The sequence below is a fragment of the Crocodylus siamensis genome, chromosome 1 (assembly GCF_052110815.1).
Source record: "Crocodylus siamensis isolate JL-2025a chromosome 1, ASM5211081v1, whole genome shotgun sequence".
In the NCBI taxonomy this organism is placed as follows: Eukaryota; Metazoa; Chordata; order Crocodylia; family Crocodylidae; genus Crocodylus; species Crocodylus siamensis.
Window position 1 is genome coordinate 166,772,791 of NC_143395.1, and position 144,179 is coordinate 166,916,969.

Below are 144,179 nucleotides of genomic sequence, written 5' to 3' on the forward strand. Positions count from 1 at the left end.
ATGGAAGGCAATATGTAAGCAAATATAGAGGTTCTCTTGACAGTAATTGACCTGGATCTAGATTCTTACTGTAAAACAAGTTATGTAATTCATATTTAGCCTTGCTTACAAAATAGGCTTATCTCTTGAACCTGAGGAGTTTAAGGTATTTGAGATACAAGCCACCTGGATGAAGTTACACTTATGCTCCAGTTAATGAATCAGTGTCTCCACCAGCAGCAATTAACTTGGGGCTAGAATAAAATCTTCAAAGGGTAGCAAAAGCCATTGTGCTGTCTTTATTAGAATCTTCTGAGTACAGCGTGTTTTGTGCACCCGATCAAAGATCAGCCACCTGAAAAATATGTATACTCTGTATGTAAGTCACTGGTCTACAGTAACTGCAGGTTAATAATGTGATGGAGAAGGCAGATAGGGTAGCATTTTACTTAAAAAGTTATTTCCACAGGAAACATTCTGATTACATATTTCATGAAATTAAGTCATCACCAACTGGTTACATAGGTTACATTTAATTAAAACCAGCCACACAGGTACTTTTGTATTGCACATTTAGAGCTGCAGGTGGCCCACAGCTGTAAGAAGCAGGTTCAAGTCTATCACAAAATGATTCTTGCAGGCCAAGTTTAAAAGTGATCATAAATGCATATTAAATGTTGGGAGCAACAGGGGAAATCCATCCTCCAAGTATTGTACTATACTGAAACCAAGTCTAAGGCCAAATTAAAAGGTAGTTCTCCTTTGAAGCTACTGAGAAGTCTCACTGGCAGAAAGGTGCTAGAGTCTATTCCAACGAGCTGCTGGCCAGAAATGCAAGTTAAGGTTTCTGTTCTGGGGGTTGTGTGTAGTCCCTTGAGCCTGCTGGCGATGGTGGACGCAGAGAGCCTGGTGGGTAGTCTCTAGGTCCAGCTGGAGGCAGGTCTCTGTTTGGAGGAAGTGGTGGATAGTCCCTTGGACCATGTGGGTGTAGGGGTAACCGTGGGCCAGGAGGATAATCTCTTGGGCCAAGAGGGCCCAATGGTCTGAAAGGAGGGGGTCCACGTATATATCCTCTTGGATCCGGAGGTGGCAGAGGACCAGGAGGCAGTTCTCTCATTCCTGGTGGGCCAGGTATGTAGTCCCTTGAAGCTGGAGGTGGTGGAAGAGGACCACGAACTAGAAGGAAAGGAAAAGTCTGAATAGTTGAACCAGCACTTAAAATCCATTAAGGTACTGACTGCCCCTCATTGCACTTGTTGGGGATGAGGGCAGCAGGATTTCATGCACATATTCTTTCCAATTTTAGCCTGACATCTTCAGAAAGTGTGGAATTATACATAAAAGAGAATGCACGCATATGCATTGCAGGCTATAACTTCCATCCTGATGGCTTTTTTGCCAGCTAGTTTCCTTTTACATTTTCAACTGCCACATCACTCTTGGGCAGCAAAGTAATTGAGGTGAAAGCAGGACCCTTAAAGATGCATTTAAAAAGGTTTCTCACTGTTGGAGGAGGATGGGAAGGAGGTACTATTGCTAAGGAAAAGGGCAGGGCCAGAGAAAGTCCAACTCCAGCACAAGGCAGTGCATGCATACCTAAGGGCAGAGGAAGGGGTCGAGGCCCATAGTGTCCACGCAGAGAAGGTGGTGGTCCAAATTTAACTGGCGGTGGTAGAGGTCCAGTCACCGGAGCATTCATTATGGGTGAATTCCCAATTCCAGAGAAAGATGGAGGACCCTTCAGCCCTGGATTAGCCTGTGCAAAAGTGGTTTGAATCTTGAATGCACAAAATTGTAACAAAACAGTAAAATCTCTACCCCAAAATGCCCAGAGTTAGAAGCAAACAGCAAAGGACAAGTTGCCAGGACTCCTAGTTCCCCTATGCAATATACAGCCTCCAAAGGTGGATGCATACTGGTTAGTCCACTCAGGACTGCACACATGCCTTTGAGATGATAGTGTCTACTCTAGGACACAATCCAATTAACTCCCAGTACTTTTAAAATGACCCTGAAGTTATATGGCAGTGTTCCTATGGCACTTAAGAGGAGGCCTGGAGCCTTATATACTATATTAGGAATGTATATAAGGTCCCTGACACCACAGATACAAGATTTCATAAGATTATTCACCCTTAATGTAAGTGTCTGCATGCAGTCCTTAAGGCTGCAACATAGGTAAAACATCTGCTATGTAATCAGATAGTGGTTCTGTGTCTCTAAGTGCATGTTAAAATAAACATTTACACAGAGGTACAACCCATGGTTAGTTCTGCAGAGCATACAGAAGTTTAGAACACCATGCCCTTTATTCCATTCTCCAGTCAAAGCAGGGAGTAAAAAAACCAGCACCGCATCCAGCCTCTTAAGTACTCACTGCATCTGTTTCAGGAGATGAGGATGGAGCAGAAGATACATAAGGGACTTCAGACTCTTTGGGACAGTTTTGCTTTTTTGGTGATAAATAATGACAGGGAGCAGGATACAGACAGAACAGAACATGATACAGTTAAGAAATAGCAAGTATGGCATGTGACACAAATACTACCCAAACTATTCTCTCAGCTGAACAAAGGAGTTCTCATCTTACCACTCCATCCAATGCTGTGGAGGGCGAGGAGGTTCTGGGCCCACTGCTGATCAAGGCTGCTACCGCAGGGCCAAGATCTGGAAAAACAGCCCAAGTTCCATGTTACTGTACTGCTACATTTGGAAGAGGAGCATGGTCTATCAAATTCACTGTTGAGTAACCAGTGACATGGTTGACAGACTGGACTGCTACGTGGTTGCAGCCTGTGTAACTCACCTGGAGCAGACATTCTTCCAGATAACTCTGGTGGCCTCCTTGGTGCTGGAGGACCATCTACCATGGTGCCTTAAAGGGAAACATGCATGAGGCACATGCTTGTTTGTTCAATTTATTATACAACAAACATCCACATCTATTTACCATACCTCTCATTATTACCACTAGGGAAAGAGTGAAAACTTGAGGCAGTTTCTTCTTCAACCCTTTAATACCAAGAGGCTAATCCTATATTCTCCCCAGCGACCCAGCAGAGGAAACGCAAAAAACTTAGTTGACCGACACATCAGAACCACCAAAAATAAGCAGATTGCAAAGTGTTTCCTTATGAAGTAACGCATAATGTTACATCAAGTTGACTGTCGCTTTTTAAAGTGGCCCTAAAGTACACGTGAACAGAGCCAGCACTTTCCACCATTTTCACCTGCACAAAACTTGTTCTGGGTATACAGATACATTTACAAGCATCCATGACAACACTGAACAGGCAAAACTTGGATTGCTAGCTAAAACCAAGTCTACTAAAATCATTGCTCTTGCCAGGGAACTTGTAGTCTCAATAATATTGATAACTTTAAACAATTTATACTTGGACTAACTTGCATAAGAAAGATAACCTGCAGAGCTAAAAATAAAGATTGAGATGAGTCTGGAAGCTGGTTCTGGATGGGTTTCTTGGCATTTTTTGTTTTGGTAGGGACATTCCAGACTATCATTCTGACAGCACAAGTTGTATCCAAAGACTTTCAAAAGGGGAAATAAATGTAATTTAAAAAGGATAAGTGACAAAATCCATTTCTGTACAAAATGCCCCTCAGCCTGTCTAAAGAAAGGCGTTTGACATATTTGCATGTTTGACCTAGGCTCCCTCTCAGTTCACTAGTAACATTTTCCTGGGACAATAAGCACCTGTAAGAGGCAATATTTAAGCCCTCCAAGTAGTTTCCATCACAAATCCATTTTCTGCACCTCTGAGGTCTGCTGACAGGAACAGAGGCACAAGCTAACTGAGGCCAGAGTGAGAGCAGATGTTACATTTCAGCATTCCTACAACTCAAAGCATCCCTGAAGAAAGAAGTGACACTACTTACCAAATTCACCTCTTGGACCTTCCCTTCGAGAAGCAGAGAGAGGCCGTACAGGAACTTCTATCATGGGTGGAGAAGGAGCTCCACCACTGACAGGCGATGGCCCAAAAGAGCCATCTCGGCTTAGTGGACCTGCATAATAGGTGGAACAATACTCTCCATGATTTCAAAGTTCATGTTACTCTACAAATGTTTAACAGGCCCAGGACTTCAATACCTATAGGGAAAGAACAATATTTACCTCTTCGTGGTGGGACTTGACGGTCAGGTCTGCCAGGAGTTGGTTTTACAATTAATGGCCTTTGAAGCATTGCGATTTTTTCATTCACTTCTATTAATCTAATAAAAAAGAATAAAGCACCTGAGTTCAAACAGTTATTCTAACTATACTTTGTTACAGTGTAATGCTGTTAAGGTATCCTAGCCCCTAAAAAGTTTAACCTTTCAATTAAGAATATAATAGTTAAGTAAATTAAAAAAAATATGCATCTCAGAATTTCAGATAATGTGGGTAGCATCTGTTTTCCAATAGAGTTTCTTCCTTCTTGGACTGAACATTGCTGAACATACTGGACTGGGCTGTGAATAGCTTGTTACATGCTTACTTTTGTCTCAGATTGGCTGCTTCTCTCTTTTCTTCTGCCAAAGCTCTCTCTGCAGAGCGTGCAATGAGCTATTTGGGAGAAAAAAGAAAAGCATGTAGAGAGGAAGCTGAGGACACTGAGAAACAGAATGACAGCAACCCAAAGTTTGAATTACTTGAAACTAAATATATTTAAACAGCAAACTGCAGAGTAAGTCTGACAACTTAGGAAACATAGTAAAAAGTCAGAAAAAGCAAAACAAAACAATGCGCCCCCTCAGAAAAAAACAAACAAAACCTCCTTACCCAATTGTCATGGGCCTTCTTCTCATGAGTAGCAATCTGACAGTTATTAAAAAAGAAAGGCGAGTTAGCTTGACTGATACTTAAGTGATCCTAGACATCAACATGTGTCACAATGACACAGAAAGCCAACAGTGACCAAAAACCAGTGGGTAGGAACAACTTACTTGGTTTTTGTAAGATCTCTCTGTTTTTTGCAATTCTTCCTCCATTTCCTGAATTCTTTGCCTGTAAAATGACAGGTTAAATTAAGTTTCCCCAATATCCAAAGTTAGGATATAACTATAAAAGCTGAAAATTACTTGTAAACTTTCACTTCCTCAACAGCCAACACTGCTTTTTCATCTGCAGCAGACAATTTCTGCTCCTTCTCCTGACGTTCGTATTCCTCTTGAGTCAGCTTCCTGCAAAGAAAAAACATATTACTTCACCATACTACACATCCCAGAGCAGTGGAGGCAAACCTTTTTGGCAAGCGTGCCAAAACTTAGCGCTGCACCAACCTCAAGTGCCACTCTGATACCCCTCCCCTGTCCAATCTGCTGCTCTGCATTCTGCCTGCTCTGCTTTCCATCCTACTTTCTATTGTACTGCCTGACCTTTTCCTGCTCTGTCCTGCTGCCTGTGCCATTTGTAGCAGGTTGGCCACCCCTCTACTAGGGCATACAGATGAAATCTGGAAACATGGCCACATCCACGGTGAAGACAAGATTAGTAAAAAAGTATAAGAAAAGAACTACAGTGGGCCAGAATATTCACAACCTTCCAAGAAAGGCAAGCAAATCAACCCTGGAAAGGATCAAGGCACTCCAGGGTGCCCCCTGGTTAAGAATCACTGGTTTAAAAACTGGCTAGGTTCAACCTTACCGGCACACCAACTGTTGCTGCCATTCCATAAGAGCCTAAGCTTTTATATGAAGAATAATCAAAACGCAAGCAGAGCAAAGGAGTTAAATAATCTATCGTAAAAAAAAAAAAAGGAAGAATGGGAAACAGTAACCACCCTAGTGAACCTTGTAGAAAGGGAATTTAAGGCTTACTTTTGAAGTGCCATCTCTTTCTGCTGATAGAGCTCATTGAGAATCTCTACTTTTTGCTGTAAAGTTTTACAATCATTTTCAAGTCGACTTTTGGCTGTCTGTAGTGAACAGGAATCATGTTCTAGTTTTTTTATTTGCTCTGCAAACAAAAAAACACACATGAGCAACAGAAACCACCACCAAGCAAACATACTAAACCACATAAAGGGGTGTTTTATCATCCATTTCTACATCACAGACAGTATTTTGTACTAAAGTAGTTCTTTTGTTGAACCTACCTTCTAGCTCATGTCTGGCTGTTATTTCATCACTCAGCTTGGACTGTAAGAGATTTCTATCTTCTTCAACTATAGATAACATTGTTCTAACCTGCAGAATTGGAAACAGGAGTATTTTATAGACCTAGACCTAAATGAAAACGTGGCAGTATTTTAGACAATTTAATGAGGTATACCCTGGAAACATCCATCATCTGCTTAATCTGATTCTTCATCTTCTCACCCCGGTTATCTACAAGAGAAAAATAATTTTGTTTTCTTGTTGTATGTTTTCTGGTAGAGTTACGCCCCCACCCCCCCGTGTGTTGCTAATTCAGCTGCTTGTCCTATTGTTTACTGACCTAGTACCTCTGAAATAGCTCAGTTGAAAACTCTACATTGAGGACCCTGAAAGATTGGAGTACAGCAATGCTCATATTTAAAGAACTTGCAGAAAATAGTTATTAAAAATGTCTGCTGTTGTTGTTAATAACAACCACCACCACCACCATAATAATCGTTATTATTCTTGTTGTTGCAATATTATGATTTGAATAAAATCATAACATAAAACTAATTTTTAAAATTAGTAAATCGTCTTAAAGTATGGTTAATCAAGCAACCCAGACAGTGATGAGGATGGACTCTGACAGAAACCAAAGGACAAACTTCATATTAAATCCCAAGTTTCAAAGCACCACCTTTTTTGTGGTATTTTATTCTGATTATTTAAAGTACGTGAGCTACCACATCAAACCTGCTAATGTGCGTGGCACCTATGAACAGCTTAACTTTACAAAAAGTTTGCAGTTAGTACATTCTACAGCTTACTTAAAATATTTCTCAAACTTCCATTGTCAGTCACATATATCCTAGTCCTTTCAAACATCCCATTTTTTTTTCCAATAATGATTTTGTTTAGTTAATATTTTTCATTTCCTCCTTCCAGTTGCTGATTTAGCCTAGTCTAACTTCACATTTAACTGATATCCTTAGCTTCAGTAACAATATAGGTTCTCAGGTAATGTTGAAAAAAGTCTTTTAACATCAGATTCTTCCATCTCTTCTTTCTCATTATCCATTTCTTCATTATCACTATCCTATAGCCAGCATTTGGAACACATTTACTAGTTCCTAAGGGCCTTTTCCACTGATCCAGAGAAGTCCTAGGTTCTGACTTCCTGTCCTACCACACATACTTAAATGCTAAACACAAAGTTAGTAGCTGCTACTGAAGAAAATTGCTTTTCTTAACATCCAGCAGTTTAGAGTTCCACAGTTCTAATGGTATAAGACATCACGGATAAAATGTCAAGGAATGATTAAGGATATGGATACTATGTACTGAAACTGTTGTGAATGGATAAAAGTCAAAATGGTAACCCAAATGAGCCATTTACAGGTCTGCTGTATGTTGAAATGCCCCATATTAGAAATAAATGCAGTGTAGCAATGCAAAGGTGGAGAACCTTGGTTTTCTGAAGAGTATGAATTATTAATCTTAATATCCTAGCTCTAGCAATATGGTCTGGCATACAGCTACTGCAAACTGTGAACTGACCAATGATAATAAAAAATTGTTTTTCAGATATATAGGGAGTAAAAGGAAGGCCCAGGGTGGTATAGGACCACTACTGAACAGGCAGGGGGGACAAGGCTGAACTCCTCAATGAGTTCTTTGCCTCCGTGTTCCTAAACAAGGGGTAAGACAAGTCTCACAATGGGATCGTAGAGACAACAGCAGGGTGCCAGACCACCACGCATTGACCCTGAGATAAATGCATCCAGTCCTTCCAAGTGACTGCACTAAGTTGGCAGGCCCAGGTGAGCTCCATCCGAGGGTACTGAAGGCACTGGCTGATGTCATTGCACAGCCACTGGCACTCATGGCGCGTGGGCCAGGCCCCAGGGGACCGGAAAAGGGCCACTGTGGTCCTTATTTTCAAGAAAGGGAAGGAGGAGGATCCAAGCAACTACAGGCCAGTCAATCTCACCTCCATCCTTGGTAAAGTCTTTGAAAAAATTATTAAGGCTCATATATGTGAGAGCCCAGCAGGAAAAATTATGCTGAGGGGAAACCAGCACGGGTTCATAGCAGGTAGATCATGCCTGACTAATCTAGTCTCTTTTTATCACCAGGTTAGACACCTGGATGAAGGAGTAGGGGTAGATATCCTTAGACTTCCAGAAAGCCTTCGATACAGTATCCCACCCCATACTGGCGAACAAATTAAGAGGCTGTGACGGATGATTACACAGTCCAGTGGGTGGCAAATTGGCTAGAGGGTCATACCCAGAGAGTGGTGGTGGACGGGTCAGTATCGACCTGGAAGGACATGAGCAGTGGGGTCCCACAGGGCTCGGTCCTTGGACCGATACTCTTCAATGTCTTCATCAGTGACTTGGACGAGGGAGCGAAGTATACTCTGTCCAAGTGTGCGGGTGATACAAAACTGTGGGGAGAAGTGGACACACTGGAGGGCAGGAAACAACTACAGGCAGACCTGGACAGGTTGGACAAATTGGCAGAAAACAATAGAATGCATTTCTCCTTGTTAAATCGCAAAGTGCTGCACCTAGGGAGGAAAAATGTCCAGTGCACCTACTGCCTAGGAAATGACCTGCTCAGCAGCACAGAAGCAGAAAGGGATCTCGGAGTCCTAGTGGACTCCAAGATGAACATAAGTCGTCAGTGTGACAAAGTCATCAGCAAAGCTAACTGCACTTTATCATGCATCAGCAGATTACAAACAGAACCAAGGAGGTGATACGTCCCCTCTACTGGGTGCTGGTCAGACTGCAGTTGGAATACTGCACCCAGTTTTAGGCGCCACTCTTCAAGAGGGATGTGGATAACCTGGAGAGGGTCCAGAGAAGGGCCACTCGTATGGTTAAGGGCTTACAGACCAAGCCGAGACTAGGGCACTTGGACCTCTTCAGCCTCCACAAGAGAAGGTTGAGAAGCGACCTTGTGGCTGCCTATAAATTCATCATGGGGGCACAGAAGGGAATTGGTGAGGCTCTACTCACCAAGGCGCCCCTGGGGGGTTACAAGAAATAATGGCCATAAGCTAGCAGAGAGCAGATTTAGACTGGACATTAGGAAGAACTTCTTCACAGTCAGAGTGGCCAAAATCTGGAATGAGCTCCCAAAGGAGATGGTGCTCTCCCCTACCCTGGGGCCCTTCAAGAGGAGGTTAGATAGGCATCTGGCTGGGGTCATCTGAACCCAGCACACTTTCCTGCCTATCCAGGGGGTCAGACTCGATGATCTATTGAGGTCCCTTCTGACCCTAGCATCTATGAATCTATAATTTCCCCCTGAAATTACAAGACAGCTTCAAGCATAATGCAAGTGCTTATAACTCGCTGTTTCTTAACTGGCATGAATTCTGCACATTCTTATGCAATATGACTCCTCATTATCAGTATGCTTACATATGGCACACATAAGCCAGCCGTTTAGATTTCTGTACCTGGCAGCTCTCCATTGGCCAAATCATCTCCTGCATCCCATCCATTTCCTTCTCCACCTTTTTTGGCCTCAGACTCAGAATCCATATCCAACTGCTTCAACTGCATAATGCAGTTAGTCAAAACCTAATCAAAAAATTAAAAAGGAACATTAAATAGAACACATTTCCACTTTTTGTAAATAATTTGATCATTCAAAGCACACAGAACACTTGAAATGGTTATTTTGTTAGCAAGAACTTACTTCAATTTCATTTTCTTTGTAGGCAAGTGCTTCTTCAATGTCCTTTTGAGACTTTTGATATAGTTTGATCTGCTCACTGAGTTCAGCATGCCTCTCACTCCAGCCTTCTGCTTCTTGTAGCAGCTGAAAACGCAACAAGAAAAATGGGATTTCAGGCTTTATTTTAGTATACTACATAATAAGTCTATAAATCAAAAGCTTCCTTATTGCCCACTGGTCACCAGTGAAAAGACAGCATTAAAATTAACTTGCCCTTGACTAGACAAAAGAATAGATTATTGCTGGACTAGTAAGTTTGTGCATTAGAAAACTTTCTGCAACTTTTAATTGTCATGTAGTTGTGCAGATGTAATATTTCTTTACCCATCTAACATTCAGCACTAGGGTTAAACTGCTCATCTCCTTCAAAAATATTAGAAGCTAAAAGCAGGTTACTGGCATTCTAGTTGCACACCAATTATTCCTGTGCTAATTCCAAATACCAAAGACACAGAAACAATAGAGAAGCTTCTACCATCCGGCCACAGGAAACATGGTCACTTGGGTTTCTCTCTAGAAAGTGGCAAATCTTCCCTAAGACTTCACGCAGTCTCATCCCTAAACAACGTTAACATCTGAATCATCAGTCCCTGAACAGAGGTGACCATCAATACAGGAACTGGTTCATTACAAAAGCTGCATAACAAATTGGAATCATCGTTGGCAGTATTCTAAAAACATCTCTCAGTCTGGGCTAATTAGATACCAAAAGGTTTGAGTTCATTTGGATCATGTGAGAATGGTCCACTCAAAATAAGATATTGGTATTAAAAGAATAGCAAGAAGTGTTCTTCTGGGAGAACACAACTGAGAAAGATTTGGCATGTCAGCATAGAAACAGCACTTGAAAAGGAAAAATTTAAGATTTGTGGGAATTTACTTAAAAACACTGCTGGTTTATTCTACATTTGTCCACATGAAACCCTGCAATCGCAAGAGAAACTGATGTAGAACATTCTCTCCCACTCTTTTAAAATATTAAATTGTTTACAGTCTACAATATTTTACAGTACACACGGGGGAAAAAACAGTCAGCAACCCCAAAATACTTACTTGTTCCTTCCTCTTTTTGAGTCTACCATTCTCTTCTTGAACATGACGAAGTTCGGATTTCACTTTTTCTTCACTTAATTTGGCTTCATTAAGAGCTACCTGCACCTTAAAAAAAAAAGGTAAATAATTCTCAATTAAAGCCTGAAGCCATGTAATTTAAAGACTGGAATTTTGAGAAACTGTGGTGTTTTATAGAATAAAATATAATAATATAAAGTAAAATAACCCCCAAATCTAGTAGATTAGTATTTAGACACTTTTGGTACAAGAAACCATATTTCTGAATGATAAAAGATGAAGAATCAAGACTGTGGTTTACCTCTGTAAGCTCTACGGAGTGCAGCGTAATAACTTCTTGGAGTTTCTCCAAAGACTTCTGCATTTCTAAGATCTATGTGAGAAAGAATTAAAATGGCTCCATGTTACCTTGACACTTGGAAGTTAATTCATTTGTTATTTAACTGTGTATTTTTAAGATACATAAAATACTCAAAACAACAACCAAACAAGATTTTCAGGGCCAACCTTTGGGCAAAATGACAGCAACATATAGCAACACAAGATGCAAAGGAATAAAAAACTGTCTGAGATCTCATTAAGACCCTTACTGAAGGCCAAGGAGTTTCAGACAGAATGTCTTGCCTGAAAGGAAAGTTGAAGCTTCTTACTCACTCTTTTTGACCAAATGAATGACACCAATGAACCCAATGACACATGAGTTTTTGTCACATTTATTAAAAAAAAACCGATACGAGGAAGATTTAGCAATGGAAGTCAACTTCACATATGGCTATATAGTATAAGGCAGCTGTTTCTATGAGCATATTTCAGACATACCAAAACCTGAGAAGAACCATTTTTCTCAGGGAAATTTTACAGTTTTGGCCATAAAATACCAGAACTACCAAAAGGTCAAATATCAAGACTAAGAGTTCAAGTACATCAACCTCCAGCACCATGCTGAGGCAGGCCAAACCTACTTTGCATACATTAGCTCTTGAGCCAGAAAGAGCAGTGTCATATTAGCACAGTTCTTCTTAAAGAGTCAAGCTTACTGGCAATGCTACACTAATGTAATTACACTACTTCTTGCTCAGGAGTTGACATGTGAGGAGCAGGGGTGGCTTGTCCCAGCGTGGTGGTGGCTTGAACCACAAAGGCATACCTTTACAGAACCTCATCAATGGCAGCAAATAGAAGGCTCTAACAGTAAAGACAAATATCACAACTTTAGTGTGGATGATTACTGAAAAGACTAAGATTTCAGCATGTCTTCTTCCAGCTGAACCCAGGAAGTATGGCACCATCTGAATATAGTCGATGAAAACTTTGCAAAACCAAGGCAAATCCTAGTTCAATCTGAGTTCTGGAAGAAGGCTAACTTCAGTTCCATTTCTGACTTTGTTCACGCAGCTCTTTTTATTTCTACTCTCTATAAATTTCAGGTACAATGACCACTGCTCTAGCCAACAGCCGAAGTTAAAATAAGAGTGATTACTATGCTCTTACTTTGTCCTGTTTTTTCAGATTTTGCTGTCTCTCTGTTTCTAGCATTTTGTTCAAGTTTCCCATTTTGTCATCTAACAGATGATTTGTTTCTTCAAGTTCCTTGATAGTGTCCTGGAATAGGAACAATTTATAACCAGTTAAAGCAAGCTATTTTATTTTAATACATATCATTAAAAAAATGCAAATTGCTCCTTGCCTTAAGCCCTGCAGCTTCATGCGAGAGGCTAGTGTTCTGTTGTTGAGCCACCTTCACAGACTCCTTGGCTTCATTTATCTAGTTGTAGAAACAGATACAAATCGACAGAAATATGTAGTGCAGATGACATAAAAATGACCAAACATTAACTGCTTGATTTTCTGTACAGTCATGCCAGCAACAGAAAAGTAATAAGCATAAAACAGACATGTTCCAAAATACCTTTTGATCATATTCAGACATCTTTTCTAAAATTTCTGTTTTTTCTTGTAGGAGATTTTTAATCTTTTCAACAAGTTGCTTTTCAGTCACTAGAAAAAGAAAACAAACAAGCTTGCAATTTCACTCCACAGCCTGGAAGAAAATTAAGAACTGCCATCACTGAGGAATCATTTTCCACTCAAGACAGTCACCCTTTCCTACAGAATGAGCACGTTCATTCTGGGGCAGTTTAAAGACAACAGGAAACACATAACTAAAACATGCCGGTTGATATACAGCAGGCACACCTGGCTCTTGTGCAAGTCCCTGGAGATGGCCCTGCCAGAGGAAGTATGACCGAAGAAGGCTGCAGTTGTGTGTTCAAGGGGATATCTGTCTGTTGGTGAACACTACAACTGTATTGTGGCTCTAACTTATGTTGCCCTTAGACCTTAAGAACTGTAACCAGCTCCTTACCAGCTGGGCTTTCACAGCTGCACTGAAACTGAAACTGTGCAACAAATGATGTAGGACAAAAGTTTAGAGTGCTTATGGCAGCAAAGGCAACACTACAAGCAGGGACAGCTTGTAAATGAGAATGTGGTTTTGACAAGCCTGTGATGAAGTATTTGTGATGAAGCAATCATCTGGAGAGGGGTGAATTTGCCTCACTAGCTAAAACAGCTTGCTAAAATTACCTTCGTTCCAATGTCAAGTGTTACTATTAGTTCCCTGCTAATCATTGTAGCAGAACTATCCAGCAAGCAGGCTTCTCCCAAGTTCCAAACTGCCTTCCACATCTCCCAAAGTGGTCAAAAAACTCCAACTCTTCCCTTTTCAGCTCCCCAAACCTACAACTTCCTGCAAAAATACTTCTGCAATGCAGTTCTACATCTGTCCCGCAGAGTATGAAGCATCAATTACTGCTTCTCTAACTCACGGGCTGCAATTCCAACTCATCATCTCTTCATGCCTATGCAGGAGATTTTTGGTAAAGGAACCCTACGGTCAGTTTCAGTAGCCACATGTATACATTCTCTCTAATGTCCTACTTTGAAGTAGAAAGATGCAGTGTAGCAATGCTTTGCAACACTCAGGTGCTGGCTTTTCCACCTCTTTCCACTCTATGCCAGATCTATTGTTTTTCTCTCTGTCTTGGTATATTACTGGTACAGGGAAATTAAATAGATTCTCTAGATCTAAAGCACAGGAATCTCCTTGCAAAGAGATTTTCACAGCTGCTTTGTTCTGTATGACTGCTGCAGAAACCATGTGGCAACCAGAGGGAAATGCTAGGAAAGAACGAAACTAGATACAGTCCCTAAAAGAGGACTTTTTGTTCTATATTTGTAAAAGCTGCACAATAGGAAAAAGCAGGACTGTCAAACATTTAACCTAGGTTTAATATATTTACAACCACTGAGCACCCTTGAAAATGTGAAAAATTAATGGTACGCTGAATTAATATAAACATACAGTTCTCAGGGAGCCTCTGAAGTTGCTTAACATTCAGCTTTATACTCCTCCTTTCACTTGAAGGCACAAAGGAAGGCATTAAGGTAGTGGCTTGGATGAACACTCTTTGGGTGGGGAAATCACTTTTTATTTCATATTTTGACAAGTTACATATGCATTTGCTATGCTACTTAAACAATACTAAGCATTATCCAGGGTATTTTATCTCAGCATATATAGTGTCCTATGGCACTTTTACATGTGCTCCAGGGATGGGTGGGGGGTGCTTTATTTAGAATGTAAATTGCCTCCACATCTTGTGTATCAGCATCCCCACACTTAAACATGGTGGTGGGGATGCCTGAACTAAAGCTCATTCGATACACGAGATGCAGAAGGCTGCTGGTGCGCAGTAACTGCCACGCTCCAGCAGACTCAGTTAATCAAGTCTGCTCCAACATACTGTAATTACAGTGTGTTGGAGCAGCCTCCACACTTGTGTACAGACACCCCTAGACAGGACCTGACATGGAATTTATAGATATGATGAACAAAAGATGCAGCTTTCTAGCACAAAATAACAAACCAGCAAAACAGGTCAGATTTAACTCTAGCAAAAGCAGCAATACTTCACACTTGAATTGCATCCAATTTAGGACAGCATTTGACATGTTACCAGCAGAAAAAAAGGCCCTCAATTGATTTGCATAAGCTGGAGTTCATGGCTGCCCTTATCCTTAACATAGATCCATGGCTTGCAGAGAACAGAAGCTCTGGTACACAATGCTTCCTCTTAATTCAGACAACCAATACATATTTCTTAATATGAAGCATAAGGGACCCACAGACTACATGTGACCCCATGAACTTATGGAGGCCTTCCCTAGCACATGCAATAAGCTCAGATATACTGTTCTCCTGGAACGGAAGTAAAGACTAATGCGAGTCCTTGGTAATGTACTTTCAAAACTTCTAAGCATTTAGCATCAAGAATACAGAAGAGTCTAAAGAATCCTACCTTGATAAATTCTACTCTTCACCTACAAGAGAAAAAAGGAAAAAACAAATAAACAGGGATTGATCATATTTGTTATCCAAAGGCTTCTATTAATCATTCCTCCAAAGGAAAAAAGCTACCCTTTAAGTGTGCAGGTCTTTCCACACATTCATCAGACATCCATCGTTGCCAATGGAAGTATCAAGTAACACTGCACAAACATGCTAAGCAGATTTCTAATAAAAGCTTCTAGCTCAATGCTTTGCCTCAGAGCCTGGGTAAAGGTCTCGTTACTCAACCATTAGGAAAGTACAAACAACTCAGCCCACTTCACATCCAGCTTTGCATCAGATATTAAAAGGGGCACACAAATCAAGCTTGGAGCCACTAGTAAAAATAAGTGCTGTTTATACGGGAAGTGCTTTAGAGCAAAGGCTACTCAAAACAGGCAAGCAAGTTCTGCTTCTTATGGGTTTATAAAGCAACAGGCCTTTACTTAAACACAGATACAGTGCATTAACCACAAAACTAGCGATGAAATCACGAATGTTGTCTCAAATCATGTTGGTTTTCTAGGTAGAAGTTATCATTAAATATAATGGTTGTAAAGTGAAACTTCCAGTTCACTAGTCTTTTAAATACAAATTCTTAGAAAGGTGGCACTTGAAAGCTGATCAGGACTAAATAAATTGTGGAGGGACTTGTTTGTGGAAGAAGAGGAGAAATGTAAATACAGTATATGATGGCCAAGAAGTGGGCTAAGGGAGCGGGACAGAATAAGGACTTGGTTTCTAGGGGTGCTGGAAGTGGTTGGATCAGGCTGGATCTGCCAGCACAAAGGACAATTAAAATACTTAGGGCTTGGACCAGATACCTAGGAGGCAGCACTGCATAAACAATGCTACTCTTCCCAGCATTCTATTGTTGCCACAACAAACCTCTAATTTTGATTGTATAAGGTACCAGTTATGGAATTCCTTTGCCCAATTAAAAAAAAGATAGTATTGGTTTTGAATAAATACTAAACACCAAATTAACATTATTAATCTGGACAGCAATAGCAAAAAGCGTAACAGAATAGGCACTGCTTTGATGTTGGGAACAATGCAAAGATTGATCCATGTAGGATCCAAAGTCATGTATGGCATTAAATCTCCCTATGTTTGCAAGCTTGAAGGGCACTCACGGAAAGGCAGGTTCTCCAGAAGACTACAACAAGCGTAGCAATTCCCACTAAGGTTGTGATAACAATGGGTTCCCAGGGAAGTCCATGGAAATCAGGCCCAGGCCGAAAGTCCTCAGGCAGTGCGGCTACCAGCTAAAACCACAAAGTTAATAGTCACAAACACTTTGAAGATATTTTTCATGAAGTACAAAGTAAACCAGCAAGATGCCCAGTTTTCTACCCATGACACCAGAGAGGAACATCCAAAGCTTCCTGCAGTTGTCCTGACTGCCACACATGGCAGAGAGAGTTCCCTGCTCTTGCACAAGTTTCCTTCTTGGTATGTCCAAGTGTCTGTCATTTGCCTAAAGAAATACCTTGGCAGCCAACAAGCAGTTCAGTAAACAGGCCAGAAACATGGCCACCTTCTACTTGAAAGTTTGAATATCTGACAGAACCCAGCAATAAGGAGCTACCAGACAAGGGACAGACGGAAAGCTAGCCAAACAAGAACCAACTGAAAATCCCTGTCACAAAAACCCTGGAGGTCACTGGGCATTTTAAAAACAAGGCTCTCTCATACATTTAGAGCATGCAGTAATTTCACAAGACAGTTGTTGCCACTATATATGAAACCATGAGGAAATGCAGTCAAAGTTCCCAGTTTGATCATTTCTTTCCTTTCCATTTCACCCTTGCCACACAGTCTTTAACAGCTCTCATATTAGTTAGACATGAGACAGCATTAAGTCAAGTTGCAGGGCCCCAACAAACTGTACCACCATGGCAAACTGTATGAGACCCTTGCACCTGGAGCAAACTGAGCGCTTCAAGCATGAAGACAAGAGTCTCAGAAGCAGCGAGGGGGTCTCCAGAGAGAACAGACATCTGCACTCCACCGCCTTTGAAACCAGAAACTAAAAAGGCTCAAAACCCAACTCACCCACAGACCTGAGTTGCTCTAACATGTTTCCCCACCTACGAACTAAATAAAAAGCGTTTGCCTGGTTTCTTTCTGCACTGCAACCACAAGGCTGCTGTCATCAGTAGTCCAGATCAAGCTCCAGGGAGGAAACAATGGGCCAGGGGCAAACCCTTAACAAACCCCAGTGGCAACATCCCTGGAAAGGCAGGCAGATCCCAAGTCACCTGGCACACACTGGGCCAGCCAGCTGCATCGCATCCCGTTGAGTGAAACAAGGGATCTTGGATGGGGAAATCCCCCTCCCTGTTCCCACCCCTGGGAAGAACCCCAGAAACAGGGCGCTTCTTCAGCCGCCCCCAGGAGGGAACGTGTGAGCACAAATACACACAAAAGTGTGTCTGTGTGCCAACCTGCGTGTGCCAATGTGCACGTGTGTCCCCCCCCCTCCAGCCGGCCCCCGCGATGCGACACCTCCGGCCCAGCGCGGCCCTCCACCCCACCTGCAGCAGGCGGCCCTGGAGGGCAGCGGCGGCGACGCGGGGCGCGGGGCCCGCGGGCAAGGCGGCGGCGGCCAGGCCCGGCTCCATGAGGCTGGGGGAGTGGGGGCGCGAACTTCGCCTCCTGCGCTCGCTCTCCCGGCAGTAACACGTCACCTGAGGGTGACCCCGCCGCGACCTCCCGGCTACCTGCGTCATCCCTCCGCGCCGATGAGGGGCAGAACCCGGAAGTTAAGCTCTTTCGAACCTTCCCTGCGGTGGCCCGCCCCCTCCTGCCCTCAGAGCAGCGGGGACGGGGGAGTGGGTAGTTTCCTCGCGACCGTTTGGCAGCCCCTGCCCCTACCCCTACCCCCCCCCCCAAGCGCCGGCGCGTTTTTCAACGTGAGCGCGACCCTCCTGCTGCCTGCGGGCACCTTCCCGCTGCACGCAGGAGTAGTACCAACAGCAACAACAATAACAATAATTTACAAAAGTGTTGCCAACTCTCATGATTTTTGGCACTGTTCTTAAAGTCTATGCTTCGGGAATGTGAAAAATGTAGCTCTTTCTTGCACATACATACATACAGATATACGTATCTATAGATTTATGGTTCTTAAAGTCTATGCTTTGGGAATGTGAAAAACAGCTTTCTTTTATTTATATTTTTATATACACATATACATATATACACAGACAACCCATTCTATATATCTATATATATAGACCTCTATTGATAGAGATATTATATTTATATCTATATAGATATATAGAATGGGTTCCATACATACATACACACACACATATATCTGTGTGTGTGTGTGTGTGTGTGTGTAAATAAAAGAAAGCTAAGTTTTTCACATTCCTGAAGCGTAACTTTAAGAACCACGCCAAAAATCATAAGAGTTGCCAATGCTGAAATAATACCCCCCACCCCCATTTTTAACTGTCAAGTGTCCATGCGGTGGAGCTCCCTCGTAAGTCCACCACTGTGATTTCAATTCTCTTTTTGAGATGCCCTTTGATCCATGATTTCCTTGCTACCTGTGGCACTTACCATCTCCGTGACAGGTCGCATGTTGTCTTTGGCCCCCACAATCGCATCGCTGAGGGTGGCAAGGAGGGAGGGTGCCACAGCCTGTGTCTCAGAAGGAGGGTGTTTCTCTTCTGCACCAGGGACTGTACCTTGAGCTAAAAGAAGGCATTTTTTATTTTCTACATGATTGAGATTCGTAATGTAATAATAAGGTAATTGGCTTGTGATAACATGAATATCCACATCCACCTTTTCCCTTAAGAAAGGGACAGGTACAGAACCCATTCAAACCTCTCGTATACTCCATGACTGTAATAGTTAATACAGTATCTTAAGGTCTGTGCTCCAAGTATATCTTAAGTAGTGCCTACCTGCCCTTTGCTATGTTAAACAGAAGACCCCACACCTGGACAAGGCAGGGTCAAATGTTAGCTTTAATCATTCAGATGTAAATATGCCATTCGTTCTTTTCTTTCTCTACCATATAACTCTAGAATATTTTTTACAGTAAGTAAAATTAAAAGGACTGCATGTTTCTCATGATCAATCCAGCTGTTTCAGAGGTTTTTAAGACCTGGGTAGACAAAGCCTTGGCTCAGATACTGTAGCTGGAGATGGTCTGGCTTTGAGCAGGGGGCTGGACTAGATCAGTGTTTCTCAACCCATGGGTTGCAACCCAAAAGTGGGTTGCAAGAGTATATGAAAGGGTCACAAACAAGCTTTAAAAATGGATTCTCCTTTAAAAGGAGAAAAACAGAAAACTGCAGCTTTTCCCTGGCAGACTAACAGAGTTCCAGCCTGCATGGGCTGCTTGGGGTCCCCCCATGTCCCACACACTGGGGGGCTGGGGCTTGGGGGTGGAGGGCAGCAGGTCAGGAGCAAGGGGCTCTGGGTTGGGATTGGCCATCGATGTTTACAATAAGTCCTGGTACAGAAAAGGTTGAGAACCACTGGACTAGATGTCCTCCTGAGGTCTCTTCCAACCCTCATGTTCTGAATCTATAACACTTGCTGTGCTCTTCCACATTCTCCCAGCTGAACCCCTTCCAACCCTAATTTTCTCTGATTCAAATGTCATTTCCAGCACTGTTTGATGTAAACACGAATACACCTTAATCTTTACTCCAAGGGTCCAATTAGAACAGCATTTCCCTTCCCATCGATCATGACTTAAAAGTGGGTTGCAAGAATATATTGAAAGGGTCATGAACAACCTTTAAAAATGGCTTCTCCTTTAAAGAAGAAAAATCATGGAAAACTGTGGCTTTTCCCTTGCAGGCTGACAGAGTTCCAGCCTACAAGGGCTGCTTGGGGACCCCCCCCATGTCCCACGTATACCCCTCCACCCCACACACAGGGGGACTGGGGGCACCAGGTCAGGAATGAGGGGCACTGAGTCAGGACTGGCAGTTCACGTTTACAAATGGATCCTGGTACAAAAAACATTGAGAGCCATTGAACTAGAGTATTATGCCTTTCTAAAAGTAATATTCATGGTGTTGTGAGACCAAGCGTTGAATCTCAGACCTAATCAAACTCCATTCTGCCTTTATCTAGGCCTTCAGTGCTGGAGGCTGCAAGTGAGAGAGGAACAGTGTAACAAAACACCCTGGTAAGACCTAGTTTTCTCTTCATCTGCAGTCTGCCACCGTGCGACACAGGCCTATTTGAGACATATTGGGAGGGGGACAGACTTTAGGTCAACAGTGCAACAGTTACTGCCGCCCCGCCCCACCATTAATAGAGGGGGCTACTGGATATGTGTCAACTGATCTCATGTGACAAATAAAAGACAAAGCAGGGATGAGAGTAAAGGTCATAAGTTAAAAGTAAGTGCACCAAGGGTCAATACCAAGCAGAGTACACCAGACAGTGCACAGTATGACATGAGAGACTGGGTAAGATGGACCTATGGTCTGACCCAGTATGTGACAGTTCTTATGTTCTCAGTTTGCATTCTTGCTGGGCTGAAAGTATTCCTTTTATAAGGCCAGCACATAAGACTGCATCATAAGGATTTGAAGAAACAGAACTAATAATCTGCCTCAAAGATTCCTACATTACATTGTTCTTTATGCCCCTGTCTTCATTAGGGAAATGTTCTCTCTCCTACATCAAACTTTAGAAACTGTGTGTCAATAGCTTCCTGGCTAGGAAATCCATTTTAAACTTTTCATTGATGAGATTTATGTTGAGTTGGTTTTGGGCTGGTGCCTGTTCTATCAGTCACTCTGAAGTAGTAGTAAAACAGCAAGTTCATGAGGACCATTATTGTTCATTGGACCTGACACAAAAAGACACAGTGAAGAATTTGAAGCAGGGTGTACAGAAGCCTGGACATGACTGCTGACTCCAATTAACTCCCAAATGCTAATATAGAAAGGAAGATAGTTCCATACTGATCCTCTTTTTTGACTCAGACTTTGCTCCGTCTTAGGCTGCTGACTCTGCCTCCCAATCAACAAATTTCTTGCACCAATTCATAGAATTTCAAATAATTATTGATGCATATGGTTTTAAACCACTATTACATCCCCTTTATGCTGGACATGTTTTCTTCATCACTGTTAAGTCAGAGCAAGAACAGTAGTAGATAAAGACAGCCAATAGTACCATTTTGGAATAAGTGCCATGGCAAGAGATACAGGTGAAAACTCCTACTCCAGCATTAACAGGAGTTTGTGCTAACAGCATGAGAAAGCAGTATTTGACTATCCCTATGATTATTGATCTGTTTTATAGTAAAATGCACATTTGTTACATGACGGTCGGCTACTGCAATTCAGCTATAACATGGAGTCACCACTAGGGGATGAAAGGAGAGATCTATATGCATTCAGTCCTTAGCCTCTCTGCTGGGCTTGCAAACAAGGGTGAATTGGAGAGATGGGTATTTTGTCTGATGATAACTGGACAAGTTATCACACAGTCCTGCTAGCCTGGGCTGAGCCCAGAAATGGAAAAGCTCCACATCCCCTCCCCCAGTGAAATTTACTTAGTTTAGGAGGCAGGCACTTTTTTATACCTTTGATTAGACCAACTGAATAGCTGGAAGAGTTGTTAGACAAACTTTCAGGCATCAAGCTTTCAGCACTATATGAGCAACTGTGAAAAGGGTTACCAACTTTCTAAGATATTTCCCTTTCTTTGTTAGCTTGTTTATATTTTATATTATTTTAGAACATGGTGACATGTTGGAGATGCTTTACAATGAGTAACTAGAAATGAAGGTGATCATCCTCTCTGTCATGTGTAATGAAGTGTGACAAAGGAGTAGATGGTCCAGTGGTTAGTGTGCATCACTGAAATTCAGAAGACTCTGGTTCAATTCCACCCCCGCTGCAGATTTTTTCTGTGTTGTCTTTGGCAAATAACTCCCTCTCTCTCCCCCCACCCCTCAATTCCCTAGCTGTCAAGCAAAGATACAAATATATTAAAGACTGTGAGATGCACTGATGCTATGATAACAAGGTCATGTAAATACCTAAGGTAGAGGAACTGATTTTGCCAGTCTATCAAGTTCATCAAATAACTGTGTGTTAGAACAATTACTAGAAAACTTTTGCTTTGCCATTTCTGGAGTGCACAAAATGCAGCCAGCCAAGGAAACTGATCTTCCAGTTACTTCACTTAGAGCTGGACTGTAGAGTTGTTAAAATATACACTTCTTTTTGGAGTACTGAAAAGATTAAGGCGGATTTGCTAGGCATAAAACATTAAAGCTAGTTCAGAAAAATTACCTGCAGAAAAATCTTCTGTGTCACTTTGCCCCAAAGAACTGGACTCAAGGGACGTATCTGTCAATTGCATTCCTTTCTCACTTTCATAGACTTCCTTTTTTTCCAAGATGCTGGCCTGTTTGACAATATTTATATCATGCTCAGGATTCTTTGGTTTAAGAGTTTCCTCCTCCCCTTCAGGGGACTGGAGTGGCCTTCTATCCTCAAGCTGTGGGAATGTCTGATCACTCTCTTCAGCCATATTTGGGCTTCCTGTCGGGTGTCTGTCATATTGAATTTCTTTTGCAGTATCTACAATAGACAGAAAAAAATATGAATGTAAGATTGGTTTGGCACTTATTTCTTTATGGCAGTTTTGTCTAGTGAAAGATAATGACACACTGTGATTGACAAAACTTTCTTACATAAAATGTGTCATGCCAGACTACTACTTTATTTTAGTCCCAGCATATTTTTAGTCAAATTCCAGTGACATCCAACTAAATATCTGTATGGAGATTGGAAATAATTCAAGATATCCTCACAGGCCAGATGAAAAAACTTATTTTTTGTATCGCAGTAACACGAATTAAACAGAAAATAAATGGCTAACCATTTGGTTCTGTACAGCAGGGCTGTCAAACTCACCAGGCCCTATGGACCAGACAGTAGCATGGGATGAGTCTGTGGGCTGGATCAGGCCTACAGAGCAGTCCTGCACATTGGATTCAGTGTGTGGGGCCATAAGGCATGAGTGCCACATGCAGTGGGTGCCCTGGACTAGAGCTATGTGCCATGGGCAATGTGTGCGCCAAACTGGCTCTCCATTGCGCACAGTGTGCAAGGTAAATCTGGTGCACACCACATGAGGCCTCTGGGTATAAGTGAGACCCATAGGCAACATCATGGACCAGACAACAGGACTCCATAGGCCAGACCCAGCCTGCAGGCTGTGTCTTTGACATCCCTGCTGTACAGTAAGGTATACCCTAGCATTCTATATTGTCATTTACCACAGCATTTGACTGTCTTTGCTACAGTAATTACGATAATCCACTGGAAACTTACTGATGCCTATGTGAAATCTCTGGCTCTTCTCCCTTGCCAAGCTTGGCTTGTTCTGCATTTCCTCTACTTGTTCACTCTGTATTGTGAGCGTAGAGAATATTCTAATAAGGACTTTAAGGACGGTTATATAGATCATTTAAGTGCATGGTCTTTTATACAAAACACTACAGATATCAGAAAATCAAGTACTAGTTTTGCATGGCTACTGTGGAACCATTAGAGTTTCAGTGGATACTACAGGCTGCTAAATATTCACTGAAGGTTTGTGAATTGCCACAGAGACAGTTGTGATTGCCAATGAGCTCCAGCTGAATGAAAAAATAAAAGCGGTAAATAGCTGAGAGGCTCATCCTTTTTTTCAGCAACCTTCTGCTAATTAAGCAGATTGCAAACTACCTGGCAACAAAGTATCAGGGTACTATTGGATTAGAAATAGTGAAGTCCCTAGTGGACTTCATGGAGTTTCTTTCTACCCTCTCCTCTCATCTTATAAAAACTCTGCTTGCGGTAGAATTTTAATTGGTGTATTTGTTAGCATCTATTGTGTTCATTGTTTCTCTCTTTATATGCTAACAAAAGAAAACAGTGTCTCCTGAAGCAACTGTCATCCAGACTTTTAAAAATCCTACCTGCAACATGCAGCCTAGAATCCATTCCGGGATCTGCAGTGGATGCAAGGGGAGCACTGTCAAAAACAGCTGAATATTTGTGCCTTAAGGAATATATTAATTCCTGAATATCATCCATCACTGCAGTTTCTTCATCATACAGATCCATTTCTTTCACCACCTCCTCTTTGTTTTCTGTCACCCTTGAATCCAAAACATTTTCCACAACATCCATAATGCTAGACTCAGAAGACTCAACGATCTGGTCCAAAGTCTTTTCAATAGTCTCATGATTATTATTACCCTTCTGAGCAAGCTCCAGCTCCAATTTCATGTCATGAAACATTGCTTCTATCCTGACAATGTGCTGGGGCCCAAGATACTTTTTTAGACGTGCCACACGCTTTTCATCAAAGAAGTCTTTCATTATCATAAGCTGCTTCACAGAGTCTCTATGTTCTGGCTTCATAACTTCATTTGTGGTTCCTGAGATATCAGCAGACCCATGAAGGTGTGAAGACTGTTGGTGATCATTTATTTCCTGATCAGTTAAGTTCTCCACATCTTTCATGTTCTTCCATAAGTGGTCCTGTTGGAGAGGATTTTCTCTTTGATTAAAGACATCTTTAGAGTCCACCATTTCAGGAGAACTGGCATCATTTGACAAAGTTATTCCATCTTCATTTTCCACTTCAAATGATTCTAATGTTACTTTATCATCTTTGTCATCTTCCATGTTATTCAGTTGAGAAGCTTTTTTGATTTGCATGTCAGTCTCTTCATTCTTAATCTTGGTCACATCCTGCATGCTGCTCTTTTTTCCAGCCTGCTCAGATGTTATGTTTACTTCCTCTCCTATTTCATCATTTTCATAAACAGGATTAGCAGTTCCTGAAATAGCTTCAGTTGGAATTTCCAACTCTGGGTTTGTTCTTTTCATGTTTAATTTACTACCATGTCCACTTGCAAATCTCTCTTTTGACAGTTTTGCACTTGCAGCATTTTCATCTTCTAACAGCTCGTCCTCCATTTGTTTTGGGTCATAGTCTTCTTCAACTTCCAGCTCTTCAGACTCAAGTTCTGGTTTTAACGTTTTTTCTCTGGTTAGGTCCGTACCAAGAGCTTTGTCCAAGTTTTGATCCTCATTGTCAGCAGTGTCTTGTTGATCAGAACTATCTGCGTTCACCTCCTGTTCAGTGTTCATGGATAGATCTTCAGCAGGACTTTCACCAGGGGTTTTGTCTGGTAGTGTCTGGTCAGCATTTTGAGAAAGCTCTTGTTCTACACCTTCTTCTGTATACCTGGTCTCATTTTCCTGTTGCCTAGCTTGCTTAACAGCTGCTTCTCTCTCATGCCAATTACTCAGGTCTTTCTTCTCTGTGGGAATTTTTTTTACCTTTTCCCTTGGAATTGCAACTTCTTCCTCTCTGAAAACATGTGTTTCTGTCTCAGGCACCCTCACTTGTTCTAAATCCTTTTCATCTTTCTGAACTAGTTGTGCCTGTGTAGGAGAAGTTTCCTGTTCTTTGCCTTCCAAGAGATCAGTATTCTCCAGGTCACTTTGGGATACATTTTGTAGCTCTTCCAGGGGTTTGTGTAGAACATTTACAGACTGTTTGCCCACAGCTGCTTTTCTCTCCTTCATATTTTTCCATAATGTTTTGTGCTTTGTTTCATTTTCCAGGCTGTCCTCCAAAATCTCCCTGGGCTTCTCTGTCTCTTTCATTATTTTATGAAGAGTCATTTCTTCAGAATCCTCTTTGCTTTCACTGAGGGGTGGCTTTAGAACATTTTGCTTTTTTTCAGTGGGTTGTTTAGACTCCAGGTCAACTTCCTGGTCAGGACCATTCTCAAATGTGTTCTGCAGTTCTTCAGATCCACCATCAAGGGAAAATTCCTCATACTGTTTACTTTTGTTTGTCTTTTCCTTTAAGTCTAGGTCATCTACAGGGTGCCCTTCCTTTTCTATAAGATCTTCTTCAGTTAGGTCCCTGAGCTTGGATTTTACTGCTTGTTTTTTCTCCTTACTAATATGAATCACCTCATCCTCTTCTTCCTTTTCTTCTGCTGTATCAGACTTGTTGACCTCGATATTATCATTTCTTTTTTCATTCCCAGTGACAATTGAAAAGATGGTGTCCTCAACAGACGTTAATAAATCTGAATCATCTTTTTTTCCATAATCTCTTTGGTTAATTAATTCTGTGGCATCCTCAGGGGCTTCATCAGGTTCAACTTCTTCTGAATTAAGGTCAGCATTTTTATCCACTAAATGTATTTCTGCTTCTGAATCCAGTGGAGAATTAGTTTCTTCCTCTTCTACAAATGACAGCAAGGGGATTTCTTCAGAATGATCCTTATGGTCTTCCAGGTTTTCTGTATCTTGAGTGTCTTCATTAAAATCATCTTCCAGTGATGTAACAAGACTGGTCATCTCATCATCAGACACAAGAGCATCTGCAGTTGAGCCAAATTTGGTTTTCAAATTCATAGATAGCTCTCTGTTTAAAAGTGTATAAGCATCAATTTCTTCACTCTCCTTTTCTGATTGTTTGGCTTCTTCCTGAGGAATACTCGAGTTTTTGGTATTTTCACTTTCAAGCCCTTCTGATTGTTCTTGTAATATTCCTTTCAAGTGCTCATGTGCCATTTGGTCTCCCTGAGAATTTTCTTCATTACTGTTTACAATGAGGGTATCTCCCTGGGATTCAAGGTCTCTCTCCACATTCTCAGTCATTTTAGAAAGTGAGCTATCTTCTTCTTCTCTTTCCTTCCTTTCTTCTGTACTTAATTCAAAAACATCAGTCTCAGTATCAACCTCTTCTGTCTCTTCCTCCCTTGTGATTTGTTCAAAAACTTCTTTCCCTGCAGCATTCAAATCTGATTCCCCTCCATTTGCCACAATTTCCTCTGATAATTTTAAAAGCTCAGCCACATTATAATTATCAAAATCATCTTTTCCTCCATCAAAACAAACAAAATCTGTTTCCTGGAAGAGAAAAAAACAAATCTCATTCAACGACAGCAAAACTGTTACTTAATCATCGTTACTTCCTCTCCAGTAATGATAAAGAAAATAGTTTGAATTTTCTACACCAAACCCTAGCACCTTGCCAGCCAGCCAGCCAGACAAGGATGCCTATGGGCCATGGTCCTGCACACTAGATCTGGTATGAAGGGTGGTACAGAGCCCAATCCCAATACACCGGGCCAGGTGGAAGCAGCACACGGTCCTGGGGCTTCAATTCCTGTACACAAGACTGCGTTAAGGCAGTGCAGATTTTTGTAGCCCTGATCCCAGCATGCAGGGTTGGGCAGAGACAGTACAGTCTGGAGCTGAGTGTGTGGGCCCAATCTTGAGGTACAGGATCCAATATGGCCTGTACACCAGTCCCATACCACTCATACGGCTTGTAGGGTCAAAAGGTTGAGCAACTGTTCTATACCATTGCATTTATAGCTACGTTTCTGTTCATTTGGGACTAAATTTTGAAACCCTCTCACTGAAATCATTTGGGGTTTTGCCTGGCCAAGGACCAACTGAAACCTAAGTAAGGAACATGTAGTTTAACCCACTGTTTGAAAGTCCCAAGTAGTGAGGAACAGCTAGAGAGCTGATGGCAGGAGTTGATTTGCATTATTTATCACTTGTTTTGAAATGGAAATTACTGCAATGTTGAACCACAGAAGTGGCAATGGTGAATTCTTTATTCATTTTTAGAGATGGTAATTACTTCAGGGACTTTCTCAGTGTCCTTTCTCAGTGTTGAGGAAGTGCCTAGCACGTAGCAGGCATTACCGTAATTATATAGTAATCCGAACTATTTTAATTATTTCACACAGTTTGTTCCACCATAACACAAATGGACCAAAATACAGTCTAGTCCTACAAATTACACACACAATTATTCCTTACGTACGTAGTCAAGCAACTACAATGGCACTGCCTAAGCAGATAAGTCTTGTAGGGTCATTTGTAGGGCTAACAAAATGGCTTGCATGTTTCTTAAATCAGTCACTGAATTCCAAAAGTTCTGGGAAACAGCAGAGTGCATAATGAAATGGCCCACACACAACCACGCTGGTCATGTTTCTTCTGTGCTGCAAAGAACACTGTCTGAAGTTATTTAGTAAGTTTTTGTCAGAATTTAAAAAAAAATGCTGTATTGGGGGGGGGAGGGGGAATCTAACAATCTAATTATCCATATATGTAATATTAGTTCACTGGCTGAAAAGTAATTATGGTTGTTCCTCTACACTTATTGAGGTCCCAATTCTCTCTTTCAATGAGTCCACTGAATGTTTAGGACTGAGTATAAGCAACCCTAAAATAACAACAACAACAACTTACATCTGTTGGTAATTCAAGCTCATCATTGGTATAATTATGTTTTATTTCAAGTAAATCCTTTGGAAAATATCCAAAATCACTGCCAACCTGCAAAGGGAAAAAACATACCCATCAATGTAAAAAAAGTTTCTGAAGTCACACAAGGAAAAAAGTTGTTTCTATAGATTTAATTTGTCCTTAAATTATAACTGGTAGTTAAAAATACATCACACATGTCTAGACCTAAAGCTTAAGTTATCACAACAAACTGGAGGGAAATAATTTTATTACTTTGAACTTCAGACATTAGTTAAGTCTTAGAAGACCACTGTGAAGTAGGGAAGAAGTATTATCCCCATTTAAAAAACAGGCTTACTTAAGAATGAGGCCTCATAACAAATGAGGAGGACCACTGAGAATTACATGGGGAACCTTGGTTCATGCTTGCTCTAATCTTTAACTCATAGTTTTAACTACACCACACACTCTCCTAAAACGTGTACATAGTAAAGCCTACCTCCTTGAAAAAATATAATATTCTAAAATTATAACTCTTACCTCATACTTTGAAAATTATTTAAAACCAGCTTTTAGGAGAATACAAAACTGCACCTGAACTAATTAATGTTTCTGAACTGTAGCCACTTAACACTGTAATTATAGACCTAAATATTAGGGTGTAAAATATGCACTCCTTTGCAAACATTCTTGTTCTTCAGCGATGACTGTTTCTACATAAGCAACAGCTGCAGATGGTCATTTAAAAGTAAGGGGAGGAGCAGATCAAAAGCAAACATTGGGAGACAATAATCTCTCTTATCAATTGCTAGTTAAAGATCCACACAATAATACTTTCACTTGGCAGCTCTGACTGAACTGCTGTTCAGAAGCCAATATTAATATCATAGTATTGCTACAAAGATTAGATATCCAAAGCATTTAGAAACTGGTGGACTCAACCCTTAAAGGTCCAGAGTCCCTAGAGATCACCAACATATGTTAGAAAATGAGCATGCTTTCTTCTCTATTTCAATGTTTTTATAGTGAGATCAAGAAGGTAACTGTCAGGTTTCTTAAGAGTTTTTTCTTCTGAAGACCATTACATTATGGAACACATTAAAAAAGAACACTGTTTCCTCCAACAAAGACAAACAACCACCTCCCTCTTCTAGCAAAGTAATCAGATGAGCTAGATTCTGATCTCAGTTACACTGGTATAACTCGAAAGTGAGTTTACTCCACTGTAGATCTCTAGATTTATAGCAGCATAAATGACAACAGAATCTGATCCAGGTATGGAATTTGCATGTGTGGAAGAAACAACAGAAAGAGAAATAATTTCCTGGATTAATCCTAAATGAAACAGTATTGGAAACAAGCTTCATCAAAAGGCATGTTTATATAATATGTATCATTTTTTTTAATATACTATAGGAAAAAAGTAATCACTACCATATTATAGAAGTCCCATAGGTTACAGTTTAGACAGAGGTTAAGCCAAATTATTGGAAGCATCCCATCACCATAGGCCAGTTCTAAAGAGCTTTTTTTTCCCTTTTTTCACCATAGTATTATTCCAAGTCCATCCTCTCCACCAACTACTTTTCCTTTCCAACTCAAAAGATAAAGCTTCAAAGTATCCTTCTTATGCCCTATTGTATTTACTCAAATCTAAGACAAGCCTCCCCCTCATTTAACATGGGGTAAAAAAGCCCAACAATCTTGTTTTGGATTTGAGTAAAAGCTGTTGGGGTTGGAGAGAGGGGCTGTAGCTGCTGCAGCTCTGACTCCAGGCCCAACTCGGAGCAAGCAGCAGGGGAGTCAAGTTAAGTCTACTCGCTTACTACCTGCCCCCATGCCACTGTTTTCCCTACTACAAGAGTGAAGGACAAATTTAACATGATCCTCCAATAATTAGATTCTATACATGGAAAATTATAACAAATTTATAAAGTTTCCATGTATAGACTCTAATTGTTGTGGGGGTGGGGTGGGGAGGAGGAGAGCATCTTAACTTGAGAGTTGTCTTGGTTTCAGGCAAATACAGTAATCTTAATGATGGTCAAAATTAGGCATCAAAATTTTAGCCTCCTTTATTGTCTCAGTCACAAACCATACAAAAATTTGCCACCATGACCCATTTGCAACCTGTCAGTCTGTGACCAAAAAAAAAAAATCTTATTCAGACAATGCCATGCATGCAAAGGACATGCTCTTAATTCTGTTCAGGAACAACGGAAGCACAAAAAACAAAGGAGAATGGCAGAAAGGGAGAAAGGAAAAATACATCCTGCAGACCCTTTTGGGGATGGCATCACTTAATTGGCAGCTGAACTGATCTGCAAATGAGACATGAGTTTAAACACACTGTCTATTATGTATCTAGAGAAGAGAAGTAGCCAGGATGATAAAAGTCTGTAGGTATTTTTGAGGTGGTTATCCTAGTAGTCTCTACCTATGATAGCAACATCTACTCAAAGATTCATAAAACGCTACCGGCCATTTAATAATCCCAAAAAGCCACTACCTCACATTACATGCTAAACACCACAATGAAGACAGCAAGGATATATAGATATAGATATAAATCTATCTATATCTATCTATAGAAGGAGAATGAGCAGCAGGTTTCCCTTATTGTTTGATTAAAGGAAAAAAAATCATGCATATCATCAGAAATCAGAAATAATTATGGGGGGAAGGGTGGGCAAGGACTGCAAGAGTGCAAAAAAGGGCTAATTTGCTCTTCCCTTGTATGCAGGGTATGGACAACTGAAACCATTCAGATAATTTAGAAACAATGTTAAAGTCAGTTCCTAAACTCTGTGGATCTTTCAGAAACATTGTCTCTCTCAATGTTAAAGCACCCCAACCCTCAACAATCATTTAAGAGAAAGGTGAAGTAGGGTCTTTTTCGGACTGGAAATAGGGAACGTCTCTGGTGTAAAACTAACTAGTATTCAATCCTTTACCATGAGGTAATTTGTACGTCTGTGGGGTAGAAAAAGGAAATCTTGTTAAAAAGTTTGGTAAAAAGTGATAGTCATTTGTAGCTGCTCAGAAGTAGGCCCATTATAAACATACATCAATGGTTGATTTTGGCAGGACTACTATTTGACAGGAATACTTGAGGAGGAAGTTATGTATGTGTGTACTTCGGAAATGGTTAGAAAGCAAAAGTCTAACATAGGCATCACCTCTTTGTGCCTTGCAGAAACAGATTCCTTGAATTCCTATAGGATCAATGAAGAATTAGTCTTCAGCCCTCTTCTAAAAATATCCTCACCACTTCAGCATCTTGCTTGGTGGGATTAGTGGGGTTTGTATTAGCTTTGCTGGGAAGTAAACATAATCTATCATTGGATTCATCTGTCGTACATGTAACTATCTGGAACCTGCAAACTCTCTGTATGCAGAATTCCCAACAACTTTACTGGGAACTGTGCATATAGAGGCATACATGAGTGGCGTCAAGATTTGCAAGACAAAAGTTCTTTTCTTGCGCGCACACACACACACACAGTCACAAGAGTCCACAAAACTAGTAATTTTATGGTAGGAAGTTGTAGTGATACATTTCAGACTATGAAATGCAGGCTGCAATTTGATAAGCCTTACTTCTTCAATGATAGACAAATACAGTCTCCCTGCAATCAATTCTTGGTTTTAAAGGTCCCGCTAGGCCCCATTTAACACAAATAAGATTTGTCTCAATTTTTTTTAAAAAAAGGAGCTTTAGAAAGCACACAAAAAGGAAAATCCTATAATATTTATGTACAGTAATTAACAGTTATTTTAAGAAGTATTTAAGCATTCCTCGGACTTGTCTGCCACCAGTTCTTGAAGCATTGTTTTATCAGAGCAAGAGAAGGTGAGCATAGAACTAACTGGATACCAACAGCACAAAATCAAAACATATTAATATGTTTTTTCTATCCAAATAAATACATAAAAAACATTCAGTAAGAAGAAAGTTACATTTTTTAAATTCAGGCATAATTTCTAATGCAAACAGACTTTTGTTTTGAGTCTGTCCCCTCCTCCCCCGACCCCCAACATACATTTTCTTAAACATAGCAGCATTGCTTTAAATTGCCACATTAATGTCGCTTAAATGAAAATGGTCAAATTACATGTTTAATTCAAGCTATTTCTTTTCTGCTTAAAAACTGTGGGTCTGATTCTGCAGCTCTTGCTAGCAGAGATTGTAGATCTGAACCTGTTAGTTATTATTTTGCTTTCACGAAAAGCTGGCAGCCTTGGAAACCAGTGCCATCTAATTATCCAGGTTATTTATGGTACAGTACATGTCAGAAGGGAATTGCCAGCATGATACAATTATAAATTCTTCTTCTTTCACCACATGCTACAATTTTTGACTTTCTTCTATGCTATTTTAATTGGATTCAGCTAATGCTGTAAGACTGCCTATCCCTACCCTATGTGCACACTTTAGAAAAAGACAGTCACACAATACCCTGGTGTGGCTTTGCGAAAGGCCAGTCCAGATCACAGAGGTACAGAGACTTGTTGGAAAAGCAACATCAGTCTGTGGGGGCGTCAAATAGGGAAAGGGATATTAAGAAGAATATTTCATACATAACAGAGGATAAACAAGGATGTAAAAGGCCTAACCCTGCGAGATGCTGGATGTCCTTAACTGTAAACAATTTCAGTGAAAGCTGAGGTCTCCTCTCACCTTGCAAGAGGAGACCTCATGTTTTAACAAGCCTTCTCTCTTCCTTTTATACGTCTCAAATCTGCTGCCCTGTTGCAAGTAAAACTTCTTCCTGCTAAAGCCAATGGGACTTGTCCATGTAATAATTGGTTCACTACAGAGACCTTCTCTTTCTTCTGAGATGGCCTTTTACATTATACTGTCTTTTTTAAAGGACATGGTTTAATTCTGCAAGCATGACTACAGCAAATGGTCCCACTGAAGATCCTCCATCACTCAATTAATCAAGACTGCTCCAACATGTTGTAATTATGGTGCATCCGAGCAGCCTTACAGCACATCTACAGGCACCCTTAGTTTCTAACTAATCAGTTTGGGGTTCACATATATTACCGCAATGGTGCAATTTTTGTCACTCAGACATTACACAGGAACTTAAAAACAACAGTGGAAAATGTATCTTTCTTTAATAAGAAAAGCTCTTTTTTTTTCCTGAATGAATTTTGGACATTATTTATAGTACAAATCTAACCCAGCAGTATCCTTTAAGTATAAATATGATTTTTAAAACTAGCCTCAAGTGAAAGCTGCTTCCATTATCTTTCTATGGAGGAAAACTAAAAGATTTTTTATGTTTTAAAGGAGAGGCAACAGAAAAAGATAATACTAAAGGAGACAGTGCTAAAAAGTCAATAAACCGAGATAAAATACATACTGTGAAGTACTTACACTTCCGGCCCAAAGTTCAATTGATTTTCTTATTAATTTGTAGTATACGTATACTGCTTCTCCTTTTTTAAAATTTACGAAGCGACAGTCTGGACCTTTAAAATCTTGTGTAGCTTTCCCTCGACACATTAACACTGTACAAAGGAAGGTGGGGGGGAGGAACAGAATATTACATTTTTTATAAAGCACAGTCTTAATAGCACCATGATTCATCAGTAGAAAAAAGTGACCACCCTGCATGCAGAATTTGCCTAGTTCAAGAATCTGAACAAGAAGTGAAACTCCATCTAAAGCTGTCTAGTATATTAAGATAACTTAATGTCAGAGTTATATTTACAACCCTGGTAAAGCACTTTGAGAACTAGGTTTGGAAAACATCATGCAAGAGTGAGGTAGCAACAACAACAGTAATAACTTTCAATTAGATGGACCAAAACATGATGCCATCTGTTTCATAATGAATCAGCCTTCGTGTTGTTTAGTGCAAAAATGATACCCATGAAGCTATTTGCAGCAAGAGGCTTTTAGCAGAAGGCAAGATGCTGAGGGAAGCTAAACATTTGAAGTACTCCTTTACAGAAACCTTAAATTAATTAAGGGCTGTGTTTGAGAAAACCTCTGTAGCAAGGTAGATTTTAATGAACTTGTTCCAAAGTCTTCACTGCAGTTAATGAAGGGCATTTTTGCAATATAGTTACATATAGCAATGTGGATATTTTTTCTTCCATCAGATAGAAATGGGTCAGAGGCACTTGCACTTTTCCCTCCCGACACCAAATACAATTTTCTAGAGTACTTGAGAATGCTGCCTCACTCTTGCAAACCCCAGGACAAAGATGATGGCAGATTCTTGCTGGTGGAATGTCACTGTGACAAAAGGACTGGGTCCTTATTTGGGGGCTGTGAGCTCTGGAGCATAATATTCCATGCCATGCCAAAGAAATCCAGTAAGTCAAAGAATCATAGAAAATGAAGGTTGGAAGGGACCTCAGCAGGTCATTTAGTCCAACTCCATGCTTAGAGGGGGACCAGCCCCAGCTATCTCATCCCAGCCAAGACTATGGGTCTTAAAAACCTCTAAGAATGGAGATGCTAAAACTTTCTGGGTAACCTGTTCCAGTGCTTTCCTACCCTCCCTGTGAGAAAGGTTAGATCTGAGGAAAAACTCAACTTCTCTTGCTGAACATTGCTCCTTATGTTACCTGCCACCACTGGGAACCATTCAGTTCCCCCCGGTCCCCTCAGTGAGACAAGCCCATCTGTGACTTTCAAGGGATTGTGAATGGATAAGCCTCCCTTACCCAGGTGGGCCACTGACAAAGTAACAATTCATTTCATGGGATAAAAATAAAGCACAACTGGGGGTGTGAGTGAGAGCCAAAGGTTCAGACCCAGCGCTCCAAGGGGCTCCCAGCAGAGCACAATGGACTGGCCCTCTGCAGAGCCAGCCTGGAGGGAAACAGTCCTATTTGATGTGCCATAAAGTCATGGGCTTAGGCCCATCATGAGATACTGAAAGCCTCCTAGGGACACATCCACTGATTTCTTGGGACAAATCAAAGAAAACAGAAAGGGGCGCAAGGTCACAGGTAAATAACAAGGGATCTGCAAGGGCCAACTGCCCCTCAGCTGAGCGCAGGGGGCCTGCAAAACTCTACCCCGAGATGAGAGGAGTGACAGGAAGCCAGCAATAGGATGAGAGGACTGACAGGAAGCCTTCCCCGCTGCCAGAGCCTCCTTCCTTGGCTGGAGGATGGCCAGAGGTAGGAGGAGGTTGACCAGGAGGGCATAACAAAAAGGTGGGAGGAGAAGTGCAGCCAAGACCCCAGCAGGAGGCTGTTGCGGGAGCAGAAGGCAGGCGGGGCGCCCCTGGGGGCCAGGGCTGGGAGGAGCCGGCAGCTGGTTCGCACGGAGACTGGAAAGGCCGGCCTAGGCCTGTGGTCCCGAGGGACCCTGCTCCGCCAGGGACAGGGGGAGATGCGAGAGCCTCGCGGCGGCCGCCCAGCCCGTGGGGAGGATGCTTCCGGGGGGGATGGCAGCAGGGCAGGGAGGGACGGGGCAGCCCCCAGGACAGCCCAGCCAGCAACAAGTTTGCAGTAGGTCCCACGCACGCACCCACCCACCCTCGGCCCGGGCTGGACGGGCCCCGCCGCTTACTGCTGCACTCGGGGTCGGCGCAACGCTTGAGCTCGGCGAAGCGGCGGTCCGGCGCAGGGCCGGAGCCGGCGCCGCAGGGCAACGGCAGCAGAAGCAGGAGCAGCAGCGGGAGCGGGGCCCCGGGCAGCGGCGCTGCAGCCATGTTGGCGGCCGGCGGGAGGGGGCCGACACGTCAGCACAGCCGGACCGGGGCCGGGAGGAGGGAGGTGCCGGCGGGAGCCGCCCCCGGGATGTGCGGGGCCGCCCTGCAACCCGCCCCCGCGCGTCGCCGCCCGGCAGCGGCCCCAGCCCTGCTGCTGTCGCGGCGGGGACAGCGCCTCTCCCGCCCCGCGGCAGAGCCGACGGAGACCCCGGGGACAGCGCCGGCCCGCGGGGAGTGTGCGTGTGTCTGAACTACGTGCGCTTGTGGATGCGTGCTGTGAAGTGTGTGGGAGAGCCTGTATGTCTGAAGTATGCTTGTGTATGTGTGAGAGAGAGCCTGTGTGAGCATGTCTGTCTGTGAAATGTGTGTCCGAGGTGTGCTTGTGTATGTGTCAGTGAAGTGTGTGGGGGGAGTCTGTGTGTGTGTGTCTGAAGTGGGTGAGAGCCCCTGCGTCTGCTTGAAGTCTCTGTGTGCGTGTCTGTGAAGTGTGTGTGTGGGAGCCTATGTCTGTAAAGTGTGTGGGAGCCGCTGTGTGTGCATGTGTGTCAGAAGTGTGTGCATGGCAGTGAAGGTGTGTAGGAGCCTCTGTGTGTCTGTGAAGTGTGTGAGAGCCTCTGTGTGTGTGTGAAGTGTGTATCGGAGCCTGTGTGCATGTGTGTTGACTCTGAGAGCTGCCTCATGAATCTCAGCCAGCGATCAACACCCTCCTGGCCCCGATCCTTTCATGTTTCCAGGCAGAGCTTCCCCAGGCAGCGTTGCTGGCCCCTTGGATGTATTCCAGGCGGGCGGGCGCTGTCCTGCCTTGCAGCACTTGCTTTGAACCTGTGCCCTCATGCCTGCCTGTTTTCTCTCTTTGTCCCTTGAACTCAGTTGACAGTCCTCATTGGCCTCCTGGCTAAAAGAGGCTTATCCTTTTTTCTTGATGGGCCCAAACCCATGATCCATTAAGCATATCAGAAGGCCTGAATCCCAGCCAGCCCCACAAAAAGTGAAGTCAGCAGGGTGGAGAACTTGGACTCTGGGGCTCCAGTGTTGCTGCTCAGCTCTGGCAGGGCCGTAAGTTATGTTCTAGGGAGGTGGGGGAAGAAATGCAACCAGCTGCATGTCGTTGGACCCTCCATCAGGATCCTGCTTTCCTCTGCCAGGAAGGGGACTGCAGCACCCTGGGAATTCTCTTCACACCCCTTCCCAGGCATCTACTGCAGGCTCTTCCCTCTCCTGTGAATCCTGCAGCCTGTTTTAGGCTCCCTCAACCCTCTCCTGTGGGTCCTGTAGCCGTATGCCCCACTTCCTGGTGCTAGGGAGAACCACAAAGGGAATGTATTATGTCACTGCAACCACACTGACCTCTCCAGCAACCCGAGAGAGAGCCTGCAGCTGCTCTTCAGAGTTTTCACTTTCTTTCCCTGCTTCACCTATCCCATTCTGGCCTCTCGTGCCTTCTAGGAGGTTGCTGCCTGCAGCCAAGTGCACCTTTCTTCCCCATTTTGAAAAACCCTAGTCTGAAGCTTTCCTAAAGAAAAGCACTTGGAAAAAATAGGTTTAGGTCATGGTAAAAGTAACTTTAGCAGACCGGGGAGGTGATCTTCCCCCTCTGTGCAGCACTGGTCAGGCTGCAGCTGGAGTACTGCATCCAGTTCTGGGCGCTGCACTTCAGGAGGGATGTGGACAACATGGAAAGGGTCCAGAGGAGGGCCACCTGCATGATCAGGGGTAGCAGGGAAGGCTACGGGACCTGAACCTGTTCAGCCTCCACAAGAGAAGGCTGAGGGGGGATCTCATGGCCTGTTACAAACCAGTCAGGGGGGACCAGCAGGCACTGGGGGAGTCCCTGTTCCCCTGAACACTACCAGGAGTGACTAGGAATAATGGTCACAAGCTGCCAGAGGGTAAATTCAGATTAGACATCAGGAGGTGCTACTTCACGGTCAGGGCGGCTAGGATCTGGAACCAACTTCCAAGCAAAGTGGTGCTGGCTCCTACCCTGGGGATCTTTAAGAGGAGGCTAGATGAACACCTTGCTGGGGTTGTTTGACCCCAGTACTTTTTCCTGCCATGGCAGGGGGTTTGGACTTGATGATCTGCTCAGGTCCCCTCTGACCCTACCAATTATGAAACTATGAAAAATAAGCGGCTGGGAGGGGAGAATTCCTCTCCACAGCCTTCACTGCACAAAGTATCATGCACAGGGATGGACTCCAGAACTTAACAGGCTCCTTCCCTCTTCAAAGGATAAAGGCAAAGTAGTGTATCAATACTGTCAATGGGGCAAAGAGGCTAGTAAAGGCAATGGTAACTCTTTGTACTGTCTTGAAATACATGGTATTGCAACACAAGGACATATGCTGCACATGGACCTTGTGGGGACTGAGCCTGAGTTGCTGTGGGCGAGCTTGGCTGTGGAATGTATTATTGTACCAGCAGCGCTCAGATCCAGCCCAAACCTGCAGGGCTGCCCTGAGGAAATTTGGCAATGGGGGAGCAGCGACCATTAATACTGTCACTCCTCCTCTGTTGCCAAATGCCTAGAAGTTCCTGCATGTGAAAAGTTTAAAAAGAGTTGACGGGAGCTAAAAATGAGGCATTCTTTTTCAAAAGGAGCTTTTATTATTGTTATGTTTACACAAAGTGGCACCATAATAATACAGCAACAAGGGGCTTAAATATACATAACCTATATACCCAATGTGTACTTTTTTAACTGTACCAAGAACAACTCAAATGTTTCAGCTATGGTAAAGTAAAAAGTTGTAATTCAGAAAGTTTAACCTGAACCAAACACTGGGTCTTAATATTCTCCCCCGGCATATACCTTGAAAGTTCAGATCTAGTTCTGAGTTTCATGAATCCACTTGTTGCAGAGCAATGATCGTCTGATCACTCCCCAAAGGAAACTGCACTGTACTGATTTAGGGACCAGTCCTGCAAATAACCTATACTACTATATGAGCAGACCCATTTAACTAAACACAGCTACTCAAAGGGAGGTATTTGTATACACACTCATACAATCGGTTTTGAAATGCTCATCCTAGCTGTTTTGTAAGGTCCCTTTCCATTTGCTGTTATGTTGATATTAGTTACTTTAGTACATCGCTGGTATAATTTATACCTGAAGAGGAAAGGTAGCTCCATGGAGTGTAGGCTGCATGAGAAGAGAAAAACAGATGCAGGTTTGGAGACACAGGAGAGGTTTACTACTGATCCTGTTGAATGGCAGAACTCCATTTGGCTGCAATCAGAGGTGCCAACTCACAAATTTTTTTTGCTTGCAATCTGCAAACTTTTTACTGACACCCAAACTTTTTGACTGACATTTCTTATATAATGTAAATCTGATTTTTCTGCCAGGCCCTGGACAAGAATAACAGGGACTGGGTTCAAATTTAGGAACTGAACACTGACCACAGTAAAAAACTTGGCCGTCAGTAAAGCTTGCAGATTATCAATAACAAACATTTTCTTAGGTTGGCAACCTTGCTTAACTGCAGGAATGGTTTTATACCATGCTGCCCCAACCTCAAGGTTTCCCTGGTCACCTCCACACCCTGATACCCCAGACCACACCGCCTGCCATATGGGCCTTCTCACTCAATCCCCTGCTTTACTTACCCCTATCTGAGCAGAAACTCCCACCTTCTACCTCTCCATCCTCCCAGCTCTACAACTCTGTCCTAGCTGCATTACCCCCTCCCTGTACTTTCCAGGTGAGCACCTGTTAGAGGCAGAGGACAGATCAAGGAATGCAGCAGCCACACACAATGGGGAGGTAGCAGAAGGCTATATCCACAAAGTCCTGATGAGAACTCCCTGCTGCACTCCTGCTTAGACAACAGGTAGTGCTGCTCTGCTAGCTGTCCATCAAGCTCATTGTTTCTTAGTTTTTTATGGACAGATTTTTTTTTTTAACAACTTCACAGAAAGTGTTTTTTTGCCCTATTTTTTGCAGACTGTCCATTAATGTACAGATAGCTTGCAACCCTGGCTGCAATAAGAATAAATTCAGGGAGGAGGAAATTTGCAATGGACTAAAGGGGTGCTAGTGGAACCTCTGATAATGAAGGTGAAGGAGTTTTTCTTCTTTGTACATGTAGAAGAGTAAAGCCAGGGTAATTGTGATTTGAAGACTCCTTTTAAATTAATTACCATTTGTAAAAGCACTTTGTGATCATCATCGGAAGCAGAAAGCAGATTATAATAAGAAAGTGCTTGAAATTGACTTCAGAAACACATAAGGAGCACTCCATCATGTTCTTCCATTTATTGCCAGCTCTTATCTCAAACTACTAGCAATTATCACTAGTACTAATCACATTAGACACATTGCTCATGGTCTTATCATATGCTCATGGTTCCTGATTGCTGCTTTATATACCCATTTCTACACTCCCTAGGTATGCAGTTTGAGAGCCCAAACAATGCAGCAACATTATACAGCTTATGAAAAATATAGACTCCTTGGGTTTTTTTTCTACTTGCCTGGATCAGTTTAAAGGTTTTACCATAAAGTAAAACAACAGCAAGGTTGTAAGATACTTTCAAATAAAAATATACTTAAAATAATTGTAGAAGAGAATTATCTGATAACTTGCAACTGGACTTTCCTTTTTGAGCAACCAGTCATTTCTCATAACCTAACCAGTCTGCACTTGATTGGGAGATATTCAAGGGATACTTATATGCTAAAGCAGGGATGGCTGACCTGTGGCATGGACAGTCTTTGTGTGTGGCATGCAGCAAACCAGGAAGGGGCAAGCAGCACAGTGGCAGATAGGACAGGGAACAGGAAGTGGAGCAATAGATCAGACAGAGAGCACACAGCAAGGAGCTGAAAACAGCAATAGATCAGGCAGGGAGAACAGGGCAGGAAGCAGAGATCAGAATGGTGGATTGGGCAGGGGAAAGGGATCGGAAAGGTGCTCAAGGAGGACACAGGGCTTAATTTGTGGCATACTTGCCAAAAAGCTTAGCCACCACTGTGGTACAGGAATGTTAATGATGATTCAACAGCCAGTGCTATCTTCTCAGATCTAATATGCTCCTAGTGTAGTGGTATTACATACTTGTACAAAACATGCTGCTAATGGTGCTGGGTAGTGTCAGCACCACTGGAAATCACTTCCTTAACCTCTCCATGTTTCATATATCGCATCTGTAAACAGGATCTTCACATTTACTTACCATTGTAAAGTGCTTCAAGGTGAAAATCCCTATGATGTTCTAAGTAGTGTGGAATTTACAAATTAATTTAGCCACATACAATTCCTATATCCAAGTGGGAGTTAAACTGCCTATCTTAATTTTTGTGATCAAATAGAGTTCTCCAAGACTTATCTAAAAGTGTCTAAAGACTGAAAAGAATGAGGGTGAGCCATAAAAACAGATTTTATAGACAGCAAGCAGTAACTATTAAAGTAAAAATAGAAGCTGAATATCACATACATTTCAATATTTATAACCTGTAAAGAATCTGGAATGCACAAGTTTGATAATGTTGTAAGAATTAAGTAAAGTTAACTTTAGTTTGATAGTAGAATTCCTTGCATTTCTTGTAGTCGTATAATTTTCATTTGATGTTTAGGTTCAATCATTTTTGAAGACACAGCTGCTTATAATACTGCTAGGTACTGGTTTCTGAACAGAACAGAAAACCACTAACAGGTAACCGTGGCAAGCTCCGTAGATAGAAATTAGGAGGGAAAGGAAAAGCAGCACTGTGACAAGCTTTTGCCACTGAAAAGAAACAAGATCCCTTTTTTCAATGTATGGGAATTGCTCTCTCTCAAAGCCTCATGGCTAATTACTTATGATTCGTTTACAGACAGGGATTTACCACTCCAAGCATCCACTGTTCCCTACTGTTCAAAGTATCTGAGGATACTGCTGCATCAATTTTTTTCCCCCCAAGAGAAATTTTGTTCAAGATCCAGTAATTACTTGTAGCAAAGTACAGAAATGTTTCAGGTAATTGAACAGAGACTTGAATTGTCTTGAGCAAAACTTCTTTCAAAGAAGCAGAGGTGCGGAGTACATGGGGGCCAGAGGGCCCTGCCCCCCCCCCCAGGAAGAGGGCTGTTACCTGCAGTGCATAAAACATGCCACATGCTCATCATCTTAGCACCCCAACTCCCAGCAACAATAAAAGCTGTTGCCTATGCAAAAAAGTAACTATCACTCCACTGCTGCAAACAGTTGTGCTTAATTTTACATGAGTATTCCCACAAAGTCAGAAGACCTTATCATATACTGAATTTAGGCACATGAATAAATCTTTGAAAGACTGGAGACTGTATACTAATACCTCTGTTTCTTTTTGTCCTTAGCAGTGCTCCACATTGGACCACATACCCACCAGTCTGTTACTTTATTTGAGAATATGAATAAATTATAGAAGTTGTCAGCTCGTCTTTAGGAAAAATAAAAGATTTCCTTTTTATGAAACACTATGCACAAGTGTGGATCAAGTCCAAGCCTATTGAAAGTGGTTTAGTGAAACAAGCTCTACCATTAGTTTGTATACTTTTGATTTTCAGTTAGCATATATTGCCCTCAAGACACCGAATATTGAGGGGGGAAGAGAATGGTGTTTTTTATTATTGCTCTGTGTATATAGGATTATAGGAAAGTAGGGCTATAAGGGACCTCACAAGGTTATCTAGTCTAGTCTAGCCCTCTGCTCAGGACAGGATTGTCCTTGACTAAACCATCCCAACCAAGTGTCTGTCTAACCCACTCTTGAAAACTATCAAGGACAGAGATTCCAGTTTATCTAGGTAACCTGTTCCAATGCTTGACCACCCTCAGTCAGAAAGTTCCTCCTAATCTCCAAGTTAAATTTCTGCTGCTGAATATTGAGGCCATAGCTCCTAGTCCTGTGCCCTCAGCCACAAAAAAGCATCCCTCTCCATACTATCTCTAATCAGCCTTCAGATATTTGAAGACTGTTATTAAACCCCCCTCAGTCTTGTCTTCTCCAAACTAAATAACCGTGGTTCTTTCAGCCTTTCCTCATGAGTCTTGCCTCCTAGGCCCCTGATCATATTTGTTGCTCTGCACTGCACTATTTAAAAACTGTCCATATAAAATGTAGAAGACAAATTTCTTGTTCAGAGCATAGGCAGATTAATGCCAGCTGGCCCCCAGCTCAGGGGCCCCGCAACTCACTTCCTCATTGGCAGGCGAGACAAGTGGCACAGAGTCAGTTGACAAGCTAGATCAAGCCCCACATGCCAGGATTGGATACCACATTGCCTCCACTCAGCCCTATGCACCCAGATAGGATCTCACATTGCCACCACATGCCAGGGTCAGGCCCCATGCTGTCCTGCATGCCAGGGTCTCCTCATGGCTCTGGAAATTTGGCAGCAGGGGACTGGTGCTACTGCTCCCGCATTGCCGAATTTTCAGACCTTTGAGAATCCTCGCAAGCTAAGTGACATGGCCCTGGGGGCTGCAAATGCACCATGGACTGAGGGTTGAGGATCCCTTCCCAAGAGAGTTCCATTGTGATCTGACAATGAAGTTAGCAGAAGGGGATTGCTTAGGTTGGAGCAATACTCCTGTGCAAGTCAGGGAGAGAAGACCAGAAAACAAACGGGGGAGAAGAATCATGTAGTACTGAGGACACTGAGCTGGAACAAGCCTCAGGGAAAGCCCAGTGGGCTATGTTCTATTTGAAAGAGCCCTTGAAACTGTAAGTACAGAACTTCAATCACCCTGACGTCTGCTGGGAGGCCAATACAGCACTGCACAGCCAATCCAGAAAGTTAGTGTTGGAAAAAGCTTCCTGGTGCAAGTGTTGGAGAGACCAACTAGGGGCTGTGCTCTTCTTGGCCTACTGTTCACAAACCCAGAAGAACTGGTAGGGGATGTAGAAGAGGATGGCAAGCTGGGCAGCAGTGACCATGAGATGATCTAATTCAGGATCCTGACAAACAGAAGAAAGGAGAGCAGCAGAGTATGGATCCTGGACTTTAGAAAAGCAGACTTTGACTCCCTCAGGGAACTGATTAGCAGGATCCCCTAGGAGGCCAGTCTGAGGGGGAAAGGAGTCCAGAAGAGATGTTTGAAACCTTACTGAGGGCACAGGAACAAACCATCCTGAAGTGCAGGAAGAATAGCAAATGTGGCAAGGGGCCAGCCTGGCTTAGCAGATAACTGTTTGTTGAGCTTAAACACAGAAAGGAAGCTTACAAGAAGTGCAAGCTTGGACAAACAACTTGGGAGGAGTATAAAAATATTGCTCATGCATGCAGGGATGACATCAGGAAGGCCAAACACAACTGGAGTTGCAGCTAGCCAGGGACATGAAGGGTAACAAGAAGGGTTTCTACAAGCATGTTAGCAACAAGAGGAAGGTCAGTGAAAGTGTAGGCTCCTTAGTGAATGGGGGAGGCAACCTAGGGACAGATAATGAGGAAAAGGCTGAAGTACTCAGCACCTTTTTACCTCGGTCTTCACAGGCTAGGTCAGCTCCCACAATACTGCACCAGGCAGCACAGTTTGGACAGAAGGTGAGCAGCCTTTGGTGGTGAAAGAACAGGCTAGGGACAGTTTAGAAAAGCTGGACACGTACAAGTCCATGGGGCTGGATGCAATGCATCCAACAGTGCGAAGGGAGCTGACTGATGTGATTGCAGAGCCGCTGGCCATTATCTTTGAAAACTTGTGGTGATCCCATACAATTGGAAAAGGGCAAATATAGTGCCTATCTTTAAGAAAGGGAAGAAGGAGGATCCAGGGAACTACAGATTAGTCAGCCTCACCCCTGGCCCTGGAAAAATCATGAAGCAGGTCCTCAAAGAATCAATGTCTAAGCACTTGGAGAAGAAGAAGGTGATTAGGAACAGTCAGCACAGATTCACCAAAGGCAAGTCATGCCTGACCAACCCGATTGCCTTCTGTGATAAGATAATTGGTTCCGTGGATGCAGAGAAAGCTGTGGATGTAATATACCTTGACTTTAGCAAGGCTTTTGATACTGTCTCCCACAGCATTCTTGCAAGCAAGCTTAGGAAGTATGAGTTGGATGAATGGACTATAAGATGGATAGAAAGCTGGCTGGATTGTTGGGTTCAATGAGTAGTAATCAACGGATTAGTATCTAGTGGGCAGCCAGTATCAAGTGGAGTGCCCCAACCTCCTGGTGCTGGGTTTGTTTGATATCTTCATCAACAATCTGGAAGGTGAGATGGATTGCACTCTCAGCAAGTTTGCAGTTGACACCAAGCTGGGGGGTGTAGTAGATAAATTGGAGGGTAGGGCTAGGATTCAGGGTGACCTAGACCAGTGGTTCCCAACCTCGGGTCATGACCCAAATGAGGGTTGTGGGGGCAATGCTGGCGGTGCTGCACACAAAGAACAAGCCATATCTTGTGCTGGAAGCTCCACCATCTCTGCCCCGGGATGCTGCTACCACCACTGTGCTCCACTCCCAGCCATGGGTCTCAGCAAAAAAAAGTTGGGAATCACTGACCTAGACAAATTGGAGGATTGAGCCAAAAGAAATCTCATGAGGTTCAAAATAAGGACAAATACAAAGTCCTCCACTTAGGACAGAAGAATCCCATGCAATACTACAGCTTGGGGACAGACTGGCTAAGCAGCAGCTTTGCAGAAAAGGACTGGGGGTTAAAGTGGTCACTAAGATGGATATGAGTCAGTAGTGTGCCCTTGTTGCCCAGAAGGCTAACAGCATACACGTTTCCCTCACTTTATGTGGGTTCTGTATGTGGAAATTCGCTCTTACGTGATGATACTTTTTATACCAAAAGGATATATGCAAGGTAAATTCACTCTTATGCGATTGATGTGGTGGAAGCCCACAGTCAGCTGCTTTGTGTGGTGCATTGTGGGAGTGACATGCACCAAAATACAGTCTCCCGTGTGGATCTGCGCTCCTTGCTCCTTGTCTCCAGCACGTGTTTCTGTAGTTGCTATCCCTATTATGGTAACATTCACCACCACCCTGTGGTTGTATATACTATCTGCTGTTGGTGAGTACAAAAATTGTCTTGTAAAAGTGGTAGAAATGGGTCTGGAGGTCAGTACAATTGAGGTCTTGGAAAGTATCCCTATTTGTTACATTGTAAAGTGGTTCCTTTTATGCAAATTTGAGTTATGCACCCTTTTCCAGGAACGCATGTACAGCATAAAGCGAGGGAAACCTGTACATGGCTGCACAAGTAGAAGCATTGCCAGCAGATCCAGGGAAGTGATTATTTCCCTCTATTCAGCACTGGTGAGGTCACATCTGAAGTACTGTGTCCAGTTTTCAGTCCCCCACCATAGAAAGCATGTAGGCAAGTTGGAGAGAGTCCAGCAGATAACAATGAAAATGGTTTGGGGGCTAGACCACATGACTTCTGAGGAGAGGTTGAGGGAACTGGATTTATTTAGTCTTCAAAAGAGAAGACTGAGGGGGGAATTGACAGCAGCCTTTAACTACCTCAGGGGTGGCTGCAAAGAGGCTGGAGCTAGACTGTTCTCTGTTGGTGGATGACAGAAGAAGGAGCAATGGTCTTAAGTTGCAGCAAGGGAAGTTTAGGTTTGATATTAGGAAAAACTCTCTCACTGGGCGGGTGGTGAAACACTGGAACAAATTACCTAGAGAGACTGTGGAATCTCCATCCTTGGAGGTTTTTCAGGTCTGGCTAGACAAAGCCCTGGCTGGAATGATTGAGTTGAGGTGGTCCTGCTTTGAGCAGGGGGTTGGACTAGATGACCTCCTGAGGTCCCTTCCAACCATAATTTCCTATAATGTTATGAACTACTTGCTGTTGTTTGATTCCACCCATGGTCAGGGAAAAAGGGGTCAAAGACCTGCAACTTCAGTTTCTCATGAAACCACTTACTGTACCCTGAATGTTGGCTAATGACTCAGGTCAAAGGGATTAACAGGCGAGTCCCTATTCTGTTCCTTACACGTGCCCGCAGACCATCTCCCTGCTGCTCCTCCTTGACTATTTACATTTGCGCAGCAGCCCTCTCACTGTACAACATCCCTGTTCTGCTCCCCACACAGATCCAGAAACCATCTATTGTTTCCATACCTGGACTTTGCTCATGCACAAACCCCACCCAACTCCTCCCACACACAGACCCTCACCATTTCAGTCCTAGACAAGACCACCAAAGCTGCCTCTCATTTCAATCCACTTCTTTCCTTGCCTCTCCCCCAAGCAGCTCCATTCCAAACATGAGCAAGTGTATCTCACAGACACTGATGCTCTTTGGCTAGTCCCCTCTGCTGTGCATTGCAATAAAAGAACAAGTTACTGCCTTTTCAATCTATTATTACTTTCTAAAAAATGAAACAAAACAAAAAACATGGATTCTTCAAGGTTCAAAGTTACCTTTGTAAAAATTGCTTTTTTTACTCAAAAACTACAATACAGCTTTAAAAAAAATCTTCCATTCCTTCAGCTTCTTGATGGGCTCCTGACCTGTGGCCCCCAAACTTATTCAAACATTATTTTGCAAGTACCCTTAGTCAATTTTATTGTCTTCTTTCAAAAGTAATTCTGACCTATGCAAGTCAGGTAGAGAGGACCAGGAAAAAGCAGGCAAGACAAGAGCTAGTGAGAGAAGTAAAAACAGATGAGAGAAGTAAGAGGCAAGAACTGTTATAGCTGACAGCTTTTCTTGGATCAACGGCATGTCTGCCATGCATCTATGGCCCTGATTTTGTAAATACTTATGCATTTACTCAACACATGCCTCCAAAGCAGCTGGCAGCACTCTTCAAAGGTGGGGGGTTGCCAACTCTGAATCTATTCCAAGAGGTTTCTGGAATGCCAAAATGCTGGCAACGCAACACGGATGTGCCCGCCTGCTTCCATGCATCTGTTACAGCTTATAGTACTTAGACTTCACGTCAGGAAGACAAATGCAAATTACTATTACATTTAAAAAACTGGACTACTGTGTAAATCGAATTCAACATTTAATATTTATTTTAATGAATGCCCTGTCATTTATCTCCTGGGGGGCTTCCAGTAGCCTCCTGGAAATTTATATCTAATTCCTGGAGACTCCAGGGCAATCCTAGAGGGCTGGCAACCCTACATAGGTGCAAAGTCTATAAGCATGCATGTATTTGCACAGCAGGGGACTTACTTCCCCTGTACTGTGCTCTTAGCCATTCAGCTCCAAGCTGCTGCTTTATGTTGGCTACTTGACATTTCACTGGTCTTTATACTATTGATTAGCAGCATTTAGGAACCATCACTGTGATGTTAATAGCATTATTATTATTGCTATAATACTAATCACTATTGCTATAATATTTAGGACCACAAGTATATTACTATTAAGCATAAGGTCACTTATTATTGACTAATAAGATTTATGTCCTTATTATGGCTAATAAAAATATTAATATCGATCATATTAATAATATCAACATAATTAATATGGATATGAACAATAACAATCACAATAATGATTAGAACAATAACAGTAATGATATATTATTATATACAACATTGTTATATTAATATAATATGAATTATAATTACGCTACAATAACTATAATATTAATACTTCTATAATAATAATAATAATTGCTATCTCCTCGTTGTGCAGGGCAGTGCAGACCGACGCGGCACAACCCGGCCCATGTCCGCAGCTGGGGGCACACAAGCAGGTTCCAGGGGTGGGAAGATGGTATGGCCGGAAACCCGCGCTTGCGCACTGAAAGTCACTTCAGCTCCCGCAGGGAACAAGCAGCGAGCTCAGGGTCCGGTCACATGACCGGATCGGCTCCACGACCCGCCCCTGCCACAACCCCACATGCTGGCGGCTGTGAAGACAGCGCATGCGTAATACGCGTCTCTTCCACGGCTGCACTACACCTCTGGCGAGGTCGAAGGTCATTCTGAAGGCGGCTCCGAGGCACTGTTGAAGAAAGCCTTGCTTCTTTTTTTTTTTTTCCAGAACTAACTGGCTTTGCTCTTGATAACGGTAAAGCCACTCGATGTCCGTGCCCGGATTAATTTAAAGATGTCGCTAGGAACTAAGGGCGTGAGTCACGTGATAGGTACTCTGAGGTCACTCGCCAGGAACAAACATGGCCACCCCTCCTAGTAGGCTAGTCGCGTCCTGTGGGAGCGTACCACTTCCGCCCGGGCAGAGGTGCGGGACTGGTTCATTCTGCCCGCTGCCGAAGGCATGGACGGCTTAGTGGAGGAGCCGGCTCTGGGGGAGGAGGGGGACAGCTTGGCCCCGAGCATCCACTTGCCCCTGCTGCCGCGCTGCTTCTATCACCCAGGTAAGTGGTACTGAACAAGTTGGGCTCAGAGGTGCAAACCCGCCCTGCCTCATGGTGCTCCTTGCTTTTGCACATGTGTGCACACACATGTGCAGGTATATGTACACATGGACCTACATGTGTGTGTACCTGCAGGTGTGTGCACCAGGGAGCTTGGGGGGGCTGAGAACAAGTGAGAGCCCCCCTGTAAGATTTGAAAATCATAATCTGGGGATCATAACCTAGGAATTTTATTAGGGTATCATGATGGGCAACCCAGTTTTTTTTTGCAGATCCCTGCTCCCCTCCACGGGTCAAAGTGTAACCCTGGTCTGCATATGCATGTACACATGCACTTGCTCATGCATGCTCTCCGTAAAGTAACTCTTCCCTCTGGCTGGCTTCTGTGAGTGTTGAGACACGCAGTACATCCAGACGTTTTTTCTTGGATGCTATTGTCTGCATTGTTGTTTCTTACTAGGTGTAATGCAGGGCAGGCAAAGCTCTGGCCTGTGGAGCCCTCTCGTTCTGCCTCGTATGCTGCTTGCAGGTGCCTGCACCATGTGCAGCCAGGGCCATCATTGGGGGGAGGGTGGAATTGGGGTGACTGCCATGGGTCCTGCGCTTTGGGGGCCCCATGAAGTGGGGCAGAAGAGCGGTGGAGGAGTGGGGCAGAGCAGAGGCGGTGAGTCCAGGCACTCGCTCCCTGCCTGCCCAATGCTTTTTCAGGTCCTGGGGAATTGGAGTGGGGGCGGGGCCCTGCAGGGGCTGATTTGACCAGGTCAGCTCTGTGTGTGGCACACACTGGCTGGACATTGCTGCATGCATGGAACTGGTCTGGCATGCATTGAATGTGGCACTTCTGCTGTTTGGGATCTGGTGCATGGTGGCACCTCTGCTGCTCTGGATCCAGAACACTGGGCTGGTCTGACGTGCACCGCATTCAGCGCTCATCTCGGACTGGCCCTGGGCACCAGACTGGCCCCACACATGAACATGGGGTTGGTTCAAGTTCTAGGGACTTGATAGGGCTGGGGCCAGCACATGCTGGGGACCCCCCCCCCCCCCAGTCAGCAGTCGGCTGCTGGTGCCCCCCTAGTATCAGGAGGCACCAGTCACCCTTGGAGTTGGTGCACACTGCACGGAGCTGGTCTGGGGGATGTATTGGCTCTGGCACGTGAGGCTGGTCTGTTATTTCAAAGCAGATGAAAACACAGCCTTTGAATACAACGATAGACCACAATACACTGTGGTTATGCAATTCATGTAGGAAGTTTGTCCTGTTTAGCTGTGGTCCTTTAATAGTTTCATATGTAGTGTTCACGGTGTAGGAGGAGGAACAAACTCTACATGGGTCTATCAGTTTTGCACTTCCTCAGCAGAAAACATTAGTGCATGTAGCATTCAGGAGGCACACCATTCAGACTTTAACTGCCACAGGTTCTATATGGGCTCAAGCAACAAGGATTCAGTTTGGGCAGGGGCCTAACCAGCCTCTTGGAGCCCTTGCATAGGGAAGCTGCAAGTCTTCTTCAAGCTTAGTCATAGCATAGGAACAAATTCTCCCCATCTCTGCTTCAGTTTACAGTCTGCTTAAATAAGAGTTTTTAATTTGTTTGTACCAGCTACTTGCATTTTCCGATCTTCAGCGTGGGCACTGCTTCTTAACACATTTATACTTAGCTGAAAGGAGTTCTCAACCAAATCTCTTGGTTGAGGTTTCTAGGTGATCGTAGTACAGTATCTGGAAATGTAGACCTTAAATAAGAGAGGAGATGGGCTCAGAGCAGAAATCCACTGTGTTTTAGGACATATTTGAAGTTGCATTTTGAAGCATATAGTTTCTATCTTTTTCATCTCTTTTGGCGCAGTTTGCCCTGGACAGAACTAAAGGTAGTAAAGTGATAGTTACATTGTTACCCTCTCTTATTTGTTAATCCTATTTTTTAGTAACTGTGGGTCGAAAGAAAACAGAATTTCAGAAAACGAAGGAAGCTTGTTTAAACTACATTCAAGATGCCCTGTTGCAGAACCAGTGGCAGAGGGCTGCAGAGTTCATGATTAGCTACTTGGAGATACTGGAAACAAGTACAGTGAGTAAACGGAAAACTGCTCCAGAGGTAAGATAAAAAGAAGCTGTTACCAGAATTCACTTACCGTTAATGGAAATAACTTAAAAGGGCATTTGAAGTAGTTCATGATCCAAACTTGTGTCTTATTTATTAAAAAGAAACCTCAAAGATTTACAAGAATGTGTGCATTAGAGAGGTTTTGAATACTCTCTAGGTATCCATACCAACTGATAAGTGTGGAAAACAAACTTGTAGCATATAAAACAGTAGAGATATAGAACAAAGTTTAGCAGTTCAGTACAGCTGGTGCATGTCCTTGGCAGAGGGAGCACAAAGCTGCACCCTGCATAAGAGCAACCACAGTTCTGTTGCACAAGTATTGGGTAGTAGACTACACAAAGCTAGACCCCATAGTTGCTAGCAGTTAAGGGGTTTTATTCAGGTAATGTGGAGCAGCTTGGGAGCAGGGGAGTTGTCTAATGTAGGAGCAACCTTTTAAGGCTTTGGGCTGGATTGGCCCAGTTGGAGTCAGAGGGAAGCAGGTGGATGGGTGGCTACTAGGACCCAACCAGCACTGGCACTGTTCCCTATGGCAGCAGAGGGGAGGTGCCACTCCAGTGTCTGCAGGCATCATCCAGACTGGGGATCAGCAGCCTATGGCCTTCAGGCTAATGTATCTCTGAATTTCATGGGCTGATTGACTGCATTTGGAACAATCTGCCCTGAAGCCAGTATTTGACATCTTAATTTAGTGGATGATAGTATTGCCACCTCTTACGTTCTAAAGTTGCCTGATTTCCAGAACTTCTGGGGTCCTGTTGAACCCTCTGAAGTGCTGCTGCTGAGTGCCTTGGAAAGCTGGGCTGTGAGTTCCCTGCACAAATGGTTTGTTTGGGCTCATAGCAAAGGAGATGACAATTTGGTTCAAGTATGAATTAATTCTCATTAATCTTGCAGGTAACATGCATAATTAATACATACCTTTTTTTTTCTAAACTGTCCAATGAGAATACATTTGCCATTGGTGTCCCATGTCAGAATCCATTTGAAGTTTGGAATCAGTTTTTTTTTTAATTCCCTACTGGCGTTCTCTAGAACCGTATGAGCCTTCTCTCTAGTTGCTTCATCTAAATATCTGAATCGATACAGGAATTGAAGCAGCATTTTCTTTAAAAAGTGCCACATGGAGCCTTGCAAAAAGCCCTAGAACTCTTGGTTCCAAAATAATACCTTTTATTAGGGAAATCGCAAGAAAATTGTCCTTTTCTGCAAGCTCTCGGGAGCTTTCTGCAAGTTCTAGTTTTTTGTATGTCTGGTCTCACACCAACACAGCTACCAAGTACATCCCTGAAATATGGAGCCTTTGCATTCTACAGCCTGTTACAATTTTGGATCTAGTTCTGTAAACAGACTTTGATCAGAGACTTTTTCTTCATGGGGAGGTCTTCTGTTTTCAAAACTTAAGAGATTTTTTCCCCCTCTGCATCTCTCTTGTATTAAAGTAACATGAGCTTACCTCTACCTTGTATTCTAGAGGGAAAATATCAGAAGAAAACTGCTCTTTTTTTTTAGTTGAACTGTTTTCAGCAGGAGGAGACGGATTTTAGCTTTGCTTACAAAATATGATTTCTGTATATTTTGCTTAAAAAAAAAAACCTTTATGCCTGCTTAGGGAACTTCCATGAATGTTAATTTTTATTTTTGTTAAAACGTATACCATGTGTAGATGATATTAATTTGCTGATAAGTAAAATTTGCATGTTTGTTTTTCACTAAAAGAAGTACAGTCGAGTTGCATCTTATGCATATTTAACTTATGCAAATTCAGGTATATACACTTGGCTGCTGGGGCTGGCTGCTGGGTGCCAGCCAGGGCGTGATGCGTAGTGCAGTGCTGCATGGTACTGCCTGCACGTGCCAGCCTGGTTGCGGGGCAGCAGCTCGCTCATGGTTAGCTGGCTGCCCTGGCGGGACAATGCAGTAGAGGACGAGAGGGTGAAGGAGTGCTGCGGGAAGGCCGATTTCGCCTTACGCGCTGACTTTAGCACATAACCCCCGGGTAAGATATGACTCCACTGTATGTCCATTTCTGATAGAACACAGAAAGGAATAGTAGTAGTAATTTAGTGATCAGAGACTAGTACTACTTCGGTTGTGGTGCATAGAAGCTACATTTCTGAAATGTGTATTTGCTTTGCAGGCAATTTGGAGAATAGGAACTGAAATTCTGCTTCATCATTCCAAGAGCAACATAGAAGAGCTCAACTACTTTACTGAGCGGATGAAAAATTTAGGAGTAAAAAATTATTTAAAGGTGGGACAAGCTTAAAGGGGCATTAGTGACTTAAATTATGCTTATGTCTGAAAACTTATGTATAGGGGTTACCGGCAGTTTTTAATGATATTATCCATAATGGAGATAGTAGTCTTGATTACACTACTAGCAGAGATGGTACTGTTAATATACGGGCATTAGTTTCCATAATATTCTGCACCACATTCTTTATAGATTTGGCATCGTTTGCCCTTTTTCATTGCAGTTGCTTCTTGGGCTATCCATAATGATACCCATGTCCTTTTTCTGAGTTGATAGAATGAATTTGGGTTTATGAGTATAATTTAATTTTCCTTTCCAGTTATCCACACTGCCATCATATCTGCACTTCTTCATCGTCTGTTGTGCTCCCAACTGCCAGACCTTTCCGCCATGCTGCTTTCCTACTTTTTAAGTCACTAAAATAGATTAAACCATTAACCCTTGTGTAGAATGTTATGGCATTATGTTGTTCTCCTTTTGCCACAGTGGAAATGGATTCTTTAATCCTGCTCTCTGCTTTCTATCTCCTAATCTTTCTTTTGATCCACAGTGATGTTTTGCTTCTCCTATGTAATTAATTGTCCCTTTTGTAAGGGGCCTTGTTAGAGACCTTTTGGAAGCTTAGATACACTTTTATTTAGTACCCCTTTTGGTAACTACCTTCTCAATATGTTAAAATCCTCAGGTTAGCGAGCTGTGTGTTTGTTTGTTTTTGTTTTTTGTTGTCTTTGTTTTTGTTTTTTTTTCATATGCTGCTCCCATGTCAGTTGAACCCTCTTTCATCATAATTAAAAATAGAACAAATCACGTGATATATGTGATTATCTGCCATTTTACCAGGTACAGATGAAAGGGTTACTGGAGTAATTTGTTTTGTTTTTTTTTAAAGCCTTTAAAAACTTAAGGGACTCTTGGATAGATATCAGCTGTGCCTGGTGACTACTGCTTTGGAAATTATCAATTTGTTTCAGCACTTTTTTTATTCCATTTCTGACAGTCCCCCATCTTTATTATCAGGGTAAAGGAGGTCTGGGTTATATGTCTTTCCAACATCTGTGATTCAGACCAAGACAGAAACATCCATTTAGCTGTTCACTACTTCTTCCCTCTTACTGTTGTAGCTGTCTCCCTTGTTTTCTGGGGAGACACCTATTGAATGAAAGAATCTATGCAAAATGCATTTCTACTTTTTTTCTCTTTTGGTAATAGCTCAAATTAAAATGTATGTAGAATGTTTTATATGGCCATTCACCTTGCTCTTCTGTTCAGATGTAGCAAAAAAGTAAAATAAAAAATGTATGTTGTTTTGAAAAATCTGCTGTTCTGTAAGATGTGATGGGCATCATTCAGGAGCTTGTTTTTTTCGCCCCCTCTTTGTCATAGGTTTGTTTAGAACACATCTTTTATCTCCTGTGTAATGGATTGATAGATGAAGCCTACCAAAACCTTACCCTGGCGGAAGGCTGGAGGTATGGAGAACAAACTGCTGCTCAGAATGATGAGCTGAAACTCATTCAAGCTTACAAGGGTCTCCTGGACTACTATAACTGGTCTAAGAAGAGAAAAGCCATGTTAGAGCTTGGTGAGTGCCAATGCTGTTTTCTTTGACGACTCTATACATTTCAGTTTGCCTAGTTTCACAGGCCACTGTGATTTGCAAATGATTATAGGAGGATGGGCCAGCTAGAAAAGTAGTAGCTGCACTCTTTCAGATTGCATGCAGCACAAAGTTCTCAAGAAATACAAAAAATAAGTCATGCCACAAACTTTTTTTTAAGAGTTTTCTGCTGCTGTCTCTTCATATTCCTAAAACAATTGTCCTGGTAATTAACACAATTGGTTGCCTTCTCAGTGAGACAAATCTACTGTTCAGGTGGAATTTTCTGTCTATTATATGATTAGCTTGATTTTATTTGGGTCAGATTTATGATGGCAAAGCAAAGTCCAAAGGGTTCAAACCAGTATTACATACTAAGGTGTTTCAGAGCTTCAGTTGCTAACCTGACCATGGGATGCTTTGCTGATGAGGGAAAGTTCTTAGGTTAGTTTTTTGAGATTAATGATTGTCTACTTCAGATTAACGGTGCCTGAGGGCCTTCATAGATTCATAGACATTAGGGCTGGAAGGGACCTTGGGAGATCGAGTCCAGCCCCCTGCCCAAAGGACAGGAAGTCAACTGGGGTCATAGGATCCCAGCAAGATAAGCATCCAATTTACTCTTGAAGGTGTTCAATGTAGGTGCTTGAACCACCTCCGCTGCCAGACTGTTCCAGACCTTGGGGGGTCGGACAGTAAAGAAATTCTTCCTTATGTCCAGCCTGAAACGGTCTTCCAGGAGTTTGTGACCATTCGACCTAGTCATCCCTTGGGGCGCTCTGGTGAACAAACGTTCCCCCAGATCCTGGTGGTCACCCCTGATAAACTTATAGGTGGCCATCAGATCACCCCTGAGCCTATGCTTTTCCAGGCTGAAGAGTCCCATGGCTCTCAGCCTGTCATTGTAAGATCTGTTTTCCTGACCTCTGATCATGCGCGTGGCTCTCCTCTGGACTCTCTCAAGCTTCTCCACATCCTTTTCGAATTGTGGAGCCCAAAACTGGACGCGGTACTCCAGCTGCGGCCTCACCAAGGCCGAGTACAAGGGGAGAATGACGTCCTGGGACTTGCTCGAGAAGCATCTATGGATGCAAACCAGCTTTACTAGCCCCAGCATCGCATTGCAGGCTCATGTTCATCTTGTGGTCAATGATGACCCCCAAGTCTCTTTCTTCTGTAGTGCCATCTGTAGCACTGCCGAGCCTATAAGGAAGCTGCAAGTTTTTCCTCCCAAGGTGGAGAACCTTGCATTTTTTGGTGTTAAACACCATGAGGTTCTCGTCTGCCCATTTGCTGAGCTTGTCCAGATCAGCCTGGATCACCCGCTTGTCTTCTGGCGTGGATGCTTTGCCCCAAAGTTTGATGTCATCGGTGAACTTGGCCAGTCCACTCCTGACTCCAATGTCCACATCATTAATGAAGATGTTGAACAATATGGGTCCAAGGACAGAGCCTTGAGGGACCCCACTGGTCACAGGGCACCACGATGAGTGACTGCCATCAATCACAACCCTCTGGGTCCGACCACGGAGCCAGTTTCCCAGCCAGCGGATCGTGGTGGAGCCAAGGCCACAACTGGGCAGTTTGGCCAAGAGGTGATCATGGGATACCAGATCAAAAGCTTTTTTGAAGTCAAGATATATGACATCAATCTCTTCTCCCTTGTCCAGGCGATGGGTCACCTGGTCATAGAAGGAAATGAGATTGGTCAAACAAGACCTGCCCGCAACAAACCCGTGCTGGCTATCCCTTAGGATGTTAGCCTGGGCCAGTCCCTCAAGGATGGCCTCCTTAATAAACTTTTCTAAGATCTTCCCCAGGATAGAAGTCAGGCTAATGGGCCTGTAGTTAGCCGGATCCACTCTCCTCCCTTTCTTGGAGATCGGCACCACATTGGCCTTCTTCCAGTCTTCAGGCACTACACCAGAGCGCCAGGAGTTTTCAAAGATCCATGCCAGGGGCTGGGCTATGACGCTCGCCAGCTCCTTGAGTACCCTGGGGTGCAGATTGTCAGGGCCGGCTGACTTGAAGGTATCCAGCTTCTCAAGGTGTTCCTTCACGAGGTCAACATTTACGGAGGGTAGGGGATCCCCATCACCCGGATCTCCCTGTCCCATAGCAGGCATGGGCGTCCCATGGACTGATGAAAGACTGATGCAAAGTACCTATTTAATAGGTTGGCTTTTTCCTGGGCGTCAGTTGCCCCATCTGGTTTAGCAGGGGTCCAACGTTGCCCTTGCTTTTCCTCCGGCTCCCCACATATCTGAAAAAGGACTTTTTGTTGTCCTTGATGCTTGAAGCTAGTTGGAGTTCAGTTGCAGCCTTGGCTTTCCTGGTTTGCTCCCTGCAGGACTGGACCAGCGCAGAATAATCCTCCTTGGAGGTGAATCCCGTCCTCCATCCTTTGTAGGCTTTCCTTTTTAGCCGCAGGAGGTCCACTAGGTCCCTGGAGAGCCAGGAGGGCTGCTGTGCCTTCTTGCTGCCTTTCCTCCGTGTTGGAATAGATTTAGCTTGTGCATTGCGCACTCTTCTTGAACTCCCATCTCCCTGGGGTCACGGTCCCTGAGGGCCTGACCGACGAGCCTCTTGAGCTTGTCAAAGTCGGCTTTTCTGAAGTCAAGGACTTCTGTGTTGCTGACTGACTTGCCAGCTTTACGGCGGATGGTGAAGGTGATCAGCTCGTAGTCGCTGTCACCCAGCTTCCCATCGATCACTAGGTTGCCGATTAGGTTGTCCCCCGTAGCCAGTACCAGGTCAAGCAGCGCTTTGCCTCTCGTTGGCCCATAGACTTCTTGAGTCAGGTAGAGGTCATCCACGCACGAGAGAAAGCTTTGCGACCGCTCGGATTTTGCTGAGTGATCTTCCCACGAGATGTCCGGGTAATTGAAGTCACCCATGACAACCAAGGTCCTGGAGCAAGTGGCTTCAGTCAGTTCCTGGGCGAGCTCCTGGTCAAGCTCAGGACTTTGAGTGGGAGGTCTGTAGTAGACTCCCACCGTTGTCCCCTGTGCCGTATTCCCCACGAATTTTTACCCAGAGGGTCTCTAGCTGTCCATGCTGGTCGCCAACATCAGCTTGCAGGGACATGTAGCTTTCTTTCACATAGAGAGGTACACCCCCGGCCCTTTTGGCAACACGATCCCTTCTGTACCGGGTATAGCCCTCTATACCCGTGGTTCAGTCATGGGTGGAGTCCCACCACGTCTCCGTTATCCCAATGACGTCATAATTCTTTGCACTGAGCAGGAGGACGAGCTCGTCCTGCTTGTTGCCTGCCTGTACGCTAATGCCAGGAGCCTGGGCAAGTGTGCCCTTGGGGGCTTTTGCCTTGCCCACAGATTGTGCCAGGGCTGGGGCAGGGGTGGGCTCCCTTAAGTGCCTTGGTCTGCTGGCTTTGCAAGGGTCGCTCAGCGGGCCAGCAGTGGCAGTAGTCCCCCCCCATCCCCCAGCAGGCTTAGTTTAAAGCCTGGTGGGCAGGTCAGCCAGTCTGGCTGAGAAGAGCCTCCTCCCCTGGGGAGAGAGGTGGAGGCCATCTCTTCCCAGCAGCTCGCTTGATGAAGATTCTTTTGTGATACTACTGCCCTCTCTAGTTACTGCCTTATCTCCAATTTCAGGGGAAGCCTGAGAGAGATGGTGCTACTTCATTCTGAGTTCCTTGACCCATTTCACTCTGGCTTTAGATCTAAGACAGTGGTTTTCAACGTATTGTCAACGGACCCCTAGCAGTCCGCAGATTTGTCTAAAGAGTTTGCAAAAGATGATTGTGATCAGTCAAAAGTATATGAATATCCACAATTACCATTCAAAGTGGTCTGCACCTCCATTTGAAATTTCCAAAGGGGTCTGCTCCTCTGTTCAAAATTTTTTAGGGATTTGCAAATGAAAAAAAGTTTGAATACCACTCATTTTGGTTGATGCTTGTAATATCTACCCTATCTAGATTATTTATGTCTGACGATCAGTTGGGCCAAAATGATCCCAAAGAATAATCAACTTCTGACATTCTGGTTGAGATTGTACTTTCCTTTGACCTTAGAGTAAAAAATCAGTACTCTTTGAAAAGTCCTTCTTTTCCTGTAAGTGAATGGTGCTTTCTATACATGTGGAATGCCTTTTTACCATCTCTTACAAAGTGGGGTGAGGAAAAAGTAAGATTCTTCAGGTTGCAAAAGCATCAGAATGTAGAAAGTTCTGTCATAGTTATGTTGACCCCAGACAGTATGTCCCCTTTGCTTTCTTAGTTGTGTAGTCAACATTGTATTTTGAAACAGAGCAAGATGGTTGGTTTCATTTTAGTTTCTGCTGCTTTATTGTAGAGAGAGTTTTATAACAAGGATGCATCTTTTTCTTTTTATCAAGAGAGTTTATCCACTAGTGGTTGGAGGTGGTTTTGGATCTATGGCAATTAATAGAATTATGCAGGGTACCAGGTTAACCAAAAGTATCTGTGCTTGGGGCAGGTATTTGCCTTCTTTAAAGGCAAGAATACCTGTGGGAAGTCCATACCCAAGATCTCCAGCCAGGACTACTTTAAATATACTCCCCATGCAGCTGTTCGTGAAGACTACTCACTATCTTCAACTTGGGCGCTCTGCTTGTCTGCCAGTGTGCTTGTGGAGTTATCTGCTAAGAGCACCGTCCACCTGTTTTTTATTAGCTGTCCTGGATCTCGCTGCTTCTGAGATAAACACTTATGTTGACTTTGATCTACAAAGTGCAGTGCTGCGTGTGTCTTGGCTCTTTGAGAGACCACTTGTTATGTACTGCTATGTGAGTTGAGATTAGTTGTGACATCCAGCCAGACTTCCTAGATTTAAATGAGGGTGGGAGCATGGAGGCACTGAATACTGTTCAGTAGCAAGTCAGTGACTCTGGAATTCCTTTCCCTTGAGGATGATGGGGATGCGGGGGGGAGGTGGAGAGTTGCCCTGGGATCCCGTTAGATATACAATGTAAAAGGTCACTTGTGGCATTTATTTAAACTTCTGCAAGAAAATTATATATCATTTAAGCAATATTAATATAAAAGTGATGTAAAACAAATTTAGGAACCGTCCTTATTTTAAAAAGCCATTTAAAACAAATTGTCAAACTACCTTATGAGGCTGACCTACCGTAATTCCTCTGACATCCCTGATTCAGATTTTTACCTTAGTGGAAATTATTGTATTATCTATGACAACTTTTTTGTGAACAAAATGCAATATTGCTTATTTAGACTTTTACCATTGTGCAACATAAAAGTACCTGTCTCAAGTTCTTGGGTATCCTTAGAAGTAGGCATGACATATGCTCCAAGCATGTAAGCTGGCATAGGTAGGAGTTTCTAAGGTCCTAATGAAGCATGATTACTCAGGCAAATTCTGCTTAGAAAATGGGCATGAACGTATAGTCTCTTCATGTCAGCTGCCTTCCCCATGTGGTTTTATTGTAAATTCTTAATTTTGAGTTCCATACCTATAGCAACTTGATATGACTAGCTTTGTTCTTCATAGATGGATGTGCATTGATTTCCATTTATTTTTATTTCCCCTCTCTGCACTAACAAAATAAAGAGCTCTTAAACTGTTCACAGTTAAATGACTACATAAATCAAGATTCAGACCTGAATTGATTAACTTGTTAATTCCCATGTAGAACACCAAAAATAGAAACCATTTCTAATCTCCACAGTTAGTGCAAAATAATATATTTAGCTCATTCTCTAATGATTCATTTATCAATTGGTGAATTAAGGAAATGAGGTAAGATGGTTGTCATTTTTCAGTTAAGATCTAATTATCTTGAGCTAAGTTAAGTGGGTGTGTTTAGTATTTTTTCCTCATCCACACTGTTTCTACAAATGAACAACTTCCCTTTCATCCTTTGTTCTCACTGATCTGCAACCTCTACCGTTGAAGAACTTGCACTTGACTTATCTCTGAAGCGATCTGTCTTTGTCCTGCCTTCACGAGACTGCCTCTTACATGTAGTACTCCATCAGTGTCCCATTTAACTGACAAAATAAAACTAATTTTTATCTTTTGGCAGATGAAGAAAATTTTACAGACTCCTCTGAACAAGAAATGCACAACTTTTTTCGGCAAGCAGCAGTGAATCTTAAGGAGATAATTAAAATACCTGGAGTTTGGGATCCTTTCGTGGTGTGCTATGTGGATGTAAGAGGACATTTACATGTGTATTCTTAAATAGTTGCCTTCGGTATATCAGAGCAAAATATATTCTGGTATTCGACTATTTGAAGTTCTGTTATAATTAGAGTGTTATCACTCAGTACATTTTTATAAAAATCTAGTGTTCTCTGGTCTCCTCTACTTATGTAATTGATTAAACTAATTTTTACTTTCCATTGCAATGTAGGGCCAATGTAAAGTGCATGCACAGGATCATTTAATTTCATTTGATGAACAGATTGCACAATCTTTGTTCATGATAATGATACGAGAATTAAGAGCATGACTTGATTTCTACTCCCCCATCTGTGTGCAAAAATGGAACAATCCCCTTTTAATTGTCAAAGGGTAGGCACCCTTTTCTGGCCATGGGCTGGAATGACCTACTCCAGGTTGGAGATGGACAGACACTAAGACCTTACTGCCACTATCATTTGTCTCCCTGGCAGCACAAGGAGAGGGTCTCGTGCCAAATGCCACCAAAGTCCTATTTCTGCAGGACAGCTCCAAAGGTTTTGCAGGCTAGATCCAACCCATGGGCCATAGGTTGCTGATCCATGCTGTAATGGATCCCTGTATTAGGAAAAAAAAGGGAATTCCTCAAAGTCTCTTTTCTGTTTACAAACTTTAAATATAGACCTAACCTTAACATATCTCTTAGAGTATTTTACTTATCATAAATGGAGGTTGCTAGTCTGCCCTGTGGTATTTTACCTGCTTCTGGAATCTCATTAGGAGGACTAACCTAGGGAGGCAGAGCAGTCCTGTTCATTGAAAGGAAATACTGGAACAGTAACAGCAACTTTTTAATATGTTAATATTGAGTTGCCTGTTTAAAGAATTTTTAGTGGTCTTTTAATGATTTCTGCATATTAATAATTTTCCTTGTATATAGCGGGAAGTAAATTGCATGTAACAGCAGCACTATTAATGGACATTAGACTTGTACAGAAACATGCTAACATATTTCTGTTTTAGTCAGGAAATACCTGATGATGCTGGGTACACAGTATTGTTTACTGCAAAATAATCAAGAATTTGGTGCATCATAAATTCTAAAATGCTTCACTATGTTTTTCCTCAGTTTTCTTTGGGCCCTATTCCATGGATTAACAAAATACTCCAATTCTTATTTGTTGATTCTAGTAGGATTTGGCCTTAGACTTTTAGAGATACAAAAACATCTGAGGGTGAGGTGATTTGGAAGCAAACAAAATTTATACTTAGAGATGGCCTCTTCACAAAGAAGTTTGCAGCTTCACCTTTTATACTTTCATAATAGGGGACATCGATGTCCACTGTTATTACGGTTGTTAGGAACTTTCATAAATACTAACATTAGGAAACAAGTATGGAATTCCTCAAAGTCCCTCTTCTATTTACAGGTCTTAAAGTTTAAGACTGATATCAAACTCATGTGTACCCATAGGCTGCAAGGCTGCTTCTGGGGCAGATCTGAACCTAGCAGGTCATGTAGATTAACACAGTGGTTGTCAGCCAGGGATATGTGAACCCCTATGGGGTACTTAAAAAGATCATACTGGTGGGCATGTGTCTGCACCCCCCCCCCCATAGTGTGCGTGGGGCACTGGTGGTTGCTGTGGTGCGCTGGGCTTTGCATGCTGCTGCAGCTGCCCCAGGAGCAGTACAACACCATGTGCTTGCTGCTGCTGGGCTGTACTGCACCCCGTGCCCACCTGGCAGTGGAATGCAGGTGCCATCACACTGTTCCTGGGGTAGCTGTAGCAGGATGCAAAGCCCAGTGCGCAGTGGCAGCCACCTCCATCCCATGCACAGATCGGGGGGGACACATGCCCTCTAGGCCTCCACTGGGGTGCGCAGAGTGGTGGGAGCCCGCCCCCCATGCCCCTAAATGAGCCTCCTGGGCTCCATTTGTCCCATGACCCAGCCTGGTTGGGGCCCCATTCACTCCAGCCCGTGCCCCTATCTGTGCCCCACTCCTGCCCTCACCCTGGGGGCCTCAATCTGTGCCCTGCTCCCCCCAGCCTTTTCCCTTTCGCCACAGACTTACCTGCTGGCGGGGATACATGCATACATGTCTACTGAGCCCCCTCCCCCCCCAAATAATTTTAAGATAAAGGGGTACATGAGCTGAAACTTTGAGATAGAAGGGGCACACTTGTTAAAAAAAGGTTGAAAACCCCTGAATTAACACAACTGCCTCGCAGTCCCCATTGTCCCCTCCCCCATCCTCCCTGCTGCCAACATATGTCCCCTGCAGGACTCTAGCTGAGAATTTGGTGGCAGGTTCAGCCTCGTTCCTGAATTCCCAGCCCCTCTGGGAGCCCTGTGGATGGGATGAATTGGCTTTGTGGGTCTTATTTGACACTATGACTTAAGGATATGCTATTTTGTATAATAATAGCAACAATTTTAAATAATAGCAGTTGTAAATATTTGGTTATTTATGTGATAAACACCAGCAATATGATCATCTCATCTTTTCCATAGCTGTTGGAATTTTATGGAGATTATGATGAAGCCCGGGAAGTCTTAACTGAATATGCCTACAACTCCAAGTTTCCTCCCAATCCCAATGCTCATGTGTACCTCTATCATTTCCTAAAGAGACAGGGTGAATCCAAAAAATCACTGGTATCTGTTCTCAAGGTAAGTGATTAAGGCGACTTAAATTTGGTGGCTGAATTAGAAGACTATAAATTAAAAAAAAAGTTTTATTTTTTTTTTAAAGATTTGTGTTTTACACTAATGACTTGTCTCAGCTGTTACACATCATGTTTAAACAACTTGATTTTGGACAGAAGGATAAGGTTCTACAGTCAAAATATTGTAAACCAACTTTATCACCTCCTCATATCATTTGGCAAATGATGTGAACATTTTAAAATACCATACTTACTCAAATCCAAGACGAGGTTTCCCCCCAATCAGCATAGGGGAAAGAGCCCTGAGTTTTTGATTTTGCATACAAAGCATGGGGGGAGGGCACTGCAGCTCTGACTCTGGCTCTGAGCCCACACTGGGGCCAGAGTCATACCCAGATCAGCCACCCTCTCCCCTTACTGTCAGGCACAGCTTGGCTCTGGCTTGGGCTGGGTTCCCTCCCAGGCATAGAGAACATGGAAACTCCTGTTGCCTGCCTGACCAGTCAGCAGCATGGACACTGCTGCATGGCCCATCAGGGCTGCTCTTTCACATGCTGTGTTCTGGGAGGAAACAAAGTCCAAGCAGCATCTGACACTAAGTGTGTGTATATGGAAGGGGTGGGGGTTGGAGAGGGGAAGGGGCAGAGACTGTATGGAGAGCTGGGGGGTGGGCAGAGACTTTGAGGAGTGGTAGGAGGGAAAGGGCAGAGATTGGGGGTAGTGGCAGGGAGGGGCAGAGACTATATGGGGAGCTGGGAGTGGGGAGAAGCCAGTGGTAGGAGGGCAGGAAGGCTAGGTGGGGGCAGAGGGCAAGGGGGCCCCTGTCCCTCCCACTCCCACTCCTCAGCCACCCAGTCCCCCCTAGCCACTGCTTTCTCTGCTGTAGCAGTTGGGGGTAGAGGGGGGAAATATAAGACAACCGTCCAATAATTATAATCTATACATGGAAAATTATAACAAATTTATCATTTTTACATGTATATAATATAATTATTTGTGTGGTGGGGTCATCTTATATTAGATTTGACTAAATGCAGTAAATCCTCAGATTCTGCCCCCCCCTCCCCCCAGTGTATTACAGCTCAAGGTACATTTGCATTTACTCATACTTTCCGGAAATTTCTGCACTTAGCTGTTTTGGGAAAGGAGTTCTGGATGTTTCGTTTAATGTATTGTCGCAATACTCAATGCATTGGTGAAGTGTAGGGTGTGCATGCGGGTGCACGTGCCCCTGCTGAGTGTGGCGGTGCACCCCCTGCAAAAAGGCGCCGCCAGCGGTGTCTGTGGGTGGTTTGCAACCACTGTGGCAGCTCTCCACTTGCCTCCACCATGCTTCCACCACCAACAGTGCCACTGCCTACAGCAGCTTGCTATGTCCCCCCAGCCTTCAGGGGCACACAGCTTTCATGCATTAATGTACGTCTGTTTGGCAGTATCTTTTATTGTACCATTTATATAGCTGGAAAAGTGTTAGACAAGCTTTTGGGCACACAATTCCGTCCTAAGATATGGAAAGAAGCAGATACAGGCTAGGCTAAGCTAAATGCTAGGTAAAACAATGTTCTTTGCTTAACTATTACGTAATTTGAAGGCAGCTGCTTAGAAAAGGGGAAGAGGGCAGTAAACCTGCAAAACAGCAAAGAAGAGGTATCGGAAGTAGATACAAACAAAGTAGAAGGCAGTTGAAATGGATAAAGCCAATTATGTAAAACAAGGGTGTCAAATATATGGTCCGCAAGTCAGATTTGGCCCATGGAGCTGCTCCTTTTAGCCTGCTGCGCTGTCAATAGGCCAGGGAATGTGTGGGTGTGGCTATTGGTTGCTGCAGAATCCAGGGCATTGGGACCGTGATGGATATAGCTTTCAGCAGCAGGGCCCACATGTGTCCGCCATGGTTAGCAGCTGAAGTTACCATGATTGCTGCAACTGCAGGTGCCACCATTAGCCTGTGGATCTGGCCCACCAAGGAGCTCCATAGTTTGGATCCCAACCAGGGCACAGGGTGAGTTTGACACGCTGGTGTAAAAGAATAAAACTGTTCAAAATGGAGGAGTCATAACCTGGACGTCTCTCAGAAGCACTGTAAGATCTTATGTGGTCAGGCTTTTTCCGGGCAAGGTTAAGTTTAAGGGAATTGTTTTATCATTTACTATGTTATTTTAACATTTTATCTCTTTGTATGACGTATTTTGTTCTTACTGCAGTTCATTCTGAACCGTTTTTGGAAAGGACAGTACAGAAATCAAATAAACAGTTGTTTGTGGGCCCCAGAGGTTAGCAGAAGGGGGCAGGTAAATTCTCCCAAATTGGTTCAATAAAAGATAGTCTCATACAAATGTTACTTTTCACGTGTTTTCTGAACCATCACTACTACAGCAATGCTGTGACCCTACTGCAATCATGGCTTGCAATTATTCAAGCTGTCTGCATAGTTACAAATTTGGTTTTCAGGAGTTCAGCTTTTAAAATTACTTTTATGTGTACCATCTAACATTCTTGGGGGTTACCCCCACATTTAAGTATGTAATTTATTTTCTGAAAGGTAGAGTACCTACTATTGTACATTCAGAGTAGTTGGGAAAAGGAAATCAATATATTTCTAGTAGTGTCTGCATCTGCATACTAATGTGAAGCAATAAACTCCAGAAGTTATTGGTCCAGAGTTTATTGCTCTGGGCGTGCCATTTGCACTTGAGCCTGAGGCCGCAGCATGCTGAGCTGAGTCAGAGCAAGCCTTGCTGGCAGGAGGCCCTGGCTCAGGCCTGGGGATGCCCCCCCCAGACTCCAGGTGCTGTGAAGGGGTTGGCTGGGACAGAAGAGTGCTTCAGTGCCCCAGCCAGCTGGAGCAGTGTCCACATGTATGCTGCTGCAGAGTAAAAAACAAACAAACAAGTACTATCTTGCTGCAGAGTGAATTAGCTTACTCCAGGCTAATAGGGGTGTATGTGTAGATGCACATTTACTGCACAGCTAATTAGTTTACTGTGCAGCAAACATCTCATCTAGACGTGCCTATAGTATTCTAAGTAGGACTGAAAAAGTCATCAGTTTTTCTTTTCAAGGCAACTGAGAATGAAAACTAGGTATCTGTTTGGAAGCAGGAAAGGAATATTGTGTGCAGGTGCTGACAGTCAACAAGTTCTACATGTACAATTTTTTCTGTTTGTTTGCATATTTTATAGATTGCCTTACTTTTAGGCTCTAGTCCAGCAAAGCGCTTCAGTTTGTGTGTGAGGATAAGGGTGTGGTTAAGTGCTTTGTTGCATTGGAGCCTTATTCTGAGAATATAAATATCTTTTTTTGCTGTCCGGAGAACTGTCCTCTTCCTTGTTTGCTTTCTCTCCCATTTCATGCCTTCATATCAAATTCAGTAAGTCTAACTTATACTAGTGGTTTTCAACTTTTTTTTTTAGACTCAAGGCATCCATCTATATCTTTTCTGAATTTAGTGGTACACTGACTGAAGACCATTGTGATAGAGGAACACAAAAGAAACAGCTTTGCTTTTTTTTAACTAGTTTAGATTTCAAGTTAGTTGTGTTTCTTAATGAAAATACATTTTCAAATTACATTTTAATATTTTTAGAAAAGGATTATTACCTAAAAATTGCTTTTAAAATGAATTGTGCAGAGCAAGCCTGGGCTGCTCTGCTTCTTCCCAGCTTCCCTTACAAATCAAGTCTTCCTGTCTCTCTTGTGTTTGGCCTAGGCAAAGCCATAGCACAGCACAGCTCTGTAGATCAGTCTCGGACACCGTCCAGGTTTGCCTCCATAGGCTGGAGAAGCAGTTGTCACTCTGGTGGGAACAGTCCTTGTAAAAGATGTCAGCAAGGCCTAATGGGGCAACCACTAGATTCCACCTTTTTTGGCGGGGCGGGGAGTTGTTTTGTTTTTAAACTTAACTTTGTGAACAGCTTAACTTTGAGACCTGCCTGTGGAATGCACATGCCCCTCATTGCGTTTTGCAGCTGGTCAAACTGCAAAGCAGGGAGTGTTCTTGATCCTGCTTTCTAGTTCACATGTCCTGGCACAGGGAGGTCATCAGACTAGTGCCCTGCTCCCTGACAAACATTCTCATCCCCTCCCCATCCCACCCATGCTCCTGTCTGTTCTGCTGTGTAGGTGTGTGTACTTAGGCCAGTGTTTCTCAACTAGGGTGCTTTGGGGTGCCCATGATATCCTTTGAAGCATGTCCCAGTATGAGGAGATAAGCAAGGTGCAAGGAGATAAGCAGATAAGCTAAGTAAATAAGCATAGGGTCAGGCTTGTCCCTTATCCCCACTCCCTGGTCCCATTGTAATATGAACAGTAGTTTTTGAAAGTAGGTTCTTCAATTCACAAGTGATGGAGGGGTGCTTTGAGTCCAAACGGGTTGAGAACCACTGATCTAGGTGGTCCCAGGTATCCTGAGGAAGACTTCTGTGGCTCTTTGCACCCTAGGTTGTGACTGCATAAAAGGCAGCCTGTCAAAAAGTTGCATTCTTTAAATAAATAAATAAATAATGTCTTTCTTTACAACAAAAAGAGTGGCAGAATGGAAACATGGAACAAATTCCTGCCGTCTGATTTCCTCTGCATGGTGTGAGCTGCTTGTCTGCGCTCTTGCTGCAGTCACTTCCACTTCTGTTCCCACATGCATGTTTTTGCATGTACTGCCTAAAAACCCACGGCAGTACTACCAGGTGGCAGTAGCATCTGCTGCCACCATCGCTGGGTATAACTGCCCTACATGCCTCAGTTCTTAGGAGGCACATTGGAGCTAAACCAGGAAGGGCTGCAACAGAAGCAGTGCACCTGCTTGCATAATATAATACAGGCAAACTGCACCTTTCTTCTGCAGCTGCTTCTCAGTTCAATTGCAGCATGCCTCCTGAAAACAGGTGTGCAGGGCTGTTTCACCCTGCGGTGGCAGTGTCATGGCATTCCTGGCAGGTTCTCGGGACACCCTGGTTGAGAACTACCTGTATTTCATATAGTCTGTAACCATGAGCCCTTGTATGCTGCCTTATTTTAGTCCTACATACTGTCTATACCTCTGGATAGCTTCACAGCACAACTTACTTAAAAAAACTAGGTAATTCTCTTATTTTCAGTCTTCAGTTTATACCGGTTGTTAAGGAAGGGGTTGTCTACAAGAGATTTGTAGGACAGAAATGCAAAAATGTGTTGTTTAGTTTTAACTTTTTAAAGAGAGCAAATGTAGTTTTTTTCCCACGTATTGACTAATGACTCTGCCTAGTATTTAGCATATGTCTTATGTTTTCACTGAACTTTGGGGCTAAGCTAGGATAAATTATCCTTTTAACACTGTCCATTGGTAGTTCTCTGCACTAAGCTAACTGAATTCTCTTTGGGCTATATTTTAAATTGATTAACCCTTTGCTTTGTCTGTTTTTCAGTAACTTTTTGCTCATCAACCCTTACAATCATTTTAGCCACCTGATGGCAGCAAAACACCCTTATTAAAGCAGATTTTTTTTTACCGCAGCTTCTTTGGTTTATGTATGGTAATTTGTAACTTTTATGCACCAAACATTCTTAAATACATCTCCATCTTCACTATATCATTGTAGTTTCCTCTCATCCAAGAGTCTAGGATTAATTAGCATTCTTATACATTAACTTCTTTTTACAAGTTAAATGCAAAGCAATGGGATGAGTTTTCCTAAGTAGAAAGATTTTTCTGTGGCATAATTGGAGAAAAATTACTATATGGTAACCAGGAAGGCTCTTTATTTTTTCAATATATAGGTGAAATGTTTTACAGTTTATATCATTTGAAAATTTTACCAGTAGTGCATGCATATGCAACATACATACCACAATATTTACAATGCACTTAGTGTTTAAAAATCTATTTGTCTCAGTTATTTTAAAAAAGGTATATTCACATTTTACAGATGGGCAAGTAAGCACAGAGGTGAAATCCTGGATCTGTTGCTGTCTGTGGCACAATGCCATGAGTTCATCCAGAACTTAATTAACTTAAGGGCTCACAGTCAGTATGACTTGTTTCTACAGCTTAAACAGGTTGCTCTTTCCAATTTCCTGCTCTAACTGTTAGATGATGCGACCACCTCTTATTCATAATGCCCCTGATGTAGAACCACTGTATAACTAAGTGATGGCTCAGTAAAGTGAAGTTACTAGTCCAGAGTCCTATATGTAGTCAGTGGCCATTCTGTGCGCTTTGTTATATGCTCTGAAAGTCATGTATGTTCACTAGGTTTTCAAGGTGTTGAGGGCCATGAAATTAGCTAACAGAGTGGGTACTATGTATTACAATGAAGTACAATACTTGGATTATTTCCCCATACTATTTTTTTTTTTTTAACAAAACACTACATTTTTCTGTAGTCTGATTTGAATACGGGCTAGGCAAAAAATATACCATTTAAAGTCACCAGTTGGATAAGCAGGCAATGCATCTAGTTCTCTCCCAGATCGTTGGATAATTATCCTTTTTGGTTCTAATAAATGTCTTCACTCCAGGGCTTTAGAAAAATACTGCTTTGCCTCTGCTTGGCTCCATTTGTTGTGTCAACTCAATAATACATGGTCACTGATTGTTAATGAATCTTGCAGTATATGTTCTAAGGAAAATCTGACTTGGACAGTTCTCATGGAAAAAGCTGTGTGGCGCTTATAGTGTTAAGGAGACCTGAAGGAAGGGCACAACAAATGGAAATAATGAATACTAACAGCTATGTTGTGCCTGCCCTTTTTTGGTTGTACGTAAGGAGGGACAGGTACGAGGAACACATTTTGTACTTAGCTGTGGGTGCAGTTTCCAAGTCCACTGTTGCCCTTGCGTAAACTGTTTTACTTAGAAACTCCAAAGAGACAAGGGTAGCAGAAAATGGGGACTTTAGCCCAGCTCCCATTGTGCCAGTCTGTGGAATTATGTTTCTCCCAAAGGAGTACACTATGTTTAAGGGTGTATGGGATTCTCCTTGGACTGCTTCTGGTTTGTTCTTGCAGAGGGTGCCATGCTTATCTGAACTACCATTATAGGAAGTGTCCCTAAGTATTAATTGTTTGTTGTTTTGTATGAATAAATTAAAGCACCCAGTCACTTAGAAATGTACATTACTAAAATCTTTGTAAAGTGTATGCGTCTCCTTGATAAATATTTCAAATTTTATAATGAAACTCTTTTCCTTTTCAGATTTTGCACAAGACTGTTCCCTCTCATGAACTAATGTTAGAATTTTATACCATGCTTACAAAATCAAGTAAGTCCTTTTTCCTTTCTTTAAGTTTTATTTAAGTAAGGTGAAGGCATTCCTGAATACTTCCATTAGGTTCTTCCTTTGTAAATAATTCAGGGGTGGTGCTATGTTGCTTTTCTTTTTAATTGTTTCTTTTTTTAATTTTGAGGTCAGAAGAGAATAGAAGATTTAGAGGGAGATGTATTTATATTGAATGTCTTCACAAAGTTTTGAAACATCTGGAGACTTGACTGGCACTTACTGTCATAGGACACAGGCCCCATGGCCAGGGTCTCAATAATGACTACTAATTTGGGTGTCTGTTTTTGTAGAGGGGTCTCTAATTTATCAGGAATACTTCATTTACTGTACTCTGTATTTATACAGTCTGTATTGCACACATCAGAGAACAGAATACACATTTCCCCGAAATGGCTTTTGCCTTTCAAGCTACCTGAACATGGTCTCCCAAATCTAGCACAAGTCACTTGCAGTTAAAGTCAAATTCTTTCTTGACTTGATTCTCCCAGATGCAGTCCATGACAACAGGCAGGTAGATGGTTGAGGGCTTTTTAATTCTAAGTTGCTTTTCTCCTCCTCTTCCTCCTCTCTTCCTGCCTCAGCTTTGTTTATACTTTCTCTTGAAACAGAGATGTCTCGTTTATTGTCATACAAATGGCAGGTTTGGAAAAATCCATTTATCTGATTTTGTATCAATCAGAGTTTGATCAGAACTGCTGTTCTGATAACTTAGTAGTCTTGCTTAAAAATTGACAGCTGGCTATTGCATAGCACTGAAGAAGGAATTCCTGTCTCATCATCACACCTAGGATGACTAATTAAGGAACTAAGCAAAGACATTGCTCCTTATTGAACTAAGTAAATCAAGGACCTAATCCCCCGCAGTTTGGAGCACTCTCAAGGACAGTCTAGACCTGAAGGGAGGCAGTAGAGTGCTAGATGTTGAGGGTATAGTGCACCCTGTACAAGGTGATTGTCATCAAGCAGATGGGACCATACGGTCAAAGATTTTGTTGAGTGCTGAAACTCACTGATTTCATTGGGACTGGGATGAGGGTTTACTAGATACAGAGTAGAAAGATTTGCACTTTCAAGTTGGTGGGCTATGGGATCTCCCTCTCTGCTAAGATTTATTTACATGCTGTTGTATATACATGTACTGTAAGAGGAGAACATGGTTTTCTCAATAGCGTGTTCTTTTTAAATGGCACAAGTAAGATTAACATTGCAGCCAGAGGGCTAGTGTGGCTATAAGGGAAAAATGTTGTTCTGCATAAACAGTCATAATTGTTGGTTGACTACTTCGATTAGCCTGAAAGTCCTAAAAGAAAACTTTGTGGCCTGTAAGGGAGATTTTTTTTTAATGGACTTGTATTTCTATGTCTCTGGCTTTGCCGAGACTTGAAACAACCGAGATGCAGTGTATTCATTATACCAGGGAGAGCTAGAGGAACTTTGGTAACAGCCTCTGCTGACACCTGGTCATTATTGTGGCCATCATTGAGGCAGTTATTGTAAGGTGTGTGAACCTGTTTCTGCTGGACGGCTTGTTCTGTAGTCTCTTGAGTCAGCAGTCCTTGACAGGTTTAAAGTAAGAACAAATTGCTGACCCATGCAGCATAATCTCTGCTCTGAAAACTAGGCACATCTTTCCTTGCCTATTAGGAGTTGGAGGGAGAATTAAGCTTAGAATTGGCAACAGAGCATCACACTGGCCAGTGGAATGAAAGCTAATTAGATCTTCCTTGCTGCTTGCTGTACTCGTGAAGTTAGGACTGATCTTTTTTTTCCTCCTTGCAGAAAAAAGAAAAAAACGTCGATTGGGGCTGGAGGTTATTTTTGAAGTTCTGGATTTTGCTGGCTGGAAGGAAAATGTAAAGGCTTGGAGTTGTTTAGCAGAACAGGTTAAACAGATCCTGGAGAAGTAAGTCCAGTAACTCCTTTGCTAACCTTTGCTATAGTTGAATTAAGGCAATTGAAAGTTGTCAGCTAGACCAATGTGGAAATGTCCTTTAATTTCTGTCCTTTAACAAAATTGTCATTGAGAAGACAGACCCTCAGTTCAGTGGCTGTGCTCAGCTAGCCTCAAGCCTTTAGAACTTTCTTTTTAAAGAATGTTTAAAGAAATATTTATGATAGTCTACTGTAGTAGCAGGCCACAGAAGTATCACCTGAAAGACACAGCTTTTGAAACCTGTAAAACATTGTATTCTTTTAAATGTGCTGATTGTTGGTTGAGTTAGACATTTCCCTCTGACTATCCCAGAGGACAGTTGACTACAACTCCAGAGGGACCTGTCTCCATGGTATTCAGCCCCATGGCCAAGAGGTCACTGTGGTGAGCAGATTTCAAGAGAGTAGTGAATGGAATCAATCAAATAAGGTGATTCTGCTCTCTTTGCTACTGTACCAAGGGCAAGCCACATAATTCTAGAGGTGCACCGATATATCAGTCTATATCGCATCGGCACTGATAAAGGAAAGTTAACATTATCGGCAATTGGCTTTTTGGTTGATGTGGTTGGTAATATCACTAATGCCCCACACATGCATACAATCAGGAACACAGCCTGGCAGCTTGGAGAGCAGCGTCTGGCTAGTAAGTCTGTGGAGGGGAAAGGGGGTGGCTGGAAGACATCAAGGCCCCCACAGTAAAAAAAAAAAAAAAATGGGGCTGGGGCTGGGCCTGGGGCAGGCGCTGCGCTGCCCAGCCAGGGTGGGGCATGGTGTGGAGCCTCTGTGGGGGGAGTGGGGAGTGGCTCCCACTGCTGTGTGCATGACTGGGGGGGCATGTGCCCCCTTGATCTGTGCACGGGTTGAGTGTGGGCTGCCACTGCACACTTGGGGCTAGAGGCTGCACCAGGTTCTTCTGATTTGGGGGGTGGGGCTGGGCCTGGGTTGTGTTTGGAGCAGGCAGCAGCAGCTCTGGGAAGGGAGCTACAGGGGGGGATATGGTGAATTTTGGGGTGACTGTAGGCCCTCGGTAGCTGCCTTTCCCAGCACCACCGCCTCCCAGCCTGAGCACAGCCCTGGCCCAGCCCCTGCTGGGAAGAGCCTGGTGCAGCCCTTGCCCTGAGTGAGCAGCCTGTTCTTGCCCTGCGCACAGATCCAAAGGGCGTATGCCCCTTAGGCTTCCCCTGGGGTGCACACAGCGGCAGGAACCACCCTCCTGACCCCTGGACAAGCTTCTGGCTCTGCCCCATACCCTTCCCCTCCCTGGCTGTGCAACATCTGCCCCAGCCCTACTCCCTCCCTCACTGTGGGGGGCCTCCAGATGCCATTTTCCAAGCTGTCAGGCTGCATATTGGCAGTCGGATTGGTATTGGCTGATAGGACTAGTCAGTAATTGGTCATCAGTATCAGCCCAAAAAATTGTTATTGGTGTACCCCTACATAATTCAATTATTCATGATTTTTACCAAGCTTGTCAACAGCTTCCTTTGATACAGCTTGTATTCTTTGTAGGTTTTTTAAAGGTGATTGTTAAATTCCACTTAAATACTATTTGAATAACAAAAGTTGTTTAGGATAGGGGTTAGGTCTTACTAAATAGAATTCCCAGTAAACTTAGTGCTTTTTTAGGAAAATTTGAATATTACATAGAAATGGTTAAAACAGCTTTTAGTGTTGACTAGTTTTGCCTTGAGAGATTAGTCAGCTTCGCTAGTCTCGTAGCATATAAGAAGCTTTGGTGTGGTTTTGATCCAGAAATAATCTGTTAAGACATGTGCTGTCTTGGTGACTTGTGAAACCTATAAAAAGATTATCTTAGCCTGCTGGTTTCTTTTATGAACCAGCCACAGAAAATGTTGAAATGAATTAGGTGCCCACTTCTATTGGAAGATCACCTCCTTAGAGCAACTTTGTTTGTCAGTGTCTAATTAACTACTGCTGAAAAAATATCACTTGAATTCATCCCCTGTAACTTCAGTGTCTATTAACTTACAAATTCAAATTCAATACTAATACACAGTTTTTTTAAAGTGAACCAACGGGCAATCAAAATGGCACTTCTTACATAAAATATTTCATGTCAGGTAGGCTGTGCCAGCATGCACTTTAACTGCAGTTGAGCTGCACTTTAGATCATGAATTTTCTTAAGTGGCATGGCCAGCAAAGCAGAAGAGGTAACTGCAGGCAGCAGGATGTTGGCAGCTGTCAAACATGTAACATGAACATGCCATATCTTTGGTGTTCTTTTTGGGAATGTGTGAAATACATAGCACAGAGAATAATGCTTGCATGATTTAACTTTAAAAACAAATAAATCAACGCCTTCCCACTCTCTTTGAGATCAGCTGTAACTCATTTGTCTTTTTCCAGCTCTAACAAGCACCTTGACTGGGTAAAGGAGGAATGGAACTCCAGAAAGGACTGGTGGCCAGCCTTTCACTTCAGCCACTATTTGGCTAAAAGAAATTGGCAGGAAAATGAAAAACTTGCTTATGAAAAAGCATTGCTGGCTGGAATCTTATTAGGAAAAGGTAATGTTTAATTATTGTTCCTTTTCAGTGTATGAGATAAATATTTTCTGGTTCAAGTTTTAATGGCAAGGTTTTTCTGATTTGTGTCCTGGAAGAAACTCTTTCCCATCACCTTAAAGAGGATGGCTTGATTATGTAGGCTTGAATTCAAGAAAATCTCTAGTGTTAGGTATTTTGCTTGTGAGATTCAGTTCATATCTTGCTGGTCTAACATCAGCAATAGTTCTAGCCTTTGCTTCAAGGAGTGTTTAGTATATATTATATTAAATGTTCACTATAGAAAATGCATCAACAGTCCTTGGAGAAAAGACTCATTTTTTTTACAACTTCCCTCTCCCAAGTGAATGCCCCAACAGCTAGACTGTAGTGTTGTACTGCTTCTCTTTGACCCAGTGAACTTTTAATACTTCTCTGCAAAATGAATCTGGTTCTGCTGGAGGTACTTAGAGTGTTCATAACTCCAAAGAGTCTAGGACAGTCTTCTAGAAGGTGGGAGATATAGGTTTGAATCCTTTCCAGTTGAAAAAGGAAATAAACCCAGATCTTCCATGTTCTGGGTCAGTGCTCCAATTGCTCATCTCTTGGGTGAAGGATTAGATTTTCCTGAAACACGTATATGTTTGCTTTGCACAGCTAAATAAACTCTTCTTTTGCTCTCTTACAATTTTAGGTCCTAATATACTGTATTTAACCAAGTCCAAGAGATTTTGAATTTAAAATAACCCTCCAATAACTAGATTGTGTAAATTAAAAATGATAAAATTGTTATAATTTTCCATGCATAGAATCTAATTATTGGAGGATAGTTTTAAATTTGGTTCCTTCCCACTGCTGTGGTTGGGAAAGCAGGGATAAGGGGCTAGACCCTGCCCCTTGCCCCCCAACCTGTGCCTGCCCCCCCTGCTACTTGTCTCCCTCCCTGTACCTGACTGCTCTCTGCCCGTGCCTGTGGCTAATCCCTTCCTGCTTTATATGCACCCACCACCTCTCCCTCTACTTTTCCGCTGCCAGTTACCCTCTGTGGTGGCTTTGGTTCCCCCCGCCCCAAACACAGGGTTTCCTCTGTGCCCCTCTTCTACTGCTGGAAGCCCCTCCTTGACTACATGAGCTACCCTGTTCCAGGGCAGGGAGCCATTCAGTTCTGACGTTAGCCCTGTTTTTTTCCCGTATGTTGACTGGGGGTGGAGCACATGGGAACCTATGTTTGGATTTGTATAAATATGGTATCTGGTGGATGTTACAAAAAAGTAAATTGTACAAATGCTCACATGTTTGTCATTGTAGCTTGAGTGATGTGAATGGCCTATCTGAGTCTAAAGGTTTTATTGATCCTTTCTGGGGTGGGTGATGATATACAACTTCTATACAAATAAAGGCATAATAGAAGTGTTCTGTCAGGGAATCATTTGCACTCAAACTATTTTTCAGGATAAATAGTGGATCTTATAATCTTGTTTATTTTTTGTTTCAGATTGCAAATACTATAAATACGTTTTGCACCAGGGCTGCAAAGCCAAGAAGAAAAGGTTTCAGACACTGAAGAAATTTGTGAAGAAACACAGTTCTGCATATTTGAGAATATCTGCCTGTTCAGATTCTTCCACACACCTTTGATTTTATTTATTTATTTTTAACAAGATGTATTTCAGGACTTCTTTAAAAAAAAAAAAAAAAAAGAGGGTGCTAAATTAGTTTCCCAGTTTCTGAAAGGCAAATTGTGAATCTGCATTGCTACCTCAGGATTTGACTTTCTGTGCATTGCTAGCCAGTCTGTGGTTTGTATTTTTATTTATAAATACAAGGAACATACAGTACACCTTTTGATATAGGAATCTGCTTTTTTAACATTTGTATCTTGTTTGCTTGTGTCAGGTTTAATAAGCAAAGCTGCTGATTCCTTTTCAGAATCATTTAATAGCCAGTATACTTGTAAGTCACCAATGATCAAGAGCAGTTGGCTTAAATAAGAGCAGGAGCAAGGCCATAATAGTTTGGCCACAACTGGAGCGTTCTGTGACCATGTCTAAAATGTTCAGAGAACCCAGGATGTGATGGGAGGTGTGTACTCTGGCCTCTTAGCAGTCAGTTGAGCTTGGGTACACACGCAGTGAGCACGTCTACACATTCATTAATATGCCATAATCTTAGCACGTTAAGTTCAGTTCCTGTAATAACAGGTATTAACTTAATGTGCCATAATCAGCACTACTGCACATTAACACAGATGAATGCTTTTGTGTGATGCTTAATGTGCATTGGACTAAAACTATTGTACATTGGCATGGTTTTTGCCAGCCGCACTAATGTGCTGTACAATTAGTCCAAGGCACATGAAGCATCTTGCGTAGATGTGCCCAGTGGAGACAAGTGGGGGGCTTGTTTCTTGGCATCGGTCCCAAGCTCAGCAGGGAAGCTATAGATGTGGCCTTAAATCCTATATTTCCAAATGTATCTTTCACCTCCTCTAACTTTTAAGACTGTTTGAGAAATACTTGGACAAATAAGCAAGACAAAATGTTGCTAGTTCACATTTTAGAAACTCTTCCCCTGGAGTCAGTTGCTAAAATATTGTAGGATGGAATGCAAAACACACTCAACTAGCTGCCGAACTGCTGGAGTGACTGAGTAGCAGACAGCTACCTAAAGTGTCTAGAAAATCAGGGTTGAGCCAAGAATGTGGAAGAAAACTGAGAAACCCTGACAATTTTCCATTGTGGAATATTTGTTGAATTAAAGTGCATTAGATGTAACTGTAGAGTTTGGCTTCCCCTCAACATGGTTGATATATGTAGCAAAAATAAAATAAATGTGATTTATTTCCCAGAACATAATCCTACAAATTGGCATGGACTGTGCAAACCTGCTACATTGCAGAAAATGGCTGCATGGTTGGAAAAGACTTACCAGTCACCACATTGCCTCAGCGGCTGGTGCAGTGGACCTAGGATTATGGACTTTTTTCCTCTTTGAGGAAATCCTCTTCACAGAGAGCAAGAAGTGCATCTGTATATGAATTCTCTTCTTAGCAGAAGAAACTTTTTAGGACCTGGTTGCCACTCTGGTCATGAAAAGGTTGAAACTTAGAATATTGCTATTTTTGAGACCTAAGTGTTACTGTGTGTGGTCACAAAACACTTAAGTTTACAATTTGCAAATATTTAGGTATGTTTAAACTTAAGAAATTACTTATGTTTGTTATTAGAACTGCATTAGCAATTTGCAGTATATTTTTCCTATGTAACGGGGATACATAAACATTGAGGTGAAATGAAGTATCTCTTTACCAACATGATAAATGAATAAGGCTAGAACAGGGATGGCTAATCTGTGGCATGAGAGCCACGAGTGGTACAGGCAACCTTAGTGTGGTACATGGCAGGTCAGGGAAGGAAGGGGAAGGCAGTACAAAACAGAGCAGCAGATTTGGACAGGGGAAGGGGGCTGGAGTGGCACCCAAGGATGGCATGGGGCTTTTATTTATGGCATGCCTGCTAAAAGGTCTAGGTAGAAATATTAACTTCATTATGATTTCGGCTTGTGTCTCTGCATTTGTCTGTTTGCTACTATCTCTCCTGTTTGTCAAGCTGCTACCTTTTGCTTTGTTTAGTCTCCATTGAAAACCTATTTTTTCAAAGTTTATAATAAATTAGCATTGTATAAAGGACATTTAAAGAAATACAACCATACTTCAGTGCTTCCATCTTCTAACCATCTGTCTGCTAAGCTGTAAATTCTCTGAGATTGGGAGGGCCTATCTTTATTTTTGGCATTTTGATACAGTTCTGAGCACCAACCAAGTAACGACGCACTAAATTTCTGAGCCGATTACTGATACCATGGTTCTACTTTTCTTTAATTGCTTTCCATAACAAGAACCATCTTTTCTTCATTTATTGTGTGCAACATAGTGGCAAACAGTAAGGTGTATTATGTTTGGGCGAGTTGCATTCAGACAGTACTCACATGGTTGTGATTTTTTTTTTCTTTTGGTCAAAAAAAAAAAATGTCTAAAAGTCTTTGAGGCAGTTGAGGCACAGATTTGTTTAATATGGTACTCTGATTTATTGTGTCCTCTCAGCACCCAATATTCACATTCTCTCTCCAGACTTGAATAAAGCCATTAGCCCTATTCAAAGAAGCAATGAGGAATGCTTGTTGTCTACAAGCTGAGGTATCGAGTAACTCGGTAGTTGCAATTTTCTACGTGGCTGACTCTGTAGCATCTGAATTTGTTAATCTGGAACCAGCGTTCTTTTTGTAAGTGGATCTTGAAGAGATGGTCTTGAATTTAAATGCTCTTGCCCTTTAGAAGAAAAGAGAAGTATTGGAGTGGGGTATCTTACTGAGACTAACACAATATTCAAACAAAAGCCACAGACAACTCTGTCAAGGGCCTCAGTTTTAGAAATGGCTTGTGCTTGCATCAGCAAATCAAGCAATTAGATGTCTAAATATTTGCACGCCTAGTTCACAGTGAATGCACAACTGAGAACAGTCATTGCAGTGATTTTTAAAGAAAGAAGGTTAAGTCAAGACTTCACAGAACATTTAAACCTGCTCAAGGGGGTGGGGGTGGGGGGCAGGAGGGAGTTATTTCCTGGCAATGCTGAACCTTGCAGCTGTGCTCTTCCCAGTTTGCTAGAAGCCTAAACAAAGGAGGCACATTATAGGTAGTGCCTATGTGCTAATTCAATTAAAACTACAGGCTACTGCAACAAGTTGGTTACAATTCAAATCTCCAAAATAAATAGTTTGCTGGAAAGGCTATTCTGTCAGTCCTCATCACAGCTCAGTTGTGTATCGCTGTCATCATATGCTTCCATTTGTCATCTGTGCAGAAAAGAGCTCAGATAATTAGAAAATAACTTGTGCTCTTGCTCTGAAGTTCAAGCATGATCGTAGTGGGCAAGATTTCTGAGTGGCCATTCAATTCGTAAGGATGATAAGGTAGTTCTCTTCCCCTCCCCCCCCCCCCGAATATTACCATACCAAATTTGATCAATAGCATGTCAAAGAGCAAAATATTTTCCAGATGAAACTGTGAGAAAGCTGGTGTGTGTTCTCTGTCTTCCTGTTTGCTGCTCTCAGCATACTGACATTTGAGACAAATCGCCAGAAAGCCCAGTGTGCACTGAACCTAGCACTTCTACAGTGAGTTTGAGAACTAGGCTTCTAAGGCTAAGTACAGACAGTCAAAAAAAAAAACCCCTGGGGCAAAAAACCTGAGGCTGAATTGATTCAGTCTTTGCAGATTAGTCTAAACTGCAAAGATTGAACCAATAAGCAAATTAACAGACATTCACTTTTGATTCAGGAAATGCAGCCACATGCCTGCAGTAGCTCAAGCCAGAAGCCAGGGAGCATTGGAGCACAGCTCTGGTATGTAGCCAGAATGTGCTGTGCCCGTGTTTCCTCTTCCTGTTGCCCCCAAGGTCCAGAATCACAGCAGCAGGACCCTGCAGGGTTGCTTATCACTTCTTCTTCCTGCTTCCAGATATCTCTGGGATTTGTAGTACACAGTTTCAGGCTACACTAAGTAAGCAGGGCAGGGCAGCACAGCTCTGTACTTGGGGGAAGGGAAGTTTAACCCCCCCTCCCTAGCCCCAGACCCCAGCAAGGGTTTGCTGAGGGGGGCAGTTAGTGAGCTAGCCCTCACTGCTCCAGCTAGGGAGTAGAGTGGCAGTGCCAGCCCTGATCTCTGGAGCAGACAGCACAGCCCAGCTCAGTGCTACAAAATGCTGGGGATTGTGATTTAACTTGGAAGGGCTCTGGGCCCTTAACAGGAAGGGCTCTGGGACACAAGTTTCATAAACTGCTTTGACCTAAATCTGTTAAGTCTGGTACCACATTCAACCAGGTTTATCTTAAACCAGTTTTAGCCATTTTGAAACTCTTTTATGTGCACTGAACTTCTATTCTGTTACAGGTTTAAACCAGTCTCTGATCACTTAAACCAATTTCTGTAGCTTCTGTCCCTAGTACTATCTCCAAAGGCTGCTGTCTATTGGTTTACACCAGGAAGAAAAAAATATGGAAAACTCCAATGAGGTTTATGAATTATCTTGGTATAATCTAGGCTCACACACTAACATGTATTAATCCTAAACATGTGGTGACTGCAGAAGATCACTACAGGGCATTAAGTTTATTTGGCTACATTATTGGTTCTTTTTTTTACCTTAATAAGTTCAGATTTCATAGAATCATAGAAGTAGGGTCGGAAGGGACCTTGTAGATCTTCAAGTCTGACCCCCCTCCTGGGTGGGAGAAAAAGACTGGACTCAAATGAGTCCAGCCAGGTAGTCATCAAGCCTCTTCTTAAAGAGCCCCAGGGTAGGAGCCAGCACCAGTTCCCACCTGGCTGCCCTAACTGTGAAGTAGTTCTTGCAGATGTCTAATCTAAATCTACTCTCTAATAATTTGTGTTCATTGTTCCTTGTCATGCCAGGGGGCGCCAGGGGGAACAATGTCTCCCCTAAACCCTTCTGGTCCCCCCTAGTGAGTTTATAGTCAGTCACCAGGTCCCCCCTCAGCCTTCTCTTGTGAAGGCTGAACAGGTTCAGGTCCCGCAGTCTTTCACTGTAGGGTCTGTCAGTCCCCAGATCATGGGGGTGGCCCTCCCCTGGACCCTCTCAATGTTGTCTATATCCCTCCTGAAATGGGGCACACAGAACTGTATACAGTACTCCAGCTGTGGCCTGACCAGCGTCGCATAGAGGGGGAGGATCACCTCCTTGGCCCTGCTTGAGATGCACCTGTGGATGCACGACAAGGTGCGGTTAGCCCTGCCAACCGTAACCTCGCATTGTCGGCCCATGTTCATCTTGGAGTCAGTAATGACTCCAAGATCCTTTCTGCCTCCGTGCTCTCAAGAAGGGAGTTTCCCATTCTATAAGTGTGCTGCTGGTTTCTACTGCCTAAGTGCAGCACCCTGCACTTGTCGCTATTGAAACGCATCTTGTTTATGTCAGCCCACTCCTGTAACCTATCCAGGTCTTGTTGCAGTCTTTCCCTCCCTACTAGTGTGCTCACCTCACCCCAAATTTTGGTATCAGCAGCTAATTTAAACAGGTTGCATTTCATCCCGTCGTCCAAATCGCTGATGAAGAAATTAAACAGCGCAGGCCCCAGGACCGAGCCCTGGGGGACTCCACTGCCCACTTCCCCCCAAGTCGAATATGACCCGTCCACCACCACCCTCTGAGTATGACCCTCCAGCCAGTCTGCAATCCATCTGACTGTGTAGGCATCAATGCCATAGTCGCCTAGTTTTTTAATGAGGATGGGGTGGGAGATGGTGTCAAAGGCCTTGCTGAAGTCTAGAAAGACTACGTCCATGGCAACACCTGCATCCATTGCCTTTGTGACCTGATCATAAAAGGCAATCAGGTTGGTCTGACATGACCTGCCCCTAATGAAACCATGCTGGTTGCCCTTGAGAATCATCCCTGAAGCTGGCCCATCACAGATGTGCTCCTTGAGGATATTCTCAAAGAATTTCCCGAGGATTGAGGTAAGACTGATGGGCCTATAGTTGCCCCGGTCCGCTCTCTTCCCTTTTTTGAAGATGGGGACCACATTAGCTTTCTTCCAATCATCTGGCACCTGGCCCAAGCACCACGAGTGCTCGTAGAGCTGTGCCAAGGGCCCTGCAATAACCCCTGCTAGCTCCCTCAACACCCTGGGCCCGCATCTGGACCCGCTGACTTGACCACATCCAGCCCCTCCAGAAGTTCTCTAACCCCGTCCTCCCCAACCTGAGGTCTGGAGGCGTTCCCCTTGAGTCCATCTTTTAAGCATAACCCTAACTCAACTTTTATTGATGTTTGGGCATGACTATAATATTTCTGTAAGCATTTTTGTCTGTAAGTTATTGGGATATAAATCGAAAATTAAGTGAATCTTAAAAAGGAGGGAGGGCTTTCTGGTCTATCCCTGAAGAAAAAGATCAAAGTTGATCAACATCTTTTTTAATTCAATAAAATGGTCAGGATAAGATTCCAGACACCGAGGTGCTCGGAAGATCACTTCTCCCCAGTGTTCACACCCTGCTGAACCTGGCACAGCTAAGATGGGCCAGCCACCTCTCAAGAATGTTTGACACTTGCCTGCCAAAGAAAATCTCCTATAGCTAACTGTCAAATGAAGTACACTTTCGTGGTAAACAGAAGCGCTACAAGGACATCCTAAAGGTGTTCCTAAAGAGTTTTGGCACTGACCCAGAGGTGTGGGAGCAAATCACTCGTGATCGTCCATCCTGGAGGTCCCAAATCCAGAATGGAGCATTGGCCTTTGAACAGCAACGCACGGCAGAAGCCATAAAGAAATGTACGGCCAGGAAGTCAGAAACCTCCTGTATCCAGTCCTCATCGTTCTCCTGCCCCTGCTGCAGCAGATTGTTCAAAGCAAAGATCAAACTTATAAATCACCTAAGTACTCATGTGACATAACCTCCACCCCCCTCTTTGTTCTCTTCCCTTTCCCTTTTTTCTCCTTTTGTCTTTTCTCTTTCCATTTTTCTTTCCCACTTCTTTTCGCTCTTCTTCCCTCCCTTCCCCCCTGCTGGATGCAGTCGTCTTTGCCCACGAAGGATGAACAACGCAGGAAAACAGCCAGTACTGGTTGCAAGTGATTGATTCATCTTCCTTCACTGGTAACTTGCAGAGGTGCAGCATAATTTGCCATGAAAGAGGAGAGGGGGCTGATCAGGTTCTGTACATTTGGATCACGTACTGATTTGTCTAGTCTACAGACTCCACACGTGATTTCTGACTCTGTTTAACTAGACTGCGGGAATTAGATCTGCAAGTGCTTGTGGGGGCATAAGAAATGTGTAGAGGGGAGGATTCTGCAATGTGACGTGTAAAATACCAGAGGAGCAGGCTGGAGGTTTCTACACTGCTCAAAAATAGTAAACTTTAGAGAGAGTGATGATCAAACACTGAGCTCTGTGGCTGGCAGTTTCTAAAGCTCAGAGGATGAATAAGCCATACCTTAACGAAGGCCAGAACTTGAATACATTTGGCCTCAGGAGATTTCCAGAGGAGAAAGTAAATGTTTGGCTGGACATTAACAGGAGCAGCTGCTCCGGAGTTTCCTTCTCTTGCCCAAACTTTTTCCTTTGCTTCACCTTCTTGCTTCTGTGCCAAACAAGCCTGCTCATGGGACATCCCCAGTGCCTGGACTATGGACCTCCTTTTCAGCCTCCTTTACACCTGGAATTCTGCTCTGCCTATGAGAAGTTTGGCTGCTGCGACCAGGAAAAAGACAACAGCATTGCAGCAAAATACTGGGAGATCATGGATTACATTAGTCCCCGGGGTCACAGGCTGTGTGGAAGGTATATCAAGGATATCCTATGTCAGGTAGGGCAGATGGTTTCAACCTGTGTGCCCACTATTGATTTCTATTAGAAGGTGATCTATCTGTTTTATCACTTCTACATCTATGGTGCTGGGGATAGGGGTGGCAGTGGAGGAATATTGTTAATGGATAATAATTGATCCCAATGTGAACTATGCTAGATGTGACAGCTTGCACAAAATTGAGGATACTATAATGTAATAATGCATGTAATAATGATTACTCTGATTGCAAGTTCATTACCTATCAACCCCCTGATCAAATTAAAGAAGCTGCTGTTAGGAGAGACAAATCCTAGCCCTTTTGTAACTAAAGCGACATTTAGAATAAGTTCAATATTTATGTTTGCATTCTGCTCATAAATCCAGGGTAACTAGATGTCAAGTTATGCAGAACCAAATGAAAAGAGAATAGGAAGCTCAGTGTTTGCATTCCCAGGTCTCATGGAGGGTGTGTTTAGATTGTCTTGCTGCCTAGTGCCCTGTAAACGTTGTGGTTAGTAAAGTAGAACAAAATTAAACAACCAGCAGATTCATACAACCGAAATATAATGAGGCTTCAGTTGCTGTGTTCCCTCTGTACTGTCTTCATCCGGCTCCTGGAAGTAGATGCTGTGCAGTGGCAAAACACTAAAGGCACAGCCCTTCCTGAGCTCTGGTCAGAACAATATTTTATTATGGGCAGAAGGGACCTGACTTTTTTAACAACCTTGTTAGTTATGCAGGTCATGGTTTACTGTATGAATGCCAGCATAAAACAGCCAAAACACACTTTTAGGCAGACAAAAATTCTTCCAGCTTTCAACTTCTTTAGACATAAAATATTGTCCATGTTTACCAGATACTTCCACTTCTGTTAGAACATTGGCAAGATTCTGGAGTCACTTTGGAAAAAGCCAGCATTCGGAAAAAGAAGACTAAATGCTTAATTGGTCACTTTTACAGCCAGCTAATCTGAAAAAAAATGTGGATCAAGGCAGAAACTCTCAGATTCACACTAATGACTGAGAGGCCCAGGGAGGATTTCCTGTATGTGACCTTTAGAAAGCAAAGATACAGGAATAACAAAACTGCTGCACCTTTTTATTTTGATCAGATAAGCAGAGCTTAATTTGAACTCATAATCCAATTTTAGGGAAAAAACCCCATATACTGGCATATATTTTTTATAAGTATCCTGAGATCTTACAATGAACCTGATAGAGTAGGATATATGTCACAATAATAATAAATTAACTCTGTGATGAGCAGTAGCTTGTGATTGTTGAAGTTTTAATAGCCTGTTCTGCTTCCATTCACATGGGGATAGGCAGGGTTCCTTAGTAAGAGTTATTTGCTTATTGCATTAGCATAGTGAATGGGGAACGAGTAAATAATGAATTTATTTTCCTCAGTCACCTGTAATTTCCAGTACATTAACAGTAATGACAGATTCTCATTTCAGCAAGTTAAGGATATCCTAATAATTCATAATGATTGTGTGAAATGTCAACACACAGACTTAGTGTTACACAAGTTTAAAAAGATGCTGCTGAATAGTTACACTGTCAGAATCTAGATTTGCAAGTGGTTGCTAACTAATAACTGCATGTAGTAAGACATCAGTGAGAATACTTACTGTTGCAAATACTACCTCTGGTGCTAAATGTTTGAAGGTCAAAACTTAAGGGACAGGCAGAGAAGGAGAACATTATTATTTGCTCACATCTTTAAAGCAAATTAACTTAAGAATTAATTATAGAGAGAGTGATTCCTATGCTTTTTTATTACTAGCTTGCATTGCAAGGTTCTCCACTGAATTTTACTACAGGTGTATTCAGCAGCTGTTCTGCTATATAGTGGTAGGTGTGTCAACCTATAAATATTTTTGGGAAGTCAGAATAGCAATGCCCTTGGAAACAAATGCATCCATTCTGTACTAGCTATAGTGGAAATCAAATGACGGGTCTGTTTTTACAGCTTTTCCCATTGGTACCAGGATGCTGATAAGAGTTGATATAAAGAGCTGTGCAGTGGAACTCATCGATAATCCATAATAAGACTTTTACAGGTCTTACAAAACTCAGGAGCTATGCTGTGCATTCTCAAGCACCATTTCCTGACACCTTATCTATACACTAATGATTTACAGATAGAGAGGACCATTGTAATAATGTTTGGCTTTGAATGCATTTTTCATCAAAGATTTCCATCTGTTACAGTGCAAATAACCTGCATTTGTCTTCATTATTTTAGTTAATGTTAAAAGAGAAGGTGTAATGCAGCTTGTTTCCATTGACTTGAAAAGAACTACTCTGACCTCAGCTGAAAGTTTGGGCCATCTTGGCTAACTACACTTATTTTAAACCTGTAGGAATAGTAAGTCTGGTTATCACTGGGTGTAAATGGTTAGCTACATTGAGATGTTGGCTTGGAAAGTGCATGTGAAGTCCATGCCAAGACTTGCCCTTAATAACTTTAAGCTAATGTTTTTCAGCCAGGGTGCCATGAGATCTTTTTAAGTGTGTTATGTAGTATTAGTACTGTTAGGTGGGCAAACAACCACACATAGTTCATGAGATAAACCCAGAGATGTCTTCAACTCCCTTTGCATTGTCCTACCCATGTGAGGGAAATGGGAACGGGTGACCAGCAAGTACAGAGAGACAGCTTGATGCAGTTAATGTGACACCTTTATGTCAGATGTTTAACCAGTATACTGGCTGTTGCTTGCATTCCTTACAAGACAGCCAATGTATGTGAAACATGAGTGGCTTAGGAAACAGCAAAAGCTACTACCTGAATGGCTGGGAAAAAACCCTTCACTATTTAGAAGGTGTAATATGTTCACTACCAGACTCTAACACCGCAAGGGCTGCAGCTAGATCTTATCATTAAAGATGCTGAGACTACCCTCAAAAAAGAACAAGTGCATTTCAATGGTCCAGCAGTTGCCATAGCTCTCAGACACCTGACTACTGTGGTCTCATGCACACCAACACAACCCAAAGGAAACTCTTTTCAAGTCAGTGAAGTGTTGCCAGTGCAAAATTGAGGTGACGGGCAGTAAATGTTCAAATGCACGGAAGAGGTCTCAACACTGAGTGGCAAACAGCTCTTTGGAGCCAGCTTCAGGAAAGTACTGGCTAAGAGAGTCATCTTTAGGTTTTACAGGGTCCAACATACAGTTGGCTTTATCCAGTTCCCCGCCACATCCTTTCCTCAGTTTCTGGTGATCTCCACCTAATGTCATATTTTGTGAGATCTTGTCTTGCAACCTAAATTTTATATGTACATGTACGTGTGTGCACTCACCAGAGCCAGCTGGGGTTATGTCACAGAGGGTGGAGTCTGTAGGCACTCCTGAGGCCCATCCAGTTATTATTTGCTCACATCAGGGCCTCCCACTTGCAGGTGTCTTTTAATGGAATAAGACTGGACAGAGACCTCTGTTGCCATAGTTTTCATTGTATTCAGGGCAATAAAAGTCCATTGCTGCCCTTCAGTGTTTTTGGAGGGCCCTAAACTGCAGATCTGCCATGATTTTGTAGCTTGAGGCATAACACAGGCCACAGGATTCTGCCCCACCATATCACACTGCAGATTTCTGTTCCGCAGTGCCTTTTTGGCAGGAATGAAGTAGGAGTGTCAGAATGAGGCAAGAGGATCAGTTGCTGTGCAGATCTGTAGTCCTAAACCCATACACTTGTGTGGTCCAAGAGGTCTAGTATTGGTAGTGGGGAAACTGTGTAGCTATTCCATGCAAAAGGTACTGGGGTATAGGACTCCTTTCTAATCTCTCACCCATATGCTGCTGAGGTGATAGGTTTCTATTTGTTTTATGTGCTGTTTTAGTCTAATAACCTGGGCAGCTCACATGGGACTTTTCTGCTGAAAGGCAGTGACATCTATGCTATGGTTCTACCCTAGTATAAGCAATGAAACATCTTTATTATAATAAAGTTTAATGTCAGGATTTGTTACCTTCATACATGAAAATCCTGGGAAAGGCTGCCATTTACCATGAAAATACTGAAGGCCTGGAACATTTGCACAGACATCCTCAGAGATTTGGCTAATGTAACATGAAAAATACCAGCTTAATCATATTTACTCTTTGGCTTTACCTTAGTCCATGCCTATCCAATACATTTGCTGTGTGCTGATGTGATGAAGCCCAATAAATCAATTTCAGCTCTCTCCAGGATTCATTTAATTGGGTTTTGGCTTCTATAGGTCTTACATTCATGAATATGCAGATCTAGTTTTAAAAGAAATATCTTAAAAAGGATCCAAACACAGCTGGATGAAAAGCTGTTAAAAATTTGCAAAGCTGGTGTAGATTAAATATTATTTTTTCTGATATCTTGCACATCTGAAAATCTGGCTGTTAAGGTATATAACTTTTGGCACCCCAGCTTGAAACTACTGATTTGCCCAAGATGATACAGAGGGTCATGGCAAATCCATGCATAGAACCCAAGAGTTTTAAATCTTAATTTTGTAAAAGTAACGTATTGACTTCAGTGGAACTCCATACAGGTTGAAAGTTAAGCATGTAAATAAGTACATGCTAAAAAGAGGCCTTAAAACTTTCAGAGAAATGTCATGATGCTAACTACTCCAGGAATGATTTACTGTAGCTATTAGTCTTCCTAATTATTTTCTGTGCTATTGACTATTCTGTTTGCATGAAAGCCATTTGATGCATCATGAATGTGTGTACACAGAGAGGTATTAAGTTTGTATTTTTTTTATAGGAATGTTCCCCATATGCTGCTCATCTCTATGATGCTGAAAATCCTCAAACACCTCTTAGGAACCTCCCAGGACTTTGCTCTGACTACTGCTCTGAGTTTCATTTTAACTGCCATTCTGCTATCACGCTGCTGACTAATGACAAACACATCCAGGAGTGCTGTGAGAGGAACACGACCCGCTTCTGTAACCTCCTAAACCTGCAGGATCAAGACTATTGTTTTCCCAATGTCCTAAAAAACACAGACCTAAATCGGAACCTGGGACTGGTGGTGGAGGACCCCAAGGGCTGCCTTCAACTGTGCCTGACAGAAGTTGCAAATGGGTTGAGAAATCCAGTACTGATGGTACATGCTAATGATGACACTCACCGTATGTTTATAGCTGAACAGGTGGGAATGGTCTGGGTTTACTTGCCAGATGGGAGCCGGCTGGAGGAGCCTTTTCTGGATATCAAGAAAATAGTGCTGGCTTCCCCATGGATAGGGGATGAGAGGGGTTTCCTAGGAATGACTTTTCACCCCAATTATAAATACAATGGGAAATTCTACATCTATTATTCATATATGGACAAGAAAGTGGAAAAAATCAGAATCAGTGAACTAAAGGTTTTGGCATCTGATGTCAATAAAGCTGACCCACGTTCAGAAAGGTAAAGTTTGTTCAGAGCTGTACTGACTGTTTCAACTGCTAATCTGACGAGAGAGTCCTTCCTCTTCCACCCGCACAGCAGCATCCAGAGAAGTTGCAATCATTTAGAAGTGATGTGGTTGGATTTTAATGGAGACTGCCAAATTAAGCCAGAAGCAATGTGAATGATTTGTTCAGGGTCACATGTTGAACCTGAAGCAGGATGGAAGACCAAACCTGGGAATCATGACTTCCAGTTCTCCTTTAACCATTTGAAAATATTAGCCCCTAGTCCTGTGGAAAGAGAAAGTACAATAGCAAATTCACACTCCAGTAATTTAAACTGTAGGGCCTGTAGAATATTAATACCTGCTTTGAGAGTGTCTTGTACATGTTCATATTTTCTATACAAGATGATTTCCAATTATGTAAGCTCACTGATTTTTCTTCCACTATGAAGATGTTTTATTGCAGTGATATAATAATGTTCATGTGCACACACCACAGCAGTTCTGAGAAACACAGTCTTGTTCTTTCTTTAGAGTGTCTTCATTTTAATTAATAATGTGACTGTATTTTCTGGGGAACCTAGTTCTGTACCTTTTGCTCTTGGAATGGGATGGGTTCATGATGCCACATGTTGGTTTTTGTGCGCTTCATGTTCATTCTGAAAGACATACATGAAGATCTTGAAGCCCAAAACTAAACAGTTGAAAACAATACAAATTATTTAATGGCGTGAGTTTAAAAGGGAAGAAGCAATTTCCCCTAGGAATATATTTTAAACAGATCAAGGACTAAGTGGATCCTGGACACAGAACTGTCCTTTTTCTCCTAGAAAGGGTTCTTCTATCTTGAGATGAAAGCATAATGGCGGGGTAATGTGGGTGGAGCTAAAAATGCACACAACAACATTAGAATGAAAAGATCCAACTGTATATTTAAGTAAACTACTTTAAAAAATATTTTCCCCAGGTTATTCCAACTGAAAAGGCTCTCTGGCCCATGGAGCTTTCTGTTGATTAATGGGGGGTAACCAGGAGCTCTGCCAGTACGAGACTAATAAGGTGGAGCTGTTTAATTTTTCCATCTCCTGTAAGAGGGGATAGATAGGAACAATCCATGCCACCTGCTGGGTTTGCAGTCATTGTGCCAGGGTGCCGTGCACCTTGAAGACTTAAACAGAAGCGTATGATTAGTAAAGGAGCTTGAGGAGCCCTTACTTCTTAGCCTGGGAATGGTATGAATCTCTTAGAAGGGTATACTGTGCTGCCTATTATGGGGACTGCATAGTGGTACATTGCTCTAACTCAGTAAGGTGCTGAATCTTATCCAGTGGCTTCATCTGTGATTATTTCTTTTTTCTTTCTTTTTAGGAACCTTTTAGAACTTGAAGAACCAGCTGCAAATCATAATGGGGGGCAGCTCCTCTTTGGTGTGGATGGCTACATGTATTTGTTTACTGGGGATGGAGGAAAAGCTGGGGACCCTTTTGGAAAATTTGGGAATGCTCAGAACAAGTAAGCTAGAGGATAGATTTACATATCTCTTGTGTGCATATCAGCACATTGGCTCAGTACATGATGAAACAGAATTTGGGCACAGATATGGGCTAGGGACAGTAATAACACTTAAACCGGTATAAATGATTGGAAACTGGTTCAAATCTGTAACCAAACAGAAATTCAGTCCACATAAACTGCTTTCAAAATGGCCAAAACCAGTTTAAGATGAACCTCATGAGACCTAACTGATTTAGGTTAAATCAGTTTATTGAACTTCTGTCCCAGATCTCCTCCAGAATCAAGTTAACTCACAGTTCCCCAACATCCCAGGATTCTTTGCACCTCCTCTGCAAACCCCACATTTCAGGAAGGGCAGGCTACCCCAAGCTGTCTGCTCCAGCTAAGCAGGGAGGCATGCTCAAGCACCTCCAGCTTCTGGCCTAGGCCACTGCATGAATGTGGCTGCATTTCCAGAATCAAAAGTGACTGTCTGTTCCCTTGCTTATCACTTCAATCTTTGCAGTTTAGACTAACCTCTGAAGATTGAATTGATTCAGCCTTGGGCTTTTTGACTGCCTGTACTTAGCCATGTAGGATGGAAAAATAAAACAAAAATGCTCCCTGTTCAAGCTACTTGACTAGTCATTGCAAACCAGGACTATGACCATCATACAGTGTCCTCTGTGTATTTCTGAGACCATTTTGGAAAAAAAGCTATTTAGGGGATATGGTTGTAAGGGTTCATTGTTGTTGTATCAAATTTTACAGAACTGAGATCAACCTTTTCCAAAAAGGAAAAGTGTGGGTAGGTGGAGGAGGAAAGTCCAAGCTAATGTGAACAAAAGGAGAGACTCTGTTGCCTAATTTGCAGTAGAGCTCCTATCTCTCTCTGTTAAGCAGTTCTGATTCCCTCCAGCAGAACAGAGAGGTGTGCATGTGCACACACATACACATGCAAGACACTGCAGTATAGTATCCACTAGGGCTGGTTGAAAATAGCCTGAATGTTGAAATTTGACCAAAAAAATAGAGTAAAAAATCATGCAAATTTTTTTTGGGTTGGGGGAAGAGGCAGTGTTCCTATTCTCCCTCCATCTTGGCTGTGGACATCTATGAGCTGTTATCTGCCATTTCGTTAACCCAATGTCTGCACCTTGTCTTGTTTTCAGGAGTACTTTATTAGGAAAAGTTTTGCGAATAGACGTGGATGGAAAAAACCCAAGTGGAAAGCCTTATCACATCCCACCAGATAATCCCTTTGTCTCAGACCCTAAGGCTCTCCCTGAGATCTATGCCTATGGGGTCAGGAATATGTGGCGCTGCACTGTTGACAGAGGGGACCCAGTCACCCACAAAGGAAGAGGGAGGATATTCTGTGGTGACGTTGGACAGAACAGATTTGAAGAAATTGACATCATTGTTAAAGGAGGGAACTACGGCTGGAGGGCTAAGGAAGGATTTGAATGTTATGACACAAAACTTTGCCGTAATTCCTCCCTAGGTAAGCTACTCACATTGATTGCTTGAAAGGGCACATCCCATGCAATGTGTGTTAAGATAACAACTCTGACGCCATTTTTCCAGCAAACTGCAGTAATCTGAAGTCAGAGATGGGCAGTATATTTATGTTTGATAAGAAACACAAAAATCCCTGCCAACCCAGATGCACTGAAATGAAAAAGGGTCCTGAGACCTGGAAGACTTCCCCATCATACCCTGCACATACAATACCCAGTCTAGTCATTGGAAGTCTTTGTATTTAGTCAAGTGGTTACTGGATCAGGACCTAAGTGTATTATGGGAAGTATTTGCTGGCTATTGGCTAATATTGAAGCCTGGCTACCAGCCTTAGTGCTGTGATCCTATAGCAAATCTTATGCAGGAAGCATTGTGAGGTAGTGGGGTGGGATTCAGAAGACCTGGGTTCTAGTGATAGCTCTGTTCCTGAGTGTTTTTGGGTAAGTTATTTTATAGCTCTCTGCCTCAGTTTTGCTGTATTTATAATAGGAATAATGATACCCACCTGCTTTGGAAAGTACTTTGAGACCCCCTGATAGATTTTGTTACTGTTGTTGTCATTGTTTTGTCCCTTGAATGTTTTGCTGATAAACACTACTCTTAGATTAAAAAGTGTAAATGATTCTTGAGGCTTGAGGGGGTGTGTGTGTGTGTGTGCATGCATGCACACCCATACCCACACAGCACCCATCTGTCTACATACCACATGGCCAGTGGTGATGCTCATGAGGTGCCACAACTACAGAATACTCTTATGTTTTCAACAAAGGTAAGGGTAATACTGTGGCCTAAGGACCAGGAAGGTTATCTTGTACCTGTTTTAGCTTTGGCTGCCAGGATTCAGATTTTTACCAAATTAAATTTTTCTCCCTCTACCGTTCAGCAACAAAACAAAACCCCCATAAAAAAGCAGAGGCTGAGTGGCAAGTTTTCAGCACTAAAAGAGACAGAACCAGCTTTCATGGTAGCAGTTAGAAAGTTGGGAAGTAATTCAAATGTTTGGTATTACCTAGGGTTTTTCGAACCAGATTTTCAGCTGCTGCCTGTGGTGAGGACACAAGTGAAGACTGATGTTTGTTTTATGCATGTATTGTGCTGGGAGGCTCCACAACATGTAAAACTTTAAGTGTCTGCTCACATATTTTGTCACTTCAGTAGAAAGAACATATTTTTTAAAGATAATCTTTATCAAAATGTTTGATAAAATTGGCCAGGCCAGTTTCAACTCACTGTTCTTAATATTTTTGCCATTTTGGGATCATGAATTCCAATTACAGTATATACTTGGTGTGAAGAGTATTTGTCTAGTATGCTAGGGAAGTCCACTAGCTGAGCCTTGTTAAGCCACATAGGAAGCTCAGAGTTGAATTCTTCACTGATGTAAAGAGTTTAAGCATTGAAATAAATCAAACTTTACATTACTTTATATTAGCTCTTTTGGTCCTTGTTTTCCTCATCAATGTTTTTAACCAATTGTTTTTTAATAAACTGTTGAGTGAAATATTTTCTTGGATTTTGTATTGAACAGATGACATTCTTCCAATATTCGCATATGGCCGCAAGGTGGGGAAGTCAGTCACTGGAGGATATGTATACAGGGGGTGTGAGTCACCAAACCTGAACGGCCTCTATATTTTTGGTGATTTCATGAGTGGGTAAGGAAGTTTCTGTTCTTTTCTCTCCAGCTGCCCTATGCACCTATGTTTTCCATCAGTGCTATTTCTGTGTATCTGAATCCTTGTAGCCCAGAGTAAAAGAATATCCCAAACATTTCAAACTATTTGGACCAAAGTTTTCTCTGGTCCATTATGGACGTGGCACCTGTAACATTTTCATCAGCATTATAACTTTCCCAGAGTTACAATGTCTTATTATTTTTATTCAAGCCTATCTTTACTAAAGATGGCATGTCTACACATGACACTATGTCGCTGTAGCAACACACTATGGTGATGTAGCGTGTTTCTGTGGTGACGTAGCGCCGATGGGCACAAACCATGATGCTGATACTACATCATCGTAGTGATGAGTTACCTCGCTATAGTGTGTCGCTACGGCGAGACATAGGCGCTAAAAATAACCGTGTGCTGCCTGGACAGCCCAGTAATGGCTGTTACTGCACTGTAATTTAGTACTTCTTAACGCAAGTACTAAATGAGGATGCAGAACAACTGCACCATGGGGGACATGTGTAGATGCAAGCAGGATTGAGTCAAACCCTGTTAAGGTCCTAACTAATATTTTTATTTCAATGATACATAATTTTGGCAGGAATTAATTCTGTTAATGGGAATATGAAACAATAAAACATAAGTTTTATTTTTCATCTAGTCGACTTATGGCCTTACAGGAAGATGAGAGGACAAACAAATGGAAAAAGCAAGATATTTGCGTTGGTAGCACTAAAGCCTGTGCTTTCCCTGGGCTGATCAGCTCTTATAAAAAATTCGTCATCTCATTCGCTGAAGATGAGGCAGGTAATGTACCCTGCTAGCCAGAGAACTGGCTTCTGTGAAAGCTTCAGGACAAATGGGTAGGCTTATGCTATTCTCTGGAAGTGCTAACGTAGGGAAGTGACTGCAAAACTGTGATGTAGCATCTCAGCTCCTGGAGCTGGCTGATGTTTTAGGCAGTTCCTAGGTGCAAGCTCTGTGAGTTTATCCCACCGACCTGGGAAATGTGCAAATGTTGCTTTGTTGTGGAAGCTGGGAAGTCTTCAGACTGTGTTCTCATAAAGTGTGACATGGATGAACATTACACTTCTGCTGTCTCTACTCTTCCTCTAAAATTTTGCCCTGGTGCTATAATGTCATTTGAAATGCAAGCATCATTTTTCCTGGCATTTTTTCAAACTACAATACCCTTCTTCATATTATACTGAGTACTAATCAGAAGATGATATGAAGAGTGGCTGATTTCTCCAAATGCAGATCTGAGCAGTCGATTAACAAAAGCCTTCTGTCATAAATGATTATCCATTCTGGCTTCTGCTTGATTTCCTTTTTTGGTACTTTATAAAACAGCTAAATATTTGTTCTGTGGACTTTTCCTCTATTTGTAGTTGTTGAATGCCTTTGGAATAAAAAGCAGACTCTTATTTAAGAGTACAAACAAAATACAACACCCATTTGGAGTGTCATCTACAGGAACCCACTGGAGCCTGGTTGCTGCATTGTGGTAGGGATGCAAGGATTTCTGGGCTCACGCAGTGCCACACTGACATAATTGGGTCTCTGTGTGGGCACAGCCATTCTGTCTACTTGTATCATGATGTTGGATTAAATCCCAAGACTTGAAAAAGAAACAAAAGGCAGGCATGACCCTTTCTGATTACACGAGTTAGTAGAGAAGCTAAGGATGAAGGGGGAATTGTAGTGTATCACATCTGGGCTTATTTGGAGCACCTGCATCTGAATCTGCTCATGTTCTTAAATATTCTCTCTGTCTGTTTAGGGGAACTTTATTTTATGGCTACATCATATCCCAGTGCTTATGCACCCCATGGATCTCTCTACAAATTTGTTGATCCTGCAAGGTTAGTGCTAGTTAAGATTTGGTTTTTCTTTGCCAGCTGCTTTGTAATCACCACATATTCTGTGATTATGTTGCCAGGCAGGGTACATAATCAGTAATCTACACACTTACATTTTGATCTTGATTACCTCACGGTAAAGCCGGAGCAATTATACTAGCTTCAGTGAAGTTACTTCACACATACACTGACAGCAGAGTCCAGATCAGCATCTCATAAACATTTTGGTACAATATTAAATAACATTTTTTTCTTTAAACATCCAGGATACAATACAAACTTGTTTTAATAGCACAAAAAAATTCATACCCATCAGGGTCACAATGGAGATAGCTTTTGTCTGCGTCATCCAAGGACCTTGTAAAATAAAGAAAACTTATTTTTGTAACAGCAGGAAGTTCTTTTTTCAATGTTTTTCTTTCTACTAACTTTAACCTGTGTGGCTTAGCTCTTGCATTCCTGCCCTCAGGTCAGCAGTGCAAAGGAAACCCCTGAAAAAGGGGTGGTGACCCATGAAATATTAAAACACGGCAAGTGGCTGAGACTGTACAACAAGCTAAGGGAGACTAGATGCAGACTGGTTATAAGCTACAATGCCTTTCCCTTTAGGGTGTTAGTTCTAATCTAACATTGTCTGTTTAGGTTGTTATTCTTGACTTATTTGAATGTAATTAGTGGTCTGAGAGGCCTAGATTTTGTTACTATGGTCTGGCCCCTTCAATTGCCAAACTCTACAAACAGGCTAAGGACTGAATGGGCCATAGAAAACAATGCTTTTTTACCATGTAAGGTAGATCATGTCTTAGCATGTTTTCAGGGAAAGCTTGTATTGCTACCCTCTGAGAAGCACCCAAGATCAGCACAACAAGGTTTCACTTAATTTCTAAACTGACTTAGATTGAAAATTAAATTAAAAATAAATGGTAAGGGCCAGGCTTTGAGTATTCTAGCTATTCCAGCACTGTGCAGAGAGGCTAAATGGGTTTGACAAGGTCAGTTCTGAATCACCTCTGTGCACGTCTGTTAGACTCCCTTTGGATAATGTTTGGAGGTTGTTGATATGCTGGCACTTTCCTGAACTTCTGTCTGTGACCTGGCAAATAGCCTGTCCAGATTTGTGTCTGTAATTGCATGCAAGGAAAGCTAGTTTGCCAAAGTCAATGTGATGGGTCTTGGGAGAAACCACAAGGGAAAGAGCTGAAAATCTACCTTTGTCCTTGTTTCGTTTATAACTTATAATTAGGGAATAAAACTAGTTTAGGAAAACCGGGGGCCAGAGTTAACACAAACTGGAAAGCTGCTGATTGAAGCTGAAGAGGAAACAAAGTCCAAATAACTGAAGGGTACATTCATAAAACAATTACATAAATAAAGTTTTACATTTCTATAGCCCTTGTATACAAAGATCATAAAAATAATCAATTAAGCTTCAGTGTGATGTACAAAGGGTTTATTCCTGCTTTAGAAAAGAAAAGCTAAAGCACGGAGGTCCAGATTTTCAAAGGGATGGCCTACACAATTTTGGCTGAGCATTCAGCTCCCCTGTGGTAGTAGAACTTTCTGGTGGCAGAAAACACCAGCTGTGCAAGCAGTTGAAGACTTCTGCCACCACCCTGTAACTGACAGAAAGCATGTGCAGATGCATCTGAGCTGGCTGCCATCTGTCACAGCCCTTCTAACAGCTGGTGTCTCAACGGCTAGGGACAGAAGCAACACATAAACCGGTTAAGTGATCAGGAACTGATTTAAACCTGTAACAGAACAGAAGTTCAGTGCACATAAACCAGTTTCAAAATGGTCAAAACTGGTTTAAGGTAAACCTAGTTGAATGTAGTATCAGACTTAACTGATTTAGGTTAAACCGGTTTATGGAACTTCTGTCCGAGACTCCCTCCTGATTCAACTTAACTCACAGTCCTCCAGCATCCTAAGATGCTGTGCAGCCCTGGGTTGTGCTCTCTGCTCCAATGGAGCAAGGCTGGCTCTGCCCCCAGCTGCCAGCAGGCACTTTTCCATCTCTGGCAGCCAGGAGTGGGGCAGATTCCCCCACCTCACCCCTTCCTCAGCTGGGGAATCAACCCAGCTCCCAGCTGGGATGTGGGGAATAAAGTACCCACTGCCAGCTTCCCCCCTCCACTGGGGTCTTGTGGGGGAATCCCCCCTCCCACCCCATACTCCCTCCTCAGTTGGCCTGCAGGCCAGGGAGGGGGCATGGCCAGGGAATTGCCCAAGCTCTGGTGAGAGGAGTAGAGCCCCAGCTGTGGGCTCCGCCCTTCCTCCCCAGTGGGGCATCCTTGGGTCAGCCTAGAGCCCATGGGAGGGCTGGCACTTAGGCAGCAGAGACCCCCCGATGTACTCCCTGCCGGGCTAGCTGCCCCCAGAGAATGTTGTGGCCAGGGCAACAGCTGTGCTCTCCCCCAGCTGTGCCAGGACCTGCTGGGCTGTAGGCCACTCGTACCAGGGAGCCCCATGCTGCAGGATGTTTTAGGTGGCGGAACTTTAGCTGGCAGTGTGAGCCCTCTCCCTCCCAGGATATTTTTACAAGTGGGCCTCTCATTGGCAGGGGCCCCTGGACCCATGCATTAATCTGCCTCTGCCTCCCCACTATGCCAGAATGAGAGACAGATCAGAGAGGCTAACGATATGATCCAACTTCTGTTGAAGTCCACAAGAGTTTTCCCATTGGGCACTTTTATACATGCTCTGGGGCTGGGGTGGGGGTGGTGGTGACACTTTAATTTGAGTGGCTGTCCAGAGTGGCTCTGAGAGACACTTTAATTAAAGCGCTGCAGCATCTCGTGTATCAGTGTCCCCATGCTTCAGAAAGTTGGTGGGGGTCTTGAAGTAAAGCTCATTTGACGGGTTTTAGTGCAAGTGCCCCAGATGCCATTTTGAAGTGCAGGGACACTGATACGTGAAACATGGGAGGCTGCTGGAGCATGGTAATTGCCATGCTCCAACAGACTTGATTGATTAAGTCTGCTCCAATGTGCTGTAATTACAGTGCATCGAAGCAACCTCCTCACTCATGTACAGCCACCCATTGATTTGAATGGGGATATGGATCAGGCCAGATTAAAAAATGACTTAAACACTTCTACCAGGACTTAGGCAGACATCAGGTACCTTTTTCCAAAACCACAAACCCCTGCTTAGCAGCTGCCCAACTTTTGAGGTGCCTAAACTCAGTCAGTGTCTCCCAGTATGACCTGAATAGTCTCTAGGCACATGCTGAGAACACCCCTGGCCTAAGTCGTTTTGTGCCTAACTCCCCATGGGAATCTAGAAACATGGTAGAGCCAGAGCTTGGCCTTCTAAAATCTTTAAAGCATTTTTCCAACAAAAGCTACATAGCTCTCCGTTCCATCATTTGTTACTCCCTCCAGACTAATTATAAGGTGATACTGATGATAAATTCTCCCTGGTTTTCCTTTGTAAACAGTGAGACTCAACTTCAGATTTTACCAGATGCCTGAAGAGAGTTTTTAGGTGATTGGTTACTTGCAAACTCACAGGGAGATGGAGCCTGGTAATGGGCAGCTTTAGCAGGACTGGAGGGTGGGACAGCTTTCTTCCTGCCAGGAGAAAGGTTGGCTATTCTGAAAGATGTTTTCTTTTTTCCTGTGTTTGAGCAACTTCTCTCCCCATCTCTCATGCCATTGCTTGTCTTCTAGAGCAATACTGCACCTTTAATCATTTTTCCCTTGGCCCATGGGAAGTTTTTCTTCCCAAACTCCATGTAATTTCTGCTATCTTGGGCACATTGCTAGCCTCTTCAGCTTCCTCCTGCCTATTTGATTAAGTATTTAGGGTGCAGACAGAAGAGCAGCTCCCTGTTGCAACTCATAGCACTTTGCATGAAGCGCTACGAATTGCAACAATACCCTGCACCCAACAGAAGCTCACTGTTGCATTTGGGGAGGAGGATTCCAGCTGCTGGCTGCAAGACTGCAGCCTGGTCTCTGTAGCAACACCACTCGCCCTCCCAGACCAGACAGTGTTTTCAGAATGGGAGGGGGGGAAAGGGAGCAGAGGAAGCTCGTTCTTGGGGTTCCCCAGCTGGTGCTGGAGGGTGAGGCAGGTGGATTGGAGTCCCCCCTGCCAGAGATGGGGGGGGCCTCCAATCCACCCACCCCACCCTCCAGTGCCAGCTGAAAAAACCTGAGATGAAACTCCTTACACTCCCTTTCTCTCCTCCCATTCTATAGGCTGGGAGCTCCCGAGACACAAGTTATAGAACACGCTCCGTTTTGCAACATTTTTCAGATTTTTGTGGGATTGGGTCCTTTTAATGCTGTGTGCAGCCATGCACTTGTGTTTGGTCACAGCTGGAGACCACTTTTTGGGGCCAGATCAAGTGAAAATTGTTACTTTTTGTTCACTCCTAATTTTACTGCGCGCCTAATTTGCAGATATATGCTCAGTGCTCAATTCCAATGCAACCTAAGGTTTCTCAGCACCACAGAAAATTAGGCCCTTCCAGCTCTGACACTCTGACACCTCAAGATATGGTTCAGTGGCCCAGTTATTCAAGATATGGAACACTAACTGCAGCAAGATATGATGCAGTGATTGAGCTGGATAGCAGCTGGCCCTGTCTTGGTTATAACATAGTTATCTTGAGGGAGTATTGAGTGATAGAATGAGAGGGGTGGGGGATTGAGGTGGTTTAGGGCTTTAATTTTCATCTTGTTTTTCTCTCTTTGCATTTTAACATGATTTACAGTTTTCTTCTGTGTTCTCTTTCCCTTTCTTAGCATCTGACAAAGTACCAGGTAGGTTCATAGGATAATAGGTTAGGGTGTACAAAAATTAATGCTTCTCTGAACCACTTAATCTCTAAGGAACCACCCTACTCTGCTTTCTGCCTCTTTTTATACAGTGGTTTTCAGCCTATTTTGATTTATTATCCCTTTTTAAGTTTATAATACTGCTGTGTAGTCCTATGAGTCCATGTTGGGGGAAAAAAGAGTAACACTACGAACACAATGTAAACTTTCCATGTCTGGAAAAGGTATTGTGGAGTTTTTCGTCTTCATTTTTTTATATTTCTTCCTTTTCCTCTATGTCTATTTTCCCTCTCCCTTCTTTTTTCCACTTGGGTACCCTTTGAAGTTGGCTGCAAATCCCTGGGGTATGTATACCTGTGAGAAGCATTGGTTCAGTGAAATGTGGCCAATTTCTAGGAGAGTGACCCTTTAGACCAACTTGTTTAACAAGTGTACCCCTTCTCTCTCAAAGTTCCAGCTCATGTACCCCTTTATATTTTTTTCTTGTTTTTAAGAGGTGGGGAGGAGGGGGAGCAAATCAAGACCCCCACGGTGAGGGATTGAGTGGGCCTGGAGCTGCACAGCCAGGGCAGAGCATAGGACAGAGCCATGAGTGGTTTGCCCAGGGGGCACAGGGAGGAGGGTGGCAGCTCCCGCTGGTGCATGAACCCTGGGAGGGCATGGGGGTGTGCACCCCTGGATCTATGCATGGGGTGAGGGTGGGCTGGCTCCACAGTGGGGGAGGGAGTGGGGCTGGGGCAGGGACCTCCTAGCTGGGGTGGGGCATAGGACTGAGCTGCATGGGGGTTGGCTCCTGCAGCTATGCGCACCCCCTGGAAGGGCATGGGGGCATGTTCCCAGATCTGTGCGGGGGAAGGCAGGCTGCAGCTGTGGGCTGGGGCCAGTGCCAAGTTATTCCCAGCAGGGGCTCAGCTGAACTGCACTCAGGGCGGGTGGCGGTAGCGCTGGGAGGGAGCTATGGGGTGGGGGGGGGCGGAGAGCTATGGTGAATGTTGTGGTGGCTGCAGCTCCTCCCCTAGTCCCCTTCCAGTGCTGCCGCCCAGAGTGTAGCCTGGCCTAGCTCCCCACTAGGAAGAGCCTGCTGCAGCCCCAGCTCCAGCCTCAGCCTGCAGTTGTATCCTGCCCTGCCCTATGCTGATCTGTACGCACACACCTCCCATGCCCTCTCGGCGTGTGTGCAGTGGCAGGAGCCACCCCCTGCATGGCTCAGTCCTGTGCCCTGCCCTGGCTGGGCGCCCAGCCCCCCCCCCCTCCTCCACCACTGGGGCCTCAATCTCCTTCTTCCCCCTGCTCCCCCTCCCCCTCAGGTTCCTTCCCTCACAACACACTTAACAGCTGGACCCGGCTACTCGCCAGGCCGTCTGGGTTTGGTATCTTTCATAAAACTGTGCACCACAAAATATTTCTCCACTACAACATCAATGTTGTTCAACATAAAAAGGGACACCTTTTAATTATTTGAATTTCCCCCACCCTAATGACAACTGTTCTAGTTTCTGCTGGGGCATATGACATCACAGGGAGAGTCTTTTTGTGTGATCTCTACTTTTGGAAAAAAGGAACTTCCTGATCATTTCTCAGTTCTCTGTGGGTTTTTTTTTAATGCTTTTAATCTGTTTTCAAGGAGAGCTCCACCAGGGAAGTGTAAGCAAAAACCTGTTTCAGTGAAAACCAAGAGTAAGCACATACCATTTGTTCCACTCGCAAGTAAGTCATTAGTTTTTATTTTGCTGTGGCACAACCTCATACAATCCCAAAGGGCTATTGAGATTTGTGGCAATCTTTAAAGCCAAAGCAGTAAGCCACCACTATTAAAGCTACACAGCGACTATGTTAATTCAGACTTCTATTGTGTAATAAATATACTGTGTCTACCTAGCCTCTGCATGTGAGTTTGGAATTGTCAAAATTATGGGTTTGGGTTTTTTTGGCCTTGGTGAGAAGCAAAAATTTGAGCAGAATGTATGACAGACTTTTGGTTAAGTCACTTGACTGGGATAGAGGAGACTTTATGTACAATTCCTGTCTCTGCCACAGACTTCTTGTGTGATGGTGGGCAAATAATTTAGACTGTCACTGTAAAGTTGGGGCAATAACACTTCCTTCCTCCCATCTGTTGTTTTTTTTTTTTGTCTGGAGTATTAAGACTGAAGATATTCTGAGGGAGGAATTGCCTTCTACTGTTTCTATGAATGTTTTCCCTCAAAATTAGGTCCAATTTTGCTTAGGGCTTCCAGATGTTACTATAATAGGAATAGTTAAAGCTATTAAAATGATCAATTATTAACTGATTGAATCTGTTGAGAATTTTTACCTACCTTAACTTATTAAAATCTCCTTGCAAATTCCTTCCTTTCTTATTATGCATTTTTGGTCTTTTGCCAAAGAAATATCCCATCATTGCTTTTTATTATAAAACTGAATGAATTTTTCTAAAAACACTTCAAGAACAAGCCATAGTTCATGTTTCTTGAGGATACAGATACAAAAAGAGAAGAATGAGGCAGTTTCTTTTTCTCTCTTTGGAAAGAAAAATTGCCACTTGTGTCTGTTTCTATGTGTCAGTCTGCCAAGGGGGGCTGAGTTGTGGGGTGCAGGCACTAAGGCACACAGTTGATAGCCCAGAGGTTGCAAGCTTGAGGCCACAGCAGAGGCAATGAATCTGCTAATTCTGCTAAATACCTTGTCATGAGGACATGAAAAAGGAAAGGGTCTACTGAGGCTCCTTATTAGTTGATATTTCTGAGTTAGTCTTTTTCTTTAAAGCAGGAATGCTGAAGCATGTTAATTCCTTTTCTCAGAAACAGTCCTTGAACTGCTTAATGAACCGTCAACAACCAAGCCTCCTAAAAAATCTTATGCCAAAAAAAGCAAGAAGCCTGTTTCCACCCAGACCAAGGGATCAGCGGTAAAAAAGAAACAGAGTGGGCAGGCATCTCAGAAAACCAAGGCCAGAAAGCCTAATTTAGATCTACCAGAGCAGAAAGCAAAGACTCCAAAGGTTTCACCAAAGACTAAAGGCTCCCGTTTATCAAAACCAAGAAGAAACCTTCCCCTCTCCCAAAGAAAAGAGCAGCTCAGGAGAAAAGCCAGAAGAAACAAAAAGGGGTGAGATCATGGCGCCGCCTGTGAACTCATAGGAGCTATCACTGAGCTCAAAATAAACTGAGTCAGATGATGTACTTGCTGAATATTTCCATCATATACCTAATTAGCTGAATCGGATCAATGTTACGACTCCTGTATTTTCATAAACATGTATTGGGCATATTCAGCTTTCATGCAAACACGTACTACTCCATTGCGTTTAGTGCAAATGATTTATATGTTTTATTAAGACTTCATTGGCACTGCGGTTTTCCTAGCCTGCTAAGTTTCATGTTCCTCACAACTCTTGCTCTGAGGGACATCTCTTCATGTCAGTAGCTGTTTGAAGCCTCTGTTGATTCAATGTTAGTCCCAAAGGTAGGAGTAGATAGGCTGTAGTTTAAAGTGATTTTTGCAGCTTAGCTTAGACAAAAGTGCAGGACTGGGCTACAAAAGTCTATCAAGGAGCTGAGATGTTTGTTAGGTTTGTGCTTTGATCATAGAATATCTAATAAACTCCTTAAGTTGGCCTGATTTTTGTTTCAGTCAGTATTCTCACTTTAAGGTCCCTCAACCAGTGAATTTCTTATCTGTCATAAAATATGTTATAAAGAATGTCACCTTCTATTAAATGCCATAGACCAAAATCTGAACAGGTGTGCTTCCTTGTGGCCAGTGGCTTTCAACCGTTTTGGACTCAAGGCACCCTTTGGGAAATGCTAGTTCTTAGCTTTGGCTTGGTTTTTTTTTATTACGGAAACATATTAGGCAATTCTTTGGTTGGAAAGAGCTCAGAAAAACAACAGGGCAGACTGTTTTTGACACTATGATTCCTCATGTGAAATCTCTGGTTTTATCTTGTGGATCATACATAGCTGTTTGCACACATAACAGTGCTAATATTGCACAACACCCTTAAAAAGATCTCATAGCACCCCACAGTGCTGTGGCTTCCTGGTTGAAAGTCACTGTCATGGGCAGATGACCAGCCAAGGTTGTCTCTACCTAGAAATGTTTGAAAATCATGCTGATAGTGTCAAAGCTGAGCAACTGCCTGCTCCCATTGAGTTCAGGAGGGCTGGAGGACCCCAGCACATCTGAAAAGCAGGCTAGTTGACTGGTTTGTGCAGAAAGTTAAGCTGATTCAAGCCATCAGGCTTGCAGCACATGTGAGAGTCCTCTGACAGGCTTCTCTGTCATGGCATTGTGAAGTTGCTTTGTGCTTTACACCCCTCTACCCCCCAGGTATTTAGGAATTAGAGCCAGGTATTTCAGAAGAAGCTGTTTCTTAGAAAGAATGAACAATAAAAACCTTCATTATAAGAGCTCAGGTTGCATAGTCATTGTGAACTCAAGACAGATACAGCAGATTTTATTAACTGGGCCTATGGTTTAGTAACTTGCAGGTTACTATTTACCTGTGGCAGAGGATTTAACAATGTCAAAAGATTTCCCATGTCTTTACATATTTTCCCATTTATTTCTTTTTTGTACTCAGATACTTAACACAAATAGGGGGAGGGGAGGAATTCAGTAGCATCCACAGACAAGTAGAATGAACTTTGGAGAGAATTTGTAATAATTGCAAAGTTTCCTATTTAATGGGAGTCTTATGTGACAGCACTACAGGTATATTACTATGAGAGTGAAATAGTAATATAGCACATGCACATATAGCACATAGTAGCAATATGACGTCTGATTCTCTTATTCCATTCTTGTGAGCATGTTAACTAAAATGTTGCAGTACTGCTAAGCCCAAGTATTTGAAATGACACACACCTCAAAAAGATTATAAATGCTCTATGTGGACAAATACCTTTAGTGTGTAGGCTGTGGTTAGGAGAAGTTTGGGTCTGCTGGGTGTCCAAAACAAAATATTTTATATCCACCAAGAGCACTGCAATCATTGGTTTTCCTCTTATGCCACCACTATCATCAGCTACTCACTTGTGACATTTATGGGCTTTTTTACACTTAAGAATTGTACAACTTTAACTGAAGTAGAGTTATTAGTGCAGTACAGCATACTCTTGCATGCAAACTGTTATATCAGTATAAAGGTACTTATAGCTAATCCTGCTCAGGGAGAGGAATATACTATACCAGAATATACAGCACCTTTATACCAGTATAACTGTATCTGCACTAGGCATTGTGCTGGTATAAAACACATGGTTAGATCAGATCTAAACATGAAAACCTTGAAGCAAATGATATGACTATCTACCTTAGCTTCTTTAGTTTTATTGCCAGGCGTCCAGCTACTCCCTCCTTGCTAGTTCGTTTTAATGAACTAATATAATTTTTAAGGGAGTACATAAGCTTTTTTTCCTGTCTTCTGTAAACAGCCACTTTTTCTCTCCCTTCCCTTGCAAGGCTTCCAACATGCAGGACCTTTCTTATAGTTATGAGTGTGTTTCATGTGTGCTAATTCTCATGGATGTCCGGGTGTTCCCACAGTTCTGCCTCCTGTTAGGTGTCTTCAAATGAAAGACCCCATTTATGAACCAGCAATTAAAAAGAGTTTGAATGCCAACAAATTCAATTGCCAGTTTCATTTGACAGAATGTTCACAGATACTATTTTTTTTGCTGTATTCAGCCAATTTATTTCTACATGGGAAGAATTTTAAAGATTGGTTTAGAGTGGAAATAAATGAGGGGAATGAAAATTGTACATTTCTGTTTACTCTTTACTCTCACAAAAAGAAGAAATTCAGTGCTGAAAGGCAATAAATCAGCTTAAGTCTGGTAGAAGGAAATATTTCTAACATCAAGTATAAGTTATCTGTGTTACTCATATATAAATGTGTATGAAGCCACGGGGATGGTGGGATCTAAAGAAAGCGTCATCGTTTATCTGGTAATGAGAACCTTTATGGTTGTATTAGATACTATTACAAATGGAAAGAATGAACATATACATGTCTCTTCAGATTGAAACTATGCAAAGCTTCCTATATGGGCAAGTTATTCCAGAATTATCCATTAAACATATTTCCTTTGGAGAGGTTAGTACTGACCACTGTCAGTAACAGGCTACTGAGCTAGATGCATCTGGAATTGGATCCATCCTGGCAATAGTCATATTCCTAGTTGGTATTTATAGAATACATCAAATATGAGCAGAGGCATCTGGAGAAGAAATTTAATAGCCTCAGTTCCAGGTCTACTTGAATATTTATATTATTTTTTGGTGGTAGGTGGGAGAAAACAAATGTAAGATGTTATTTTTGGTACAGTACATTTATATTTGAATTACAAAGCCAGAATCTAATGTGCCAACCACTCATCAAGGAAACCAGCACTGTTTGAAAGAGATCCCAGGGGAAGGATGGAGCCAAAACAAATTACATCATTTTGCAGTTCAAGCTAAGAGGGAACTAATTACAAAATTATAAAGTGTCTCCATCGCCCCCCTCTGGATAATGGTGAGATCCATTATTGGTGTTTCAGCAGGGCTCAGGCTGCCAGCAGGCATCTTTTCCCATCAAAATATCACAAGCACCCTGGGCAGTTGCTCAATACAGTGGTTATGCTTTTTAGATTCATAAATTTTAAAAAATAGTAATAGAAATAATCCATAAATGGAAAATAGAAGTATCACTCCACAGCTTTATTGTCCAACATTTACTTTGGGTTAGAAGCTACTAGCATTTCTTTCAGCTAGAGCAAGGCAGAGGGGGAGGACTAGCTGGACACTGACACCTAACTCAAACAGAACTTCCAGTAAAGGAAACCCACTTGTGATCTTGCCGTTAGTTAGCTGCATTGTAGCCATGATCATTTATTGAAGTCCTCTTTTTCCTACAGTGTACGAATGCAAATGTGATCAGTGTCAGTACATATAATAATGTATGTTTTAAATGCAAGAATCCTTGTCTCATAACTTTTTTAGTAATCCAGAATGGGCAAGAGCAGCAATGTAAAAGCTGCTCTACACTTCTGTTGGCTTTGTTGCAACTATGACTGCACTTTGTCTGTTGTAGACTATGTACATGCAACAGTCCTCCAGAACCAAGCACAGATATATAACATACACAATTAGACCCTGTCAGACTTTGTGGGAGGTGAACTATCCAAAGACTTGCAAAGTTCCCTACTGCACATTAAGAGCATGACTTTTACCCTTGGGAATATAGGTAGAGGATCACATCTGACCTGCACATTTCAAATCTAACAGCAGGGGAATAGGAAGTGAATAGAAGTGGCTATTGGAAGAGGCTAGTTCCTTAATTTGCTTCTTCGACTAGGTAAATGACCTAGTGCAGGGGTGTCAAACTCATCAGGTCTGCAGGCTGGATGGGTGGTACAGGGCTGTATGCTGTGGATACCCTGGCGCTATGGGCCATGGGCAGTTTGCCCCAGCTCTGCATACTGTGGGCAATGCATGCCAGATCAGCCCTGCAAGCCATAGGCAGCGTGTTCCAGACTGACTCTGTTCATTGCTTGGGCAGTGTGCGGGGCCAGTCCAGCATATGCCGCATGTGGCCTGCTGGTCCAGTCTAAGACCCATGGGGCAGCACTGTAGGCTAGATAATATAGGGCTTTGCAGGCAGGTTCTGGCTTGCAGGCCATATCTTTGATACCCCTGACCTAGCAGATGAGAGAAGAATATTCAATGCAATATACCTTATCTTTAGAAATACTTTTGATACTGTTTCACATTTTGTATATATAGACTAGGGAAATATGAGCTGAATGAAACTGCCATGAGAGGAGAGTGCTATGGGCTGAAAAATGACTCTCAAAAACTAGTTATTGATGGTTTACTGTGAAACTAGAAGGGGATTTCATATAGAGTCCCGTGGAGATCTGTCTGGGGCTTGATTGTATTCCAATATCTTGACCTGGATAATGGTATGGATCAGAGGTGTGCAACCTGCAGCATGCATGCTACAAGTGTCCCAGGTGGCCTTTGTGGCATGGCAGATCAGCGAGGGGACAGGCAGCACAGCAGCAGCAGCAAAGGGAGGGAGCTGAAGGCAGCACAGAAGACTAGGCAGGAAGCATGGGGCAGGAAGCAGAGCAGCAGATCAGGAGAGGAAAGGGATCTGAGTGGTACTTGTGGAGAGTGCAAAGCCAATCTATGGTATACCTGCTCCCATTGGAATAGATGGTGCACATATTAATCTTGTTGATAGGTGGAAGGATTACAAATACACTGAAGGACAAGATTTGAATCCAAACTGGGTTTGATAAACCTCTCATCTCAGAAAGGGTACAGAAGAACTAGAGAAGGTCCAAGAAAGGCAACAAGGATGATTAGTGGTATGGACGGGGTTCCATATGAGGACAGACTAAAGAGGCCAGGCCTATTCAGTTTAGAAAAGAGACTCTCAAAGGGGGACAAGATAAGGGTTTACAAAACACTAAATGGTGACGAGGAAGTAAATAGGGATTTATTATTTACTCTCACAAGACAAGAACTAAGGGTCACAGCACGAAACTAGTATGTAGTAGGTTTAAAACTAACAAGAGGAAGCTCCTTTTCACACAGCATTGAATGAAAGCACAGAACTCATCGTCGCCAATTGTGGCTGAGAGTTGAGGCAGATTCAAAAAGGGATTCGACAGTCTCAGAGGAAAAGGGCATTAGGAGCTATTGAGTACCAGGGGTAGGGGCACAGCTTCTGCTTCCCAGACCTTCAGTGGTGGAGGCTGCAAGTGAGGGAGGAAAACAGTTGGCTCTCCCTTCCAGCATCTGCTCTCTGCCCCGCTGCAACAGGAGACTGGGCATCACGGCCCTGTGCTCCAGCCCAGGCAATGGCAATTCTTAGAGGGGGGTCCAAAATCAGCAAGAAGAACTGAAGAAAAGCCCTGCTTAAGGAGGAGACATCTGAAGCACAAACTCAAAAGGGGGAGGCAAGGCCACAGGATGACAGAAGGGCTCCGGGACTTGCCCCAGCACCACCAGCAAGGCAAGGGGGAACTCTGGGTAGGCTGTGTTCACCAGAGGGCCTGCGGGAGGCAAGGGTGGGAGGTCATGTTGCCCCATAATCCCAGCTCTTTATTGCAGGTACCTGATAGGTGATATTATTTCACATGCTTATCAGCAACTATACATTCTGGATGACAATGTAACTCTTTAGCGGCCTGACCCATCACTAATCACTTTTCCTTGTGCAAAGACCAGCTTTGAGGGAAAAACAAATCAAGGAACTGGGAATGAGGGACCGACTTCAGCTCATCCAGCCGGAGCTGCCCCGTGGCACGCACCTCAGCCAGACTCAGCAGCCCGGGTCGGGTCTCGGGCGGGGCGACAGGCACGACGGGAGGCCGGGGGTGAGGGGGGGTCCTGCGGGTCACCAGGCTGTGCCGCCCGCCCGGCAGGGGGCGCAAGGCAGCTGGGCGGCTTCCGCGGAGGCTTTTTGGCGGGCCAGAAGCATCAAGACGTCACAACGGAGGCTGAGGACGTCGCAGTGGAGCCAGCGCGGGTCGGCGGGAGGTGGGGGCGCCCCGGGGAGAGGCGAGCGGCAGGGCTGGGCTTCCGCTCCTCCGGCGCTGCCCGGCGCCTGGGGAGCATGGACTCGGGGCTGCTCCCGGCAGGAGCTTGGCATCAAAATGACTCCGGCGCCAAAACGGCGGAGGCCCCAGCGAGGATCGAACTCGCGACCCCTGGTTTACAAGACCAGTGCTCTAACCACTGAGCTATGGAGCCACCTATGGGCAAAGTCTGTCTCATGGTGTGGTGTTGTTCGCCATCTGCCCCTCCCTACCAGCTGCTGCAGGGGGGGCACCCCCTCTTCTCCAGCCGCGGAGCACCTCCAGCTACAGCCTGACAACAAGGGGGGAGGGAGGGGGGAAGGAAGTTATTACCATCATGATTATATTTATTTTGGGAGCCGATGTCTTTTTTTCCCTTTCTTTTGCTATTTGTAACTTGAAGCATTTGTTTTCAGAGCTGAGTTTTCAAATCACACCTCCCTGAGGGCTCTGAGCCCTTCAGCTGTGGTTCTCAGACAGGCGGATTTCAATTGCCCGCTTACGACCAGACAAGCTGTTCACCTTGTCAGGCTCCCAGCCATAGAAATCCTAGAGGGTGAGGGCTGGAGGGGAGCTCGGGAGGACATGGAGTGCCCCCTGCTCCGAGCAAGACTTGCCCCCAGCAGGGCTTTGTCTGCGGCTCAAAACCCCTCCCAGCAGGGAGACTCCGCAGCCCGGCCCAGAGCTTCCCTACTCTCTTCACGGGAAAGTTTTTTCTCATAGCTAACCTCGACTCCCCTCATTGCAGCTTGAGACCACTGCTGCTTGTTCTGTCATCCCTGCGAACAGAAATCAGTGAAATCAGAAATCACAAAAATCCGAGAAAACGGGAGCTGGAAGGGAGGGGCCTTCACAAGTCCACCCCCATCCTGACAGGCTCATCCCTAGGCAAGCCATCCCTGTCCAGCCCGAGCCAAACCAGCCTTCCCATAGTTTTGCAACCCCCCAAAAGAAACTAAATCGAGCTAAAACAACCCCCCTCCCAAAGTAACCTTGGACCTGTATGAAATAGTGGTGTTCAGAACCTCCCTGCCATTCCTCCCTGTTAGTTCAAACCAACAGGGTTCAGGGGCACTCTGGCAATACCAGGACTGAGGGCTGCAGCAAAACTGGGGATGTTTATATACCTGGGAATTTGCTTTGCATTTTGAATTTGAAATAGCCCCACATCACTGGGTTTGCACTGCTTTGGTTTTGAAATCCACAGGTTCTAACCTATTTGCCCATAAGGAGACAAATTAGGTACCCACACTTGGTACTTGCTTACTGGGTGCTCTGCTAATGTTAAGTGTTCCTTCACTGGCTTGGGGAAGGCCTGTAAACTCTACCTGAGTAACATCAGAGTCTGGCTTTGAATTTTGATTGTGGCGCTGAGCTCTAGTCAATTTAACAACATATGTCCTTGATTACAGGACTGAGAGTCTTGATGTTTGCTTCTCCAGTTAGTGAGTGCATTAATGACTGTCATTTTGAATCCCCAAGTCAGTACATGATTGCAGAAGACATGAGTATATTGCCAATGGTAAAATCCAGTGGTAAAAAATATTTTTGAGGCAATGCATTAATTTTTAAGTTCCAGTCTTTGAATAAGAAACTAGGAAGAAAGAATCATTGTGAAAACAAGTGGGATTAGCAGTACATCATGGTGAGGTAAGTTCCATGAGCTGACCAATGAGCCATGATAAATTTCTTGGTTTCATAGGCTGCAGTACTGCTTACCCAAAAGGACAGTATGGGCAGTTACTGACTGTGTGTATGGCATATGATTAGATTTTGCTGCTACATTGCCGTAGCAATGTGCCGTACCAGGGCAATGTGCCACTATGGCAATGTAGCTGGCAAACATGTGTAGACCCATGTGAACTGTTCAACATCTTCATTACTGTTCAACATCTTCATTAATGATGTGGACATTGGAGTCAGGAGTGGACTGGCCAAGTTCGCCGATGACACCAAACTTTGGGGCAAAGCATCCACGCCAGAAGATAGGCGGGTGATCCAGGCTGACCTGGACAAGCTCAGCAAATGGGCAGACGAGAACCTCATGGTGTTTAACACCGAAAAATGCAAGGTTCTCCACCTTGGGAGGAAAAACCTGCAGCATCCTTATAGGCTCGGCAGTGCTACGTTGGATAGCACTACAGAAGAAAGAGACTTGGGGGTCATCATTGACCACAAGATGAACATGAGCCTCCAATGCGATGCTGCGGCTAGTAAAGCGACCAAAACGCTGGCTTGCATCCATAGATGCTTCTCGAGCAAATCCCAGGATGTCATTCTCCCCTTGTACTCGGCCTTGGTGAGGCTGCAGCTGGAGTACTGCGTCCAGTTTTGGGCTCCACAATTCAAAAAGGATGTGGAGAAGCTTGAGAGAGTCCAGAGGAGAGCCACGCGCATGATCAGAGGTCAGGAAAACAGATCTTACGATGACAGGCTGAGAGCCATGGGACTCTTTAGCCTGGAAAAGTGCAGGCTCAGGGGCGATCTGATGGCCACCTATAAGTTTATCAGGGGTGACCACCAGGATCTGGGGGAACGTTTGTTCACCAGAGCACCCCAAGGGATGACTAGGTCGAACGGTCACAAACTCCTGCAAGACCGTTTCAGGCTGGACATAAGGAAGAATTTCTTTACTGTCTGAGCCCCCAAGGTCTGGAACAGCCTGCCATCGGAGGTGGTTCAAGCACCTACATTGAACACCTTCAAGAGTAAATTGCATGCTTATCTTGCTGGGATCCTATGACCCCAGCTGACTTCCTGCCCTTTGGGCAGGGGGCTGGACTCGTTGATCTCCCGAGGTCCCTTCCAGCCCTGATGTCTATGAAATCTATGAAAATCTATGATTGCTACAGTGACACAGTGCATTGCTACATCGCCATAGGGCGATGTGTAGATGCACCCAATTAGTCTCAGTTAATTTTTTCCCTATCATTTGTCAACTTCTAATTATTTCTAGACATTTAGGGTAGAACTCTGCTATCAAAGTACAAACCTATTACACTTCAAGTCATTCACTTTGTAACTCAAGTTTGTGGTCTGAGTATTTAAAATGATACTTTCTGTCAGCATTTGGACAAAAAGGAAATAGGAAAAGGAAAAGGATTATTTTATCTATTTTTTGCAACTTACATAGTAGACAGCATTTCTAGCTCAATTAAGATTATCTGCAAGAACTTGATGTCTTTAGAAGTAGATGGAACTTCAGGTTGACTTTGCTTTCCTTGGATTCTCATACATAATAGTATCATGGGTTTTCTTCAGTGGAACTCAGAAATTAGAGATGGTTATAATAGTATTGTCTCTGGCAGATAGCTGGTAGTTTCTGTGCGTTAGAATTTTCAATGATGAGGTGTGTGACACTTCTCTGACTTGCCCATGTCTTTTCTTGGCTCAGTATTTACCTGGAAGAAAGCTGCATACCAAAGGATCGCAAAACTATTCCAGTCTTTCAAAGGCTGTGTGATAACTATCTGTATTTGCTGATCTGCAACAAGCACTCAAGTTGCAGTACTACTGGCAAGGAGTTGTCATGGTCCAACCAGAATCTCCTTTACCTTGGACATCACCGTTTCACAGTCCAGCTAGGCAAAGGGGTGTTTCTTGAATACCAGCGAGTTTTATAACTCGATACAGTGTAACTGGTCTTACTTCAAGGCCCCCACAGTCCACACCTACTTACCTGCAAGCATATCACATGCTTTCCCCTGATCTCATTTTCAAATTGTAGCTGATGAAGTGCAGTTGGAAACCTACCAAGACCATTCTGAGTTATGGTAAAATGGTGAGGCTCTTTTTTGTCCAAGCTGTCATTTGTCTAGTTCTTCCCCTTACAGAGATATCTGTGCACAACTTTCTGATCTACATAGAATCTCTTCTTATTCATGATGCTCTTAGACTGTAGCCATACAAGTGTCATATAAATTATGAAGCTATTTCCATTTATCCTGGCACAGTCCTACAACATAAAGGAGTTATGAAATAGCAAGCAATAATAGCTGTACTTGTGTTATTTTGCACACCTTTTGGCTTTTCCTTTCCTGCAGTTAATTTAATTTGTGCCTACATGTTTCTAAATAGGTCTAACATTTGGTTTTTCCAGCACTTAAGAAGTCTCTCTGATTACTCAAGTACCTGCTGTGTAACACTGCGACTCAGCAGCCAGTCATTATAACAGTCCTTGGGGAAGCCCATTAATCCCGTCACTTTGCTTTGGAATATATCAATTACAGATCAGATCTCACTCCATGTTATTGATCTCCATTCTTAAACTGTAAAGTTTCTTTCAGTGATCATGTTTATTATTTCATTTATGAGATGCATTTGCCTATCTAATCACTTAAACCTTTGATATTGTCATGACATGAGACTGTTTTGCATCATAGGCAATTCTGACCTCCCTTCTCTTGTTTAAGAGTAGCTACCTTAATGGGGATGCTCCCTGGAACTGGCAGTCCCAAAACAATCTGCTTTGCCTCCTTGTGGAAAACCTCTGCTATTACAGTTTTCATCTGGGACACTGACAGGACAACTTTGACCTACAGTCTTACAAGTTAGCTAGAAACTTAAACAGGAAATAAAACATGCTAGGCTGATTACATGTGTATCACATTACAAAGTATGTTATAGGCCTCATGTGATTTGGATTTAATGCAGCTTGATCAGAAACATATTCTGTTGCAGCTCTTTGTGGGAGCTCAGGCAGCTTTGAAGGCCTATCAGATGCTTCCAGGGTTAGCTTACCTCTGAGAATGCACTCTAAGGGTAACTTACAGGCTTTTGATGTGAGGAAACATGCTGGTGATAGTAATAGCTTGAGAGAGGTCAGTGTTTGTATTTGATCTATCAGCTAAATATTTCATACACTTTTGTGAGAGACGCTCTAAATATTGTAGACAACCTTTATGGCTGGGGGATTTAATTGAGGTGATGGATAAACAGAACAGATCTGCTCTGCGTAAGAGCTCTGTATTGTAATTGCCTGTTAATATTTTTCATAAAATAATTATAGAAGATGGGTACCTGGTCTGGCTTTGGTGCCAGCTGCTACCTCAATTTCCCCTTCTTCAGTAATGAAAATTTCCTGCAGAATATTTTCTCAATAGTCCTCCCCTTTGGGGCATCTGCTTTATTCATATACAGTTCAAAGCAGCCACAAAAGTCCCAACCAGCCTTCCCGACTGGCTCATTGGTACTGCTGAGCTCTCAGTCTTGCCTCTGCAGAGACTTTCCTTCAGCTCACCTATTCCCCATGCTCCAGCCTTGCTTCCAGGTTCCTGCCTCCTGCAGGATCATACTCTTATGCTCCTATGGCTGGAAGCTAAAAATACTATGTGTGTCTGGGTATAAAGCAGCACATACAGCCCTCCTACTTGTTTGACTCTATGGGTGTGTCTACACAAGATGTGTTAATGTGCATTAGCTTAATTTAATGTGCATTACAGGTGTGCATCTACACATGTGCATCCTTAATGTACATTAAAAATGGCATAAATAGGCTAATCACACCTAAACTTGATATCTGCAAATATCAAATTTAGGCATGATTAGTTAAAGTGCATTAACACATGTGTAGACAATACCTGGCACTAACTTTAGTGCCAGGTCTGCCCAGCCACTAGGGGCACATGGCAGAGCTGCAGAGACGTGGCACTAACTTTAGTGCCAAGTGCACTAACTTTAGGGCCAAATCTCCCCACATGTAGACACCTGCCAAAAATTGCTTAATGCGCATTAGGTTAATGCACATTAAATGTAGTTGTGCTTAAATGCATGTGTAGATGTGCTTTATGAGCAGTAACCCATCTTTTTCATTATTGGACTTGGAAGGAAACACAGGGTTAAAACACAAAGTAATGCTGTCCATGCCAAATATTCTAGATGGTGAAATAAATTGGATAGTGTTCCTATTACTTTCATTTATAATGGATTCAACATCCATTTACAATCTCAAATAATTTTGTACAGACTCAGTGTTTTCCTTTATCTAAAGTAGTGATTCACAACCACAGTATCATGGCACTTTGGGGTGCCTTGAATCCTTTCAAGGGTACCACAGGGTGCACAGTGGTAGCACTGCTAGGTATGTAAATGCGATTCACAAGATAAACCTAGAGTTTTCAAATAGGCATCCAGAGTGTTAAAAACATTTTGACCTGTTGTGGTCTTTCTGAATTCTTTGCAAGAAAAGAATGGCTCTAGTATTTTTCTGGTCAGAGAAAGAGTAAAAACAAAGAATTGTCATTTTTCTGAGGAGTGCCTTGAGTCTTAAGCAGTTGAGAATTATTGCTCTAAAATATTAAAGTAAATTTGTCTTTACTGAAAAGATGTATTTTTTCTTGACATCTACTTTTGCCACTAATAAAATCAAAAGCTTCTGTGAAGATTATATTTTTTGTAACAGTAATTGTGTAGAACTAATGAAGCCCCTAAAGTGGTTCTGTCATCCCTAGAAAATGTTTGTGCGTCTCATTTAGACTGTATGAGCAGAACAGTCTTATTCTTGTCCCAAATGGATAACTTGGCTTTACCAAGTATTCAGAACTGAACAGAGAGGGGAAATTTAATCCAAGGAAGAGTTATGAAACTGCTTTATGTATTCTACCATATGGCCATCTATACATTCATTTTTTCATTCTTGGACAAACTTTAATTTTGCCAGAGCTCTCCAGATCCCTTGCGGTGTCATATTAACACTTAATGAAAGTTGTTACTAACCAAAGTCTGTTATGTACAAAGACTTGCCAGTTTTCAAGTCAGCTGTTAGTGGATTGCTCTCTGAGATACAACAAACAATTATTGATGTTGGCACAAATGTTAGTTTGGCCAGCAGCCTCAACTATAGCAGTTGGCAGGCTGAGCCAAAGTAGAAGTAGTACTATAGCTCCCTCTGCAGTGGCAAGTTACGTGGAGTGTGCCTGCCTGGTACAGAGAGCATGTTTGGGCAACATAGAGAGGCTGCACAGAGTAAGTGGAGAGGTGATGTCCCTTCTTTAAACAGTCTGTAATTAGACTGACTGGTTTAGAAACTGTGCCGTTGTAGCAGTTTTCACACATGAACACAAAACACACCTTAACATCATACCATCATTGTAATATAGAAGGTAATTACATCCTTGCTGTAATATATGCATATATAGGAGTATATTCTCCATCCCAAGCAGATTCTCATAGCAGAATATGACTGTCTCCTTGGAGGCGAAGCCACAGGTAAAATTACAGATATATCTATTTAACTCAGAAACCATTGTAATATACAGAAGTCCCTGGCAACCACATTAAGACTAGAGCCAAAGTTACAACTGTCTATCTGCCATTAGATGCAGCTGTTTCTTTCAGTATTATTTTCCCACTAGAACACCCACCCCTTTCCCATTCAATTTCTGGCACAGGCCAATTTGCACAGATGGTAACACAGAGGATAGTTGAAATGCTTCCAACATCTATGCATATAGTTTCTCTTTAATAGGCACATAGGCCTGAATTTTTAACCCTCAGTCTCATATAGATGTAACTGGAAGCCACTAGGTGGAACCTAAATACTGTATTAAAGGAGAAGATACCGAAGCCTTAGCAGATAAAAAGGGAGACTTTTCCAAAGATTAAAAAAAACCCTGTAGAACAATTTAAAATGTATTAAACAGCTAGACAAGAAAAGATCAATCTCTATATCCACTTTTTAAAGCTTCTACTGATTTACTGAGGAAATAAACTAATTTATATGCTACCCTATATTAATGCTTTCTCTAGGATTTTTTTAAATCTATGTTTGTTCAGTGACTTAGTACTGATGGTACTAAGTGAATGACTAATAACACCTGGCTAGGCAGAGGGGAGCTAGCCCTCTTCCTCTCTAGTGGGCAATATGACCTGGTAGGGATCATGGAGACCTGGCAGGACTCCTTGCATGATTGGAGCGTAGCTGTAGAGGGCTACACCCTGCACAGAAAGGACCGAGCAGGGAGAAAAGGTGGAGGTGTAGCTCTCTATGTGAGGGAGGAGTGCACCTCTCTGGAAGCTGATGTTGGCTCCAAAGATAAATAGCTTGAAACCCTCTGGGTCAAGCTTCCGGGGGGCGGGGGGGGACATGCTGAGAGAGACCTAATTGTGGGCATTTACAACAGGCCACCGAACCAAGTGGAGGAGCTTGATCTGGAGTGCTCTCAAGACCTGACAGAGGCCACGTGTGCAAGGGACTTGGTTGTCATGGGCAACTTCAATTACCCGGGCATAGACTGGGAAGAACACTTGGCTAGGTCGGATGGGTCATGTAGCTTAACTGTAATCGAGGAGCTCTTTCTGACCCAGGAAGTACAAGGGCCAACCATAGGTACCTTTGTTCTAGACTTGGTCTTGGCCAAACGAGATGATCTGGTGTGTGGCTTGAACATTGAGGGTCACCTGGGCTACAGTGACCATGAGCTCATCAGGTTCACTGTCTGCTGCAAGGCTGACAAATCAATTAGCAGGACTGAAGTCCTGGACTTAAAAAATGTTGACTTCAACAGGCTCAGGGCATTAGTAGGGGATGCGATGGGGACCAGGGACAGAAGGCAAATGGGGTTCAGGAAGAGTGGTTATTCCTCAAGGACACGATCCTCCAAGAACAAAAGAAAACCATTCCCATGAAGGCGAAAGGTAGCAGAAAGGATGGCAAGCCCTTCTGGCTCAATAGAGACATTGCGGTCCTCTTGAAAAAGAAAAAAGAGGCACGCACACAGTGAAAGCGAGGGACAGTCCTCAAGGAGGACTATACAACAGTGGTCCGCACTTGTAGGGGAACTGATTAGAAAAGCTAAGGTGGTGACTGAGTTTAAGGGCATCAGGGACAATAAGAAGTGCTTCTTTAGGTATGTAGGGGGCAGAAGGAAAGCAAATTGAAGTGTGGGGCCCCTGCTTAACACTTCAGGACAGCTGGTAACGGACACTCAGAAAAAAAACTGAACCAATCTCATTTCCTTCTACAGACAGGTCTCACGCCAACTGGATATGGGAGGGAAGGTCGACATTATATACCTAGATTTCCAAACGGCTTTTGATCTAGTATCCCACAATATCCTTGTGGAAAAATTGGAAGATTGTGGGCTTAACTGCTCAACAGTTCAGTGGGTGGAAAACTGGCTGCATGGTAGGACCCAGAGAGTTCTTATGAATGGATCTGTGTCATCCTGGTGAGAAGTGGCCAATGGTGTCCCTCAGGGGTCTGTGCTTGAACCAGTGCTTTTCAACATTTTTATCAATGATTTGGATGTGGGGGTGAAAAGCTTGCTGCCCAAGTTTGCAGATGACACAAGTTATGGGGGAGTGTGGTCATACCAGAAGATAGGTTGCAGATACAGGCAGACCTGGACAGGCTGGACAGCTGGGCAGACTGAAACGAGATGAACTTCAACACTGAGAAGTGTAAGGTGCTCCATCTGGGGGCAAACAATCCCCAACATACCTACAGGTTCAGTGGCGACAATTTGACTTGCACCTGGGGTAGTGATTGACCATTGCATGAACATGAGCTGGCAGTGCAATGCTGTGGCCGGCAGGGCAAACAACATACTGGCATGGATTAGCCATTGCATCTCATGCAAAAGTAAGGAAGTGGTACTGTACTCCACTCTGGTGAGACTGCAGCTGGAGTACTGCATCCAGTTCTGGGTACTGCACTTCAAAAAGGACATGGAAAAACTTGAAAGGGTCTAGAGAAGAGCCTCCTGTATGATCAGGAATTGCAAGACAAGCCATACGAGGAGAGGCTGAGGGCCTTGGGACTCTTCAGCCTACAGAAGAGAAGGCTGAGAGGGGATTTGGTAGCAGCTTGCCGCTACATCAGGGGAGTACATCAAGAACTCGGCGAACAGCTGTTCACAAGGGCACCCCTGGGGAAGACCAGGAGCAACGGATACAAACTCCTGGAAAGCTGCTTCAGGCTCAATTCCAGGAAAAACTCCTTCATAGTCAGAGTGTCCAGACTGTGGAATAAACTTCCTCCAGTGGTGGTGCAGTCACCTAACCTGGAAATCTTCAAAAGGAGACTGGACAGTCACCTTGCTGGGGCCACTTGACTCCAGTTGTCTTTTCCTGCCTAGCACAGGAGAACTGGACCTCATGATCTACAAGATCCCTTCCAGCCCCTAACAATCTATGAATCTATGAAAGATGGGTGTATCTACACATATGATTTAATATGCAATAGACCATTTTACCATGTATTAAATTATGTAAAAAACTGTGACATTACACTAATGCACAGCGAAATAGTGTACTGCACACTAAGTGTCAGTAAAAAAGCCTGCAAATGCTCATGTGCATTAATTTAGTACCTCACACTGGAGGTACTAAATTTAATGTGCATTAGAAAATGCTCATTAATGCAAGTGTAGATGCACCTCATATAATGCAAGCAGGAGCTCTGCAGTGCTTCCCTAGACAGCTGGTGTGATACTCATTTTTGTCTGTATGGTATCATTTTTCTTACAGATGATACATCATCTCAGAAAAACCTTTTATAAAACAGTCAGCTGTATGTGGGAAGGGGGAGGGGGGAGAGAGAGTATCAAGGTTTTGTGGTGGTATTTGAGGAGGCAAGTGAATCCATGACTGGGATGGAGTTGCAGGCTTAAGACCTATGTCTTTCTGTGGGGAGTCAGACTGAAGAGTAAGATAGAAGTCAAGCCTAGGCCCAGTCTATGCTGGGGAAAAATATCAAGCCAGAAAACTTAGCTGACCCCACATCACTCACACTTTTGCCTTCATTTTGGACAAGAATATGTTAGCTGGTTTTGGTTCATTCTTGGGCTCTTCAAAAGTCCTTCTGCACACTAAGGACAAACTTGTGTTTTAATTTTGTGTAAACCTGATATCAACTGATGTCAGCCAAGCCACTCTGAATTCTTGCAAGTGTAACTGAGATCAGAATTCAGCTTTTGGCATTTATATCCCATATATTCTGTGTGTGTTTCTCTAATAAATGCATTATAATGCTATCATGGCAAATAAAGCACTGAAACATTTGGGTTTTGAATTTTCCCTGAAATCTTACTTACATGCTAATGGGTTCGGATTTTCAAATGTATTTTGGACTACCTAGCCTGCTTCTTGTCAGATTTTGTTTACTGATGTTTTGTAAATTTAGCTACCCTTTCTCATATAACCCAGTTATCTGGTCCAAGCAGTAGTAACGTGAAATAAATACCAGTGACACTTCCCTTTACCAATGTGGCATACTTTCTAACAGGTTGTCCTGTCTTGTCTGGCTTTGTCCTCTTCATGTACAGCGAGCATTGTGCTACAGGGCAACTTAATGCACCAGTGATGATCTCAGCAGAAATACAGATCAGTAAACCAGGCATGCTTGCTTTTGCTTTGCAGCTTTGGTATGAAATGACTGTGTCCAACAGCTGCTATAAAGTCACATTATGTGTGTGGGGTTTTTTTGGGCGCGTCTACGTGTCACCCTATGGTGATGTAATGCACTGTCGCCGTATGGCATGCTATGGTGACATAGCGATCACTTGGGTCTACATGTGATTGTCAGCTACATCACTGTTGTGGCGTGCTCCCCTGGTATAGTGTTTCACTACAGTGATATTTAGTGGCGAAAATAATTGCCCATACCACACCGTGCTTTAGTACTTATAAAAGGTAGCACAGCGATGTGTAGACAAGCCCAATATGGATCTAGTGATGGAGTTGCTAAAGGAGCACTGCAGCATTGTAATAATTCCCAACTAAAACATCAGCAATTTTCACTTATTAAATATTTTGAATGATGAATTGCTCATGAGGTACTTTGTGCTACAAAAACAGCTAGATACAAAGGTCATCAAAGTCTATGGCAGTAATTCTCAGTCAGGCATCCTGGGGTGCCTCAAGATCCTTTCAAGGGTGCCATGAAATGCTACACTGTGTTAGCACTGTCAGGTGTGCCGACATGGTTAACAAGACAAACCCAGAGTTTTGAAGAAGAAACCCAGTGTTAAAAATATTCTGACCTGTTGTAGTGTTTCTGAATTCTTTGTAAGATCAAAATTGCTGTGTTATTTTTTCCATAGTCAAAAAATGAGTGAAAACTAAGACTTGGCATTTTCTAAGGGGTGCTGCAAGTCTAAAATGATTGAGAACCACTGGTTTGTGGAATACTTTCCACTGACTTCGGTGGGTTTTGGGTAAGGCCTATAGGGCTGATGGGTCATATGCTGAATGGTCTTAATAGCTACATAAAATCTTAGCTCTCATTCTGGCATTTATCTTGGGGTAGAAGTTTTATATTCTCATTTGGCGAAGTCCTTATTCAACTTCTCAATCTTTTCTCAGACAAAACTCAGGCACTGATTTCAGAGGGAGTTGCCGCCTGGGTGAAGAACAGGCCATGGCTCAAGAGTTCTGTATTTTGAAACCTGACATGTCTTTTTATTTATTTATTTTGAAGCATTGCTATTTCAGTTACAGAAACAATACCCAGAGGCGGTTATACTCAGAGGAAAAAACAAAGCATAAGGTACAGCTGGATACAAGTCAACAGAAATAAACAACAGTGTTTTTTCATTATCATGCACTGTTTGACACTGGTGAGTGATAATGGGTTATAGATTCTGGGATGCGGTCCTGACTCTACTAAAGTCAATAGGAGTTTTGCCTTTTTTTTCAGTGGGACCAGCATTGTAACTCTGGGTTCAATGCAGCCCAGATTAGTATAGCAGAATTCCATTTTTTTTGTAGTGGGATGGTTTGCAATTCACTTAATATGCAGCAGGTTGCTGAATTAAGGACTAACCATTCACCATTTACTTTAAAGGGCATTGCTTCTCCAGTCATTTGGACCTCACTGCCAATTCTGTGGAGCTGAGAAGCAGCACCCTTTGAAATGAAAGCTTCAACAAGCAGTTGGGACACTTCAGCAGTCTGCCATAGCTGTTAGCTCTATGTAACACTGGCCAGAGGTGGAGCCAGAGGGGATGCAGTTGTACCTCCTTTTAGACAATGCTGTGTAGAGGGATAACTGGATGACAGGGCATCTGGGGCAGTGATGACTTCTGGTGGCTACTGTCACTGCTTCTGGCATGACTGCAGCTACAGCAGCAGTCATTTCTTTCCACCCCCCACCAAGTTTGTTCTCTGGGGCAGCTGCCCTAGTTGTCCCACCCTAGTTAAACCACTGAAGCCACAGGAGCAGCAACCAAAGACTTTTTTTTAAAGTACACAAAGCAGATAAGAGTTCTTCTTCCTCCTGCACTTCCCCTCCATGCTTAGTTGTACATCCCCCGCTTCTCATTCCCTTCCACTGCCTTTGTCTGTGGTTGCTCTGGGGGTGGAGGAGCTCCAGAGCTGCTCCTGCCAGGCTCCAGCTGGGCTGTGTTGGGAGCTGGGCCTGGCCCAGGACAGCTGCAGCAGCAGCCAGCAGGTTTCCCTCCCTGCCTGCCCTGCCCCCCTGGGTGTTCTCTGACAGCCCAGGATCAGAAACAGGGATGGGGGACCCGCCTATTGCTGCTGCCACTGCCATTGTTCCCTGCTGAGCTGGGCCCCTGTGCAGCCAGTTGGCGTAGGGCAGGAGCAGCTCTGGAGCTCCCTGTGCCTCCAGGCAGCTGGGGACAGCAGAAGCAGTGGGCAGGGGAGTGGGTGAATGGGAGGGGTGGTGTTGCTGAGCACAGAGGGGAAAGGAGTGTGTGCCAAGAATGGCAGGGGGAATTCTTACCTAACTTACAAAAAGTCCCCAGGCTGCTGCTCCTGTGACATGGTTTGCCTGTCTTGGTGGGGTGAAACTGGGAGCAGGGGTGCAGCCACCCCTGCAGTATTGGTTGCTGCTGTCCCCCTCACCCCCATTACAGAATCCTAGATCTGCCCATGGCCCTGGCTAGTTCACAAATGCTCATCTTTGCAGGGAGGGTAAAGAGCCTAACCCCTTAGAAATATCTGAGTTCTACTGTACTGGCTGAAAATTGCAACCACCTGAAGGTTAGTCTGGCAGCATTTTGTGCTCTCAATCCAGCTTTCAGTGGACAAATGACCACAGCATACAAAAGGAATCCATCACAACTGGCAACCTTATTGGGTGCCCCTGTACAGAAGCCCAGAGTTGAAAAGACTGGAAAGGTGCAAGTCCTTCTTGCTCCCCAAAAGCTGGTTCTTGTAAAAATAGGGTTACAGTACTTTGCAGTGTAGGTTCACTTTCCTGGGTTGTCAAGTTAGTCTTTTCACCTGGATTTAAAATGTAGAAAGCCACGGGGAAAAAGTCCAAAGTCTTTGGCTTTATGCAATAATATAACATACATGAAGGAAGGGGAGAGGAGGAATTTGAAGAAGTAATTACTAGTAAAAATCTCAGCTAAACAGACATTAACACTGTTAATCTCTGAGCCTAGAGTCTCTGTTTCTACAGGGGACAGACCTACCTGAACTTTATCTAGGTAATTCCAGTAGACCCGTCCCTTTGTATCTGAGCAGTAATGCTTTCTTATAGAAAAATACAGCAGTCTTCTTAGAAGAAAAAACCAAAAGGTGAGCATCTACAACAATTTTCCTTCCTTATTTCAAATAATTTTTGTGGAATTTCCTTATGAAGGAACTAATTTAAACATGCAGTGTTGTTAACTTGATGTATCCAAGTAGCTGGGATAGTATCTTGATCTGTTACATAACTTTATCTTCCCTGGGTCAAGAAAGGGTTAATCTATTTCCCGTTTCACTTCAAAAATGTCACTTTGATGTAGGTCAGATGTGATTTTTGTTAGTCATAACAACATTCTGAATTGTAATATAATGTGCCTGATAATTATTAAGGTTTTGTTAAGCCAGGTTGCTACTGGCACCAAGCTGAGATGGCTTCAAGGGAAATATGTTTTCAGGTCAACTACATGATTTCAAAAAGGCTGGAACATTTCTTCCTTCTTGCCCTCAGTGGAAAACATTCTATCTCTCTCTCTATTACTCTGAAGAGGTCCTTCTCCCTATTTCATACACTGAAGGGGCTCAATTCCTACTTGACAGGCAGGATACAAAGAACAGAGATCATGGTTAGCTTGTGCCGCAGTCCAGGGTACTGGTAGACAGACTGAATGTTCTTAGCATTCCCCTTGAAGTGGAGAGGGTAGAGGTGATGTCATCTCAAAGTGCCATTCCATGTAGGCTAAGGACAAACATTACACATAAACTGGTTTAAGTGATCGGAAACTTGTTTAAACCTGTAACAGAACAGATGTTCAGTGCACATAAACCAGTTTGAGAATACCTCAGACTGGTTTCAGCCAAACCTGGTTGAATGTAGTATCAGACTTAACTGATTTGGCTTGAACTGGTTTATGCAATGTCTGTCCCAGACCCCTTGCTGGTTTAAGATAAACCAGACACCCCCAGCATCCTGGCATGCTCTCTGGGCTGGGTGGGACTCTCTGCTCCACAGCAGGGCTGGCCTCTCCCTCTGCTCCCTGGCTGGAGCTCCAGAGACTGTGGGCTGCTTTCCCCCTCCCCTCACCGCTCCCCACTAAGCAGAAATTCCTCTCTCACCTCTGCCTTGTGGAGAGGTGTCTGTGTATTAGCTAGCAGACCTCATGCTGGCTACAGTCCTGTGGAATCAATAGCCAGAATCAACAAGTAGCTGGTAATGTCCGTTGTTTTCTTAATTGGGTGATAAACACTGTTATAAATTCCCTGCTGGGCTAATCAGAGCTCCTTCAGAGCCTGGCCATGCCCCTTTCAGCTTTATGCTGTGGAAAGAAGGGAGAGCAGCTCTAGCACCCTCCGGCTTCTAGCCTGAGCCACTGCAGCCATGTGCCTGCATTTCTGGGATGTTTGTCCAGTTACAAAACTGATTTAGCCTGGCCTGGTTAGATTAACTTGCAAAGACTGAATCAATTCAGGCTTTTTAAATGTCTGTCCCTAGCCACACTGACTAGTGAAGCAGAGTGAAGGCCTGGTGGGAGCAGGCTGCACTGTTCTCAAGGCAGCAGTGCATGTTCCTTGGATCTTTTGCAACAGCCTTCAGATCTCTCTGAAGGCTGGTTTAGCCACTCTACCCTCAGACTCTGGTCTGAGTGCATATGTATTGTCTGGAAGAGGGCAAATTACTAACTTTGGCTCTGAAAAACAGCTGCCAGAATGGCATTTGGGCTTACAGGGCAAGGATTTCAATTTGTGCAGTTCAAGAGATTTATACCATATAAAAATCAATTAAGTGCATTTGCAAGGCAGGTTTGGCAAAGTAGTTGTGAAAAGAAAAAGGAAGAAGAGCGTGTGGGAGTGAGTGTGCAGCTGGGAGTTTAGGATGTGTCGAGTTCTGATTCTGACTTGCTGTGTATAATTCCAATTTTGCTTATCTTCTCTGTCTCAGCATCCCCAATGTACAGCACTTTCTCACTGACCTCAAAGTGATGGCAGAGGGAATGTGTAACATGTCCTGTAAATGCTAAGTGTGTTTATTGTAAAAATGGGTCAGAGGATTTTGAGTTTGTAAGGGAATTGTAAGGAAATAAGCATCTCACAATAAGATGGCACAAACCTTTCCAGTCTGTGATGTTCTAGTTACAGGATAGGATTGTTTTTCTGTTTTTAGAACTGTGACCTGATTTTTACAAAGACACAAACATAGTGTTAATAGGATGTAGGTTCTTTGCTTTACCGTAACTACTGAGGTGGGCATTTTCAAAAGGAGCTTAAAGAAATTAGGCACCTAAATCAATGGGAGTTAGGTGCACAAGTTCCTTAGCTTTTCTTGATAGCTTTGGCCTCAGTGTGACTTGAACACCATACTCCCTCAATACTGGTTAATTATGACTCTGTGAATATTTTGGTCACCAGAGGGTGAACAAGGGCAAGCAAAGGCACCATATAGTCTTTAAATGCTGTGGAAAAGTGAAACAAGTATTTGTGCAACCATTCTAGACAAGCATTCAAATCTCACATGGCTCCTTCACATTGTCGTTTTCTACATATCAGTTGTGAGAGAGGTTTAATTTCACTGAACACACAGGACCCAACTTCCTGACACACTGCACACCCCCAAATAAGACATGCATCTTCCTTTTGGGAAGGCAGAATGAGGGGGGAAAAAGATTTTTCCAGAATTATGGCCTTATGGCCCTGGTCCTTGCTCCTTATACTCAGCTCAGTCACCCTGCCCCCCCTTTTCCTGCTTAAGCAAGAATTGGCTATTTTTCCCTGATCAGAAAAGGAAGGGTGAGTCAGATGAATGTTACAGATTCACTGAAGTTTAGGGCTGGAAGGGACTTTGTGAGATCATCAGGTCCAGGCTCTGGGCAGGAAAGACTGTTAGGGTCAAATAACTCCAGTAAGGGTCAAATAACTCCTGGAGTACTGTGTCCAGTTTTTGGCCCCCCACTTCAGGAGGGATGTGGATAAGCTTGAGAGAGTCCAAAGGAGAGCCACCTGCATGATCAAAGGCCAAGAGAGCAAGGCTTATGAGAGGCTGAGGGATGTTGGAGTCTTCAACCTGGAGAAGAGAAGGCTCAGGGGGGACTTGGTCTTAGCTGGTAAGTATATAAGGGGTGCACCAGGATCTGGGAGAACAGTTGTTCGCCAGGGCTCCCAAGGGATAACTAGGTCTAATGGCCACAAACTTCTGGAAGGCCAATTTAGACGGGACATAAGGAAAAACTCCTTTATAGTCCAAGTGTTAAGCGTCTGGAACAGGCTCCCCCCAGAGGTAGTGCCAGCATCTACTCTGGACTCTTTCAAAAGGCATTTAGATGCAAATCTTGGATGCAAATCTTGACTTCAGCAGACTTCTTGCCTATGGCAGCGGGGCTGGACTCAATGATTTTGCAAGATCCTTTCCAGCTCCTAATGTCTATGAAGTCTATGAAGTATAAAGACTGGTTCTTTAAGTGAGTTGAGCAGGTTATTGGTTAGTTGATTCCTCCTTTTTCTCCTTTTATCAGAGTGGACTAGGTTATATTGTAAGAGGAACTTAATAGATGGACTAACAACTAGAACAGTGATTTTCAGCCAATTTAGACTTAAGCCACCCCTTGGAAAATGTCGGCTCTTAGTTTTCACTTTTTTTTGATTACAGAAACTGAGTTCTTTGCAAAGAACTCTGAAAGACCACAACTAGTCTGCATGTTTTTAGCACTATGGGTTTCTATTTTAAATCATTGGGTTTATCATGTGAATTATGTTTGCACACCCAACAGTGTTAACATTGCATGGCATTCTGTGGCACCCTGGCTGAGAATCACTGAGACATGAGCTCATTCTGTAGGTCTCTCTATCAATTTCAGAGTTTGATGTTTCCCCAGGCCACACTCTAGTCTGCAGTTTTTCCCCCCTCACCAATAGTCTACACCTCAAATACAGATTAAGCAAGCAGTTTTGAGCTATGGACAGATATAACTTTAAAAGGGGAGGAAGACTTGCTGCTAGGGTATATTCAGCAACTATTACCATATTTACTTACATGCCACATGCACCTTTTCCCCAAAAATTAACTCTCCAGAATTGGTGTGTGTATCTTAAGCAGAGAAACTGGAAAATGGGTATTTTTTTGGCAAAATACAAGCAGGGAGGAATAGAAACATGGAGAAATTGTGCTGCAATGACTACCACTTCTCTCTGGTCCAGCAGTGTTAACTCTGAAGCAGCCAGCAGGGGGATCTACACGTGCAATTAATGCAGCTGAATAAATGCGTCTACATTTATAATGCGGCTGAACAATGTGGCAGTTTACACTGGAGTTTTTTGCTCCCAGGCATCATGTTTGTATGTGTACATGCATGTTGAGTTGAAGTGGAGCTGCCCCAGCTGGCAGGGGCTCCAGAAGTCATCCTGCTAGCTTGGGGCTGCTCTGATCCAGCTCAACATGCTGTGGAGGGCCTGGTTGAGGCACAAGGGTGCTGCAGTATGGGGCAAGCTGGCAGGCACCCCTGCACTGAAGCACCCTCATGCCTTAGCCAGCCCCATCATCACCTACATGTGCTTTGTAGTGCACTAAATAACACCACCATGGGTTAGTACTTGTGTTTGGCAATACTATCCTGCAGCAGCATTTATTAGTTTACTGAGGCCTAATAGCATTCCACATGTAGACGCTGATGTTTTACTGCAGAGCTAATTAGTCAGCTCTGCGGTAAATGTCTCATGTAGATGCACCCTGTGATCCAACTGAGGGTGAGCAAGCTGTTGCATGCAGCCAGCTCTTCTCCATGACTCTGGAAAAATCTTTTTCCTACATTTTGGGTGTGTCTACATGTGCAAATAATCCGAGAGCAGTTTTTTTGAAAATAAACTACTCGAGGGTAAACTATCTTAGGCTCATGTCTACATATGCAGGGACACAGGAGCAGATTTGCTGCTCCTAGTAGCGGACTGCTCCCACTCCCTAGAGCCGTGTAATGGGCCCCTGCAGCAGCCAGGGGAGCTCTAGGCTTCTTTTGGGTTGCTAGCTCAGGGGCCATGAGACAACTGTCTCTTGGAGGGGGCTGGGACGTTGCTCCCTGCCCCTGGGAGCTGCATGCTGCTGGGGCAGGTTCCACCACCAGACCCCAGGCAGGGACAATATCCTCCTCCCCCAGCAGCAGGGAGCTCATAGCCCCCACTCTGCAGTTGTGGGACCCAGGCTGGGATCTCCCAGCCCAGTTCCTGTGATTGCAGGGCTTGGACTGGGAGATAAGGATCTCCCAGCTCTGGCTCTGTGATCACAGAGGGGGGCTAGGATCTCCCTGCTGCTGGGGCAGGGGGACATTGTCCCCATCTAGGCTCTGGTGGTGGAGCTTAACTCAACAGCAGCAAGCACTTAGGGGCAGGGAGCACATTTGCTCCTGGTCAGTAAATTTGCTAGTTGTATTTGCAAATAGCTTGATTAAAGCCAGTTATTGTGCAGGAAGCATCTGCAAGTGTCTCCACAATCCTTACTGTACAGTAATTAGCTCTACTGCACAGTAAAGCGCCTCATGTAGATACACCCTCTGACTTCCAGAAAAAGGTATGTATCTTATTTGGAGGTATGCAGGATATGGTATGATGTAACTGTTATAGTTGTATGCTTTTGTAGTGGTATATGTTAGCTAAATCACTAACTTTACTCCTGAATGAAATGGTTAAAATTCCAATGATTTTGCTACACTTATGGCTGTAAGTGTATGCAGATATAACAGTTATATTGTAACAGTTTATATCAGCATCATTCTATACCAGTGGTCATCAACCAGTGTGGATCATGATCCACCAGTAGATCTTGGAGCCTCTTGGAGTCAATCAGAGGCTGGGGTGGGGGGCTGAGTGTCCATGTGCATGCACATGCACACCCCAGCCTAGCAGGTCAGTCTGTGGGGGAGGGAAGGGGTGAGGCCCTGATAGAGGCCCCTGCGGTGAGGGACAGTGCTGCAGAGGCAGGAGCAGGAGTAAGTTGAGTGTGGCCCTGGCTGGGTGGGACTTACCTGCTAGGGAAGTGCACCCTCACATAATTTTTTCTCTCTCTGCCTTGATTTGTGCCCCCACCCCTTCCTTCCCCCATACTTACCTGCTGGGCAGGCAGCAGTGCATGGTAATCTTGGGTTGCTTTTAAATGCCAAAGGTCATCTCCTACTTAAAAAGGTTGGAGACCACTGCTCTATACCATTATCTTTCTACACCCTCAGTCTTGTTTTATCACCCTCTGTGTCTATTTTGCTCTGGTCTGTCTGTGAAATATGTTGGCATCTACTTCTCTTAACCTGCCAAAATGGCAGTATTCTGTGACAAAGAATAACATTGTAAGTTACATGTGTAACCTGAAATTAGGAACAGAAAATATTATATACATGTAACACATCCCAGTTAAGTAGATTCTCAGGCTTTCACTTTAGTATAGTATGAACCTACTAAGTTTCTTTCTCTCAGCTCTTGTTCCCAGCAGACAAGGGCCAGAACCAAAGCCCTAGATATGAACTCCCCTGAATTTCAGGAGGCTGAGACCTTGATCCAAACTTCACATTATTAACTGGCAGAAAGGGAAAGGGGAGGGGGTAGAGGGAAAGAAAAGAAAAAGAAAAACACGTGCTTCAAACTTTCTTAACCTTGGAGAAGTTCAGTGGCTGGTCTTTATGGGTCAGATTTTTGGCAGAGTTCAAAGTCAGTTTTCAAGTGCTCAGCATACACCAAATATGGCTTCCACATTTTTAAGACGGGTCAGTTCCCCTTCAAGCACTTAAGAGTCACATTCTTAGAAATGTTTAGCAGCCAGAAGCTCCTACCAAAATATTTACAATCAGATTTTCAAAATACTGTGTCAATGAAAGGGTGAACCAAAACCTGAACATCCTATATTTGGAGGAAATTTGGATCCAGATCCAAGCTTTGTGGCTGGGGCCCATATATAGCTTACACTTTCTCTTACTTCTGGTTGGGCTGGAAATGCTCCAAGAACAGCCTTCGTCAGGGTGCTTTCCACATCCTTGAGCAGTCTCAAATGGAATCAATCATTCAAAGCTGAAAAAGAAGGGGAAAGGAGCTAGCCAAACTCTTCTTACTCTCAGGGAAGATTTTGATTAAGTTCCGTGTCTAGATTTCAGGTTGATGCTTGTTTCATTCAAATTAGCTCATGGCATGGGACTGAAGATATATTACCATCTTGGTCTCAGATGGATTATGAAGGTGGGGAAAGCAGGCAGGTGATATCATAGTTCAAACACAGGCTTCAAGCCTGAACTTTGATAGCTTTAATAAATCCCCTGCAGCAGAACTGTTGAGGTAAAACTAGGATCAGCCAGTCCAAAGCTTTAAAAGCACCACAGAGAATGTCTTAAGAGAGTGACGAGGCTGAATCATATTTGCATGAGAGGATAAAAGATTCTTGAGTCTAATCCACAAATCAGACCATCAGACTGCTTTAATCAAACACCATGTGCGTCTCTGCAGTGCATAAATATTAGCAGCTGCTCTTCATACATGACAGATCTTTTTTAAAGCTTATGCATGCATATTAATTGCTCTCCTAAATAAAATCTATTTAAAGGAAGCCTTGACCTGCTGTAAGACACATCAGAGATAGATATGTAGCTGATGAATAAATACAAGCCCATCTTAATGCATTTGGGTTAATGTTCATTTCAGTTTACTTGATGTTATATAAGGAAATGCAGAAGTGACTCATTCCGAATCTGTAATCAGGATAGGTTCAAGAAGGATGGGCATCCCACAGGAAGTAGCAGGCCTGAGCCAATGGCAAGGCTCATGGCTTTCTTTCAGAGTGAACTGGGTCAAGGTTTGCATAAATCAGAACTCTTTGCCACATAATGTGATGTTTAAGCAAATAGACAAGTCACATCTTAGGTGGATCCCAGTTTACCTTTACACATGAAGTGGCCTGAACTTTTAGGTCTCTGCTCAGGAAAATGCACTGATCTCAATGGGAATTAGCCATGTGCTTAAAATGCTTTGCTCTTTACACACATTAAGCTCTGTGCCTTCTACTATGATGCCTCTTTACCTGGAACAGATATTAATCTCAGCTGACAGAGACACAAGCAGATCTAGGATTTTAAAAAGCGGGGTATGGAATCAGTGACAGGTGCAGCAGTGGTGACTGCACTCCCCTGCTTCCAGCCTCCCCTCCCCATACCCGGCCACCAGGGCAGGCATGCTACAGCCTAGGAGCAACAGCCAGGGACTTTTAAAAATTTCTCAAAGCAGATAAAAATTCCCTCATTCCCTCTCCTACACGTTCAGTAGCACCTCCTCTCTCCTCCCATTCCCCTATCCCCTGCCTGGCGCTGCCACTATCCCTGGCTGGCCTGGGGGTTGGGGAAGCCTCATAACCTTCTTTACTTATATCTCTGGATTCTCCTGCTGCCTCTGTCTTGGCTTCTCCTGCCCAGGGTTGCAGGATCCCTGGCTGCTGCTCCTGCAGTATGGTCTGAAAGGGGGCCATGTGATTGTGCCACTGAACCCCCTCTGGATCCATCTCTGGACAGGGATGATCATTCTCCTCCTCAGACCTTCAAAGTGGACAGTTCTTATTAAAAATCCACAGACCCTCTCGCTCCTGAAAGAGAAAGAAAAACATGGGCATCACATTTATGTAGACAGTGGGCACATCTACACATGCAAGTAATGTGAGTGAATAAACAAATCTGGACATCACTGCCTACACATGTATTTAATTGTACTAATTTACTCCACCACCAGATACTACTTGCATCTGACAGGCCTACTCTATGGCAGAGTAAATTAGTCTACTCTGGCCTAATATGGGCACACGTGTAGATGGTGGTGCTTTACTATGGAGCAAATTAGTCTACTCAGCAGTAAAGTGCATGTGTAGATGCTCCCAGTATATTTGACATGTTTATATGTTTCATGCAAGTGTAGATTATGATATCTGAAATGGAGCACTTAGATTCGTTCATATGTGGTCTCAAATAAATCTAGCATTTATCATGCACAGTTCTTATGATCAGTTTAAATATAAATTGCATACTTATCCACATGAGGTCTTGTGTTTCTGATGTCTTGCTTAAGCTGTAAAGTCTTTGGGTTGTGAAACATACCTGGTATGTTGGAATTAACTTTATGGTGTTTATGTACTCACACAGTAGCACTCTAAGTGTTCAAGCACTCTGACCAATCCAGATATGTTCTACTTCTGGTATGCATGTGAGGCGTTCCTTTTTTTTTCTTAGAAACTCTTTCCTGACCCAGAGGGTCAACTTTGTGTTAGTGATGTTCCAGAAACCTGGTGCAAGAGAAGACTGATACATATTTAATAAGTAGAGGACTATACTCTCCTCTCCAGTGCAACCTCAGCAGAGTCAATTTTACAAAGAAAAGTAACCTTACATTTTCTGAACAAATTGGTCCTTCAGGTGGGGAGTATCTAGAAGTGCAGTAACCCTGCTTCTGGTAGTAGACTGTTTTTTCTGTAAAAAACTTTAATGAGCTTTTACCATAGTTCTACTATTGGAGCATTACTGTAGGACTGAAGTCATTATTAGCCATTCATAACAGGAGATTACCAAAATATACAGATCAGAGCTTCTCTTCCAGCCAGTTATGCAAAATAATTGTTATACCCAGAAATAAACTAAATGAAGCTCTATCTGTACATCTGCTATGTAAATTGGTATTTTATAAAACAAACAATGTTAAGAAGGCTCCAACAGGTTTTAAATAATCAGCTCTGTATTGTCTTCTTATGGGACACAACTCCAGCTTGTTCAGATTTGTCCCTATATAAGCATATACAATTGAAACTGTTTTAAAAGGATAGGGAAAGAAAAAGAGGATACTATTGAAATGTCCCAATTCTGCAAAGCTTTATGTGTCCAAGTCACAATGCACATTGAGTAGTTTCCAACTACTCTCAGGCTTAGAATGTAACAGAGAGCTTCCTTTAAGAGAGAAGTAGACTGGTGAGGGAGCACTGTAGGCCAGGCAGGGTGCAGCAGTTGCAGGTCACAATGGCAACGGGGCAATGAGGCTAATTAGCAGGCACCTGCAGGCAGCCCAGAGTAGGCTGCTGATTGGAAGGAGGAAGGGCCCTGGGAGGCATATAAGCCTAGGGCCTGAGCTAGCTAGCTAGTCTATCACTGCAAGCCCTAGGGGTAGGAGCTCTTGCCTGGGAATGCTGGATGGATGGCTGTCCTGTCTGTAGAACCCAGTGAGGCTCAGGGAGCTCACAAGAATAGCTCAGGGCTGGGAGATATGCTGGCACAAGGGATGAGGGAAGGATTTCCCTCTTAAAAAGGGGAGCAGTCTTCTGCTGATTTATGTCTATGTTACAGCCTGGGGGCTTATTTTTTGTGTTGCAGTTTGGAACTGGTGGATTGGGTTGGGACTGGTATACAGAGGTCCCACTAGTGTCGGTGGGGCACATAATTGCCTTGAGCCCTGCCAGGGGGCAGGCTTAAGGCCCAAGCAAGGGTTGAGCCCAGAATGGGCAGGGTGTGAAGCCACAGAGCCACACAGGGGCCAGGGGCCTAGTGCCTGAGAGGGCTAGACCACAGCTGGTACCTCAAAGCCAGGTCTGACACAGCGAGCCTGGGCTAGAAAGTGTAGCTAAGAGGAAAGAAGCAGCAGCTGAGGATGTTAAAGCCCCAACAGGGGACCAACATCACAGTAACACCTGCGAGGCTTGGGACTTGGTGTAGGGGAGGAATGGAACCACACAATTAGCCTCTAAGGCTTTAGGTGTCCCGCAGTGGCATGGTCCTGAAGAAGCCCAGTGAAGGGCACTGAAGTAGTGAGACACAGTGAGGGGCCTGGGAGCAGTGCAGTAGAGACTACTAGGGTGCTAGGGAACCCTAGTTGGGGTTCAGCTAGACTGGGCCCCATGCAAAGATCCATGGACAGCCTCCCCTTTAATCTTATTACATCAAGGTGTGGTGGGTGAGACAGAAGGGAAAGCACCCTAGGGCAGAGTGGAGCATGGTTGTAGAGCTGCCCCCGGGACTCCAATGTGCTACACAGAAGTACCAACATTATTTGCAAGATCTGAGGCTTTAGGCCATGTCTCTATGGTAAACTTGCTGTCTCTTCAGCAGGGCACCAGAAAAAGCAGAGCTGTGTCCACGCTGCACATAGATGGGCTAATCACTCAGCACTGCTGCATGACCATGCCAGTAAGCTTGCTTCAAGTGCTGTACAGACATTGCTACACTTTTCTGGTTTAGAAGGCATTCCACCAGGAACAATGAATGTCATGCCCCTGAGGGTGAGCTGCTGAACCTGGTAAGTTTATTATGGAGACAGTGCCTTAGCACTTTGTTACGCAGTAATTTTGGGTGGCTCCTGGAGCACTTAACCCCTGGATTGTCTGTACATTACCACCTGAAAGTGGTTTTAAGCACTTGTTATATGGTCCAAAGTCATGCCACTCCAAGACAGGATTGTCTCTGATCTGCCCTACCCAGCTCCTGTTCCATTAAGGTGTGGTCACTCTCCACAGATGTGCTACCCCAGTTGACATCCTCCCATATCTCAGGATCTCTCACATCACTACTGGTGCAGCAGGGATAGAAGCCTGTCTTAGCTAACCAGGCTTCTTGTGGCAACTCACAGCTGCGCAGGTAGGGGGCCAGTCAGAGAAGGTTTCTAGACTAAGGCTCCAAGCTACTACCAACACCAATCAACAATGGCTCACAGCCTAAGGGGTAACTAGACCCTTAGATAGTAAGCTCTTCCAAAAAGGGAAGTATCTCTCTTTAAGACTTGGTCTATATAGTACAGACTCTAAAATTTTGGTGCCCAACCTAAATTTGCTATGAGAGTGAAAACAACATGTGACCTAGCCCACAGCTCTGCTAACAACCCTACTTCTTGTCTGGATACAGCTATGGTGACAGTGGGCTTCTGTCAGTTGAGTTTTGAGGTAGGGCAACGAAGCTGGCAGAAAAGCCTCTTCTCCTGACCTATGCTTCCCCTTTCCCTAGGGGTCTCTGTTGCTATAACCAGGCTAGCACATTTGTGGAGGCAGCAGCCCTATCATGTAAAGACAAGGCTTTATATTTGTGTAACATCTGGCATATTGTGAACATGCTTGGAACCAGATAGTAACAGATCATTTTCTGCAGCAAGAAGGTAATTCAGGGTATAACAATGAAGGTGAGAAGATAAATTGTTTTACAATGAATATTTTTGAAGTCAGACCCTCCTAGAAAGAGGTCATCATTTATTTTCTGAACATCTATCTGATAATATCAGATCTCTCTGTTTGCTCCGTGAGACTTTCCAGTGCCTAGTCCAGAAGGTGGTTCTTTTCAACTTTCCTTTAAAACTGGTGAGTATGAATACTGTTGATTTTAAGAATAACTAGTTTAACTGATTTATTTTGTCCTTACTCAAATGAGGTGACTGTGTAAGAAGGACTAGCAGACGGTTGTAAATAAAGGAGTACTGAGGAGATTATAATGCTTATATGTTAGAAATCTTTATGAGGTTTTAATAAGAGAACACTAGCGCTCTCTTCCATTTTCATCTTGCTCATGCTTGCTTGCTCTTAAGGGCTGAACTCAGCACTGAAGTGATTCCCCTTTAGACACTGTTGATTTATGCACAGTTTCTGCCAATGCTTGTCATATAAATACTTGTCACACAGGTTTATAGAGGTAGAGGGAAAAGAGAGAAAATTATGAATTAAAGGAAAAATGCTATATATCCCGTATCGTATAGTTACCAGTGTGGTGCATTTGCTTTAGTTTGATTTAGACAGTGTGGCTGCCACAACTAAATGCATAAATTCAATCAAAATCTATTAAGAATGTGTTAAATAGGCTGTTTACAAGAGCACTTAGGAAAAAAAACCCACTGCTTTTCTGCCAGAGTTGATCAATGAAGCTTCATTTGAAGAAACCCCAGGGAAACGTACTTATTTGAACCCAAAAGGAGTATGTTAGAAAACATCAATAAACTAACACTTGTTACTGGCTGCTAAAATGCAATCATCTTTATGTGCATTTGTGGGAACAGAGATTTTTTTTTTTGTTCACAGCAAGATATTCCTTGTCAAAGTGCATCTTTGCCAACTAAAATGCCTGCAAGCTTGCCAGTCCAATAAATTCAAAGAGTATGTAGATGAAAATCCCAGTGCCCTTGGGCCTCAGTCACAGCATTGTTTGGACGAACTGGCTGACTCAGAAAGCTTTATTACATTCCTCCAATTCTTGAGTTATTCCTTTAACAATCACCTTCTCCACTCTGTCTTCCAGTTTCCTTCCTACCATTTATCTCTTCCAAAGCAATAAAGGCTTTAAACCCTTATTTTATTTTAAATGCTGTCTGTAAGGTAATTCCTGTGTCACATTATTCCTCCAGTGCAGTTAGATCTGTCAGCCATCAGACTTGCAATGTTGGTGTCACAGGCCAGCTAGGCGCTGTGAGTGTATCAGCCGTGAGGCTGCTGGGTTCAGGATCAAGGAGGTGAGTCAGGAGTGAAGTAAAGGCAAATTTACTTATAGCTTAGCATACAACAGTTAACAGAAAGGTTAATGCGACAAATAGATAGTACAGTAATAAAGAGCTAATAGTGAATGATAACAACAGATAGAGAGAATGACAAAGAGTTCCCACATGGGGTTGGCAACTTATTGGCAGTCCCTCTATACCAGGTGCACGCCAAGTTGTTTCAGCGAAGTCAGGCGTCCCCAATCAACGCTGTCCAAGGGGTCACTGGGAAGGTCGCTTGGTCAGGATCCGGTCCTCACTCACACTGGGAGTCCGGGATCCAGCTATGGTACAGAGATGGTCCTTCTGTCCTGTCCTTCATGCGGGTCACCTGACATACGTGCTTCTTTATACCTTATCTTATGCTAATCTGTTAGCTTTAGAGCCACTCACAATCTTGCCCTATAGCTGTTACCCTATGGGATCAAAAGGTGTTAGAAATTATCATGAAAGGTTACTGCCCAAACTCCGGTTCACCCAATAAGAAAATTACACCACATTACTTTGAAGTTTGAAATTAGCATTACCTGCCTAAGCTCAACTCTGTAGTTTTTTATTCCTGGATTCCTTGGAATGTGCTGATTATATTGCGTGGTCAGATCTGGTTATGGCTTGACCTTTAAAAAACCTGTTAGATCAGCTAATCTTGTAGCTCTGCTTATTTTTGGGGCTCAGTGGTCCCATGACCAGTGCAAACAGATTCAACACTTTGGTTAAATTGTGACAGACAAATTCCACTTGCAGATTGCAGACTTACAAGCTTTGCATTAGTTAATCTTAACTGCTTAAGACAATTACCAGATGCTTCCAAGAGCATATATTTTTGCTTTGGTTCTGGCTACCACACCTTGGTATTATTCATATAGGGCTGAATTTCAGAGCTGAGATTGTGCTGTCTTGATGTGATATGGTTGAGGAGTATTTTCACTGGCAACTCTAGGATGAAATTTTTCATGAATCATTGAAACTAGCAAAAACCTCATAGTGCAAGCTTTGCTCATGCTGCTTACTCATGTAAGCAGTCAAAATAAGTTCAGGGGACTACTCACGCAGGTGCTCACAAGTGTGAATACAGATTACACAATTATGCTGTTACTTAGGACACCTCAGAAAGTATTCAAAATCCTCTGATGTGCCTGTTAGAACAATGAATTACAGGTGATCATCACTTTGGGCCTGTTCTTTGAAGCCCTGGGCTAGATGTATTCTGCAAAGTCTGGAGCACTAGACCTGCGTCCAACGTTTGGGGTCAGGTTAAGACAATATACTAACAGTGGCCTTCCCCTGTCACTACTCCTTGGAGTAGCAGCCGCATTAGAGATGACCAGGGACACTTCTACCACTTTGGAAGTTAGTGAAAACTCTTCTTTAGATAATGTGGACTCCTTTTTCAGGAAAAAGGGACAGATCCCCAGAGGGCGTAAAGACCATCACAATCATACCAGTTGAGAATCTGTCCCAGGAGCTGTAAGGTCATATACCAGTCCCCATGCTGGAAACAGACACCCTAAGTTTGGGTGCACAAAGTAGTTTCTAGGTAGGCACACCTGGAATCTGGGAGAAACAACAATGTAGCATGATGTGTGCTTTCACACTTTTTATGATTATATACACAATTAAATCTCAGAAGCAGCTTGTGTGTTGGGGACAGTAAACTGCATTACTATCTTTTCTTGACAAATGGTAGAAATGCCACAGACACACTGAGTGATTTACCCAGCCCCATACAGCAAGTGAGTGGTAGAACAGGGAAAAGAATCTAGCATTTCTTTCTTCCCAGCCTCTGAACAAGCTTCCAGATTCTGTGTACTCCTTAAGGAACAGGTCCTGACTGTAGTTGAACTGTTGTAATTCATACCAGCTGGGGATTTTGTGTCTACAATTTTAAGTGAAAATTACTGCTACATAATTTAGGATTTGGATATCCTCGTAGGTACCTGTAGTTAGAAATGGGTATCTAACATCCTTCCCATTGTTGTTGGGGGACAGAACACTCATTTAAATGGTGGGGAACCAGTTACTAAAAAGAATTCTTAAAAAAAAAAAAAGGGGGAATTTAACTGCTGTAAGCACAACAACAGGGGAAGCTATAACTGATAGCATCAGAAAAAGCACCATCAAACACTTCCCCAGGCTTTCATTTTCACCTCAGAAGCTGGAAAAAAAAAGGGAGACAAGCGAGGCCTTTTTAAAGCCACGATTTGCAATTGTTCAATGAAATTACCAGATTTGAATTATGCACTGAAGTTGAAAGTGTCCTTGTTGTGCAGGGAGCGGCATCATTGGAAGCTGTCAGAGTCAGAATGTATGAAACGGTGTGTACTGTAATTTGTCCAAAGTTGCTATCAAAAAGAAAATAAGGGAGATATCTGTGTCAGCCAAAATGTCACACCTTACAGATTTAAAGCAGGATGAAGTGATTTGCTGACCTCCATACTACTCACTGGGGGCATATAAGTCTTCTCCTTGTATAATCCCCCTAGTCTGTTTTTGACACTCCAGCCAGGGCTAGGCAGCTACTAATATATTGTTCCACTAATCCTCTGGGTCGCATACAGTGTGAAGCTCAGCATTTTGTAGGATGCTATACATCTTTCGAAGAAAGTCCAGAATGCCTCTATACTTTGTTAGCCTTTAACTATTTATCTTCATCACCAGGCTAACTTCTATCAATAGTTCTATTGAATAATAACAGTAAGATAATGTTATGGAAGGGCACCAGGGGACAGGGAGTCAGAAAAAGAGTTACAGTGCCTGAAAGATGCATCTTTCTTCTACTAATACAGGCTGTTTGTTAAAGCATATATAGACAAGAATTTCTTTGAAATAGCTGCCTGACAAGTGTTTTCCATGGCACTGGTGGAGGTAACAGGTTGAGAGAAACGAGAAAGAATCTGTGTATGAAGAGTCAGCGTGTAAAAGAGAGTACATGTGAGTATTTTATCTTCTGCTGGTAGGTGTTGTGTGGCCTCAGTCCCCTTTTGGCCAATGCCCGGCTTCCTGGCAATGACAGAGTGGGACCTAGAACTCATTGCTGTTGCATGCCCACTCTGGGCTCCATCTGAGTGCCTGCTCACTGGTCTCCTCTGTTTCAGGCTGGCCTTCTACTGTTTAGTTCTGATTACAGCAAAGTCCTTAGGAGGGCATGACTTCTGCTGAGTTGCCTTCTCTTCAATTGAGAATAAGTCTTCCTTAATGATTCCTACTGCCCTGAGGCAAGATTTCTGCACTGCTACTCTTTAACTTGATGGGGAGGAAGACCCCACTGAACCTGGCTCCCACTGCAGGATCCTTTTCTGCACTTCTGCCTGTCCTGACCACTTCTCACCTGGCTCTTGCTTCTCTGTAGGTGTCTGCACAAGTGTCCCTGAAGCCGTCACAATGTCCAGTGCTGTCTACCTCTTGCTCAGTGGTCCTCTGAATGCCACTCAGTACAGCCAGGTTAGTTGCAAAGTCCCTGGCTGCCTGTACCTCTAGCATCTTCTTTTGCCTGATGCCAAGGACTCTCCCCACTGACTCCTCTCCAGAGCCAGAAGTACCTTCACGGGTCTGCCATGTGCCAATCTGGGGAGAGAAGCTGCGCTGGAAATATCCTGGACCCAGTTCCGATGGCATTCTCCGATTTTGCTGGGGTAAACGACAGAGGTGGGTTACCTCTTGGGCTCTCCCTTTCTCTTCTATTTCCCTATCTTCACAGTATTTGAGTGAAGCCTTTGGGCTGCATTTAAAATAGAGGGATGTCCTGTAAACACTATATATGTGTTTGAGAGAAAGTTTGGGAAGCTGAATCTCAAACTCTGAATCAGAGCTGGTAAGTTTTATGCAGCTCCTTGTGTGGCTGCTTCCAAAATGTATTTATTCAATTTTCAAATAATTTTCCTAAAGATTGGGTGTGTCTACACATGCAATTAATGCTGCTGAATAAATTTGAGTGCAGCTCATACTAGAGTTTATCGCTCCTGGGCGTCGTGTGTGCACATGCGCCCAGGGTGGCAGCAAGTTAATCCAGGGCAAAGCAGTCCCACCTGGCAGGGGGCCCGAGGCATCAGCCTTCCATCCCAGGACTGCTCTGACCCAGCTCAGCATACTGCAAAGAGGCTAGCTGGGGCATGATGGTGCTTCAGTGTGGGGCTGGCCAGTGGTGCTTGACAGCCAGGGTGAATGAAATGCATTGTTTATTTGCAAGACTGAAGCAGGCCAGGATTTCTTTTTCACAGCCCCACCAGCATGGCACAGCTGTGTTCCAGGGAAAAAGGGTAGCAACTTCTAGAGGTAACGGGGCAGTTTGGTCACCATGGCTCCCGCAGTTCTCAAGTCTTAAGTCTGGCAATTAGTGAAAAGTGTGATAGTGAGATTCTGATATGCAATGGAGCAGCAAACACAGAGAGAGTTTGTCTGGGAATTTGCTGTAGGAGGGAGTCAGGGAGCAAATGGCTATGTGTGTGCATACTTGAGCATGCATGGGTGTGTGTGTTTGTGTTTTTTCTTTTCTTTCTTTTTACTTTTTTTTAACAGCCTAGGTGTTCTCCAGGGAGCAAACGAGGCATAAATAGGATTGGATCAGAAGTTGTGACTTGTGTGGGAAGTGCCATGTTCTTTTTCCTCCCAGAGGGTCAAGATGATTTCATTGGTGCTAAGTGTAAACTGGTATCTATCTTGGAGGAAT

General features: G+C 43.2%; 3 protein-coding genes and 1 non-coding gene across 5 annotated transcripts; 2 read left to right on the forward strand and 2 right to left on the reverse strand.

Annotated features, from left to right (window-relative positions):
* Positions 1–410: 410 nt before the first annotated feature.
* MIA3 (MIA SH3 domain ER export factor 3) lies at positions 411–36,313 on the reverse strand. Of its 2 annotated transcripts, XM_090048403.1 has the most exons (29): positions 36,116–36,313; positions 33,959–34,092; positions 28,573–28,659; positions 24,243–27,210; positions 22,567–22,857; positions 18,848–18,981; positions 16,411–16,542; positions 15,246–15,267; positions 12,794–12,882; positions 12,572–12,649; positions 12,376–12,486; positions 11,186–11,257; positions 10,867–10,971; positions 9,775–9,897; positions 9,533–9,656; positions 6,254–6,309; positions 6,078–6,168; positions 5,800–5,938; positions 5,062–5,163; positions 4,927–4,987; positions 4,763–4,798; positions 4,479–4,546; positions 4,115–4,212; positions 3,877–4,005; positions 2,786–2,854; positions 2,570–2,646; positions 2,357–2,428; positions 1,576–1,735; positions 411–1,155 (listed from the first exon to the last, which is right to left on the reverse strand). In XM_090048403.1, exons 1-29 carry the CDS (start codon positions 36,255–36,257, stop codon positions 818–820), a joined length of 6,108 nt encoding a protein of 2,035 aa, XP_089904529.1. In that variant the 5' UTR covers positions 36,258–36,313; the 3' UTR covers positions 411–817. The 2 variants fall into 2 exon arrangements, with proteins under 2 accessions (XP_089904529.1, XP_089904536.1); XM_090048410.1 differs by lacking the exon at positions 2,357–2,428 and having other exon boundaries at positions 36,116–36,312.
* An 11,584-nt stretch (positions 36,314–47,897) lies between these two features.
* On the forward strand, positions 47,898–79,695 carry TAF1A (TATA-box binding protein associated factor, RNA polymerase I subunit A). Its single transcript, XM_090048482.1, has 10 exons — positions 47,898–49,527; positions 51,457–51,626; positions 53,779–53,892; positions 55,279–55,477; positions 61,523–61,650; positions 64,138–64,296; positions 71,461–71,527; positions 73,325–73,448; positions 75,849–76,009; positions 77,481–79,695. The coding sequence occupies exons 1-10, from the start codon at positions 49,428–49,430 to the stop codon at positions 77,621–77,623; spliced, it is 1,365 nt and encodes a 454-aa protein (XP_089904608.1). The 5' UTR covers positions 47,898–49,427; the 3' UTR covers positions 77,624–79,695.
* A 4,672-nt stretch (positions 79,696–84,367) lies between these two features.
* Positions 84,368–107,812, forward strand: HHIPL2 (HHIP like 2). Its single transcript, XM_090048495.1, has 9 exons — positions 84,368–85,374; positions 90,111–90,760; positions 92,115–92,258; positions 93,413–93,744; positions 95,290–95,416; positions 96,093–96,238; positions 97,215–97,296; positions 103,708–103,790; positions 104,885–107,812. The coding sequence occupies exons 1-9, from the start codon at positions 84,988–84,990 to the stop codon at positions 105,193–105,195; spliced, it is 2,262 nt and encodes a 753-aa protein (XP_089904621.1). The 5' UTR covers positions 84,368–84,987; the 3' UTR covers positions 105,196–107,812.
* A 3,948-nt stretch (positions 107,813–111,760) lies between these two features.
* TRNAT-UGU (transfer RNA threonine (anticodon UGU)) lies at positions 111,761–111,833 on the reverse strand. The gene has a single exon. It is a non-coding gene; the product is annotated as a tRNA-Thr (tRNA).
* Positions 111,834–144,179: the final 32,346 nt, after the last annotated feature.

Excerpts from the sequence above, each read along its gene's own strand:
- MIA3 (XM_090048403.1), bottom strand. The coding sequence starts at position 36,257 with ATGGCTGCAGCGCCGCTGCCCGGGGCCCCGCTCCCGCTGCTGCTCCTG. Across the intron at positions 28,660-33,958 it reads TTGAACTTTGGGCCGGAAGT|GTTGGCAGTGATTTTGGATA; the intron begins GTAAGTACTTCA and ends TTCCCTTTGCAG. Across the intron at positions 2,429-2,569 it reads CCACAGCATTGGATGGAGTG|CAAAACTGTCCCAAAGAGTC; the intron begins GTAAGATGAGAA and ends TCACCAAAAAAG.
- TAF1A (XM_090048482.1), top strand. The coding sequence starts at position 49,428 with ATGGACGGCTTAGTGGAGGAGCCGGCTCTGGGGGAGGAGGGGGACAGC. Across the intron at positions 49,528-51,456 it reads GCGCTGCTTCTATCACCCAG|TAACTGTGGGTCGAAAGAAA; the intron begins GTAAGTGGTACT and ends CCTATTTTTTAG. Across the intron at positions 76,010-77,480 it reads TGGAATCTTATTAGGAAAAG|ATTGCAAATACTATAAATAC; the intron begins GTAATGTTTAAT and ends TTTTTGTTTCAG.
- HHIPL2 (XM_090048495.1), top strand. The coding sequence starts at position 84,988 with ATGAATAAGCCATACCTTAACGAAGGCCAGAACTTGAATACATTTGGC. Across the intron at positions 92,259-93,412 it reads TTTGGGAATGCTCAGAACAA|GAGTACTTTATTAGGAAAAG; the intron begins GTAAGCTAGAGG and ends TCTTGTTTTCAG. Across the intron at positions 96,239-97,214 it reads ATTCGCTGAAGATGAGGCAG|GGGAACTTTATTTTATGGCT; the intron begins GTAATGTACCCT and ends CTGTCTGTTTAG.